Here is a 121,896-nt window from a genome sequence, read left to right on the forward strand (position 1 = left end):
TCCCTAAAACTAGGGGATTTTTCTACCCTAGTGCTCCATGAGAGTTGGTGATAAGCATATTGCATGGCCCTGCCCCTTCCAGACCTGTTTTCCATCTATACAATGGCAGTCTTGGGGACTGTAAGGAGACCAAACCAGTCAATCCTAAAAGAAATCAACCCTGAATATTCGTTGGAAGGACTGATGCTAAAGCTGAAGCTGCTGTTCTTTGACTACGTGATTTGACGAGCCAACCCATTGGAAAAGACCCTAATGCTGGGGAAGATTGAGGGCAGGAGGAAAAGGGGGTGACAGAGGATGAGATGGTTGGATAGCATCACCAACTCAATGGACATGAATTTGAGCAAACTCCAGGAGATAGTGGAGGCCAGAGGAGCCTGGCGTGCTGCAGGTCCGTGAGGTCACAAAGAATCAGACATGACTTACCAACTGAAAAACAACAAACAACAGTGGAAGTTTGAGACCAGGTTCCTGCATTATTTCTTAATCTTACAGCTAACCAACCAAACCAGTACCAATGTAGTGACCATAAGATGACCTTTGATGGCCTGGGGAAGGGATGGTATAAAATGGCATTAATGAATGAGCAAAATCTGGGAGATAGTGGAGGACAGGGAAGCTAAGCATGCTGCAGTCATTGGGGTTACAAAGAGTTGGACATGACTTAGCAACTAAACAACAACAACAATAGAAGTAGGAGGCACTGCCATCAGTTGATGAACAGGATCACTCCTGTGGCTTTGGAGCAAGTGATCATGGGAAAGCTGCATCTGCCTGCATTGGGGACTCTCTCTCCTGCAAATCAGCTCCCTAAGGCTTGGCAGCTTCTTCCCTCCCATCACCTGTCTGCTTCTCCCATCACCTCTCTGCCCACCTGCCTCTATCCCTGAGGCCCTCAGGGAGGAGCTGGCCCAGGGGAGGAGCTAGAGACAGCAGTGGAACAAGTTCTATGGGGCAGAGGGAAAGTGCCTCCCTCCCTATTTATTAACTGAAGTCCTGGCTTCCCTCTGGCCCTGATCTAGGCAGATCAGGCTCTGCCTAGCTTAGCCTGCCTGAACGCTCCTCCCCACCTCCCTGTGCCCATTCAAAGGAGGCAGCTCTTATATATGCTGGAGCTTGACACACCCAGCTCCTTCCCCCAGTCTAGCCTCCTCCTGTAACAGATGTCTGTGCCTGAGGCTGGGAGACCTGAGATGCCTGCTATGTTGAGCCTCCCTGGGAGGTGAGAGCTGGCAATCTGAGCCTTCAGAGCACACTTGGAGCCCCAGTTAGCAGGCAGCCACCTCCCTCCAAAGCCTCCTGCTGGGCTCAGCACTGGCCTTTTTCTCTCTCTCTCTTTTTTAAAAAAAAATGTCAGCATGTGGGATCTTCAGTCTTCATTGCAGCGTGCAAACTCTTAGTTGCAGCTAACAACTGTTAGTTGTGTGGGATCTAGTTACCTGATCAGGGATTGAACCCAGATCCCCTGCACTGGGAACACGGAGTCTTAGCCACTGGACCATCAAGGAATTTCCTGGCCTTTTTCATAATGATCTTAATGATGAGAGCCAAAGGAAAAATACATGGGAGTCAGAGGAGCCGAGGCTGGATATTTTCCTGGCCCTCATTCTCTCTCTCCCATCCTCCCTGGGTTTTCTGTTCTAGATCAGCCCTTGCCCCCTGATGAAGTCACTCTCCTTCTTGGGGCCTCATAGTCCAGCTGCAAGAAGAGGGGCTTGGGCCCAGGAAGCTGCCTGTTACCAGATGCCCACCAGTGGTTCCAAGGCAGGTGCCGGGTGGACAGGGTTAAAGAAGCAGCTGTCTTGTACATTCCAGAAAGGCTTTGTCTTACATTCCTCCTGGATGTACTCCTAGAAGCCAAGGGTCTGAAGTGAGTAAGCAAGAGGCTGGGGCTTCTGGAAACAAGGCAGATGATCCTCTTAGTGGGACTTGACTCTGAAAGCTGCTACCATCAGTGGTTAGGATTCTGAACTTCTACTGCCTGGGGCACCAGTTCAATCCCTGGTCAGGGAACAAGATCCTACAAGTGACACATTGTGGCCAAATAAATTAAAAAAAAATTTTTTTTAAAGAAATACCAATCGTACAACCCAGCCATTGTGGCATTCGACTCTTACCCAAGAATGAAAACATGTCCACACAAAGACTTTACACAAATGTTTGTAGGAGCTTTTCTGGTAATAACCCCAAACTGGAAACAACACAAATATCAACCATTAGAATGGATAAACAAATATGGTATACCCATACAATAGAATCTTACTCAGCGGTTAAAAGGAACAAACGATTGATTCACACAACATAGATGAACTTCAAAATAATGTTGAGTGAAAGAAGACCAAAAAGAATATATTCTGTTTGATTTCATTTATGTAAAGTTCTAGAAAGTGACAGAAAGGGAATCAGTGGTTACCTGGGCAAAAGTAGAGAGAAAGAGGGAGAGATTACAAAAGGGCGCACGGGACTTCCCTGGCAGTCCAGTGGCTAAAACTCCATGCTCCCAATGCAGGGAGCACGAGTTTGATCCCTGGTCGTGGTCCAGAAGCTAAGATCCTGCATACTTCACAACACAGCCAAAAAAAATAGTAATAAGGGCATGAAGAAACTTTTAGATATGATGGGTAGGTTCATTACCTTTATTAAGGTAATGTTTACATGTGTTGAAACTCAAATTGTTTTATACTTTGAATATGCACAGTTTGTTGTGTGTCCATTATATTGTAATTTAAAAAAAAATTTTATTGAAAGATATTTGCTTAGTATTGTGCTGATTTCTGCTATTCATCAACAGGAACCAGCCACAGGTATGCATGTGTCCCCTCGCTCTTGACACTCCCTCACATCTCCCACCCCATCCCACTCCTCTAAGTTGTCACAGAGCACTGGTTGAGCTCCCTGTGTCACACGGCAAATTCCCACTGGCTATCTATTTTACATATGGTAAAGTGTGTTTCCATGGTACTCAATTTTTTAAAAGGCGTTAATGAGTGAACATGGGTGGAATATATCTAGGTCTAATCAAGCATTGAAGGTGCATACAGAAATCAATCTAGATACTTTTAAGCATGAAGAACAGAAAAACCAACTTAGATAGCACAAACAATAATAAAATGCTTGATGTCATCTACCTGGAGGGCTTCCCAGATTGCTCAGTTGGTAAAGAATCCGCCTGCAATGCAGGAGACCCTGGTTCCAATTCCTGGGTCGGGAAGATCCCCTGGAGAAGGGAAAGGCTACCCACTCCAGTGTTCTGACCAGGAGAATTCCATGGACAGTCCATGGGGTCACGAAGAGTCAAAGACAACTGAGCGACTTTCACTTTCACTTTTTCATCTACCTGGAAGGCCAGAGGCTTCAAGTAAAGTTTGACTGATTCCTTCTGAGTACTAGACACCGCCTTTACCAATATGATGGAATCCGCATAATTGTCAGGGGACTTAGCTACAAATAACAGAATATACTCTAACTGATTTAAGCAGCAAAGGAATGTATTTAAAGATATACATGTAAGTAGCTCACATAGTATCTGAGCAGGATAGAGAACTAAGCTTGGAGGCTACAAGCCAGGAACAATATGTCAGTTTTACCCCAGGACTGTTATCAGCAAATCATGTGCTTTTTGCCTCCACTGGGCATTGTCACCCACATAAGGGAGGAAGGATCTCTACTGAGAGTATTCACACTGCCCCAGAAAAACTCCGTGTCTCTGCCACTTCCTGCAGCATCCTCTTCCCCATATAGCTCTCTTCTGAATCAGAGTCAGCTGCGTCAGATTGGGCAATCCTGGACCACGTTCCTGTGCCCTAACTAAACAGGAGGCTAGATAGAAGAGTCTTTTACCTTACATTTTCCTAATAGGAAATCGTCTTGGCATGCATAGGAGAGGTTTTCAAAAAGATACTGGGTGACTACAACATAAAAAAATGGTTCACTATAAGTCCTATTTGGGAGAGATTATAATTATTATTTTTTTAATAATTTTATTTTTTTTCATTTTTGGCTGTGCTGGGTCTTCGTTGCTGTGTGGACTTTTCTCTAGTCATGGCAAATGGGGGCTACTCTCTAGTTGCGGTGTGAGAGTTTCTCCTTATGGTGGCTTCTCTTGTTGCAGAGCATGGGCTCTAGGGCACCTGGGTTTCAGCAATTGTGGCACATGGGCGTAGTAGTTACAGCTCCTAGGCTGTAGCACACAGACTCAATAGTTGCGGTGTACAGATTTAGCTGCTCCGCAGCATGTGAGATCTTCTTGGCCCAGGGATCAAACCCGGGTCTCCTGCATTGCAGGGTAGATTCTTAACCACTGAGCCACCAGGGAAGCCCTGGGAGAGATTCGTATTTATCACAGTTACAGTTGAGGAAACTAAGACTCTTAAGAAGTTAAGCAGCTTATCCATGGTTCATGGGGTTCTCAGTGTCATATCTTTTTGCCTTTTCATACTGTTCATGGGAACAATATGTCATGTATGGATGTGAGAGTTGGACTATAAAGAAAGTTGAGCACCAAAGAATAGATGCTTTTGAACTGTGGTGTTGGAGAAGACTCTTGAGAGTCCCTTGGACTGCAAGGAGATCCAACCAGTCCATCCTAAAGGAAATCAGTCCTGAATACTCATTGGAAGGACTGATGCTGAAGCTGAAACTCCAGTACTTTGGCCACCTGATGCGAAGAACTGACTCACTGGAAAAGACCCTGATGCTGGGAGAGATTGAAGGCAGGAGGAGAAAGGGACGACAGAGGATGAGATGGTTGGATGGCATCACCGACTCGATGGACATGAATTTGAGTAAGCTCCAGGAGTTGGTGATGGACAGGTAAGCCTGGCGTGCGGCGGTCCATGGGGTTGCAAAGAGTCGGACATTATTGAGCAACTGAACTGAACTGAACTGATCCATGGTTACCTAGCTGAGCCTTCCCAGAGGATTCAAACAAGGTCTTCCAGAGTCCATAGCTTGAGGCAGGGTAGGTAAGAGGAATGAAGAAAGCTTCTGCCCCACCCTCACTGGCCTTGTCACAGGAAGACATTGCTCTTCCTTGGACCCCCTAGCCGTATCTCAGCATCCCTGAAGAAAAATCTGCAACTTTCAGGGACAGGCTGGTCCACACTGCAGAAGAACCTGGGGAATCACCCACATAAGCAACAAAAGTAAGTCACGGTTCTGTTTGTCCCATAATACTATAAACATCACAGGTTTTTGTTTTGTTTTTTAAATCAAGATAGAATCTAGAAAACAAAGAAAAACCAGTTAGATGTACCTCTTGATGGAAGTCCCTAATACTACATATGTAGGAGTCTTGGACTGTAAAGAAGACAGAATGCCAAAGAATTGGTGCCTTCGGATAATGGTGCTGGAGGAGGCTCCTGCAAGTCCCTTGCACAGCAAGGAGATCAAACTAGTCAATCTTAAAGGAGATCAACCCTGCATATTCACTGGAAGACTGATGAAGCTGAAGTTCCAGTATTTTGGTCATCTCATGCAAACAGACGACTCATTGGAAAAGTCCCTGATGCTGGGAAAGATTGAGAGCAGAAGGAGAGGGTGTCAGAGGATGAGAGGGCTGGACAGCATCACTGATGCCATGAACATGAACTTGGGCAAACTCCAGGAGGTGGTGAGGAGCAGGGAGGCCTGGCGTACTGCAGTCCATGGGGTCGCAAAGAGTCGGACACGACTGGGTGACTGAACAACAACAACAGGACAACAACAGTAGAACAAAATTGAACCCCCTCCCCTCAAAAGAAAAAAAAGACTTGAGACATAGAACCAATCAAAAATAGGGACTTTTTTTTTAATGAGAACTTGGGAACAGGCTATTTTATTCATTTATTTATGTTTGTGGCCATGCACATGGGATCTTAGTTCCCTCACCAGGGATCAAACCCATGCCCCCTGCATTGGAAGCACAGGACTTAACCACTGGACTGCTAGGGAAGTCCCTGGTATGAACATTTTTTAAATCATAATTCAAAGAAACTGTAAACTTGTAAGTAGTTTAAAGTAATAATAGTAATAATGAAAACTGTAAATAGTTATAATAACATAATGATGAGACAGTTGGGAAAAGTTGAACACTGAATATTTGATGATATTAAGGAATTACTAATTTTTTAGGTACGACAGTGATATCATGCTTATGCTTATTTTAAAAGTCCTGATGTATTAGAGATATTGAAAATTACAAGTGAAATCATATAAATGGCTTTTACTGGTTTTTTTTGGCCGGTAACATGGCTTTTGGGGTGCTTAGTTCCCTAACCAGTGGAGAAGGAAATGCTAACCACTCCAGTATTCTTGCTCAGAAAATGCCATGGACAGAGGACCCTGGCGGCTACAGTCTATAGGGTTGCAAAGAGTTGGACACGACTGAGCGACTAAACACACACAGTTTCCTAACCAGGGGTTGAACCTGGACCCTAGGCAGTGAAAGTGTGAGGAGTCCTAACCACTGGACTGTCAGGGAATTCTCTTCCTATGGGTTTTATTTTTAAATAATTGGGAATATAGTAGGGCTTCCCAGCTGGCTCAATGGTAAAGAATCTGCCTGCTAACCCAAGGAGACTTGAGTTCACTCCTTGGGTCGGGACAATCCCCAGGAGGAGGAAATGGCAACCCACTCAAGTATTCTTGCCTGGAGAATTCCATGGCCTGAGGAGTCTGGTGGGCTATAATCCATGGGGTGGCAGAGTCAGACACAACTCAACATGCATATAGGACATGCTGGCTGTGAGTTGGTAGTTGTCCAATCTGATGGCAAATACACAGGGATTCATTATTCTGTTCTCTCTACGTTTATATATGTTTGAGATTTTCTGTGGTAAGAAGCTATAAACCAAAAAACAATGAACTTCATGGTGTGAAGAATGGCATTGCTGGCCTGCCAAGTTGTACCCACTCCTCACCACCACCACCCCTTAAGTGTCAGACTCTGTCTCAGCCTAAAAAAGTTAAAACTAAGTGAAAGATGCTCTAAAGCATGCACCAAGTTTGCCCTGCAGTTCCCTTTCCTCCCACAAGGTACATGATGAGCGAGTAAAAAAACTCTTTGAGGGAATTCCTTGTGGGTCCAACGGTTAGGATTCTGAGCTTTTCACTGCTCAGGGCCCAGGGTTTGATCTCCGGGCAGGGAACTGAGGTCCCACTGGCCCCACGGTGCAGCCAAAACCAAAACAAACCTCTTCTGAGATTGCCACAAAGCTAAATTATTTTATGAGGTAAGTGAGGGACTGCCTCTGATAACGAGTATGAGTTGGACTTCCAAGGACCTTTGTTGATACTTGTCAACATGCCCCTGCCTTAGTTTGGATTCTCCCGGAAGCAGATCCTGAGACAAAGATTTGAATGCAAGAGGGTTTCTTTGGCAGGTGACCCCAGGAACACCTGTAGAGGAGCAGGCAGTTGGAAAGGGAGGAAGCTGGTAAAAACCACTGTCAGGTAGCTGACCTCTGTGGGTAACAGTGCCTGATTCTGCAGGGGACCCTCGAGGGTCAGCGCAGAACACCCCATTTCCCCCCCTCAAGGAGTGATGAGCTGGAGTAATATCAACTCCAATCAGATCAGTTGCCCGTTGAGAACAACTGGAAAGGCATGTTAGATCTCCCAAACCTTTGGCTGCCATTTGGGTAGAGACTCCAGGCAGGGGAAGATATCCTCCCACAAAGAGATGCAGATGGCAGCACCCACAGTGCCCCACCTTGGTGATCCCAGTGGGGCCTTGTAGCATCAGCTGCAGTTCCTTTGGAAGAATTCCTGTTAGCATTTTGATCATCTAATTATGCCAACATACATACTTCCTAAGTATAGGGAAACAAGGTGACCAGGTGTTGTTATGCTTTTGGGGGGAGGGGAGGCGGTGGTGGTATTTCAATACACTGAGTAAGTTTATGGGCCTTTGTCAAAGATAAATGGTGTGAACTTGCCCTTGTGCAAATCAGCATGCGCTGTCCAGAGCCATGGGGGACACAGCCATTCAAGGTCAGCCCTACTGAAGAACCAAAGCATAATTCTATCTCAGAATGGAAGCAGAATCTTTAAAGCATCAGGATAAATGCCTTTGATTTTCCTTGTGAGTGATAAGGTTTTAAGGGCAAGATTTATGTCTGCATGGAGGGTAGCAATTCAACCCTGAATGAGGCAAGACCACCTTTCAGCTCCAGACTTTCTCATGTGCACACACCAGCCAAATGGACACGTGAAAAACAAGTGGGGTAACTGAGGGAGTGAATAAGTGCATTTTTAACTGTGTCAGGAGTGTAACAGTGTCATTATCCATCAGCCTCCTTTGATCCCCCTGAAATAAACAATTTTTTAAAAATAGACCCCGAAAAAAAAAAAAATAGACCCCGTTGACTAGAAATGTTAACTTCAGCAGTCACAGTCCTCAGACTTTGAGCAACTGAGAAACAACTCACAGGCTCTTCTAGTCATCAAACTGTGTTTCCTTTGTGTGTGAGTGAGTGTGTATGTGTGTGTGTGAGAGAGAGAGAGCCACTTTTATCAACAAGCAAAAGGCCCTGAGATTCCAGAGGAGGGTGGACTCTGTCCAGCTGGGGGTGAGGTATTACAGAAAGTTAATACAGAGGTAACATTAGTGTTAGGCCTTGAAGGACAAAGCTAGAATGGAATTTTTGAGCATCCACGGCATGCCAAGCACCATGCTAAGCCTTTACCTACATTTTCTCATATAATCTTCACAGAGACCTGTGAGGTTGTATTCCTCTTTTATTAGATGAGAAAATTGAAAAATTGGCAGGCAGGGAGTAAGGGTGTCAATATTTCAGAGCCAGCCTTTGGTCCCAGCACTGCTGTTTGGAGAAAGGGAGACAAGGGCAATTTCAGCACAAGCGCTGCTTTTATGGGTCAGGGCTCGGCAATCACTAAAAAATCAGAAACCCAGTAGTCCTAGGAGGGACATCCTATGCCAAGAGGATGAGGAAACCTTGGCTGTCAACACAGAAGCCAGGAAGAGCACCATTGCTTCTTGGGCTTCTGCAGAAGTCTCCAAGAGTCAGGGTTGATTTGTAAAAATATTTATTTGGCTGTGCTGGGTCTTAGTTGTGGCATGTGGGATCTAGTTCCCCCACCAGGGATTGAACCTGGACCCCCTGCATTGGGAGTGTGGAGTCTTAGCCACTGGACCACCAGGGGAGTCCCTGAGGTGATTTTCTTAGTTCAAACAGCTATGACCAGTTACTGCTCACAGCACATCAAGTAACCTGGAGAAGTAGTATTTGATGCCACTGAGCCATGGACCCTGAAATGTCCCAGGCCAGAGGGTGCTATTCCTGCAATATGATTACTTTATTCACGCTCACCTGCTTCAGGGTCAGAACCCAAGCCCCTTATGAGCCACTGGCTTTGGTCATTTCACAGAGGCTGTCTTTTACGGAGAAGTTATGTTGTCCTGCCCATGTCACCCACAGCACCAAGGCCACCTTTAAAAGTCACATGTGATATCCTGGAGTTGGTGCTGATCATGATGAAGCCCTAAAGAGATACAGCAACTACCAGGCAAACGAAGCCTTGGTCAAGAATTTATATTGGGAGATTTATTGAGGGAAGAACATTTTTTCTTATTCAGCCATTCTTTCATTTATTCATGCAACCAATATTTAAATAGTGAGAACCAGGCATTGTTCCAGGCCTCAGGGATATGTGGTCAACAAGAAAGATGATGTCCTTGTGCTCACAGAGTTTTCATTCTTCTTCTTCTTCTTCTTTTTTTTTTTTTTGAAGTATGCAGGAGACCCCGGGTTGATTTCTGGGTTGGGAAGATCCCCTGTAGAAGGGATAGGCTACCCACTCCAGTATTCTGATCTGGACAATTCCATGGACTGTGTAGTCCATGGGGTCACAAAGAGTCAGACACAACTGAGCAACTTTAACTTTCACTTCATAGCTGATTTACAATATTGTGTACATTCTTTTTAAGTTAATTTTTATTGGAGTATAGTTGCTTTACACTGTTGTGTTAGTTTCTGCTGTACAGCAAAGTGAATCAGTAATACATATACATATATCCACTCTTTTTTAGATTTCCTTCCCATTTAGGTCATCACAGAGCACTGAGTAGGGTTCTCTGTGCTAGACAGAAAGTTCTCTGTGTGTGTTTTTCTTGATCGTGGCTGATTTCTCCAGATGATCTTTAGTTACAGACAATAGCACTTCTTCAGATGTTCACTGAAGGTTATTTGGATGCTTGAGTAATGTAGAGGGTGACCAAATAGCCAGGTTTGGAGGCTGTAGGTCTGCACTACATCTACTGTCCAGTACAGTAGCCACTGACTGGTCTGAGTTATGTGCTTTAAGTGTTAAATACAGAGTGAATTTCAAAGACTTAGTATAAAAAAGGATGTAAAGTATATTTTCTTATACTGAACACATGTTAAAATGATAATATTTTGAATATATTGGGTTAAATAAAATATTGGTTGTTCAGTCGCTAAGTCATGTCCGACTCTTTGCAACCCTATGGATTGTAGCATGCTAGGCTCCTCTGTCCTCCTCTGTCTCTTAAAGTTTGCTCACATTCATGTCCATTGAGTTGATGATGCTATCTAACACCTCATCCTCTGCTGCCCCCTTCTCCTTTTGCCTTCAATTTTTCCCAGTCTCAGGGTCTTTTCCAATGAGTCTGGCTCTTTGCATCAGGTGGCCAAATATCGATATATAAAATATATTGATATATTAAAATACATTGATACGATGGTCTCGGGACTTCCCTGTTGGTCCAGTGGTTAAGACTCCATGCTTCCAACACAGGGGGCATGGGTTCGATTCCTAGTCAGGAAACTAAGATCCCGTATGCTGCACAGAATGGCCAAAAATATATATATAATAATTAGATGACCTCACCTTAAAAATTTTTTTAATATGGTTTTTAAACAACTTAAAATTGCCTATGTGGCTTACTCTAAATCTCCATTGGACAGCACTTCTCTCGAGCTAGGAATAATATGCCAGTCATGCAGCTGGGCTGCTCTAGGAAGGAGGCAGGGCCCACGAGCACTGGACACTTGCACATTTACTCACTTAGCAGTTTCTGAGCATCCTCACTAATGCTGGGACCCCTACCCTGAACATCCTGGCAGGCAAAAGGGAGTCTTCAAGGCCAGGGCCACCTTCCTTGTGACACTGAAAGGTTTACACAGGTGCATCTGATCAGTGATCAAGTCACAGTTTCGAGCCCTGGCTGCAAACGAGGTTTGACAGGCAAGTCTTGGCATCTCTACCTTTGGGAGGTGGGAAATTGCCACCATGTAAGAAATAGGTTCAAAAGACACTGGGGGGAGCTACACATATAACAGATTCCATTACAGGCGCCAGTCACTGTTCTGCGACATTTTTGGCAGTGTGTGGATCACCAGGTTATGAAGTTCCTCATCATGGGATGTGCACACACATTTAAAGAACCTTGTCTGAGAGAATTCCCTGGTGGTCCAGTGGTTAGGACTCTGCACTTTTCACTGCAGAGGTTGTGAGTTCAGTCCTTGGTTTGGGAAGTCAGATCCCACAAGCCTTGAACTATGGCCAAAAATCCCCAGAAGAACATTGACTGAGAGCGCCCATCAACCTGCAAGAATGGTGCCAATAAAACAGATTGTTCTGAGTATTGCAGGTTTGTTTATTTTTTCAGTAACAGGAGTCTCTGGTTCATCACTTCAACCCTTTCACCAATGTTTTCAATTCTCTTGCACTTGTCTTTGGCTCATACCAACCCTACATTGTTTCCACCTCCCCATCTTCTCTGGGTCTACATCTGGACAAATGGACAATGCTGAACAAAATCACATATCTGAGCAGGTTGGTGCTACTATAAATGGGCCCTCAAAGTTGCCTGGCCATCTTTCCTGTTTCCCTAGTCAATTCTCCACTATTACCTACAATGGCTATTTCTTAAACCTCCACACTTCTTGTCCCCATGCTCCTCCTGCTTCCCCTGTGGCTTCCTGCCTCCTCCCCCCTCAAACTCACCTTCATCCACGTTAGTTCCTTCTTCCCTCCCTCTAGTTACAAATAGAGAAGAACTTCCTTTCCTGTTTACGTCTCCACTTGTGCTGTGGGGCACACCTCCTCAATTCGTGATTCTCTTGTTCTTTTGAATCTTTATCATCCTTCTTTTTTTTCTTTTGGCTGCACTACATGGCATGTAGGATTTTATTAATAGTTCCCCGACCAGGGATCAAATCTATGCCCTGCCGCCGTGGAAGCTTAGAGTCCTAACCACTGGATGACCAGGGAAGTCCCCTATTATCCTTTTCACTGACTCCTTATTGTCAGCATTCCAGCTTATTCTCAATTTCCTCGTCCTAAAAGACAACTGCAGCCCAAACCCAATGACAAAAACTTCTCCTTTGACTCTGCTGTTTACCAGTGCTTTCTGTCTTTCGATTCCTTCCTTGATGGTCATATTTCTTAGAAAAGTCATTCCGGGTCAGTCCTCCCACTCTGTCCTCTGGCTCATCTTCCCACAACTCTGTCATCAACGTGCTTGTTGAAATCAACAGCAGCTTCCTTGTTGCAGAGGCTGGCAAACACCCAGGACTGGTGAAGGTATCAGGGCTCAGAGGTGGGTGACACCTGGGACAGATGAGGACTTCATGGAGTCCTTAATACCCAGGACAGGTGAGGAGAGGTCAGGTTTTCAGGGGAGCTATATCTTAGCAGACTCTGGGTCTCAGGTTCACTGTTTCTGGCCACTGTGTGCTTTTTGAGAACAACAGGAAATGAGAACTGAGGTCTGGGTTCTGTCTCTGGATTGATCTCTGCCTCTCGTGGGACCTTGGGCAGGTCCCTCCCCCTCTCAGCTCTGATGGGACTCTCAAGGTTGCTGTGAGGCACCCAGCAAGCACTGAGGGTGGGTGAGCTGCCCTGGAGTCTGCAGGAAGCTTGGAGTCCTGGCAATCATTTCTTCTGAGGGACCCAAAGGCCTCACACTCAATACCTTCAGCTGTCACATGGGTCCCATCCCATTTTTCAGGTGGCAGAACTGAGGCACCAAAGGCTGAAGAAGTTAATTATCATTTAAGGGGAGTTGTAGGCACTTACCACCGTGATCCAAAAAGGAACAGGTTTGCTGCTCAAACCTGTGAGAACAGCTGGGAGGGTAAGGTGTGAGGAGGGAACATTAATAAAACTTAAGACTTAGTAATTGTGTTTTTCTGGGCTAGGCATTCATAGGGAACATTCAGTTCAGTTCAGTCGCTCAGTCGTGTTCGACTCTTTGCGACCCTATGAACCACAGCACTCCAGGCCTCCCTGTCCATCACCAACTCCCGGAGTCCACCCAAACCCATGTCCATCAAGTCAGTGATGCCATCCAACCATCTCATCCTCTGTTGTCCCCTTCTCCTCCCGCCCCCAATCCTACCCAGCATTAGGGTCTTTTCCAATGAGTCAACTCTTCGCATGAGGTGGCCAAAGTATTGGAATTTCAGCTTCAACAGCAGTCCTTCCAATGAACATCCAGGATTGATCTCTTTTAGGATGGACTGGTTGGATCTCCTTGCAGTCCAAGGGACTCTTAAGAGTCTTCTCCAACACCACAGTTCAAAAGCCTCAATTCTGCGGCACTCAGCTTTCTTCACCGTCCAACTCTCACATCCATACATGACCACTGGAAAAACCATAGCCTTGACTAGATGGACTTTTTTTTTTTTTTTTTATAAATTTATTTATTTTAGTTGGGGGCTAATTACTTTACAATATTGTAATAGTTTTTGCCATACATTGACATGAATCAGCCATGGGTTTACATGTGTTCCCCTTCCTGGACCCCCCACCCACCTCCCTCCCCATCCCATCCTTCTGGGTCATCCCATTGCCCCGGCCCTGAGCCCTTGTCACTGACTAGATGGACTTTTGTCGGCAAAGTAATGTCTCTGCTTTTCAATATGCTATCTAGGTTGGCCATAACCTTCCTTCCAAGGAGTAAGCGTCTTTTAATTTCATGGCTGCAATCACCATCAGCAGTGATTTTGGAGCCCCAAAAAATAAAGTCTGACACTGTTTCCACTGTTTCCCCACCTATTTCCCATGAAGTGATGGGACCAGATGCCATGATCTTAGTTTTCTGAACGTTGAGCTTTAAGCCAACTTTTTCACTCTCCTCTTTCACTTTCATCAAGAGGCTCTTTAGTTCTTCTTCACTTTCTGCCACAAGGGTGGTGTCATCTGCATATCTGAGGTTATTGATATTTCTCCTGGCAATCTTGATTCCAGCTTGTGTTTCCTCCAGCCCAGCGTTTCTCATGATGTACTCTGCATAGAAGTTAAATAAGCAGGGTGACAATATACAGCCTTGACATACTCCTTTTCCTATTTGGAATCAGTCTGTTGTTCCATGTCCAGTTCTAACTGTTGCTTCCTGACCTGCATACAGGTTTCTCAAGAGGCAGGTCAAATGGTCTGGTATTCCCATCTCTTTCAGAATTTTCCACAGTTTATTGTGATCCACACAGTCAAAGGCTTTGGCATAGTCAATAAAACAGAGATAGATGTTTTTCTGGAACTCTCTTGCTTTTTTGATGATCCAGCAGATATTGGCAATTTGATCTCTGGTTCCTCTGCCTTTTCCAAAACCAGCTTGAACATCTGGAAGTTCACGGTTCACGTATTGCTGAAGCCTGGCTTGGAGAATTTTGAGCATTACTTTACTAGCATGTGAGATGAGTGCAATTGTGCGGTAGTTTGAGCATTCTTTGGCATTGCCTTTCTTTGGGATTGGAACGAAAACTGACCTTTTCCAGTCCTGTGGCCACTGCTGAGTTTTCCAAATTCGAGGATGCTGCGACGGCTCCGCGCAGAAGCAAGGCGGCTGTGGCGGCTCCGCGCAGAAGCGTGGCCGAGAGGGGCTAGGCCGGGTCAGGGGCAGGGGGCCGGGGGCGGCGGCCGAGGGGAGCTAGGGAACATTAATATTAATAAAATTTAAGACCAAGTCATTGTCTTCTTCTGGGATAGGCCTTCATATCCCTCCCCTGAGCTGTTGCCCCACTTTTTCTCTCTTTCATAATTAAACATCTTGAAGGGGGAGAGACTCCTTCAAATTCTACAATGACTTCCCTCTGCAAATAGAATAAAATGCACTCCTTCCCTTGGTCCAGGAAGCCTAGGACCTCTGACGTCACAGCCTGTCAATCTCTTCCCTCATACCATTCGCCCCAGCCCCACAAGCTTTCCTTATGCTCTCACACCAGCCTCAGGGTCTTCTCACTTGCTGTTGCCTCAACCTGGATCACTCTTTCCAAGTCAATAATACATGGCTGCGTCCTTTTCACCATTCAAGTCTCAATTCAAATGTTACCACCTCAAAGAAGCCTTCCCTGACCACCTTAGCTAAAGGAATATTTCCCATCAGCCTTTCCTGATACTCTATTTTCTCAACGGCACTTTTCAGTATCTTCAAATATTATTTTTTTAAATGTTTATTTATTTATATTTTTGCTGCGCCCAACAGTGCATGGGATCTCAGTTCCCCAGCCAGGGATCAAATCTTCTTCCTCTCCATTGGAAGTGTGGGGTCTTAAGCACTGGACCACCAGGGACTTCCTGTTTATTGTTTATATTCTCAATCTTGTGCTCTTGGCTTTTATTATTTTCTTATTTCTTTGAGTATATGTATTATTTTTTATAACAGATTTGTTGCTGTTGTTGTTTAGTCACTAAGTCATGTCTGACTCTTTGCAACCCCATGGACTGTAGGCCGCCAGGCTCCTCTGTCCATGGGATTTCCCAGGCAAGAATACTGGAGTAGGTTGCCATTTCCTTCTCCAGGTGATCTTCCCAAGCCAGGGATTGAACCAGCATCTCCTGCATTGGCAGGCATATTCTATACCACTGAGCCACCTGGGAAGCCCAATAACAGGTTTATTAAGATATAATTTGTATGTCATGCAATTCACCTATATAAAGGGCACACATATTAATGGTTGTTTGTATATTCACAAAGTTGTATAACCGTCACCACAATTAATTTTAGAACATTTTCATCACTCCAAAAAGAATTCTGTACCCATCATATGTTCCTCTCCATCCCCCTCTCTTCAACCCCATCCCTAGACGACAGCTATTTACTTTCTGTTTCTGCCGAGTTTTAACCACTGGACCACCAGGTAAGTCCCCCTATTCTAGGTATTTTATATAAATAGAATCATATAATGCTTCCCTAATAGCTCAGTTGGTAAAGAATACGCCTGCAATGCAGGAGACTCCGGTTTGATTCTTGGGTTGGGGAGATCCCCTGGAGAAGCGATAGGCTACCCACTCCAGTATTTTTGGTCTTCTCCTGTGGCTCAGCTGGAAAGAATCCGCCTGTAATGCAGGAGACCTGGGTTCGATCCCTGGGTTGGAAAGATCCCTTGGAGAAGGGAAAGGCTACCCACTCCAGTATTCCGGCCTGGAGAATTCCATCGACTGTACAGTCAGTCCATGGGCTCGAAAAGAGTCGGACACTTTTCGGACTGAGCAACTTTCACTTTTCACCTTCAGAATCATATAATATGTGGCCTTTAGTGTCTAGCTTCTTTCAGTTGGAATAATGTTTTCAAGGTTCATCCATGTTGTAACGGTATATCATCTCTTTTTATGGCTGAATAATTTTCCATTGTATGGATCTTTCATATTTGATTATCTCTTCATTTGTTGATGGAGATTTATTTCCACTTTTTTGCTTTTATGAATAAAATGCTACAAACATTTGTGTACAAGTTTTTGTGTGAACATGCTTACAATTCTACCGAATTGGAATTGCTATATCATATAGTATTCTATATTTAACTTTTGGAGAAACTGTCTTCTACAGTGACACTGTTTTCCACAGTGGTGCACCATTTTACACTTTCACCAAACACTTATGAAGTTTCCAATTTCCTCATATCCTCCCAAAACACTTTTATTATCTGTCTTTAAAAAAAAATTTTTTTTTAAAGAGGGCAATTCCCCACCCCACCCCCTACCCCGCACCCCCGCCAATCTTCATTGCTGTGTGCTGGCTTACTCTTGTGGCACCTCATGAGCTTCTCATTGCAGTGGCTTCTCGTTGCAGAGGACAGGCTCTAGGTGCGAAGGCTTCCATCAGGTGCAGCATGTGGGCTCAGTAGTTGCGGCTTGCAGGCTCTAGAGCTTGGGCTCAGTAGTTGTAGTGCCTGGGCTTAATTCCTCCAAGGCATGTGAAATCTTCCCAGACCAGGGATTGAACACAGGGCCTCTGCATTAGCAGGTGGATTCTTATCCACTGCACCACCAAGGAAGTCCCTAGTATCTGTCTTTTTGATTCTATCAATTCTAGTGGTTGTGAGGTAATAACTCACTGTGGTTTTGATTGCATTTCCCTTATGCTTAATGATATCGATATCTTTTCATGTGCTTATTGGCCATTAGTATATGTACTTTGGAGAAATGTCCATTCAGATCCTGTGTTCATTTTAAAATTGGGTTGTCTTTTTATTATTGAGTTGTACAAGTTTTGTATATATTACGGATGGATATCCTATATCAGATCCATGATTTATAAAACTTTTCTCCTTTTTGGAGAATTTTCTTTTCATTTTCTCAACAATGTCCTTTAAAGCATAAACATTTTAAATTTTGATGATGTCCAATTTATCTATTTTTTTCTCTTGTTGCATGTGTTTTTGGTGGCTTATCTAAGAAACTATTGCTTAATCCAAGGTCACAAAGATTTATGATTATTTTTTCTTGTAAGCGTTTTATAGCTTTAGTTCTTTTTTTTTTCAAAACCTGTTAATTATCAGCTTTATTTTCTTTGAAAATTCACAAATATTTTGAAACGTAGAAGTTTAAGGTTGTTGGATTTTTAAAACTCCACACAGACACACCAATGAAATTCATACCAAATGAATCACTCCAGACTGCTAAGTTCATGTACTAACTTAACTCCACGATATTCAGGATAAATGAGTTAATACTATAAACACTTAAAACAAAAACAACCAACAGTCATATTATGCTGCTGTAAGTTAAACAATCAGTGTGTGGGTGACTGACACAAAGAATTTCAGTGGCAAACTTAGAAATCCTTTAAAATACAGATGTGAATTAAGAGTGAGTTGATGCAACCATTCTACATCTGGGAAAAATATTCTCCTTGTGAATTCTAACAATGGATAAAATACCGTGTTTTAGAGCAGGACCATCCCTAGCACTTTGACTTCAGCCAGACCTTCAAGGTTCAGGCGAGGCGGACAAGAGGAAGGCTTCAGGCAGGAGAAGGGATGAACTCCAGAATGGGATTAAGTTGTCAAATGCCAGAACATTGACGCCTGCTTACATGGAACACAATTACATGTCAGAACAATGGGAATTAAAAGGAAAATACTTAAAAAGTTAAGACACATACTCCCAACACATGTGCGCCATCAAGTCATAGGGGAGATAAAATTATTCTGGATCAAGGTCCAGTCTGAAAAAAATCAGCAAGAATTTGGAGAGCAAGACACACACACCTCAGGTTGGCTGAGTACATTGCCAGTGTGTGGCTGTATTTTCTTCAGGGGTCACTACTATATTTGATGGACTTGAGAAATGCTGGTAACTTGTATAAAAAGCATAACAGGATACTTTTAAATAAAATATTGGACCAGGTCAAAGCTGAGCATCCTGTGGGCTTTCAGGTCTACACATCAGTATTTAAAACAAGGAGGGAAAAGAGCAGCTCTCTTCATATTTTCAGCAAAGGTCTTTTTCAGAAGTTCAGACTTTTTAGATTAAATACACAGACAATACTGTGGTTAAAGGAAAAACTCAGGGAGGGCCTCCCAATTCTCTACACGGGAAGAAAACTTAAAATGCTGCTGCTGCTAAGTCGCTCAGTGGTGTCCAACTCTTAGCGACCGCATGGACTGCAGCCTACCAGGCTCCTCCGTCCATGGGATTTTCCAGGCAAGAGTACTGGAGTGGGGTGCCATTGCCTTCTCTGAGCTTTAGTTCTTATACTTAGAATTTGATCCATTTTGAGTTTTGGATAAGGTGTGAGGTAGGGATCCAACATCATTCTCTTGTATGTGGATATCCAGTTGGCCCAGTACCGTTCTTTGCATTTATTTTGCTATTTTATTTCTAACTTTTTACAATAAATGCTTAGCTTATTATGTTCTCAGTCTTTCTTCTTTCCTAATATAAGCATTTAAAGTTATATGCTTTCCTTTAAGCATTTTTAACATTTAAATATCAAACAAGTTAGTGAAATTGACAATCCAAAAGAGGCTTGTTCTGAGGCTTCAAGAACACCTTGGCACATCACTGTGTTACCACCCTCTGCCAGGGACACAAACCCAAATTCAAAAAGCATAGGCCTACACTAGCCTTGAAAGATTATCTGATTATTAATTTAATAAGATTGACTCATTTATTCAACAGATATTTGTTGAGTGCCTACTGCAGAGCATCATTATATTAAATTCTGAGAACAGAGAAGTAAAATAGAGTCCTGCTATCCCAAAGCTTACAGACAATTGAAAAGAGAAAAAAATTGAAATACTGTGTTGTAAATGTTAGGGTAGGATATGTAATACATACTAGAACTAGGAAACATAGGAGTAAGATTAATTTTAAGATTGAGAAAGGTTTTCTGGAGGAAATTGCTCCCTTCAAGGACCTGAAAGATGAATTAATAGAAGCTTGCCAAGTACACAGCAAGAAAGTGTGTCCTGGGCTGTTGGAGCAGCAAGTGGAAAGACCCAGAGGTGTAAGAAAAAACTCTTGACCTTTTGGAGGAAGGAAAAGAAATGTACTGTGCTAGGAACAGAGAGTGTCAGGGAGAGGTACAGGATGAGAGTTAGGGTAAACGTGGAGAGGTCTCGAAGACTAGACTGTAGAGTACAGTTAAATCATACTGGGGACCTTGGGCTTCATCCTATAATAGTTGAGAGGTCATTGAGGAGTTTTAGGTAGGATTGGGATAATAGCAGATTTGCATTTTGAAAGTTTTGCTGTGGCTGCAGAAAATAGATGAAGGGAGGGAAGGTCAAGACCAGTGGTCAGGAGACCCTTACAGAGGTTGTAGCAGTTATCCAGATCTGGGTTAAGGAGTGTCCAAGGGAGTGGAAAAGAGGGAATACAGATGATGGGGTACTGTTGGTTATGTCGGAACAGGCTGGGGAGAAGATGAGGTTTTTTTTTAATTGACCATTTAAAAAAATTGATTTACAACGGTATGTTAGGTTCAGGTGTACGAAAAAGTCATTCATTTATACATATAAAATATACTTGTTTTTTTCAGATTCAATGATAAGTTATTACAAGATATTGTATATAGTTCTCTGTGTGGTTCAGTAGGTCCTTGTTGTTTCTCTATTTTATATACATATATTTTATATATTTTTTAATATATATATTTTATATATATTTTGTATATTTTATGTATAGTGTATATGCTAATCCCTTACTTCTCATATATCTCCTCCAACCCCATCCAGACGGTGAGTACTCTCTGTACTCTGTTGGTCTGTTTTTTTCTTTTTTGGCTGTGCCAAGGCTTGTGGAATCTTAGTTTCCTGACCTGGGATTGAACCTGTGCCCTTACAGTGAAAGTTCAGAGGCCTAACCACTGGACCACCAGTGAAGACCCAGCAGTGAGCTCTGGTCGGGGTAGTTTGAGGAGCTCATAGGGTGCTTCTTCACCTCCTGGCCTCATCTGAACCCAGCGCTCTTCTAAAGACTCAGGTTCCTTAGCCTTCTCAAGGGAAGGCTGTCTCCTTCTCTCACATTTCATGGATCTCAGGGCCAGCAGGCTTAGCATAGTTTCCTGGTTCCTCACTGCTGCTTCCTAATCTTTCTTATCCTTTACCTTCCCAAACCCGAGTTCCTTTTTTTTTTTTTCAATTATTTTTACGTGGGAGAATGGATACATGTATATGTATGGCTGAGTCCCTTCATTGTTCACCTGAAACTGTCACAACATTGTTAATCAGCTGTACCCCAATACAAAATAAAAAGCAAAAAAAAGATTTATTTTCATTCATTTATTTATTTGGCTACCTTGGGTCTTAGTTCTGGCATGTGGGATGTTTGATCTTTGCTGTGGCACTAGGGGATCTTTAGTTGTGGCATGTGAACTCTTAGTTGTGACATATGAGGACTTCCCTGGTGGCTCAGATGGTAAAGCGTCTGCCTACAATGCGGGAGACCTGGGTTTGATCCCTGGGTTGGGAAGATCCTCTGGAGAAGGAAATGGCAACCCACTCCAGTACTCTTGCCTGGAAAATCCCATGGACGGAGGAGCGTGGTAGCTTACATACAGTCCATGGGGTCGCAAAGAGTCGGACACGACTGAGTGACTTCACTTCACTTATGGGATCTAGATCCCTGACTAGAGATTGAACGCAGGCCTCCTGCCTTGGGAACTTGGAGTCTTAGCCCCTGGACCCCAAGGGAAGTCCCCAATCCCGAGCTCTTTGAGGTTAATGCCATCTCTGCTGTACCACTTTCTACTCTCTTTATTGCTGTTATCTGTGGACTCATTCATCAATGACTTTGTCTCCTGGTCACAGACTTTCCCTTCATCCTACTCCAACTCCTGTCCTTAGGGACTTAATTACCCATGTGGATGAACTATCCAGTACTTCTGCCTGTCACCTCCTTGACTTCCTCCCTTCCCTTCTCCACTAGCCAGCCTCTCCCAGGTTCACAGGATACTAGCTCACCACCCATAACCATACCTCAACTGAATTCTGAATTTCAAACCACCTACTCTGACCACCATTTCCTATCCTTCCAGGCCCTTTGGTTTAGTGTCTACACCACACAACTCTTCAAACTCAAGACCCCATTATCTGTATCACTTTTTCACTATCTATCAGCTCCCACCTATTTTCACTTCCTTTTCTGCTCAGCTTAGAAAAGAATCCATTACTATAGGCACTCTTTTCATACACCCTCAACAAATTTGCCTGTCTTCATCTCAATCTTCATTTACTTGACTGGCTAGCCCCCAACCCTAACTGTACCCCGACTATCAGTTTTTCATGCCTGCACCTGAGCAACTGAACACTGCCAGAAAAAAAATTACTGAGCTGGACCTACTGGTTCCATTTTCATTTCATGACCACAAACCTCAAATAAGCACTCGACGCTGAGATCTCTATTTTTCCATCTTGCATTCAGCTTTCAACCCACTTTGCTCTGCCTGCTGTCAAAATTGCTCCATCAGAATCCTCCTATCAAGGTCATAAACAGTTTCCCAGTTTCAAAATTCAGTGCATGGTTGGGGGAGTGGTGGTGGAGAATGTGAAAGGAATCAACTTATTATAAAACAAGTCACAGGGATGAAATATACATCATGGTGACTGTAGTTAGTAATACTGTTATTGAATAAAAGTTGCTAAGAGAGTACATCTTCAAAGTTCTCATTGTAAGAAAAAAATTCTTTTGTTAATTATGTATGGTGATGGATGGTAACTAGACTTACTGTGGTGATCCTAGAGTATATAAACATGGAATCATCATGCTGTTATATCTGAAACTAATGTGTCAGTTATACCTCAATAAAAAATTCTAAAAGCATAGATTATATAGAGATTTTTCTGAATAGAGTAGTAGTAATACTGAGACCAACTGCAGGTTAATACTGGCAATTGCTTCATTGAACATTTTTCTAAAAGATTTAGAAGGCAAAACACACAAACATCCAGGTGTGAAGTGTTACTAAACTCTTTCAGGTAGTGAAATGTGCAATTGGTGGTATGGTCATGCCTGAGTGAATTGGTAAGTAACTTAGTACATTGAGACAAACTGCAGCCTCTTACACCTGCCGTTAGGGAAGGCTGTGCGCTCCAGTAGGTAATAACTCAGGCTTTGGCAACAAACTGGGGTCTGAATCCCAGTTCAACCACTCACTGTGGTTTAAGAGGAATTGATACTTGAGTAGTCCACTGAATCTAAGCCTCAGTTTCCTTATCTTTAGAATGGAAACAATAGGGTCAAGGTACAGAATCTGTGAGCAAATGCATCAAAGTAGTTCTTCAGTTACTTTGTACATAGTGAATTTCTAATAAATGCCAGTTGTGTCAATCAAAAAAAAAAAAATCAGTGCATCCTTTTCAGTCCTCATCTTTCTCTGTCTCTCAGTTCAGTTCAGTCACTCAGTCGTGTCCGACTCTTTGCGACCCCATGAATCGCAGCACGCCAGGCCTCCCTGTCCATCACCAACTCCCGGAGACCACCCAAACCCATGTCCATCAAGTTGATGATGCCATCCAGCCATCTCATCCTCTGTCATTCCCTTCTCCTCCTGCCCCCAATCCTTCCCAGCATTAGGGTCTCAGTAACATGTGGCAATTGACCATTCCTTCCTCCCGGGAACATTTGCTCCTGTCTTGGCTTTTGTAACACCACACACTGGTTTTTCTCCTTCGTGTGCAATTTTTCTGACCTTGCATTGCTGGCTCCTCCTCCTCAGTCTGACCTCTAAATGTCTGAGTACTTCTGGATTCATTTGTATGCTTAAAAAAAAATCTGAGGAGTTCCCTCATGGTTAGGCCTAGTGTTTAGGATTCTGGGCCTTCACTTTTGTGACCCAGGTTCTAGCCCTGGTTGGGGAACTAAGATCCTGCAAGCTGCATTGCACAGACAAAAACCCCCACAAAACTCAGTTTATTCCCTCCCTAGGAAGCCTGATCTCTCCAAATTTATAGCCTTGGCCTCTTCTCTGAGCTCCAGTCTTATGCATTCATATGCTAATTTGCCGTCTCTGCTTGGATATCTAATAAAGAGCTAAAATATAACTCATCCAAAATAGATCCCTTGATAACCCCTGCCAAACCTGTAGTTCTCTCCCCCTATTTGAAATCAAGCCAGTTATTCCATAAACCTAGGAGTCATGTTTCCCCTTTACCGACACTGAATCCGCCATCAAGCCCTTTCTATTTTACTTCCAAAATATATCTCAACTCCATTCCCCATCTCCCCTCCCCATACCTGCTTTTCCATCCTTGCCCCCAATCTGGTTCAAGTTACCACCGTCTTTTGCTTCATCTTCTGCAATAGCCTTCTGACTGAACTTCTGGCAAAGTCTTCTCTTCTATAAGCACCAAAGGGAGCTTTAAACAATATAAATCTGATTGCCCCCATTTCAAGGCTTCCACTGTAACTAAACTAAAATCCATACTGTTTCCTGTGGTCAACAAGGCTTCTGGTATGATAACCCCTGTCTGCCTTTCCAAACTGCTCTTAGCACCCTTTTCATCAGGCTCCTGTAGAGCCACTTCACGAGTGCTGACCCTCTTTCTTAGTCTGTACAAGCCAAGCTCTTTCTTTCCATAGGATCTTAGCAGTAGCTTTTCCTCAGCCTGGAATGCTCTTGCCCAGAATCCTCAAATGGAATCTCCTACTTGTAATTCAGAACTCAGCTCAAGTATAATCTCTTGAGAGAGGACTCCCTGACTACCTTATCAAAAATATACCCTTTTCCTTATCCTTTTTATTTCCATCATGTGCATGCCTGAGTGCTAAGTCGCTTCAGTAGTGTCTGACTCTTTGTGACCCTATGCACCATAGCCCACCAGGCTCCTCTGTCCATGGGGTTCTCCAGGCAGGAATGCTGAAGTGGGTTGCCATGTCCTCCTCCAGGGGATCTTGCTGCCCTAAGAATCAAATCTGTGTCTCTTATGTGTCCTGCATTGGCAGGTGGGTTCTTTACCACTAGCACCACCCAGGAAGCACTTATTATAATCCAGTGATGACTTGTTTAATATCTGTTTACCTTTTAAACTGACTGTCTTCTCCCACTGGATGTTCATCCATGTGGGCAGGGACATGGTCTGTCTAGTTTACTCCTGGGCCCTAGGTCTTAGAATCAACTCTAGCTCACAGTAAGTGCTCAATAACACATTTGTTAAATCAATGAACACAGAGTTATACAGTTGGATGTGCTGACATAAACTGGTGAAAGATCTAGGCCGAAGATTAAGAATTATTATAAAAATAAATCTTAATAAGTAAGAACTAGAAGAGAAATTCCTTAACCTGCTAAAAGAGTCCACAAAAAATCTACAACCTGAAAAAAAAATAATGAACTATGCAACTGTGATGGAGATCCTAGCCAGCACAGTGAGGCAAAAAGAGAAATAATGCGTCAAAAGGAAGAAATAGAAATTCCAGTATTTGGACATATATTATTTATGTATAAAAACAAAATCACCTATACATAAATTGTTAATTTAGAGTTTAGTAAAGTTGTAGAATCAACACATAAAAATCAATTGCTATTTTTGGTGGTCCAATGGTTAAGAATCCACCTGCCAATGCAGGGGACACCAGTTTGATCCCTGGTCTGGGAAGATTCCACATGCTGTGGAACCCATGTGCCACAACTTCTGAGCCTGTGTGCCATAGAGCCCACAGTCCACAACAAGAGGAGCCACAACGATGAGAAGCCAACATGCCATAACTAGAGAAAGTCCTGGGCAGCAAGGAAGACCCAGCTCAGCCAAAAACAAATAAATAAAAATTAAAAAATAACCTTGCACATCTGCTTCGTGGAGCAGCCACCCACTTTCTCCTAGGTAGATGGGCTCCATGGCCTAGTGTCCCAGTTCCTGCTGTCCATGATAGCGAGGCCCGTGAGGGGTTACCACCAAGGTTTCCACTAGCCCAAAAGCTAGAGCAAGGTAGCCATCCCCCTCACGACTATTACCAGCACCACCTTGGCTTCACTTCTAGTAACAGCTCCTGCAGAAGCCATACCCCACCACATGGTCTTCCCCCACCACCAGGGTCCCCCCAAGGCACACCCAGGACACTGATGGGCTAGCTTCTTTTTCAGGAAGTCCACTCTCCCGTTTATGGCCACAGTGTTGGAGTCCCCAGAGCACTCAGAGTCTGCCCAGGCCTCCACCAGCATGATCACCTGTGACCTGGCTCTGTAAGCCATGGGGAAGCAGCAGCCTGGTGGCTAGCCTGGTAAAACGAACTGCAGGCCCCCATCTTGAGTGACCACCACCTGCTGCCAAGCTTCCTTCCAAGACGATAGGTTCATCAGAGCCCTCCCCATTCCCTCTTCTCCCCTCCCCTCCTCTCCCCAAGACTAAGCAGGTTGCAGCCAATGGAAGCAGTTCAGTTTTTAAAATCAAAACAGCAAAACACCAAAAAGGAAGTTGAGAGACCTTACTCTTTACTATCCAAGTCACATATGAGCCTTCTTCACATCCCATAACCCTGTGCCTTGCACCAAGTGGACAATAAATTCCAAGCAGCCAACAAAAACAAAACAAAACAAAACATAAATTTTCCTTTAAAAAGTTTGACTGCTTTTAAAAATAATTTTTATATACCAGGAAAATGCAGACTATCTCATTATTCTAAGCTTATTTCTGTATGTAATGAAAACAACCATTCTATTACCACAAAGCTCACTGTGAACACAGTGAATTAAAAAAAGAAAACACCCTATAGATATATGAATGCATGTTAAAATACCAAAAATAACAACTACAACAGAAAAAATTCTAAGACTATCCAGAGAAGAAAAAGAAAAGGTCAGTGACAGTAGAATAAGAATCAACAGCAATACTGGATGCTAAAAGACAATGTACCAATGCTTTCACATTTTTGAAGAAAATGTATTTGATTTTAGGCAAAATTCTATACCCAGCTAAACTGGCACTTAATTATAGCTGTTTAAAATAATAGCATTTTTCAAACATTATTATAATATTTGAAAATTTGCCTCACATGTACTCATCAGAAGTTATGTGATAATATTCTCCAGCGAAAGAAGGGAGTAAACAAAAAAGAATTACACTTGATCCAGGGTGCAGTAAATTCAGCACCCAAGGAGAGCAGCCATGGGGGAGTCCTAAGAAGAATTCTATGTAGCAAGCACAGCCTAAAGCAACCAGCCCAGGTTAGAGGGTAATATAGAGACTTTTAGGAGGGAAATTTCTGAGAAAAAGGGCTTGGTAGGATAATTGGTGCAATAGCACTGGGGTGGGAATGGGAAGGGAAGGATTATAATCAAGATACTGCCAGAAAACAATATAATTTGAAACGCTAGTCCTCAAAAAAACTCTGTGTAAGGAATAAATATAATCTATTATAGTATTTGGCTCTCCTATTCAACATTTGGGCTTCCCAGGTGGCACTAGTGCTAAAGAATCCACCTGCCAATGCAGGAGACATAAGAGAGACAGGTTTGATCCCTGGGTTGGGAAAATACCCTGGAGAAGGAAATGGCAACCCATTCCAGTGTTCTTGCCTGGAGAATCGCATGGATAGAGGAGCCTGTTGGGCTATAGTCCATAGGGTCACAAAGAGTCAGACATGACTGAAGTGACTTAGCATGCATGCATATTCAACATTTAAGAAGTCACAGTAGTGTAAAAGTCATTTATTGATATAAATAAATATGATAATTAAATGATTTAGGAGAGTAAAAGATGGAAAGTAGCATGTCAGTTAAATTCTTATCAGTTACAATAAGAATAAATATATAAGGTCTAAAATGGGTAAATCAAGAAAAAGCATTATATCATTTAGAATAAATGAAGGTAACTACCAGAAGAAACTACTAAAAGAGTTAAAAAGGATTGCCTGTGGTAAGCAGGATTTAGGAATGAGGAAGGAACTATGTGAGAAATACGTTTTTTGTTTAATTCCCCTCCCCTCCATGTTTGCTTTTCACAATAATCCTTAATACACCGATTATGAACTGTATATTTGCTTTTCTGATAAAAGTAAAAATTTACTTAAAAAGAAAGATTTTCTTGGTCCAGAAAGGAGGGTTAGTGTCAGAAATGGATTTTTTTTTTTTTTCCGGGTAAAGCTAAAGAATCTTTATAGTCCCTGACAGGGCTGGAATTTGTTCTAGGTGAGAGAAGAAATCACGCTGCAGCCAAGCAGAATTTCTGATAACCTGCCTGAAGAGATCTCAGAGAAAGGGTACAATTCTCCAAGACTACAGTTATTTGTGGTTTATATTCTCATTCTAAATAGACAGTCATATTCCAACCCTATTTAAAAATGTTTTCCCTTAAAAAGAGTCCTTCAAATGGGGTAAATTTTAGGCTTCACAAAATCTGGGTTAGCTTCTTGGAGTTGTTTTCCACAGGAGTCCAAACTTACTCCTTTTTATTAAATGGTCGATTTATGTTTTTATTCAGATTGTTTATTTGTTCTTTTTAATTCTTGTTATTGCGGGGAGAGTGAGCACAGTTTTTTCAGTAATTTTTGGAATAATAAACTGTGTTAGAACCTGCTCCTTGTCTGGCTACCTTACCTGGAGCTCAGAGACTGTAAGCCTTTTGAGGCGAGGAACAGACCCGTCCAGTTCAGGTATAATGTTAATACGGGTTTAATAAATATTTGCTGAAGGAACAAATACAAATTTGAGTGCCATTAGGTGTCATTTTTTCCTTCTGCTTTGTCTGTTTATTGAGACTCTGTTATGCAAGGGAGAGGGCTGTGGGAAAAAGGGTGAGAGGAGGTAGAGCGATTTTTTTCCAAACTTTAGATCCCACACTTAGACTTTACATAATAGATGCCTTTCTGGACATTTTGTACTGTGTATATCAGATTTTGCTAATCTCAACTCACTTTACACATAGAGATTATTAACCATGTTTAAACATTTTGTACTATGAGATGCAGAGCATTTTACCTGAAGAATCTTTTTGTGTATCTTTCTGTAAAGGGAATTACCAGCATATACGAAGTCTATTTTGGGGGGTGTGCTTAAAATGGGGCACACCAGTACTAAGTTCGGCTTTAACAATGACTAATTCGCACACCCTGTGTGCTGTTGGGCACTCGCCAGCAACTAGGCATCTATCACTTCTCTTGGCCCCTTCGCTCCCTGCTGACCACCTGCTTCGACCCGGAGGCGGTGTTTTGACCCTCCGCGACCTCTCTGTCATGGCATCCGCGGGGCGCCTGCCGCCGGGGCCAGCACTTGGCCGGGCGGCGACCTTCCCAAGATGGCGGCGACAGAGGCCACTGCGCGTAGGGGGCGGGGTTCCGCCTCCGGAGGCGGAGCAGGGAGGCAGAGGGGTCGGGCTAGCGGGCGGGCTGCTTCCGAAGTAGGCAGCCCCAGCGCGCCTGCGCGGAGCGGCCCTGCGCGCTGTGAGGCTGTGGCGGGGGAAGGCACCGGTGGGGCCGACGGGCGGGTTGAAGGAGGGAAGCGGGCGAGCGAAGTCCCAGTGCGCGCCGCGGCGGCACGGGTACCCTCCCCTTCCGGGCGTGAGGCGCTGTGAGGAAAGCTGAAGCGAGCGGACTCGCACCGGCAGCGAGGCGCCGCTACCGCCGCCACAGCCCAGCCTCCCTCGGCTTCGGCGCTCCCGTCGTGGGGGCCCGGGTTCCTCAGCACACCCAGCTCCAGCAGCTCCGGAGCCTGTGCCCAGTCCTTCGGAAGCCCCGGCGCCAGCCCGGGCCCTTGGCGGGGAGGATGACGGAGCTGCAGTCGGCACTGCTACTGCGAAGACAGCTGGCAGGTGAGCGAGCGGGCGGCGGGGCGGCGGGCCGGGCCGCGATCGCGGCGAGCAGCTGCCCGCTTCTCCCCTCCTCCCGGGCGCTCCCGAGCTGGCGGGCTGGACGGTCGAGGCAAGCGGCAGGCTCTGGCGAGATCGGGCGCGGGCCTGCGAAAGTGGGGAGCCCGGGCGCCGCTCCGGGCCGGGCCCATCACTTCTTCCCCGGCTTTCCGAGGGCATTGGGGGCGGGGACGCGCCCCAGCCTCGGCCCCCGGACGGGGCCTGGCACCCCCGGGGAGGGAAGGGAGCTTGTCCCCTCCCCCACTGTTCGGTGGGACGTTGCGGGGGAGGGGCTGTGGGTCCCCTGTCCCGGCGGACCCTCCCTGGAGGGGCGGGTCCGGGCTCAGGTGCGCCCGAGACCGCTGGACCCCCCGAGGCAGGTAGAGCATCTGGGCCCGGCCGGCTGCGCGTCGCGGGCTCGGCTGTCCGAGCCGCGGGCGGGCAGCCGGGGGCAGGGTGGGCGAGAGGAACTGGTCGCGGGGCGGATAGGTGAGGCGCGCCAAACTTCTGCCCGGGCAGCGCCGGATCCGCGTAGTTGTGGCGGACAACAAAAGCGCCGGCCTCTGCGGCCTGGTCGCTGGCGCACGGGGTCTCAGAGCCCGGCGGGGCGCGGGACGCCGCCTCGCCTGCCTCCGCCTGGCACGGGCTCCGGCTGCGCCGCTCGGCTGGGGGAGGGTAGGAGCGGGCCGAGCCGAGAGCCGCTCGCTGGCCAGCTCGGGGCTTTGTGCTCCGAGCGATTCCGGCTCCTGTGCAGGCCTGCGGGGCCCCGGGGCTGCGGCCCGCGGGCTCTGGCTTGGGGCGGCGGCCGGGTCTGCCTCCCCAGAGGTGCCTGCGTCCCCCCTCCCCCATTGTCCCGGCCTCCGGCCGTTTGCGGCTTCCAGGTTGACTTTTTAGGGGGTTGGCTCCGACTCTGCTAGGACTGTGTGAGCAGAGCATGCGCATTGGAGACGTACGTGTGCGGAGTGGAAGAGGGGGAGGCGGGTTGGTGGCTTCACAATGCCTCCCCACGTGCTGCCAGATTTAAAGAGAAATGAACCAGCAGTTACCTTCTGCTGCCCAACGCCCGGCGGCTGTCCTTCTCGATTCTGGCGGATCTTCACCTCTCCGTTCTACCGTCAGAGGCCCTGAGCCCTCGGCAGAACCTGGAGGCTGGAATGGACATCTGGTTTTGCAATAGGTTTACTAAGAGTTTGAGGTGTTAGTTAAATCACCTTTGTGACTTCTTAAGGAAAAGGTTGTCAGGGGCTGATAGAGGTTGTATAATTAGGTTTATTATTAGACCATGAGCAAGCAGGTTTGGACACATACTCAAGTTCTGGATGGTCAGGGGGAGTGATCTAGAGTGAATGGAGAAGTTCTGGTGATCTCTGTATCCATCACAAATAATGTGTTGGACAAGCACTGAATGAATAACAACTTTATTGTATCTTGTAGTTGCAAACACAGCTTACTGTTCTGTGTATTTTTTGTTTGTTTTGGTGAAAGGAATTAAGATATTCTTTTGTCTCCCTAAGAATTCCTTAATCAGAATAAGTTTTAAATTCTGTGGTGAACTATTAAACAGTATTAAAGTATTAAAACATCTTACTCAACTCTTACATAATGGGAAATGTATATATATATATATTTAAAGGAGTAAAAGAAGTTAAGCAGTTGCTGTGAAAGTAAAGTATGACTAATAACAGTGTTAGCAGTAGCTGTATTTCAAAATTCTTTTCAACTTACTTGTGAACAGACTCTAAATTTTGATAGCCACTTGGTTCAGTTTTGCACTCTTAAAGATTAATCCCAAATATTGATAAAGACATTTTCTAAAACGCTTTCTTAACGGATGACTTTTTGTTAAGGCTTACCAAGATATGCTTTAAGGTTGGAGGACAGAATGATTTAGTTTGTAATCTTTCATACCTTATTATAAAATTACTTAGCTGCGGATTACTTTTCTTGCCTTCTCGATCAGAAACAAGGACTGTTGTTAATATTTTCTTAAGCTTTTGAAGGATATTAACTAACATACTCAGAATGTATAAAGTAGGCCAAGGCCAGTGCATTAAGGGAAATGTGAAAATATCAAGTTTATCGGAAAGACTATTTGATAACTACATACTGAAATAAAGGCCCTGTTTAGTCTTCAGTAGTACATTGTTTGAACTTTTTGGTTCTTCAGATATCATTTGAAAACAGGAAAAATGGTAAACTGTAATCTCTTGAAAAATCATTTAGAGTGAACTTTTGGAAGGCTTAATAATAAATGCTTTAAAAATCTTGTATTGAACTGAGTAGACACTCAAACCTAAGCCATTCTATAGGTGGTAGAATTTTGGAAACTTACAACAGTGGCCAACAGTGGTTAGTTTACTGAGCCCCTAGTCTGTCATTCCTTAAGGTTTTTACTTCATTACTTGAGGGGAGAATTTATTTTGTGGATGTGTTTTGTTTTATTGGTAATTGTAATGAAGAACCAGGTTACTTTGAGAGTGAAGTGGAATGGTTCCTTCGGTTGCAATTATTATGGTGCAGGCCTTATACTATGTAATAGAATGTTTAGCAGTGTTCTTGGCCGCTACCCACCAGATGCCAGTAGTATACCTCCTCAGTTGTGACAACCAGGAATGTCTCTGTTGCCAGATGTCCCCCGAGGGACAAAGTCATCCGAGGTCGTAAAACCTTTGGTTTAAGGTGTTTTAAAGACCAGAATGGCCATTGTGAAGCAAGTAAGAAATAGGTTCATGAAATCAGATAGGTTGTATTTCTTTGTGGGTATTATTAGACTATGACTTACTCCTTTGCGAATTCAGCAGTCACAGTTCAGCTTTTGCAGTGCATAATGCTAAATACTAAGAAATCCCAAGCGAAAGAGATGATTTAAATTTTTCAAAAAGGTATTATAAGCACTGGTTAAAAATACAAAGAGTATAGAAAAGGTATCGTCTTTCCACCCTTGACCCAGACTACTTTTTTTTTTTGGAAGCAACCATCATTGATAGTTTCTTGTGGGTTTCAGTTCAGTTCAGTGGCTCAGTCGTGTCCAGCTCTGTGACCCCATGGACTGCAGCACGCCATGGGGTCTTGTGTGTTTATATGGGCTAATGTTTACTGAGGACTAGCATGTACCTGGAATTGTGCTGAGAGCTTTATGTGTATTACCTCATTTAATCCTGCTAATAAGGAAATTGAGGCTAAAAGAGTTTAAATTACTTATCCAAGGTCACATAGGTAGTAAGTGGTGCTGCTGGATTCATATTCAGGACCTTCGTATTAGAGGCTTTATTTTTAATTTGCAGTGTTGTCTTCCAGGGAGCGGCAATTTAATATAACTGTGAAATACGGTTTTATAAATTTAAATATTCAAGGTTAATTTATCCAGTAACTACCAAAATGATTGGGGAAATATTCCCATCTTCATAAAATTTTATGCACAAAATAATGCACCCTACAATCTAAGCGATATTCTTAAGGTAATCGTAAAAGGGTCTTTTAGCCATTGTTAGTTTAGGAGCAGCATTGTGCAGAATGTCATAGGTTGAAAGCAGCACTAAGCTTTTTGGTGTTAGCAGTTAACTTGGAGAAAATGAATTGTACTGATTGATCTTATTCCCTACTCTAACCATGCTAACTTTTACTTTATGACAAGCATTTATAAAAAATAAGAGAATTTTTTTTTTAAGATCACTTGAGGTTTTTTTAACATTAACAACATAGATTTTCAGTAGTTGCTTTCTCATAGGTACCTGTCATTCCAGAACTAGGAAGAAGAATATGCAGTAACAATAAATAAATTGAACTCCTTTTATCGTAAAAAGTTTGATTGTATATTTTAAAGTAATCTGGAACGTTCTCATATCTCCTTGGTTATATGTAAGTAGGTTGTGATGAATTATATGTGTTTCTAAGACTTAATGTGCAACAAAATCACATGGGAGTGTGTTAAAAATACAGATTCCTGGCCTTACCTCCCCGGAATCTTAGTCTACATGTCCAGATGGGGCCCAACAAAGCCCAGTCTTTAAAGCAGTTTTTTTTGTTGTTGTTGACTGTGGAACTGTGTTCTGAACCCAGCACTTCAACACTTTCCCTAAGCTCTTTTGTCATCCCCCTGGAGGGCCTTCTGCAGGCAGTCCCGTTCCTAGTTTTTGTGAGGTGCTGTGTTTCGTTACCCTGGTGTTCATAGGATATTGAAAGAATGCTCTTTAAAAGGAGGAATTAGATTTAATATTTCTTATTGACCTTTCTAGAATGTATTGGCACTGTGACATAAAATTTCATTAGTAATCTTAAACAAAAAAATAGAGTATTGATTATTGAAAGGGACCACCCTAGTGGTAGAAGAATCTAAGGTGATGAGCACAATATTAATATTCTTAATGGTTGTAAACTCACATATTTAGAAATGGAAGAAAAGTCTAAAAGTAAGCCTTATATTGCATCAAACTACTATTTATTTTAATAGAGTTTGGGGAATTTTTAATTCCACAAATCATTACACTGTTCCAGATATAATGCAGCTACTATATGCTGTCAGAAAAAAAGTATAAACCAAACAAACATTGTGGTTGAAGAAGGGGTGTTAGATGACTTATAATCCCTGTAGTGTGGGGGGGGAGCATCAAGGAATTAAGCATCTAATATTATGTTACAGAATCTTATTTCAAAATATTTACATATACATATATTAAATCATTATGTGTATATCTTATATACAGTGTTATGTGTCAATTCTATCTCAGTAAAGCTGGGGGGAAAATCTTTAATTCTTAACATTAAGGAGTAAATATTTTAAGTTATAATTTCTGTTACTCAGTGAGTATTTTTGATATATAATGCAATTTAGGTTTTTATAAGTATTGGTAGTTTAAAATAAATGGTAGTTTAATTTTAAATTTAGAATGAAACATACTCTCTATACTAGTCTAACGGTTGATATCACTTTCTCAAGTACTACTGAATATATTAAAATGTTGAGGTAAACATTTATTTACCTATAATTTGTACATATTAGTTTATTAGTATAATCTGTACTTACTATAAAGTAGTACTAAAGTATATGGTTTATTATATATTTTATATAAGTTAATATACTTTATATTTGGTGATATGTGTGTATATAATGGTGACGTTGTGTTAGTCGCTTAGTTGTGTCTGACTCTTTGCAACCCCATGGACTGTAGCCCACCATGGTCCTCTGTCTGTGGAATTCTCCAGGCAAGAATACTGGAGTGGGTTACAGTGTCCTTCTCTAGGGAATCTTCCTGACCCAGGGTTCGAATTCCGGTCTCCTGCATTGCAGGCAGATTTCTTACCATCTGAGCTTATAGGGAAGTCCCAAACATGGCTTAAGTATTAATAGAGTAATATCGAGTATGGGAAATCTGAAAATCCTTTCACTACCTCAATATTGTTGCTTTTGACTTTTCAGGTGAAGCGTGTTTGCATGTATCAAGATTTTCAATCCTTGGGTTATTTGATCTTGTTTATTTTAGTGCAGATTTTATTGAGCAGGGAATGCTAGTTTATTGTAAATTGTAGCATGGCTATGCTTTTGCTTCAAGCAGATAAAATGCTAAGCATTCTTTTGTTTTAATGGACTTACTTCAATTTAGGATGAAGAATTTTTCATTTCTATATTACTGAGAAGTATTTTTGTTAGAATTTAAAACACTAGTTGACCTCCAAAAATCTGTTTAACAGTAACTTTGACTAGTTTGTAGGAAATAACTTTTCAGAGAAGAAAGCATAGTATTAATATATGCTTATGGAACCATTCTGGCCAAGCAAACATAATATAGTTATATCTGGTTGAAGGCATTTCAGCTACAGAGAAGTACAAATACGAAAAAGCAAATATTTTGCAAATTTTGGTAATGAACATGAATTTTTGGTATGAACATATAAATGAGGGAATAAGAATAAAGTGCATCTTTAGGAAATAAGATGTTATCTCTTTGTGTGTGTGTGTATGTTAAAATATAGCATTAAAAAAATTTTTGCCCTAGTTCAGGATACTATTAGACTAATTCAGCTAAATCAGATTTTGTTTTTTCAGCTGTGCCATGCTTGTAGAATCTTAGTTCCCTGACCAGGGATTGAACCTGTGTCCTTGGCAATGAAAGTGAAGATCCTAACCACTGGACAGCCAGGAAATTTCCCAAGTCAAATTTTTTAGCAGTGCTGTTCCCTTGATAGAGTCTGGCCCTCAGAGAAACTGCTAGGAAAAATTCTGTACTTTATTGCTGTTGCAGTAGAGATGTGTACTTCTCTTTATGATGTTAAGTCCTAGAAAATTTTTGAAAAGTTAATTTTTGTAAGTAGAAATGTTTACCTTTTATCAGTGTGTTTATACTTTTAATTATATTATCAATTTTCTATTCTTGTATAAGATGTATTTTAACTAAGAGTTTGTTTCAAGACAAAGTAATTATAGGTAAGGTAGACATGTTACCAAAAGCATGATCTATACAAGGTAGTATTGGTAAACTGGACATCATCAAAGTAAAAAAACTTCTGTTTGTGAAACACAAAAGAAAAGACAGGCTGCAGAGTGGAAGAACAGAATTACAAACTATCTGACAGAGGATTGTTCTAGAAAATATAGACCTCTTTAAAACTCAACAGTAAAAGAAAATGAACAGTCTGTTTAAAAAATGGGCAAAAGACATGTACAGACATTTCAGCTGGTAAATAAGCAAATAAAAAGACGTTCAACATCATTAAACACTAGGGAAATGTAAATTGAAACCACTGAGGTATCACCACATACCTATTTAGAATAGCTAAATTAAAACAAGTTAACACCACATGCTGGACAGGAGAAGCAGAAAAACTTCATCTCTCACATGTTGCTGATGGGAATGTAAAATGGTATAGCCGCTATGGAAACAGTTTGCAGTTTCTTGTAAGACTAAATATACGCTTACCATACAACCCATCAAGTACACACTTGGGCATTTATTTTAGAGAAATGAAAACTTATATCCTCATAAAAACTTACCTGCAAATGTTCATAGTAGCTTTATTAGTAATAACTGAAAACTGGAAACAACACAGATGTCCGTCAATGGGTGAATAAACCATGGTGCATCCATATTATGGAATATACTAAAATAAAAAGAAGCATACTGTTGATACACGAAACAACTTGGATGATCTCAAGGGAATTACGCTGAATGAAAAAAAAGCTAATCTCAAAAGGTTGCATACTCTGTGATTCCATTTATATAAAATTCTTTTTTTGATGTAAAAAACATAAAATGGACAGTCAGCCATTTTTCAGTGTATGGGTCAATAGTGTTACGTATGTTCACAGTGTTGTAAAAAAAAGAAAAACCAAAAAAAACCCCTTCATAACTCTTTCATTTTGAAAAACTGAAACTCAATAAGCAACTCTCCCTTTCCACCTTGGCCCCATCCACTGCTAACTACCATTTTACAGTTTTTTGGCATTTGATTCATATGAGTAAATTCATACAGTATTTTTTTGTGACTGGCTTGTTAGTGTAAGGTATGTTGTAGTGTATGACAGGATTTCCATCCTTTTAATGCTAAATAATAATACTGCCTTGTATGTATGTATACCACAGTTTGTTAATCCATTCATCGGTAGGTGGATTTGGGTTGCTTTCAACTCTTGTGATTATTGCTGCCATGCACATGGGTGTGAGATATCTCTTCAAAACCCTGCTTTCAAAAAAAAAAAAAAAAAAAACAAACCCTGCTTTCAATTCTTTTGAATATATAGCTGGACATGGGATTGCTAGTTCATGTGGTAGTTCTATTTTTTAAAAATAAACTTTATTTTTAGAATGGTTTTATTTTTTGTTTTATTTTTTAAGTTAATTTCATTTCTTGGCCATGCTGCAAAGCTTGTGAAATCTTAATTCCCCCACTAGGGATTGAACCTGGACTCTGGCAGTGAAAACACTGAGTCCTAACCACTGGACAGCCAGGGAATTCGCTTTAGGGCAGTTTTAGGTTCACAGCAAGCTTTCTATTCTAATTTTCCATTGCCCTATACAACTGTATATCAAAGTGTTTTAAAAAGCCCCTTGTAACCAGAGCATTTTTATCAGTCTTTTTTCATGTAAAGAACTCCTTTTTATTAATAAACTTAGTATCATACTTAGATATACCTGTAGTGTGCCTGCAGTGCCACCTGCGATCTGAGAGACCTGGGGTTTGATCCCAGGATTGGGAAGATCCCCTGGAGAAGGGAAAGGCTATCTGCTCCATTATTCTGGCCTGAAGTCCATGGGGTCACAGAGTCCTGACAGGAGGGAGAGACTTTCACATTATACTTAGAAAGGTGGCAACATAGTTGCCATATTAACACTTTGAAGGAATAGGAAGTTGCAACTGAGAGAAATCTATAGTGTGAGGTAGAAATTCCATCTTAATTTTAAATAATCTTTGTTTAAACTTCTTGTGCTGTTGTTTGGGAAATGGGAGAAAGGATCAATATAAAAACTCATGTATTATCAGTTTCATGGAGAAACCACTGAGGGAATGCAAAAGATAATTGACCTGGTATTCTTGCCTTGAGGTGCTACACTTAATAGGCGTTGATGGACATGTAAACAAAGTTATAATGCTGTCAGTTCAGTTCAGTGGCTCAGTCGTGTCTGATTCTTTGCAACCCCATGGACTGAAGCACACCAGGCCTCCCGGTCTATCACCAACTCCCGGAGTTTACCCAAACTCATGTCCATTGAGTTGGTGATGCCATCCAACCATCTCATCCTCTGTCGTCCCCTTCTCCTCCGGCCCTCAATCTTTCTCAGCATTAGGGTCGTTTCCAGTGAGTGAGTTCTTCTCATCAGGGTGGCCAAAGTATTGGAGTTTCATCCAACATCAGTCCTTCCAGTGAACACCCAGGACTGATATCCTTTAAGATGGACTGGTTGGATCTCCTTGCAATCCGAGGGATTCTCAAGAGTCTTCTCCAACACCACAGCTCAAAAGCATCAATTCTTTGGCGCTCAGCTTTCTTTACAGTCCAACTCTCACATCCAAACATGACTACTGGAAAAACCATAGCCTTGAGTAGACGGACCTTTGTTGGCAAAGTAATGTCTTCTTTTTAATATGCTGTCTAGGTTGGTCATAACTTCCCTTCCAAGGAGTAAGCGTCTTTTAATTTCATGGCTGCAATCACCATCTGCAGTGATTTTGGCACCCAAAAAAATAAAGTCTGACACTGTTTCCACTGTTTCCCCGTCTATTTCCCATGAAGTGATGGGACCAGATGCCATGATCTTAGTTTTCTGAATGTTGAGCTTTAAGCCAACTTTTTCACTCTCCTCTTTCACTTTCATCAAGAGGCTCTTTAGTTCTTCTTCACTTTCTGCCATAAGGGTGGTGTCATCTGCATATCTGAGGTTATTGATATTTCTCCCGGCAATCTTGATTCCAGCTTGTGCTTCCTCCAGCCCAGCATTTCTCATGATGTACTCTGCATAGAAGTTAAAAAAGCAGGGTGACAATGTACAGCCTTGACGTACTCCTTTTCCCATTTGGAACCAGTCTGTTGTTCCATGTCCAGTTCTAACTGTTGCTTCCTGACCTGCATACAGGTTTCTCAAGAGGTAGGTCAGGTGGTCTGGTATTCCCATCTCTTTCAGAATTTTCCACAGTTTATTGTGATCCACACAGTCAAAGGCTTTGGCATAGTCAATAAAGCAGAAATAGATGTTTTTCTGGAACTCTCTTGCTTTTTCGATGATCCAGTGGATATTGGCAATTTGATCTCTGGTTCCTCTGCCTTTTCTAAAACCAGCTTGAACATCTGGAAGTTCATGGTTCACGTACATACCTTTGAAGCCTGGCTTGGAGAATTTTGAGCATTACTTTGCTAGCATGTGAGATGAATGCAATTGTGCAGTAGTTTGAGCATTCTTTGGCATTGCTTTTCTTAGGGATTGGAATAAAAACTGACCTCTTCCAGTCCTGTGGCCACTGCTGAGTTTTCCAAATTTGCTGGCATATTGAGTGCAGCACTTTTACAGCATCATCTTTTAGGTTTTGAAATAACTGAAATTCCATCACCTCCACTAGCTTTGTTCGTAGTGATGCTTCCTAAGGCCCACTTGACTTCACATTCCAGGATGTCTGGCTGTAGGTGAGGGATCACACCATCGTGGTTATGTGGGTCATGAAGATCTTTTTTGTACAGTTCTTCTGTGTATTCTTGCCACCTCTTAGTATCTTCTGCTTCTGTTTGGTCCATACCATTTCTGTCCTTTACTGAGCCTATCTTTGCATGAAATGTTCTCTTGGTATCTCTAATTTTCTTGAAGAGATCTCTAGTCTTTCCCATTCTATTATTTTCCTCTATTTCTTTGCACTGATCACTGAGGAAGGCTTTCTTATCTCTCCTTGCTATTCTTTGGAACTCTGCATTCAAATGGGTATATCTTTCCTTTTCTCCTTTGCTTTTCGCTCCTCTTCTTTTCACAGCTATATGTAAGGTTTCCTCAGGCAGCCATTTTGCTTTTTTGCATTTCTTTTTCTTGAGGATGGTCTTGCTCCCTGTCTCCTGTACAATGTCACGAACCTCCATCCATAGTTCATCAGGCACTCTGTCTATCAAATCTAGTCCCTTAAATCTATTTGTCACTTCCACTGTATAATCATAAGGGATTTGATTTAGGTCATACCTGAATGGTCTAGTGGTTTTCCCTACTTTCTTCAATATAATGCTGCATAAGTACATAAACACAAGTGGAAGGAGCTGAAAGACTGTGGAAGGAGTATTAAGTATGGGAGGGTACAGTGAAGTCTGGGAAATCATAGGGAAAGAGCTATATTTTGGATATAGCAGAATCAAGATGTCAGTTCTTTAAAGCATTAACTTAAATTTTAAAAAATTCTTGGAATTTATCAGTGTAGAAAAAATAGTAATTAGAACTACTTAGCATGACAGAAATCTAATGTTGAGAGACTTAAAACAGATAGGTGTTTGGAAATGCCGGGCTGGATGAAGCACAAACTGGAATCAAGATTGCCGGGAGAAATATCAATAACCTCAGATACGCAAATGACAGGACCCTTATGGCAGAAAGCGAAGAGGAACTAAAGAGCCTCTTGATGAAAGTGAAAGAGGAGAGTGAAAAAGTTGGCTTTAAAACTCAACATTTAGAAAACTAAGATCATGGCATCCAGTCCCATCACTTCATGGCAAATAGATGGGGAAACAGTGGAAACAGTGTCAGACTTTATTTTTCTGGGCTCCAAAATCACTGCAGATGGTGACTGCAGCCATGAAATTAAAAGATGCTTGCTCCTTGGAAGAAAAGCTATGACTAACCTAGACAGCGTATTAAAAAGCAGAGACATTACTTTACCAACAAAGGTCCGTCTAGTCAAGGCTGTGGTTTTTCCAGTGGTCATGTATGGATGTGAGAGTTGGACTATGAAGAAAGCCGAGTGCCGAAGAATTGATGCTTTTGAACTGTGGTGTTGCAGAAGACTCTTGAGAGTCCCTTGGACTGCAAGGAGATCCAACCAGTCCATCCTAAAGGAGATCAGTCCTTAATATTCATTGAAAGGACTGATGCTGAAGTTGCAACTCCAACACTTTGGCCACCTGATGGGAAGAACCGACTTACTGGAAAAGACCCTGATGCTGGGAAGGATTGAAGGTGGGAGGAGAAGGGGATGACAGAGGATGAGATGGTTGGATGGCATCACCGACTCAATGGAATGAGGTTGGGTAAACTCCGGGAGCTGGTGATGGACAGGGAGGCCTGGCGTGCTGCAGCCCATGGGATTGCAAAGAGTCAGACACGACTGAGCGACTGAACTGAATTGATAACCCTATTGACGATTTCCAAGAAAATAGTCTGGACACAGCTTTTGAGGGATGGCAGTAATTTGTAATTTAAGAAATTTTGTAAAGAACCTGTCTGCTTGCTTACTTCACGAGTATATAAAAGAGGGAGGAGGGCAGAAAGGAAACAAGTTACTCTTCATGATCTTAGGACTTTCCATATGTGGTCAAATTCAATTCTTATAGCAAATCTTTGGAGTAAACATTATCACCTTTCTGAGATAAGGAAATCGAGGTTTGGGGCTTCCCTGGTGGCTCAGCGGTAAAGATTCCACTTGCTATGCAGGAGACAGGTTTGATCCCTCCGTTGGGAAGATCCCCTCAAGGAGGGAATGGCAACCCCACTTCAGTATTCTTGCCTGGAGAATTCCATGGACAGAGGAACCTGGCAGGCTTCAGTCCAAAGAGTCACAACTGAACAACTGAGCACAATTGAGGTTTTTATTATATCTGGTATTTCCTGGAGCTAACCCTGATGGAGCTGGCTGGCAGAAATATATCTGCTAATGAAATTGAAACCCTTTCCTTATCAGTGGTTTCTTTAACATTGGGGGCTTCTTAGACTCCTTTGAGAATCTAGTAAGCGTTAGACCTTCCCTTAGAAAAGGCACACACAGTTTTGGGTATAATTTTGGAGGGTTTTCTGATCTCTTGAGTGAGACTTCTGCACATGTAATCCTGTCTCTTACATCATTCATTCAGCGAATTTGGTGACAGTTTTGTGTGTTATATAGGGATGCCAAATGGATAAATTATTCTTGTATTCCAGAAACTCATAGTCCATAGAAAATTTTATCAGAGGGCTGCTTTAGAACACTGTGCCAGAGGAAGTCAGGGAATGTTTGCTTCTACCTGGAGGGCTTCGGAGGAGTTGGTGGCATTTGTGCTTGACTTGAAAAGGATATGTAAAATTTGATCATGTAAACTTAGGAAAGTATTTAAGGCTGAGAGAGAAGTACAAGCCAGACAGAAGACTTGCACTGAAAACAATTCACTGTAGTTGGAGTATGTGATGAACCGAACTAGTGGGAAAACAGTATTTGGAAAGGTTGGCTTCATTTGTGAAAGACCATAAAGAGACTGAAGTATAGAATCTTACTGAGGAGGGGAGAAGTGATGTGATCAAAGTGTGTTGGACCAATGCTTCTCCTTATCTGCGGTGAAAGACCAGGTTTAATAAATTTTCCAATTCATTATATAATGATTCCTTAAAAAACAATAAACAAATTATTAGAAAAATGAAATAAAGATAGATTCTAGTCAGTACTTTATAATATTAGGTTCATCAGATAAAATGACTAGCATATTGCTCTCTGAGTTTATAAATGCTTGCTCTGTCTGACAGTCATGGACCAGTAAGTTTGGTACATTGACACCAGTTAAAGGACCACACTTTAGCACTGCTTTGGGCAGAGTAGAGAATGATACTAGACTACCATCTCTCCATAAGGACAGAGATTTTTATTAACTGACTTATCGCAGATGTCTGGAAGAGTGAAACAGCAAGCAACCAATAAATATTTATTGGATGGATTAAAATTACTGTGCTAGATCCACCTCCACCGCCCCCCCCCATTACTTTAGCACATATGAGCTGAACCTTTTAAGGTAGAAAGTGAGACAATTAAAACTTCCATAAAGTAAACATTTAGTTCCTTCTATATGCCAGGCCCTAAGGATCCAAAGATTCTTGATACAATTCCTGGCTTCCCTGTCTAGTGGAGAGTGTCAACTTTTATAAACAAATATTGGTTGATAATTAGAATAGAGTGTAGACTTTTATAAACAAATACTGGTTGATAATTAGAATATGTATACTTCATCACATTTGTATAGACAGACATTCTTACCCTTCTTACATCCCTGCCTTCACTTGTTTAAAGTATAGCTTTGACCAAATGGGGCTTCCCTGGTGACTGAGGGGTAAAGGATCTGCCTGAAAGGCAGGAGACCTGGGTCCGAACCCTGGGTCAGAAAGATCCCCTGGATGAGGGTATAGCAACCCACTCCGGTATTCTTGCCTGGGAGATCCCATGAACAGAGGAGCCTGGCAGGCTATAGTCCATGTGGTTGCGTCTAAGAGCTGAACAGGACTTAGTGACTGAACAACAACAAATGTTTTAAAATGTAACTTTTCTAATTAATAACATGAACATATTTATTATAGATTTGGAAAAGATAAAATGTGATACAAACATTAACCGTCCCTTTTTGCAGCCTCTTAACATTGGATTCTTTCTTTTCGTTGCATTTTGCCTTTTTTGTAAATTGAAATTCTGAAAGAAGAACCTTTACTGTTAAGGATTTTAGTGAAAATCATGCTCTTCAAAGTAGAGTTTGTTAAAGTTTCTTTTACATACTGATTATCTTTAAGAAATCTTCAAGATCAAGTTCTTTTTTTCCAAATTTATTTAGCAAGTAAATGACAGGAATTTTAAACTCATATTTTAAACTCAGGTCATCTTATTACCAAGACTACTGCTTTTTATACAATAGCATATTTAAACTTTGAAAACTTTGTGACTTTTGGAAGGAGAACTAATATTGCTCGTGTCCTTACCTGGTATTTTGAGATTGTCTTTCTCATCTTCTATGCTGTAGGATTCTAACTCGAAAATATCTACTTCATGGCTTATGTCAGGAGGGGTGTTACTCTGAGACTTTCCTTAATACTCTTTTACCTATTAGGATAATATTTATTTTTCGTGTTTAGCAGTGCGTGGGATGATTTATATTGTCATCACCAGCCGTCTAGGACTTTGAACTATGCTCACTTCTTTATTCAAACTGCTGTGAACATCTGTGGTGTGGTAATTCCCCAGGGAAACACTGTATTTTTCAGTGTCTCTTCTGGTTGTTTTTACATCTCTCCCTTAGGATTATACCTTTGCTGCAGTTTCTGCCCTTAGCACTTGCTTGATGGAAAAAGAACAAAACTGTCGTTATCCAGTTTGGTTTATATTTAACTCTTGTGGGTGCTGCCATGGCACGGGTGAGGGTGCTGTTCTTCCTGCTGCCCTCTTCAGGGTCTAAGGCATATGGTGTGGCTCTTGGGGGAAGCAGTGCCACTGTGATAGGCTTTTTTTTTTCCCCAATAAACATAATTTTAGAAGAGTTTTAGATTTACAGAAAAATTCTAAAGATAGACTTCCTATGTACCCTGCACCCAGATTTCCCTATTATTAACACATTACATTACTGTGGTTTATTTGTCACAATTAATGAACCAGTATTGATAGATTATTATTAACTAAACTCCATACTTCATTCAAATTTCCATAGTTATTTTGGGCCATACCGTATGGCATGTGGGAATCTTAGTTCCCTGACCAGGGATTGAACCCATGTCCCTAGCAGTGGAAGCATGGAGTCTTACGCACTGGACCACCAGAGAAGCCTCAGATTTCCATAGTTTTTACCTGATATACATTTTTCTGTTCCAGTTTCCCACCCAGGATAACCACATTGCGTTTAGTTGTCCTAAGTCTTGTCTGTTCTTGGAGAGTTTCTCAGTTTCCTTGTTTTTTGTGTCTTTTACAATTCTGGGGAATACCAGTCAGTATTTTGTAGGATGTTCTTCAAATTGGAGTTGTCCAAAGTTTTTTTCTTGATTAGACTGGTGTTTTCAAAAAGAAGACCACAGAGGTAAAGTGCCCTTCTCATCACATGCCAGTCAGTAACCACACAACAACACTGGTAATGTGAACCTTGGTCCTTTGTTTAAAGCTGTGTTGGTCAGGTTTCTCCACTGCAGAGTTACTGTTTTTCTCTTTTCCTGTCTTATCTTTGCTACTCACTTATAAAGTTCAGTCCCCACTAACATGGGAAGGAAGGACTAGGCCTCACCTCCTGAAGGGGCCACTATCTTCTTATATTATTTGGAATTCATCTGAAAGGAAGATTTGTTACTTCTCCCATTTATTTGTTAATTCAATCATTTATTCAGCATGGGCTTATATATTTTATAATTGGGGGTTAAAATATGTATTAGGCAGGGTTCTGCAGGGAAGTGGAACCAGTAGGAGGATATACAGATATATCTGTGTCATGTGATTGTAGGAACTGGCTAGTCCAAATTCTGCAGGGCTGCCTGGAAGCCTGGTGATGAGTCTGTGTTGTAGTGCAAGTCCTAAGGCAGAGTGCTCACAGAACTTCTCTGGGGCGAGGTCAGTCTTTTTAAGAATTATGGCCTTTAGCTGAGTGGATGAGGCCTACTCATTATGGAGGGTAATCTGCTTCACTGAAAGTCTGCTGATTTAAATTGTAATCTCATTTAAAGAAATTAAACACCTTCACAGAAACATCTGGAGTAAGTTTGACCACATAATCTGAGTACCAGAATACTAGAGTGGGTAGCCTTTCCCTTCTCCAGGGATCGAACCCAGGTCTCCTGCATTGCAGGTGGATTCTTTACCAGCTGAGCCACAAGGGATGCTCAAGAATACTGGAGAGGGTAGCCTATCCCTTCTCCAGGGGATCTTCCTGACCCAGGAATCGAACTGGGGTCTGCTGCATTGCAGGTGGGTTCTTTACCAACTGAGCTACCAGGAAAATCAGTAACTCTGCAGTGGAGAAACCTGACCAACACAGCCTTAAATTGTAATCTCATAAAAAAAAATAAACACCTTCACAGAAACATCTGGAGTAAGTTGGACCACGTAATCTGAGTACCATGGCCCAGGAATGTTGACATAAGTTAGTCATCGTATATTTATCTTATTCCTTAGATCATTAATTTTGTTCCTAAATTGTTGCAGCTTTGGCCATTGGGAATTCTTTCAGGTTCACTCCTATGTTCCTTTGACATGCACTCAGCCTTTTAGTTTTTAAGCACTTCCTTGTTTTCTGATGACTATAGGATGTGTCAGGCCTATATATTTTCTCTGCCCTAGCCTTCAAGTCAGCTGTTTCTCCATGGATAGTATCCAGAAACCAAGATCTGAACACTGAAAGTGCTCGTAGCTACTGGACTTCATTACCTTACAGGATAGAAATACACACACATACACAGATAGGTGTATTTAACTAACTTAGGTACATACATATCTATACTGTTTCTGCATGTCCATCTGTATATGTATTAAGTGACCCCTAGGTTCATACTGATGTTTCTGATTTTTAGTGATTGAGGAATAAAGCTGCTGTGAACATTAATATATAGATTTTTGTATGAAAGTAAATTTTCAATTACCTTCAATAAATACCTAGGGTACAACTGCTAACTGTATGGTAAGACTGTTTAACTTGATAAAAAAAAAAACGCTAAATTGTCTTCCACAGTGGCCGTATCACACATTTTGTTTTAAACATGATACCATCCTAATGCGTTGTTCTGCCTCTTGATTTTTCACTTAATCTTTATGTATTGGTACATAGAAACTTATTTTGTTCTTTTCAGACACAGTATGCCATTGTATGGCTAAAAAAACAAAATTCAGTTTTTATTAAAATACTGCTTTAAATTATAAAAACATTGCATATTCATGACAAAAATGTAAGTCCTACCAGAGAGAATAAAATGAAAAGGAAGTCTCCCATCCATTCACCTCCCTCCTTTTCCTCCTCCAAAGGGAATTTATAGTTCATGCTTCTAGTTACCACGATAGTTTATATGATACCTCTTAATCCAATCCCAAAGAAAGGCAATGCCAAAGAATGCTCAAACTACCGCACAGTTGCACTCATTTCACACGCTAGTAAAGTAATGCTCAAAACTCTCCAAGCCAGGCTTCAGCAATACGTGAACCGTGAACTTCCAGATGTTCAAGCTGGTTTTAGAAAAGGCAGAGGAACCAGAGATCAAATTGCCAATATCCGCTGGATCATCGAAAAAGCAAGAGAGTTCCAGAAAAACATCTATTTCTGCTTTATTGACTATGCCAAAGCCTTTGACTGTGTGGATCACAATAAACTGTGGAAAATTCTGAAAGAGATGGGAATACCAGACCACCTGACCTACCTCTTGAGAAACCTGTATGCAGGTCAGGAAGCAACAGTTAGAACTGGACATGGAACAACAGACTGGTTCCAAATGGGAAAAGGAGTACGTCAAGGCTGTATATTGTCACCCTGCTTATTTAACTTCTATGCAGAGTACATCATGAGAAATGCTGGGCTGGAGGAAGCACAAGCTGGAATCAAGATTGCCGGGAGAAATATCAATAACCTCAGATATGCAGATGACACCACCCTTATGGCAGAAAGTGAAGAAGAACTAAAGAGCCTCTTGATGAAGGTGAAGGAGGAGAGTGAAAAAGTTGGCTTAAAGCTCAACGTTCAGAAAACTAAGATCATGGCATCTGGTCCCAACACTTCATGGGAAATAGATGGGGAAACAGTGGAAACAGTGTCAGACTTTATTTTTTTGGGCTCCAGAATCACTGCTGATGGTGACTGCAGCCATGAAATTAAAAGACGCTTACTCCTTGGAAGGAAGGTTATGGCCAACCTAGATAGCATATTTAAAAGCAGAGACATTACTTCGCCGACAAAAGTCTGTCTAGTCAAGGCTATGGTTTTTCCAGTGGTCATGTATGGATGTGAGAGTTGGACTATGAAGAAAGCTGAGCGCCGAAGAATTGATGCTTTTGAGCTGTGGTGTTGGAGAAGACTCTTGAGAGTCCCTTGGACTGCAAGGAGATCCAATCAATCCATCCTAAAAGAGATCAATCCTGGGTGTTCATTGGAAGGTCTGATGTTGAAGCTGAAACTCCAATACTTTGGCCACCTCATGCGAAGGGTTGACTCATTGGAAAAGACCCTAATGCTGGGTAGGATTGGGGGCGGGAGGAGAAGGGGACGACAGAGGATGAGATGGTTGGATGGCATCACCGACTCGATGGACATGGGTTTGGGTAGACTCCGGGAGTTGGTGATGGACAGAGAGGCCTGGCGTGCTGCAATTCATGGGGTCGCAAAGAGTCAGACACGACTGAGCGACTGAACTGAACTGAATTCATGACTAACTTCTCACTATGAAAGATGAAGACTTCCCTGGTGGTCCAGCGGTTAAGACTCTGCACTGCCCTGTGGTTCGATTCTTGGTGGAGGAACTAAGATCCCACTGGCCTGGCCTGGCCCCAAAATAAATAAATAATTGAGGGCCCCCTCCCCAAGATCCTTGAATTAATAATCCATTAAAAAGAAAGATGTAGACTTTAAACTCTAATTCCCTTTCCTGATTTTTGTTTTATATATGTAGCTCTTCTAATGGTTGGCTTTATTAATGATTTATCTACCTTACATAAGGGCTTCCCCTGTCGCTCAGCTGGCAAAGAATCCGCCTGCAATGTGGGAGACTTGGGGTCAATCCCTGGGTTGGGAAGATCCCCTGGAGAAGGGAAAGGCTACCCACTCCAGTATTCTGGCCTGGAGAATTCCATGGACTCTATAGTCCATGGGGTGGCAAAGAGCTGGACATGACTGAGCAACTTTCACTTTCACCTTACATAAGAGTTCTTGCTATAAAAGGTAAAGAAATTAATTCACTTACTGTTCAGTGATTTCTGTCCCCCCATGCAGCTTTTAATTGATTTTATATTGTCAAGTTTTATAGCATTTGCATTCTTTTTTTTATAACTGAAATAATGTATTGTCTAGTCTTAAAGAAGAACCAGAAAACGGCATTTATGTAATTTGTCATTGTATTCATTATAATACCAAATACGTTTTTGTACCTATCTAGGTGCTGTAGTCCCAGTCATTGAAACTTTGTTCATGGAGAATCTTCAAGTATCAAAGTCTTACTTCCTTTGCTTTCACTTAGTTATTCTGGCTTATATGCAACTATTGTTTTCTCATAACCCATGTTGTCCTATTTCTAGTGTTTCTTAAATTTATAGAGTGTATGGGAGGTGAATTTTGAGTCCTTGCGTATTGAACAATGCCTTTATTTTGTTCTCACATTTGATAGGTTTTCTGGGAGTTGAATTCTTGAATTGAAAATTTTTTCCCCATGGAACTTTGTTGACGTTGTTTCATTGTAGTATCCAGAATTCCTTATGAGAAGACAGTGAAGAAGAATGGCTCATATCAGTCTAAGTTTTGTTCCTGTGTAGATAAATTTTTGAAGTTCTAAAGGATTCTTCATACTTGGAGTTATAGAATTTTACCCGTATGTGTCTCTTAAGTGTAAGTGTTTTCCATTCATTGTTTTAGGCTCTCAATGGACTCTTTTAGGCTGAAGGCTTAGGTCTGTATTTAGTTCAGAAATTTCCTTATTGCATTATTTTGTCATCGTCTACCTTTCCCTGCATTGTGTTTGGAGCTTCTTTGCTCCAAACACACTAGTCAGGTGTTTGATCACTTTTCTTTGTCTCCTTATTTCCATTGTCCATTTTCTGTTTTTGTTTACTATATCATGGAGAAGATGTCCTGCACTTTTTTCCCACATTAGTGACTTGGTCTTCAACCATGCCTGTTTTGTTTAGACTGGCCATTTTAATTTTCATTTAGCAATTGTAGTTTTAATTTACAAGAGCTTAGTCTCTGCTCCACCTTCCCAGTGAAAGTCTATTTTTTATGGCAGATTTCAGTTCCGTTCAGTTCAGTTGCTCAGTCGTGTCCGACTCTTTGTGACCCCATGAACTGCAGCACACCAGGCCTCCCTGTCCATCACCAACTCCTGGAGTCCACCCAAACCCATGTGCATTGTGTCGGTGATGCCATCCAACCGTCTCATCCTCTGTCATCCCCTTCTCCTCCTGCCCTCAATCTTTCCCAGCATCAGGGTCTTTTCAAATGAGTCAGCTCTTCGCATGAGGTGGCCATAGTATTGGAGTTTCAGCTTCAACATCAGTCCTTCCAGTGAACCCCCAGGACTGATCTCCCTTAGGATGGACTGGTTGGATCTCCTTGCAGTCCAAGGGACTCTCAAGAGTCTTCTCCAACACCACAGCTCAAAAGCAAAAATTCTTCGGTGCTCAGCTTTCTTCACTGTCCAACTCTCACATCCATACATGACCACTGGAAAAACCATAGCCTTGACTAGACAGACCGTTGTTGACAAAGTGATGTCTCTGCTTTTTAATATGCTGTCTAGGTTGGTCATAACTTTCCTTCCAAGGAGTAAGCGTCTTTTAATTTCATGGCTGCAGTCACCATCTGCAGTGATTTTGGAGCCCAGAAAAATAGTCAGCCACTGTTTCCCCGTCTATTTGCCATGAAGTGATGGGACTGGATGCCATGATCTTAGTTTTCTGAATGTTGAGCTTTAAGCCAACTTTTTCACTCTCCTCTTTCACTTTGACAGATTTATTGAGGCTTAATTTGCATACCATAAAATCTACTCATTTTAAGTGTACAGTCAGTATGTTTAGAGTTGTGCAACCATCATCATAGTGTAATTTTAGAGCGTTTCTATCACCTCAGCAAGAAACCTTAGGCAGATTAGGAGACACTCCCCTTTCCCAGCCCCACACCCAGGTGACTGCTAATCTACTTTCAGTCCCCATGAACTTGCCTTTTCTAGACATTTCATGTAAATGAGATAATAAAATGTGGGTTCTTTTGTTACGGCTTTTTTCACTTGGCAAAATATTTTTAAGGCTGATCTGTGTTGTAGCATATATTTCAGCATTGTTTGTTAAAAACACGAAACTTTTCCTATTGAATTACCTTGGAACTTTTGTTGAAAATCTGTTGACCAACCTATTTTAGGTCTTTGGAGACTATGTATCAGTTGTTGTTGTTGTTGTTTAGTCTTTTAAGTTGTGTCTGACTCTTTGTGACCAGATGGAGTATTGCCCTCCAGGCCCCTCTGTCCGTGGGATTTCCCAGGTAAGAATATTAGAGTGGGTTGCCATTTCTTCCCCCAGAGAAAGCAATGGCACCCCACTCCAGCACTCTTGCCTGGAAAATCCCATGGACAGAGGAGCCTGGTAGGCTGCAGTCCATGGGGTCGCTAAGAGTCGGACACGACTGAGCGACTTCACTTTGACTTTTCACTTTCATGCATTGGAGGAGGAAATGGCAACCCACTCCAGTGTTCTTGCCTGGAGAATCCCAGGGATGGGGGAGCCTGGTGGGCTGCCGTCTGTGGGGTCACACAGAGTCGGACACGACTGAAGCGACTTAGCAACAGCAGCAGCAGCATTTCTTCCCCATTGATATATATGTCTGTCCTTATGCCAGTATCACAGTTTGATTCTTGCTGTGTAGTAAGCCCTAAAATTATATATTGTAAGTCTTCTAACTTAGTTTTCCTTTTAAAAATTATTTAGGCTTTTAAAGGTCTTTTCAAGTCAATTTGACACAATTTCTACAAGAAAACTTACTGTGATTTTGAGTGGAATTACAGTGAATATATAGACTAAGTTGAGAAGAATTGACATTTGAACAATATAGAGTCTTCCATGAACATAGCATATTTCTCCATTTATTTAGAGTCTTTTAAAATTTTAGCAAGTTTGTCGTTTTTGCTGTATAGATTTTGCAGCTTTGTTAGGTGTACCCCTAAGTATTTCCTGTAGGAATACAATTGATATTTTTTTTCTTTTTTTTAAATTTTTATTGAAATGTAGTTGATTTAAAATGTTGTAGTTTCAGGTGTACAGCAAAGTGAATCAGTTACACATACAACCACTCTTTTTTAGATTCTTTTCCCATATAGGCCATTATAGAGTATTGAGTCTAGTACCCTGTACTATATACAGTAGGTCCTTATTAGTCATCTATTTTGTATATAGTAGTGTTCATATGTCAATCCCAATCTCCTAGTTTATCCACACACCCCCGTAACAATAAGTTTGTTTTCTACATGTGTGACTATTTGTTTTGTAAATAAGTTTATTTGTACCATTTTTTAAAAAATATTCCACATATAAGTGATATCATATGATATTTGTCTCTGTCTTACTTCACTTAGAGTGACAATCTCTAGGTCCACAATGTTGTGGCAAATGGTGGCATTTCATTCTTTTTTTATGGCTGAGTAATATTCCATCACACATATGTACCACGTCTTTATCCATTCCTCTGTTGATGGACATTTAACAACTGACTTGTTTTTTTGTATTTTGACCTTGAATTGTGCAGCCTTGCTGAATTGAGTTACTAGATCTAGTAGCCGTTTTATATTTTCCTTAGGAGTTTTTATATACACAGCTGTAATCTCCACATAAACACGATTTTACTTGTTCAATCTTTATGCTTTTAAAGTGCTTTTTTTCTTAGGCTGGCCATGATTTGCAGTATAGTGTTGCACAGAAGCAATACAGTGGTTTCTTCTTGATTCATGGTTCTGAATCTGGATCACTGTTGCCGTACCCTGTTCTTGAATTCTTACCTCCAGGGCTGCTGTTAGGTCAGTTCTACATTTCCATGGTTGTCATACTGGAAGTTCTTTCTCTAACTCAGACTCTTTTAGCCATTTCAATAATTTTGTAAGCACTGAAGTTCTCATTAAGTTCCTTCTCCTTAAAGCACCAAATATATTTTCTGTTTTCTGCACCCTCAACCTTGACTGATAATGTTTCTATTTACCATATAGCTTGTTCTTAGGGTCCTTGGAGACTATTTCTTTATGGGCCAGGTAATAATTAACACTGGAGTAAAAAGAAGGAATGGTCTGGTCAGTCTTCTTAATGGTTCCTTCATGATCTAATTCCACTTATGAATGAGCTGTATAGAAACTTTTTCTCTATAGAGATTGGGAAGGCAGTATTATCTTGAAGATGATATGGTTATATTATCTAAAGAGTGTTTTAAATAAATAACGGTGGCCCTGCCATTTAATTATAAGTTGCTTCTTTTGGTCCCTGGGTGCACATTTTTATAAATAATTTAATTTGGGGGAGTACAGCAGAAAGTACTCCTCAAAACCAGGCATTCTGTGAATGCTTTGTTACTTGTTTTGAAATGTTCAGGGTGGTGTCTTGACAGTGTTGTTAGCTAGTTAGCTGAGCCATACTATAAGGGATAGAAATTTTCTCATTTGTGTATAAGAAAGGATATAGAAAAACTTCTAGGCCTAATTTACTTTTTATCAGAGGTAGTCTTGTCCTTCAGGTAAGTATTTGAATGCTGACTTTAAATATTAGTGGGCTTGGGAGACAATGAAAAAATTGCTTCTTAAACGAAGTTCATTTGTTTAGCATGGAAGATAGTTAAATTTGTAATTGCCATAATATACAGGTTCATATAGCAGGAGTTGGCAAGAGTATCGCTCAGGAAGTGTTATCCAAACTAAGACTAAAGGATGATTATAGGAACTAGCTAGATGTTTGAAAAGGCCAGGACAATTGAGTAAACAAAAAGAGATGCAGAATGGCTAGGGGTGGTGCTGCCGTGAGTCAATGAAGTGTGTTAAGCCATTCTAAGTATCCATTGGAATAGCTTCTCTTTAGTAATAAGAGATCATTAAGGCTCCCTAGAAGATGTGTGTTCTACTGTAGGTGTTTTTGCTCTGTTGGTCACATAGAGTATACATATCTGCACTGTTGCTACTTGGTTAGTGAGTATAGTCTGAAATTTGCTGTTACCATATTCGCCGAAGAATCGATGCTTTTGAACTGTAGTGTTGAAGAAGACTCTTGAGAGTCCCTTGGACTTCAAGGAGATCCAATCAGTCAATCCTAAAGGAGATCAGTCCTGGGTGTTCATTGGACGGACTGATGTTGAAGCTGAAACTCCAATACTTTGGCCACCTCATGCGAAGAGTTGACTCATTGCAAAAGACCCTGATGCTGGGAAGGATTGGGGACAGGAGGAGAAGGGGATGACAGAGGATGAGATGGCTGGATGGCGTCACCCACTCGATGGACATGAGTTTGGGTAAACGCCGGGAGTTGGTGATGGACAGGGAGGCCTGGCGTGCTGCGGTTCACGGGGTCGCAAAGAGTTGGACACAACTGAGCGACTGAACTGAACTATTCAGTTACAATAACGAAGATTAAATTACAGTTTTTGAGGGTTGACTAAAGTCTCTGCAGTCAGTCTCTTTCTCTGGGGGTTCTTTTTATTTTTATTTAAATAACCAGAAAAAACCCACTCCCTGTTTGTAGAGGGAGTGTTTAGAGTGTTTTATGAAAATTTTTACTTACTTATTTAATTTTACTTACTCCACCACCACCACCCCCAACATTGGATGGGCGGAGTCTTAACCAGTGGACCACCAGGAAAATGCAAGGGGTTCTTAAATGGATAGCGTAGTCTGGAATCCTCTGAAATTTTATATTCAAAATTGTACATTTAGTGGAGGGAGAGGAAGATTGGTCTCTTAATTTAGATTCTGAGGTTTGAAACCACTTGCCTGCTGATCTCCCTTTGTCCTCTCCTCCTGCAACGAATTAAATATCAGTGTTATGGACACCCTTAGATGTGTCCTCAGATGGCTGCCTCAGACACCTACCCTGCTGCACACCTACTGTCCACAGAGGTGTCTTTCTTTACTGAACTGAGCTGGGGGAGAGATCACTCCTGTCACCACCTGTGGAGATAATGCTGTCAGCAGCAACCCTGTGGAATTCATTGAGTTGTGAAGATGTTCTATAACACTGTCCTTTTTAAGGGAACCTTTAGGAGTAAGTGCATTTTTTTGTTAGCAGTGCAGATAATTCTATTTAATCAGAAAAATAATTTTTTCAACCTTAGTGGTACTTAGTTGTGTGACAATCTGATTATATTTCTTTTTTCATATCAGTTGCTAGAGATCTTGAATTGATTGAAGTAGTCATTCATCAGAAATTAAGCACCTGTTAGCTTGGAGCTGAAATTGTAGGCTATTAACCTTGTGAATGTAGAGGACTCTGATACGTATTTTTAATGCATTTTTTTATATTACTCCTATTTCTGATTTCACTTAATGTTCCTACCTTGTTTCCCTTTTTCTCATCTATTTCTAATTTATATATTTTTGTGTTCTTTGTTTCTTTGTAAAGCACTTTATTCTTAAGGGCAAGGCAGGATATTAAGAACAAACTGTAAACATTCTGATTTAGCAACTTCCCTTTGGAAAAATGTTTTTTCTGTCCTGTTTGTTTCTCCATATAATGTACATTTTATTTGGGGGTGTTCCTATCTTTTCTCCATCTTTGCTTAGTAAAATAAACTCATCCTTTAAGGTAAAGGACCAGTTCAGATGTTTTTGTTTTTTAGAAATCCCTGTCCCTTGCCAGAATAAGTTGCACTGGGTTGTTGGCATTGAGCATATGTCTCAAGTAGGGCCTGATGTATTTTTTGTGAACTTTTACCTTCTCTACTTAGTATTTTCTTTGTCCTTAAAGCATTTATCATTTTGTACTTGACCATGATTATTATGTACGTGCTTGCTCTTGCCTCCATGTGTGATTATTAACTGTCAGTCTACTATTAGTATCCTGTTTCTTAATCCCCATTCCTGCCCTTCTCTCCTCAGTCATGTATAATTCTTTGTAGTGAATCTGTTAAGCTGCTGACAATCATGGTAACCATATGGAAGACTGGATGCTTGTATAGTTGAACTGTTATAACTGTAGTGATGTTTGATTGGTTACAAGAACCATGATGGACAGTCTACTAGTTTGCATCAGGGCTCCTGAACTTAATTGATCCAATTCCAAAAAATAATCACTTGAATGAAGACATCAATATATTTTTATTAAGTTCGTAGGAATCAAAGGAATTGAATAACCATTAGGTTCATTGATAAAATCAGGATTTAGCAAGTTTTCCATAGTTGGGCGGAAAATTTGCTAAAATAATAGATAATTGTATTTGTCTTAAAAAAAGCTTTGTCAGGGTGAAGTTAGGGAGACCTAGCTTAGCAATAAGTAGCTTGAAAGAAAAAGACTTCTATTGATCACTCTTTGTGTTAGTCAGTAGATTAGGTTATGCTGTGGTTAAAGAAACAAACACAAAGTCAAAAATCTCAGTGGCTTCAAACACAAACGTTTATTCCTTATTGGCTCGGGTTGACAGAGGACTCTGCTTGTTGAGATTACTCAGTGGTAGTGCAGAGGTAGTGTTTTTCTGGAGGTTTTGTTCCATTAGCAGTTAAATTCTCTGGCCAGAAGTGAATGGAGGCGCTTCGGTTAGAAGTCATTGACCAACCAAGTCTGGACACATGGGGCCTCTCAACCGCAAGGGGGCCAAGAAATGTATGTTAATTGTGTGCCTGCATGGGATGAGAACCAGAAGTATTTGACAATAGCGTTAATGACTACTGCATTATATTACTAGCACATAACAGTACTTTGCTTGACATATAGTAGGCATTCAGTAAATGTACCTTGAATGGATGGCATTGTTCAAGTAGCTGCTAAGTTTAAATCTTTGGTAGGGATGTTAGGGAATTGCTAGAAGGTTAAATTCAATTTTAGAAGAGCTAAGTAGTCCTTTTCTCGAGTTCTACTGTTGTATGTCTTCCTCTTTAGTATCTTTTTCTCAGGCATCTTTCTTCATTTTCTCTGTTCCTCCTTTCTAAATTCTTATTTAAAGTATGAGTTAAGATGAGAGCACAGTATCTTACCTACTTTAAAGGACCATGAAAACTGAGTTTGTTGCCTGTCTAATCCGTATATTTAGGATTATTTCAGTTGAGGTCTGGGTATAATGTTCATACTGTTGACTTGCATTAATATTTGATGTTCATTGGATTAGTGTAAAGAATGATTTACACCTAAAGACTTTTCAGTAGGTAGAAAATACACCTAAGATGAGAATTAAAATTGGTCTTTACAGTTATGGCAGTAAATGATATTTGTATTTTATATTCATTTTTATAAAGAGAATAAAGTGGTAAGTTATAAAGAAGTTCTGAATACTGTATTATTGAAACCTCAGTAGCAGATATGAGCATCATATTAGTAATCATAATGTGAAAATAGTTTGAAAAGTGCAGTCTTGAATTATTCAATACTTCTATTTCAAATTATGGGAAATATCTATTTTATGATTTTAAATAGAGCCATACGTTGTTTACTTAAATAAGGATGGCTGTGTTCTTCCTCCCTCTTCTCAATTTGAGGGTGTGGAATTTGTTCTATTTTTACTTGTGGCTCTGCATACTGAAGCTGTCTCTGATTTCATGCTCTGAAGATCAACAAGAGATCTTCTCTCGTAAGATGAGAATTGTGTAATAGGTGACTATTAGACGAGTAAACGAGTCTTAGTAAGTCAGTAAACATAGAGGTTTTTTTTCGGTAAAAGCAATTCTGTACTGGATGTCTCTTGGTACTCTGAATAAAGATAATTCAATAATAAATTCAGTGGCTGGCTTTATGCCTGACAATTTCTAGAAGTAATTTTTTATAGTATTATTGAAGCTTTATTTTCTTTTTTAAAATTTTCTTTATCTTTATAGTTTTTAAACTCTTTTTTAAAGTGATCAATGGAAGTAATACATATGAAATATTTAGATTGTTGGAAATAAGCCAGTGCTATTGAATTTGAAAGAAGTCTTACAAATCAAATTTAATCTTCATTTTCATTATAAACTGAAAGTGAAGTGGTACTGTTAAAATTCAAATTGGGCAACATTTATATGTTTTCAAGACATTAGAATCTACTTGGGGCTTGGTTTGAAAAGATCTGGGGGGAGCATGCTGCACAGCTTGTGGGATCCTTAGTTTCCCCACCAGGGATTGAACTCGTGCCCTGGCAGTGAAAGCTGTTTGGTTATTGATTGGGCTTCTTGTTTGGAGATTATTTGAAGTACAGACTGTGTTGTTATGTGTTCAGTGTTAATAGCAATAACTAGGTACTCTTTGACTACTTGTTTTTTGTTATACTATTTATTCCTCATTAACATGCTTTACTATCGAGGATAACCTTGGCTCTGCCTTCAATAAATGAAGGACATAGTACTGTTTTAGAAACCAGCAGGAGCACCGGCATATTTGTTTGCCTCAGTTTTTTCTTTTGGCTAATAGTTGTTGCTATTTTTTTCCAGAGACATCCTTAGAGCTTTAGTCTCTAGAGTTTATATCTGTTGCAATGAAAGAGAAATTTACCAGTAATATGTGCTTTTTCCCCTTCTTGAAAAAAAGGTTGAAGAAGAACATAGTGTAATCTCTTACTCTCTTATATAGGAAAAGAGGACTTGGCCTTGTTTTAAAGTTTTATCACTTTTAAGTGGTTGAATCATGTGAAAGCTATCTCACATAGCACGTTCAACTCAAAGTGCTGACATATCAAATTTAATGTCTAAATTTAATTCTATAGTCAATTAGCAAATATTTGAGTGCCTGCTTTTCTAAGCATTACAGTACTTTCAAGAACAGAACATAAAAATCTTGCTGGCACAGAGTTTAACATTTAGTATGGGAAGACAGATAATCAACTGGATAATTAATTTAAAATGTGGTGTGTTAGTAATAAGTACCCTGAAGAGGAAATAAAGTGGGGAAAGAAGATGGAAAGTTGAGGGTGGAGCATTGGTGTCTGGAGGCGAGGCTTCCCGGGCAGTGAGGCTCTGAGGTGGGAGGAGGGGCCTGGTTTGTCAGCAGACAGCAAGATGGGGTTGGCAGTACCGTCTTTATAGGTAAGGACTTTGGCTTTTATGCTGAGACAGACCATTACAAGGTTTTCAGCATAAGAGTTTACATGATTGGATGTATATTTTAACAGGATCACACTTGACTTGTGATGCTTACTATGTAGACCTCAGGGAGACAAGGACAGAAAAAGTCTATGAGACTTGAGCAATAAATCAGAAGAGATGTGACATTCCCTTGGACCAGGATGGTGGCAATGGAGATGATAAATTGTTGAGTTTGGGGATGTATTTGCTAAATAGAGTGGTCAGGATTTATGATGAGCCAGATTTTAGGTAGAGTAGGGTGTGTGTGTGTGTGTGAGAGAGAGAGAGAGAGAGGAGACAGAGAGAATGTATCCAGGATGACTTCAGTTTTTAGCCTAGCAGCTGAAAGAATGGAGTTGTTATTAACTGCAGTGTAAAAGACTGCAGGACAAGATGGAGGGATTATCAGGGGCTCAGTTCTGAATGTACCGATTTTGACTGGGGTTCCTTTATCTTTCCTTCAGGGAACCTCTGCCCATCATAAAATCTGTACTAGGTTGTACCCCAATTTTAAGCCAGATTCAGCTTTCATAGAAGATATGAGCAGCACTTGCTTTTGTTTCCCTGAATGGTTCGTGAGGGTTAAGCTGCTGGTCTGCGTGAAATGCGAAAGTAAAACTTAGGTTTAGGGGAGTAAGATTACCTATATTGACTGAAAGTTGCTTTATTTTTGACCCAGAAAATTTAAAAAAATTATTTGCTTATTTTTTAAATCCTATTTTGCATTTAACTTTTCTAATCCATCTAAAACTAATGTGACAAGCATATGTGATGATATTTTTGTTACAATTAGTTTTCCTAGTAAGTGTTGAATAACTCACTTTTTGCCATATATTTTGATATTTTCATTATTATATCTTATTAAGGTGGTTTATTTCCCTGCTGATTTTCAAAAATAGGTATTTGTTTATCTAATAACATGTTTACTTAACCTATTTCTCCTTTCCTATTTTAAAATTATGAATTATTTTGAGTATACCGGAAAACTGCCATGGCAAGCAGTAATGTACCCACATTCTAAAATAGCAAATAATAACATTTTGTTGTATTTGCTTCTGATATTTTTAAGTAAAATTTGTAGTAATTTACAAAAATCACTCCTCAGTTCCATTCTCCACTTTCTCTTCTCCTCTTGAGCTAATCATTTTTTGAAGTTAATATGTATCTGTGTTTTTATAACTTTATATGCATAAATGTATATGTATAAATAAAATTTTACTTAATATTTTGTGAGTTTTAAGGTACTACAAATATATATAGTTTACACTATATATTTCAAATTATCAGTATCTTTTACAAATCGCTTTTTTATTTAATATAACTTTTAGTCTATCTTAATACTTATAGACCTAATTTAACTACTGTAGAGTATTTCTGCATATGAATGACAATTGACATATCTTTATATTGATGAATATTTAAATTGTTTCCATAGTTACGTACAATCTTTCATGCCATTTTAGGCATATAACTAGAATGTAGAATGTCTACTTTTAAAAATTTAATGAGTTTGTATCTTAGAATTAAGTTTAAACCATTTAAATATGTAGTAATAACTTAATATATTTGAATTTATTTTCCCAACTTCTTTTCCTTTCTGCCCATATGATCTTCCTTGCTCCTCCCTCTTTACTCTGTGTCTCTCTTCCTCTCTTTTTTGTCCATTCTTGACTCTGCTGGATTGTTTTCTTCATTGCTTTTTATTTGTTTGTTTGTTTTCTTAGCTGATTTGGAAGGTATAAATTTCATTTGACAAGATGGGCTTCCCAGGTGGCTCAGTAGTAAAAGAATCTGTCTGTCAATGCAGGAGCCAGAGGAGACTCAGGTTCCACCCCTGGGTCGGGAAGATCCTCTGGAGGAGGGCCTGGCAACCCACTCCAGTTATTCTTGCCTGGAGAATCCCATGGACAGAGGAGCCTGGCAGAATACAGTCTGTGGGGTCACAAAGAGTCAGACATAACTGAGTAACTAAGCACAAGCGCAATTAGACATTAAGGAAAGAAGTCATTTAGACAGTTTATCATATATGATCAGGAATTCAGTGAAGAGTGTGGCTTAGCTAGTAAAGAATCCTCCTGCAATGCGGGAGACCTGGGTTCAATCCCAGGGTTGGGAAGATCCCCTGGAAAAGGGAAAGGTTACCTGCTCTAGTATTCTGGCCTGGAGAATTCCATGGACTGTATAGTCCATGGGGTCGCAAAGAGTCAGACATGACTGAGCGACTTTAACTTTCAGTGAAGAGTATGGCTTAGAGAAATAAACTGGGGAACTGTTAGTGTATAGATTGTGTATAAACCATAAGACTGGGTGGGATCAGTAAGAGAAGGGGATTAAGGACCAAATCTTGGGGCACACCAGCACTAAAAAGTCGGAGAAATTATCAGAAACTAGGGAAGGAGAGTGAGGGAGAGTGGTCAGGGAGGTAAGTAGAAAACCAAAATATGGTGGCCTATAAGCCAAGTTAAGAAATTTTAGGAAGGAGGAAGATCAGCTGTGTCAAGTAGGAGATCAGGTGAGACAAGGCTTAATAAATGACTAGTAGAAGTGAGTGGAGACTTTGAAAAGGACAGTTTCAGTGCCAGTAGTGGGGCAAAAGCCAAATTGGTGTGAACTTGAGTGAATAGAAGGGGAGGAACTGAAGACCAGGAATGCAGATAATGCCTAAAAGTTGTGTTCCTAAACTGGGGGAGCAGAGAAATGGGACAGTAACTGGAGTAAGTGTGGGCTTTTTTTGTGTGTTTGTAAAGCTTGGAAAATGATAGCATGTATGTTGATGGGATTGAATTCAGTAGAGAGGGAAGAACTGATGACACAGGAGAGGTTAGGAATTTCTGCAGCAATGTCCGAGTCGGGGAAATTAGATGGAATCTAATTACTGCCCAATTTGGAAGCCTTAGCTAGGAGCATGGGCAGCTAGCTCATCAGAGTAACATGAGAGGAGGTGGAGTAATGAGTCCATGGGAAGATATTCTGGGAGGAGGGTGGATTTGTATACAGTGTGGGAAATTTTAGTACTTATCTCATAGGATTTTTATGAGTATTCAGTAGGTTAATACTTGTAGAGGGATGATTATAGAACATAGCAAAGCACTCAATAATTGTTGACTATTATCACCACTTGTACAGGTAACTGTAAACTGGTGTATGAAATTGTTAAGGTTGTAATATTTGTTTATAAAGTCATAGTGTTATTTACTTGACCAGTTAACTTAAATCTCTTGTGTTTAAGAGGGTCCATGTCTACAGGGTCCATCTCTAAATATTTATTTTATATCTTAGAATATTGTTGTCCAGTGTTGAACATTCAGTCATCAAATGATGGATGCTCAAAGCATAATTTTATGTTTTTATACTTCATAATTTTATAAATACAAAAATAATTTAGGTGCAAAGGTGTTGGGGTTAGGTGCAAACCCTAACTCTGGAAGTTGGGTTGGGGTTAGTACTTATCCTATGAGATAAGTACTAAAATTTTCCACACTGTATACAAATCCACCCTCTTCCTGAATATCTTCCCATGGACTCATTACTCCACCTTCTCTCGTGTTACTCTGATGAGCTAGCTGCCCATGCTTCTAGCTAAGGCTTCCAAACTGGGCAGCACCTTTAGGGTGCTTAGGCTTCCAAACCCTAACTTAGGGAAGTTCCAAACCCCTAACTGTTGGGGTTAGGTGCAAACCCTAATTCTGGAAATTCTGGCTTTTCATTTGAGTTAGATGGATCAGTTCAGTAATTTCTGGTTATGCTGTCATTTCTTTGCAAAGATGCTGGCCACTAGAGGTGCTACTCACACAGAATATTAACTTAAAGCACATCCCAGAAAGAGAATTTTCATAGTTCTAATCAGAAACATTGTAATTTTACGTTTTAGTTTTGAAAGTGGTACGCTTTCTTTAATATGTGGGTAAAAGTCCCTCTATCAAAATTGTCGAATAGAAAAAAAAATCCTTTTTATATTTTGGTTAGAAGTTACAGAGAAATAATACATATTTATATAAATTGTAATCACAATTTTAGGACTGATCGTAAAGCTGGGGCAGTTAATATAGGAATATTAGAGGGAGAACTAGATCCTGGAGATGCTTGGGAAATCTACTCAGACTCTCACCTGGCTTTAGTTATGTTAATATTTATTAACATAATAAATATGAGACGGAGTATGCTTAAAACAGACAAGTACATTGGTGTCATTTTAGGGTGATATGGGGGGTGAAAGGTTAAAAAAGGAGATAAGGAAGTCTGATCAGTGAACCCAGAGCTTCTGTTAGAGGCAGGGTTTCTCTGATGGAGAAACAGATCTTGGCATACGGAACCCCAGATTCTGACCAGGTTGTTGTGTAACAAGTAATAGAACTATGATACATAGATTTGTAAAGACAAGACCTAGAATGTAAAAACTTTTAGAAGGCTTTTAACTGATCTGGCAAAGTTGGAAATTAGAGAGAGGAAGTTAGAGGAAGTTAAAGAGGAAGTTAAAGATTCAAGTCAAGGGCCAGTAATTGGTAAGAATTAAAAACTTACTGTTTGAAACACCTTTGCACCTAAATTATTTTTGTATTTATAAAATTATAAAGTATAAAAACATAAAATTATGCTTTGAGCATCCATCATTTGCTAACTGAATGTTCAACATTGGACAATATTCTAAGATACAAAATAAATATTTAGACATGGACCCTGTAGTCAACAAAACCATATCAAGGAAGTAATATACCATAAGAAAAAGTTATTGTGCTGTAGGTTTTTATAAGAGGAGGAGGGTACCTTCAGTTAAAATGAGTTAAAAAGATGCATAGAACAGTCTTATGGACTCTGTGGGAGAGGGTGAGGGTGGGATGATCTGAGAGAATAGCATTGAAACATGTATATTATCATATGTGAAACAGAACGCCATTCCAGGTTAGATGCATGAGACAAATGCTCAGGGCTGGGGCAATGGGATGACCCAGAGGGATGGGATGGGGAGGGAGGTGGGAGGGGGGGGTTCAGGATGGGGAACACATGTAAACGCATGGCTGATTCATGTCAGTGTATGGCAAAAACCAGTACAATATTGTAAAGTAATTAGCCCCCAACTAAAATAAATAAATTAATAAAAAAAAAGAAAAAAGAAAAAAAGAGTTCACGGGGGAAATAGTATTGGGTGATGGCTCTTGAAAATGGAAGATAGAAATGTTGGTGAGAATATTTTAGATAACAGCACTTATAATAATGATAGGAAAGAGTTGGTAGTGTGTTGGGTAGGAAAGAGTAGTGCTATAAATAGTTCAGGTTAAAATTAAATCCAAATAAATATCTCATAGCAGTTGTTTCCCCCCCCCCCCTTCTTTCTTTTAATCCACCATTGAATCCTTTGGAAGTTTGTGGGTGAGGTGGGTAGGAAGTGGAAAAGCGTTGAGAGGGTGAAGCAGAAAGCTATGGTAACCATTTAAAGAAGTTAACTTTTTTTAATTATGAAAGAGTATGCTTGAAAAGCATAGGAATATAGAAGTGAAGAAAAAAGCTGTAAGCAGTGAGAAAAATACTGTGGCCAATTTATGTTCTTAGTTTTTAAAATTAAAATTAAAATTAGTTTTGTTAAAAATTGCAACAAGACAGATAAAGTCCAATTTTCCTGGAATAGCATTTCTTAGATTTCCTAAAAACAAATGAGCCTCCTTCTTTGTATTTTCTATGTTATCTCTTTCTGAAACTTATGTTAACAGGATGATAGACTTGTTGATGTTGGAAGATTAAGGTGAGCAGTGAGAAGAGAAGGTGGAGATGGGGTCAGGCAGCTAAAGGGGAGAATGTGGGCCATTATAAGGACATGGGCCTCTCTGCTCTAAGTGAGGTGGAGAGCTGAGAAGGGTTTTCAGCAGAGGAGAGAAATGATCTGACTCTTACTGTAGTAGGCTCACTCTTTGACACAAAACTGCAGCTCTCAGCTTTTCTGAATAAGAGATGGGATTATTTGAAATTGCAGTTAGAATAGTTTTAGCAGCTAGAAAAATTTTTCTACAATTCAGATGATTCTATAGCTGTATTTTTTTTAGCTCAAGCTTAAAATATTTTTCTTTTTGTGTGTATTTTAAGTAAAATTTTAATGTAGTGTTTTAGTTTTCAATAGCTTATCTTATTTTTTATCAGTTAATAGTGGATTGTATATTTAACATATATTTTAATGAAAGTACACTTTCTTGGTATTTCACAGTTAGTACTTTTGCATTGAGATGATTATTTTTGCAAATTCTACAAACTTGTTAAAAGTTCTGAGCACTTTAAAATGCAAATATTAATGCTGGTATTTTGATATTAAGTGAAAAAATACTGGCATCTTTTTTCTCTAGAATTGCATGCTCTAGAATCATTTTGTCAGGTTTTACTCACCACTATCCCTCACCCTGCGCTTCAGTACTTTGCAGTGTTGATTGAGTGCATTGCATTGAACTTACAGATTGATTAAGTATGGTTGGACAAGAACAAAATCTGGCTTCCCGTGTAATCCCAGCTTTCAATGGGCATTTTATTTATTTTTAAGACTAGCTCGACATTTTTCTGTAGACTTGAGTTGCTTATGGGTACAGGATTATTTTTCCACTTTTTAAAATTAGTTTATATTTATACATGTATAAGAAAGCTGTTATTTGTTGAATTTTGTAATTGCCCTCTTTGTTTAGTTTTTCATTTGGTTTTGTTAGTTTTCCTAGCTACACAATAATCATATTCAAATCTCCTCTTTAAATATGTCTTTAAACATGAATACATTGCTTAATTTTTCCAAAACATTGTTAAATGTTTTAATATTATTTATTGTTAATATTTTTTTAAAACTATAAATGTTATATGCTTTCATTTTTATTTTTCTTTCCTCAAAGAAAATTAGTTTTATGATTGCTCATCTTCAATTCCTTTCATAATGGCTGTCATGGCAAGCATCCTTGTTTTGTTACTAGACTTCAGTGAGAATACTTCTAATTTTTGCCTTACGGGATTAATATACTATGTGTGTATGTAAAATCTTTATCATAATATACAGCTTCATGTGTATTATATGGTATGTCTTTCTTCAAAATATTGGTACTATATCCACCTCTATTTTATTGGGATTCTCTTCCCTTTTAATCGGGAGTGTATATTGTACCTTTTTTTTAATAGCTGCATTTCTTTCTTTTTTTTTTTAATTGTTTTATTTTATTTATTGGACACACAGCATGTGGGATCTTAGTTCCCCAACCAGGGATCAAACCCATGCTCCCTCCATTGGGAGCTCAGAGTCTTAACCAATGGACCACCAGGGAATCCCCCCATTTCTTTTATTTTTAAAAAATTTTTGGCCTTGCCTTGAGGCATGCAGGATCTTAGTTCCTTGACCAGGGGTTGAACTTGTACCCTTTGCAGTGGAAGCACCAAGTCTTACCCCTGGACTACCAGGGAAGTCTCTGTATTGTCATTTTATGAAAAAACATCAACAGTAAAAATGAATACCCTTTCTCACTTGATCTCAATGTGATGTTAGCGCAAAAGATTGAGCCTCTCTTATATTTGTGGAGGAGTGACACCTTTTAAGTTTATTGTTGGATTGTATTTGTTGTGTTTTTGTTTTGTCACCCAGTTGTATCTGACTGTGACCCCATGGACTGCAGCACGTCCTGTCCCTCATCATCTCCCAGAGTTTGCCGAAGTTCATGTTCATTGCATCGGTGATGCTGTCCAGCCATCTCATCCTCTGACGCTCTCTTCTCCTTTTGCCCTCAATCTTTCCCAGCATTGGGGACTTTTCCAATGAGTCGTCTGTTCGCATCAGATGACCAAAATACTGGAACTTCAGCTTCATCATCAGTCTTCCAGTGAATATTCAGGGTTGATCTCCTTTAAGATTGACTGGCTTGATCTCCTTGCTGTCCAAGGGACTTTCAGGAGCCTTCTCCGGCACCACAGTTCGAAGGCATCAGTTCTTTGGTGCTCTGCCTTCTTTATGGTCCGGGTCTCAATACCACTGGGAGACGTGACCACTGGGAAGACCATAGCCTTGACTATACGGACCTTCGTCGGCAGAGTAATGTCTCTGCTTTTCAACACACTGTCTAGGTTTGTCATCGCTTTTCTGCCAAGAGGCAGTTGTCTTCTGATTTTGTGGCTGCAGTCACCATCTGCAGTGATCTTGGAGCCCAAGAAGAGGAAATTTGTCACTACTTCCACTTTTTTTTCCCTGTCTACTTGCCATGCAGTAATGAGGGGTGGATGTCATGATCTTAGTTTTTTAATATTTAGTCTTAAGCCAGTTCTTTCTCTTTACTCATTCACCCTCATCAAGAGGCCCTCTAGTTCCTCTTTGCTTTCTGCCATTTGAGTGGTATCATCTACATATCTGAGGTTGTAGATGTTTCTCCCACCTATCTTGATTTCAGCTTGTAACTTACCCAGCCTGGTATTTCTCATGATGTGCTCAGCATATAGGTTAAACAGAGTGACAGCCGACAGCCCTGTTATAATCTTTTCTCAATCTTGAACCAATCAGTTGTTCCATACAGGGTTCTAACTGTTGCTTCTTATTTACTAGTATTTTATTTTAGAAAGGCTGCATAGAGGTTAAGTGCCTTAGCCTCTCTTTTACCTAACCTCTCTGGGTCTGTTTCCTCAGCTGTAAAGTGGAGATGACAAATAATTCTCAGCTCATAGGCAGGTCATGATAATCACTCAGTAGGCACTAGTACTAATGTGATGGATGCACAGGTGTTTAAACTACTTCCTCCCTTCCGTGGCTGTTACCCTTCCTGCCTGTGATCTAGCCAACTAACAGCGTACTGTGTGGCAAAAAAGAGGGGCTCTAGGAGGATTCCTACATAGCTGAGGTCTAGCATGCTTCTGGTGGGTTAGTGACTGTTCTGGACCTTTTGTTAAATGTTTGGTTCTCCAGCTCATCAGATTGCTTTGAGAGTAAATGAGTTGATTTATTTAATTGCCCATCAGAGACCAGTGTCTAGGATATAGTAAATACTGTGTTAGTGTTTGCTGTTGAGAACTTTTGTCAGAGTATCCTTTGTGCTGTCTATGCACAATTGGCTCCATGAAATGTAGAGAACTTTCGTTTCTGGATCAGTTCAGTTCAGTCGCTCAGTCGTGTCTGACTCTTTGTGACCCCGTGGACTGCAGCACGCCAGGCCTCCCTGTCCATCACCAACTCCCAGAGTTTCTGGATATACTTTAATAAAGGAATTACCTTTCAAATTTACAGTGAACCTGTCCAGTACTGGTAGAATGATTGGAGAGATAACTTACTCAGTTCTTTGGAGGTTATTGAGGTATTTACTTTCTAATTCTACTTGATTCCAATTGACAATTTGTATTTTCTAAGAAAACCATTTATTTTATCTACATTTTAACATTTAGAAACTTAAAAATTTACTGGAAGCTTATTTTGGTTTCCTCTATCGTTTTATTCCTTCTTTTTCAGTTTTAATTTTATATATATATATTTTTTTAGTCTAGCTAATGGTTTGTCTGTTTGGAATTTTTCTTCCCTTCAAAATGCGGCTCCTAGGTTTTAGAGTTAAACTTACTAGCTTCTGTTTTTTAATTGAGTAACTTATAAATTTCTTTATTTTATTCTGCTTTTTAAAATTGAAGTATAGTTGATATACAGTACTTTCTGCTGTACAGCAAAGTGACTCAGTTACACACAAACACAGACATTTTTGTTTATGTTCTTTTCCATTATGATTTATCCCATAATGGCAGTTGTGTCTGACTCTTTGCGACCCCATGGACTGTAGCCTACCAGGCTCCTCAGTCCATGGAATTTTCCAGGCAAGAGTACTGGAGTGGGTTGCCATTTCCTTCTCCAGGGGATCTTCCCGACCCAGGGATTGAACCCGGGTCTCCCACGTTGCAGGCAGACGCTTTACTGTCTAAGCCACCAGGGAAGCCAATTGATCCCATAACATTGAGTATATAGTTGCCTGTGCTATACAGTGTTATTAGCTCAGTCATGTCCCACTCTTTGTGACCCCATGGACTGTAACCCACCAGGCTCCACGGGATTTCCCAGGCAAGAAGACTGAAGTGGGTTACCATTCCCTTCCCCAGGGGGTCTTCGCCACCTAGAGATGGAACCCAGGTCTCCTGCATTGCAAGCAGATTCTTTACCACTGAGCCACTAGGGTTCTATACAATAGGATCCTGTTATTCATCCATTCTATACGAAATTTGGGTTTGGGTAGACTCAGGGAGTTGGTGATGGACAGGGAGGCCTGGCGAGCTGCGGTTCATGGGGTTGCAAAGAGTCGGACACAACTGAGCGACTGAACTGAACTGAACTGAACTAACTCCCAAACTCCCAGTTACCCTCCTCCTTTCCTTCTCTCTGTTCTTTTTTTCTCTAGTTCTATTTATTTTCTAACCTTGAGTTGAATGCTTATTATTTAATTTTAATTCTTCATCAGTTGATAGGATTTATTTAGTCTGTGGATCTTCCTCTTGAGTATAGCTTTATTTGTGTATCAAAGATTTTTTTTATATAGGTGGTTTTTATAACTGTTGTTTATTAGATAATCTGTATTAATTTTAATATCCATCTTTGAATGGAGTAGTTTAGGGAGAGATAGTACATAAATGGTCAAGTCTCAGAGACTTGACCATTTGTTTCATTTTCAGATTTCATGGTCTCTATTGTTTCTACCTTTGTAAATTTTTACATGTTATGACCTAATTAGATGATCAGTTTTTATTAACTGTTACATAGGAATTTGATCACATAATATGTTCACTCATTTTATCTGTTTGATTTTTAAGAACTGAAATGGTGATTGCCTTCTACTATATATCCATATATATGTGTATATGATGTTGGGGGCGAGAGAGAGAAGGTTTGGTGTATATAGTTCTATATCTTCTTTTTAGATTGTAATCTTGAGCATTCTGAAAAGTGACCATTTTTGCTACCTTAATGTTCTACGTTGAATCCATTTGATGAGTGTTTATACTTGTCTGGTATACTTCTGTCTAACCTTTTACTGTTAACCTCTCCAAGTTCTTATTTTAGATTTGTCTCATGTAGACTTAATGTAGTTGGATAAAGAAAGGTTAGTTTTTTAAGACCCAACCTGAGATGGTTTTAATCATTTACATTAATGTTGTATGTTTAGTTTTGCTTTTTTAATACTGTTCATTGCCTATCTTTTTGTTGAGTTTTCTTTTTCTTCCTTAAACTGCATGGCTTCTTTTCTTTCCTTTCTCTCATTTTGGCAGTTATATATTGTATTTTATTATGTCTGAGGTGCCGTTGATTGTAGGATGCCTTATTTAGACAACCATTAACGTGGTTAAACTCTGTCAAAGAAACTGTGACGTGACATTGATTGTAATATGCATGCTGATTTCAGATATACTAAATTGTGAAAAAATAAAGTACATCTTAAGATAGATGAAATATGGTAGTTTATAGTTCTGTGGCTATTATATAGCTGTAGCTTTAATATACTTAAATCTATTATGTTTATCAAATAGATTTTTCTGTTTGAGGAATGGTTGTTTAAATGGTCTAGTCTCAGGATTCTTGTATGTTTAAAAATGTTGGTGGCTTTCACAAATGAAGTTATATTTTGGCAGGTTATAGAATTTTTGAGCTATGTTACCTTCCCTTTAATACCCAGTAGACATTACTCCATTATCTTCTGGCATCTCGGGTTACTCTAGAGAAGTCTGGGGCCAGCCTGACTTTTTTTTTCCCCTTTGTAGGTGACCTACTTCTGCCTGGGTATTGGTAGAATTCTTTCTTTATCCTTGAAATTCAGTAACTTCTTCAGGATATAGCTCGGTCTTGGTGTGATTCTCTTATTACATTGTCCTGTTACATGGTAAGCCATTTCAAATCTGTGACTCAGGAATATTTTCTTATATATTTTGTAATATGCTTTCATGTTTATTTTTCTTTCCTCAAAGGATATCAGTTTTGTGATTGTTCACCTTCATTTCCTGTCTTTCGTATTATTTTTCTAAATGCTTCCTTCGTTCTCTTCTGCTGTGTTCTAGGAAATTTTCTTGAGATTATCTTTCATTTCATAAATTTGTTTTTATCAATATCAGGTCTGCTACTTCCTTTATAGGATAGAGTTTTCATTGTGCCAGTGGCTTGTGTACTTTATCCAGTTTTATTTATTTATGTCTGTGAGCTACCCTTTCAACTTGTCTTGTTTATTTCCCTCTTTAAAAAAGGCTTTACTTCTTGTGGTAAAAGCAAGTAAAACCACTTTGTTTTTTGAGAGGATGGATGGGTAAAACCAGTTGCAAAGCAGCTAATATCAAAATTTATTCTCAAAGAATACAAAAAACAAGTGATTAGTGAAGTTGTTTTATCAAGACATGCTGTTAAATGTGCTTTATTAATGGCATGAAATATGGAAAAACTGTTATTCATTTGCAGGCTCAAAGACGTTTCTTTTTGCAGTTGGATAAGCTTCTTTTGTATTCAGTAGAAATCTGTTTTACCATGTGTGCTTTTGTGTGTGTGAGGGAAAAGTGTTTGAGGATTTTTCTTATTAATCATTGAAAATCTGTTGAAGATTTTTTTTTCTTCAGTCAGTGAATTGTAACGTAGACTAGAAAAAAATTCAGTGAAAAAGAAAATCATGACTGACAGGCTCTGTCATCCGTACGTGCCACAGTGAAGACCTGCTACGTGAATGTTGAGGGAATGCTAACTTGCTCTTTGTTTTATTCTGAAGAAATGAAGGTGATCAACAGTGTGCCCCTTGATCTCCATTTGGGGTTGAAGGAAACAGTGAAAATTGGGAATATGTGCAAATTGTGGTTACTCAAGCATGAGACTTTCACTGTGACTTATTAAGAAAAGGTACAAGACTTGTTCGATTTCAAGTGTCTTTGTTGTTTAGGGAGTAGGTTCTCCCCCACCCCGCCCCCTTTTTTTTTTAAATCGTGGCTGAGATAACCAGCATTTTTATTGTTACTGTTGATGTTAACAAAGGTTATTTTAATTATTTCAGCGGACTTGCACAGTCAGTATGACTCAGTATGCCAGCAACATACTCTGTATTGTGAATGACCTGAATTTACTACTTCAGAGTCTAAATCATAGTTTATCCTTATAATTGAAAGTATCAGAACATCTTAACGGTTCCAGACTGTTGTGCTTGATTGCCAATAGTGTGGTATCTTCATAAGATGATACATTTGTTTTAACTAATCTATTCATTCAAATTTACAGAGGACCTGCTACATGTCAGGAACTGTAACAGGTGCTGGACTACACCAGTAAACAGATAAGAATCCATGTTCTTTTAGAGCATGCAGTCTTGTGGAAGTGGGGGAGATAAATTTAAGAGAAAGTTGTTTGCTGTGGGAGAAGTAAAATGGAATAAAGTAGGAAGTATGAAGAATAAAAGGGGATAGTAATATAACAAGGAATGAGGGGATAAAATAGGGAATATAGCATAAGAGTGTGGGGGTTATAATTTAAACTAGGATGACGTTTGAATAATTGAATTAGCTGAGGACGGGAATTGTCCAGAGGCTACAGCAAACACAAACGCCCTGAAGTGGAGACAGACTGGAATGTCGAGGAAGACGAAGGAGAGCGGTTAGCCAAATGAAGGTAGAAGGTTGGATAATTCTAAAGGACCTTTTAGGCCGTTATGCAGGCTGTTCATTAGCCTGAGCCAGAACTGAAAGCTGTTGGAGTTGTGACATGATCAGAATTCACAGTTCAACAGGACCCTTCTGGATGCTGTGTTGAGAATAGACAACAAGAAGGAGACACCTCACAGTACCCTGGTAAACGCTCTTAAGTAAACATTTATAACTGAACTGAAAGCGTCGTCAATAATATCCCTATTTTGTTTTCCCTTTTTATTAGGAAAAAGAAATGTTATTTTATGTCCCACTAGATCTGTTTCATGACTGTATAACTTATAGTTGAAAAATAGTGCTAAATGAGATGCAGCCTCTGCCTTGGTGGGAAGGAAGTAGAAGTAGGGTGTTGCATATTAAAGGAAAATGAACAAAGTATAAAGTGGAAAAGGATGAAAACTTAAAATCAATACTATATCCACACTTAGCTTAAAAAATCAAGTAATCAAATATCAGTGATACAAAAGGCCTAATAATGAAAAGCCCCACTCCCCCAGAGGCAACTACTTTGAAAGAAACTTTTTTGGTTCAGATTTCCTGGGGCTTAACTCCATGTTCTAAATAATATGCTTATAGTGTTTATTTTTTGGTTTATCAACTTTAGACATTCTCTGTTGACTTCTTGCTATGACAGATGTTTTCAGTCCCACTTCTCACTACTGACCTTCCTCGTACGACGGTCACAGAACTGGCGCCTCTCTGGGGTTCTGCCCAGAAGATTAGCCTTCCTCGGCCGCCGCTCCCCCTGTGAGTATTCCCGCTCGTCTCCCTCCACTGTGCCTAATCAGTTCACATTCCTGCATCCGTTCTCCATCTTTTCAGAACCATGGGCAATCCACCTAGGTATTTTTAAAATATCTTTCAAAAGTATATTTTTTACTATAAAACTAAACAAAAAGTTATTTTAAAATTTCTTTAGAGAAGCTTATTCAGCCAAGTGAAGGACAAAGGATAAACATGTGCTCACACTGGCACTTTGAGCTGGAAACTAGATTAGAGGTAGAGGTTTAGGTCAAATTTTTGGCTTCATTTTTTAAAATACATGTAGTGTATTTGTTTTTAAGAGATATACTTAACAATATTTTATCTTTCAAAAACAAATTATAAATATTTTCCTATGTCGGGAAATACTTTTTCAAAGTTATTTAAAATTGATATTTAGCATTGTTTCATATGTAAATACTGTAGGATTCCCCGAATTTTTGACTTTAGGTTGTTTTTGTATTACAAATTATTTAAATTATAGCTAATGCTGCTGTGGATTTTCCTTATGAAAAAATGTTTACACATAATCTTTTTATTATTTCTCTTAGGATAAATATCTAGATGTGGTCATTGCTGAATCAAAGAAGATAAACATTTTTGGGGTTCTTTTTTTCTGTTTTGTTGAGATAGGATAGATAGATATACAGTGCTGTGTATAAAGTTTAAAGGTATATAGCATAATGACTTATATTGTGAAATGATTACTACAGTAAAAATAGTTAACATTCATCATGTTATACAGTTACTCCAATTTTTTTTCCCTTGTGATGAGAACTTTTAGGATTTACTCTCTTAGCAACTTTCAGCAATATACCATACAGCAGTGTTAGCTGTAGTCATTGTGTTGTACATTACACCCCCAGTACTTAAATTTATCTTGTAACTGGAAGCTTGTATCTTTCTGAGGTTCTTAACAAATATCACCTAGAAGGTAATAGTCCCACTATCACTGTATTAAAATTCCATTTTTTATTATGTTCTTTCTATTAGAGACTTCTATAAAAAGGCTTGATTCTGCTAGGTAAAAAGAATATTGTTATTTTAAAAACTTCCAGTAAAATCAAATGCTTCTTGACAGTTTTGAATTGTATGTGTACAGAGAAGGAGAGGCTTGTTTTAAAGGTTTGTAAGAGTAGTTGTTTTTCTTTTTTTGACCACACTGAGTGGCTTGCAGGATCTTAGTTCCCCAACCAGGGATTGAACCCAGGCCCTGGCAGTGAAAAGTGTGGAGTCCTGACCATTGGACCACTGGGGAATTCCCAATGCCTTTGTAAATTTTTATGGTGCTTTTTTTCATTTGTCCAATTAATTAGGCTTTCTTTGTGTTTTCTTTGACACTTAGAATATTTCCTGTTCCGAAAATCAGATAAGACTGGAAAATTTGAAGATAGCTCTGAAATGGGTGGGGTTGGGGGGGAGAAACTTTTGAAAACAATCGATTAAAAACACTTGGCCTTCAGCTTGTATTGAGAAAAATCTATCATGATTTAGATTTCAAATTGTTGCTGCTTCTAAATATGATCAATTGCCTGTGCTATAAAATGTTAAATTATTAAACCTGTCCATCAAAGGACAGCATATATATGAGATGTTATTAGTACTAGTAATTCTGTGCTTGGGTAATCTGGCTAAACTAGTCTTTCCACAAAGGGCATAATGCTTAAGCTTTCTTTTAGTGAGTCATGGACTGTTACCAGGGAATTTGTCACTATTTGGCATAATTCCATTAGGAACTTCTGCTGGCAATAGTTTAGTCCTTTTTGGGGAAAAATTAATTTCATTTTAGACAAAAAGAACTGTACTGACTTTTTAAGCTATTTATAAGCAGCATTGTAACATTTTATAAAAAAAAATTTTTTTTAAAAAAAAGCCCTTAAAAAAGCCTAAATGGCAGTGGACCAGGCTTCATAGTAAAAGTTATATTAGGAAAAGAAAGATTGGTTTATGAATTGACTACAGAAGATAGATCAGTATTATTTTTGAAGGAATCCCTATTTTCTGGGGTTATTGAAATCCTTAATCATTATAAAAATGCCTTGAATTTTCATGACTCTTTAAGCTATAGAAATTCCTATTCATAAGCAGTGGATTAATTTCAGAGAGAGAGAGAGAAAAAAATGTCAGTCTCTTTTCACCTGAAAGCAATTACTTATGGTTTTGTTGTATTTTTTCTTCCAACCTTTTAAATATATTTCATAATCATGTATTACTGTACTTAGTAATATAAATATTTTTCATTTTACTACCCTGGTGTCTTCACTTTCATTTTTGATGTGGCACTAGAGCCCTGTGGGAGACCTGGGTTTGATCCCTGGGTTGGAAAGATCCCCTGGAGAAGGGAACTGCTACCCACTCCAGTATTCCGGCCTGGAGAATTCCATGGACTGTATAGTCCATGAGGTCATAAAGAGTCGGACATGACTGAGCGACCTTCACTTTCACTTTCGCACCCCACCAAGTGGCAGTCACATAATTTTTTGTTTAGACTATTTTTTGAAGAAGTTTAGTTAAATTCCAGTTTTTCATGTAGGTGCTTAGATTTCCTTTATAAATTTGAGTAAATATATTAGTGGTTTCAGAGTTGTCTCACAGATTCTTTACCTTCAGCAGATAACTGTAGCAGGAGGTGGTGGTTGGAGTGGGGGAGCCAGTGACGTAGAGGAATGAAACTGGAAGCAAAGAAGCATCCTTTTATTTTGTTTCACCCTTTTCTCCTCTCTCCAGTAGTCTGGGTGCAAGGCAGTGAATTCAGATCACAATCTTTAGCTTTACTGTACTCTTGTTAGCTAGATGTTTGTTAATTCTCTTGGCATTTATTATGCCCATCAGAGCCTTTTGGTATGTGTAAGGTACTAAAGTGCTTTGCCCAAAACACAAAAAATCAGTATATTGATATTTTGAAGAACATAAAATAGTTACAACTTGTATATTTATTTAAATAATTTGTGAAAAGTATTTCTAATTTTTTTTTTTTTTTTAAATGAAGACTAGTTTATCTTCCTGTTCTAGTTCTCAGTTGGGAGAACCAGACTAGCCATTACTTTTCTAGTCTAGGCCTTGAGTTCCCACTCCATAAAAATGATGACTTGCAATTTGATTTCCCTCACAAACCTACAAAGTCTGTTTGGTGATCCATTTGGAGTTGTTTTTCATATGTATGTTGTTAACAGTGAGAATGAGGGTTTTGGCTTACTTGAACCTCATGCAGACTGAAATGGCCCTTTCATTTAGGAGAAACTCCACAGAACACAAGGGAGAAAAGGGGTTCACACAAAGGAAAAGAAGGGCAAATTTGTTTCCAAAGGTCACATATTAAGACAAGGATAGCAAGTGTCTTTCATCTTGTGGTTTTTTTGGCTGGAATGGGTCCTGAATACTGTATTAAGAAAATTTGGGTTCCATGATTGGTCATTAATGGTGCCTTCCTTGAGTGTGGATCACATCCAAGGTGTGAGAGTGATTAAGAACAATGATATCCTCAATCTGTCACACGAAGTGGTTAAGAGGATGACTGGTTTCTATTTGAGGTGTTCACGTTGATCTCATTTGTATATTTGGACTTTTTTGTGTTGTGATAAAATACACATAACATAAAATTGATCATTAAAACCATTTTTAAGTGTATAGTTCAGTGGCATTAAGTTTATGCACAGTGTTTAGTTACCATCACCACTGTTTCCAAAACCTTTTCATCATCTCCAGTTGAAAAAACTCTGTACCCACTAAATGGTTTAACCCATTCTTGGCCTTCCACTAGCCCCTAGTAACCACCATTCAACTTTCTGTCTCTATGAGTTTGACTACTCCAGAAACCTTGTAAGAATCACAAATAATTTGTCTTTTTGTGTCTGGCTTGTCTCACCTTAATCTTTTCCAGGTTTATCTGTACTGTAGCATATTTTCAGAATTTCTTTTTTTTTTAAGGCTGATACTCCAGTGTATGTATATACTACATGTTGGTGTTCCCTTTCCTTTTGGTTTTAATATCCAAGTAATTTTGTTGCCAAATCTAGTGTCATGAAGATGTCCCTCTGTGTTTTCTCCTAAGAATTTTAGAGTTTTAGCTTTAGGTCTTTGATTCATTTTGAATTAATTTTTGCATCTGATGTGTGGAAAGAGTCCAGTTTCATTTTCCTGCATGTGGATATCCAATTTTTCCCAACACCATTGGTTGGAAAGACTGTCCTTTCCGCATTGAATGGTCTTGACACCCTTGGCGAAGATCATTTGACTATGTATGCAAGGGTTTTTTTTTTTCTGAGCTCTTATTTTATTCTGTTGATCTCTTTGTGTTTTTATGCCAGCACTGCACTGTTTTGATTATGACAGCTTTGTAGTAAGTTTTAATAGAAAATAGGAGTCCTGCAGCTTTGTTCTTCTTTAAGATTGTTTGAGGAAAAGATTCAGTTGTTCAAAGGCTTCTCTTTGAAATTTGAAAGTTCTCAATCTGTTTCTAATGTTTGTCTTTTTTATTCTTAAACTGTATAGTCACATCTATAAAACAGTGTATTTTGTGTGTGATGTATACAATATAAAACACGTTGGTTTAAAGGGTTGTTATAAAGCAAGGTGTAGCTACTACCTCGGTGAAGAAATAGTTGTGTAAAGTTTTAAAACAATTAAACTAGAGCATGGCCAATCAAGTGATTCTGTCAGCTGAAGTCAGAAAACATGACAGAACCATGTTTCTCAAGGTTACTAGGAAGAATACTGCATTGGGGGTGTGTACATAGGGAATTGGAGCCCTGGGGACACGGGAGGACAGGATTTCCTAGAGCCTGGTAGTGTTGGTAGAGTAGGGAATCTTTGAGTGTCTAAATTGAAAAAGACTAAATTTGTAATTTGTTTTGTCCAGGATTAAGAGGGAATGGGATTAAGAGTAATGTAGCTAGAAAGCATTGCCTATTAAAGCTGAGTCATAATGTAATAAGAATTGAAGCTATTTTGAAACAGAGTAAGTTGATCTGGTTGGAACACTAATCACTACTGTCAAAACACCAAGCTCTCTACATAATCAAAGTCAAGTGTGGTTGTGTATCCAGTTGGATAGCCTAGATTTAAATGTCAAACTACACCGTTTATACTCAGGGTTCATATGCTTTAGCTTTTTTTGTAGAAGTTTTTGTTTCTTCCCTCCCCCAAATACAGTTGAGCTATAAGGACAAACAGAATTCATATCTAAAATGTAGCAAATTTACTAATAGAAAAATACTAGGGAGCACAGATGAGAAGGTTAATTTAATTTGCATTCCTGATTTGGTAAGGTTTATAGGAGGATATGAGGCTTCCTAGGTGGCTCAGTGGTAAAGAATCCACTTGCTAGTGCAGGAGGTGCAAGAGACACGGGTTTGGTCCCAGGGTTGGGAAGATCCCTTGAAGTAGGAAATGGCAACCTGCTCCAGTATTCTTGCCTGGAAAATCCCATGGACAGAGGAGCCTGGCTGGCTATATAGTCCATGGGGTTGCAAAAAGGACAACTTAGGTAAAAGTTTGAGGAGGTGTTTAAGGTAGGATGGTGAGATATACCAGAAAGTGAATTAATAGCAATGTATCACTTCTGCTTCCACATAATCACACCTGTTATTCTCCTTTCTGGAAGAAAGCCTGGAGTGGAACTGGAATAGCGTGCTGCTTAGATTTTTTTTTTTCCCTATGGCAAGGGTATGGGGCGGGGGATTGGGCCTACTTAGAGGAAATAGAAGAATCAGAAATCACACTGTTTTAATATGCATTTGTGAGTTAGAACGTCTTACATTTATGTTACCAATTCCAGTTTTTACTTTGTGCATTGCTGTTTTTGTGTCCATAATATAAATCTACTTATACGTGCACTAAAGGCAAATTAAAGCTTGGTCATATGTTAGTAATTTCTCCCTGTCATTCAAGTAGCTACATTTCTATGTAGACAGAGCTGTCATTCTTATTTTTATGACTTCTTTTTGGTGGGGGCACACCATGCCACATGTGGTATCTTAGTTCACTGACCAGGGATCAAACCCACACTCTCTGCAGTGGAATTGTGGAGTCTTTAACCATTGGACTGCCAGGGAAGTCCCCTTCTATGACTTCTGTGATTCATGTCTTGCTTAGTCCAATCAAAAAAATTAAAAAAAAAATAATTGTTAAACTAAGTTATTGTGGTAATATTTACATTATATATAAATATGATATAAGTCTTAGATTTATTCCCCTCTCCCCTTATGGACAATTCTATAAATTCCCAAAGAGCTTCCTTTTCTCTAGCATGATCTAGCAATCTGTTTATTCTGGTACATATCCCTCTTTATTTTAGTTACGCTATTGTAAAAATTGTAAAGCTTTCTGTTTCATTTTGAGCCTGTGTCCAATATCAAAATCTGACAGCACACAGAAATATTCTGGACCAATCCCAGTTATAGATGCCAATGTCTTCAGTGAAATCTTAGCAGTTGAAATCAACAAAATAGTAAAGACTACTGGGATTCTATTTAGGATAGTTAAGATAATGTGTTCCTATTACTATTATGTTAACACATTAAGGAAGAAGCAGTCCCATGATTGTGGATCACTAATAATATATGTTGAAAAGGCATTTGAAAAAATTTGGCTTCCATCCTTTACCCTTAAAAACAAACCAGGTTAGGACTGGTCCAGTGGTTAGAACTTCATACTTCCTGTGCTTACCTGTTCTTCATTTATGAGGAAGACTATGAAAGGACTTTCTGCTTAGAGTACAAGTAAGCACAAAATGGATATGAATTTTCATAATTAAAAACTAAATTTGACTAAGCTATCAATCGTTCAGATTGATAATACACTAATATGTAGATTCTTTTATTTTTAATGTGACGGAATTAAGGACACAGCAAGAGAATTTTTGACTTTTGCATGCTAGCACCTAATAAGATTTGTATAATGAATCATTAGCTTCTTACTTAAGTAAATGATGAGAATTTCAATGTTGTTAAGTATCAGGTGCATTTGGCTCTAAATATCACACAGTCTTGTAACTTTGTGTTTAGAGTTTATCCTGGGAATGAGATGGCAAGGGACACCACATGGTTCAGTGTATTATTTTAACCTTCATCAGATGGCATATGTCACTACATCTCCTTTCTCTAAAAATTGTTTTCTGTCATTCTTTTCAAGCCATTGGAATGCAGTTAAGTCAAATCATTAGTTAGCATAGGAAACATTTTCTATTCTGAGAGGCCAGCTCTTTCCTTATATTGCTTTAGTAACTACTTAAACTTTCCATCTAGATGGTCACTTCTTCTAGTCTTAGTGCTTCTTTTTCATTTTCTGGGTTTAAGTCAGTTTTTTTTTTTTTTTTTTCTGGCTAAGTCCACTTTTTCCATGTGTTGTTTTAGGGATGTGTTCTTCATGCAGTTAGAAATAGTCTGTTTTACTGTCTCTCAGTCATTTTATCTGAGTTTTATTTAATTTTTGTTTTTTAAGTTTCTATCATAAGCTTACTCAGTTGTGTCTGACTCTTTGTGACCCCATGGACTGTAGCCTCCAGGCTCTTCTGTCCATGGAGTTTCTCAGGCAAGAATACCAGATTGGATTGCCATTTGCTTCTCTAGGGGATCTTCCTGACCCAGGGATCAAACCTGAATCTCTTGTGTCTTCTGCCTTGCAGCCAGATTCTTTACCCCCTGCCATTCGCAAACTACTGGAGACTTTGAAATACTTGTGTGAGTGTATAGGCAAAGTTAACTTTTATTAAAGAAAAGGCTCACTGCCAATAAACTCTTACTTTCTCTTTACCTAAAATAAGCTTTCCCAATCATAAAAATCAGTATTATAGAAAATTTGGAGAAATGTAGGGAATTTAATTTTTAATATTGGGATGCTTTCTTTCTAGGTGCTCTGTAGCCAATTTAGAAATTTATCTATGTGTATAACAAATAAAAGAATGGAACTATCAATTTGGGTTATTTTCTTTTCTTGGTAGATTTTAAGGTGAGTCAGACACTTTATAAGAAATGCTGTTATATGCAAATATGAAACCAAAGTCAGAATTCAGTGCCATAGTGGAAAGAAGCAGTGAATTTAGATTTCAGTGACCTTAAAGTCCAGGATCTACCAATGGCTAGCTTTGAACTCTTGGAGGAAAAGTGGATTATTTAATAAAATGCCTTGAAACAACTGGTTTATCATATTGGGGATAGGTGGAGGGAAAAATGATTTATGTGTTTATGTTTACATGAATTATAAAAGGATGGGGATAGTTACTGAGTACTGACTTACAGCGTGCCAAGTGCTTGGTTAGACACGGTGTGCGTTAATATGTTCCTCAAACACACCTTACGAAGTGTAGACAGTGTTAGCCTCACTTACACATGAGGATCCTGACCGTGGTCAAACAACTGGCCGAGATAAAATCATAAAGTAAAAGCTATCGAGAATATTATTTTAGTCTGGGCCTGAGGGAGGGAGGCTTTTTTCTAAGCAAGACAAACCAAAGAGCTATGAAAAAGATTGACTTTTTAAAAAACTTGCACTCCTTGAACTTCTTCTTAAATGAGAATTTAAAGAGGTAACACAAATCAAGAACATTTTAAAACAAAAATGGCAGTTATAAAGAGCCATAATGCTTATAAAGCTCACCCAAATCAATAAGAAAAAGCTAAATCACTTAATGTAAAAAAAAAAAAGGCAAAAAATACAAATAGGTAATGCATGTAGGGAGTTGTTAACAGGAAAAGGATAATATCCAAGGCTGTAGAGAAATATATACCTATAGTGTTTCTGGAAATATAAATTGAACTTTTGATGGATGATATGCATCTGGTCCCATCACTTCATGGGAGATAGATGGGAAAACAGTGGAAACAGTGTCAGACTTTATTTTTTTGGGCTCCAAAATCACTGTAGATGGTGATTGCAGCCATGAAATTAAAAGACACTTACTCCTTGGAAGAAAAGTTATGACCAACCTAGACAGCATATTAAAAAGCAGAGACATTACTTTGCCAACAAAGGTCCATCTAGTCAAGGCTATGGTTTTTCCAGTAGTCATGTATGGATGTGAGAGTTGGACTATGAAGAAAGCTGAGCGCCGAAGAATTGATGCTTTTGAACTGTGGTGTTGGAGAAGACTCTTGAGAGTCCCTTGGACTGCAAGGAGATCCAACCAGTCCATCCTAAAGGAGATCAGTCCTGGGTGTTCATTGGAAGGACTGATGTTGAAGCTGAAACTCCAATACTTTGGCCACCTCATGCGAAGAGTTGACTCATTGGAAAAGACCCTAATGCTGGGTAGGATTGGGGGCGGGAGGAGAAAGGGACGACAGAGGATGAGATGGTTGGATGGCATCACCGACTCAATGGACATGAGTTTGGGTAGACTCCGGGAGTTGGTGATGGACAGAGAGGCCTGGCATGCTGCAATTCATGGGGTCCCAAAGAGTCGGACACGACTGACTAACTGAACTGAACTGAACTGAATGTATGTTCCTTTGACTCACAATTCGACTTACAGGAGCTTAAATTCTAGGTAGTAATTCCACAGATGTGTAGGACAGTACAGAAATGTTTTATAGCAGTATTACAAATGAATGAAGGGGGTAGAAACTGTCTAATATTCATACCATGCTTGAGTGACTAAGGTATAAAATGATACCTCATTTTCTGTACTATGTGGCATAAATTTTTAATTAAGTTGGTTGCATTTGACTTAAAAAAAAACTAAGATACTATTATAAACATGATTGATCTGTGTTACTACAAACATGTTTTTTACTGCAAGAAAGAATTCCTGAAAGGGTTCTAAAGCCAAGAGAAGAAAATTCCAAAAACCTCTAAATAGTCTTGAGTCCCTTTTAGTATAACCCATTGACTTATTGATAAGCCAGGATGAGGAAAGAAACAATACATATATGCACATTCCATGTATTGATATATGAAGCAGAGTGGTTTACCTTGTTTTACACAAAACACATAGATAAGGTGATAGGAACTGTTAGAAACGTTAATTTAATTTGAGTAGTACTTAAGGAAATCAGCATGGAGTGAAGTAGTTAATGATTCTCACCCTCAGCTGGTGGCAGAGTGAACAGATTACCCCATTCATCTACCTCTGGGGGTGATCATACCTACCACCCCTGCTGAGAATGTTTGTAACCTCTGTGTAATGTGGTTTGAGAGTAAAGGAAAGCTAGGAACTACTGCTATACAGAAAGTATTAGAGGCGAAACTGCCTAGAGACCAACTGGGATGTAAGCTTAAAAATATGACTGTCTGAATGGAGAAAAGGGTATGAACTAGGGTAAGTTTAGACAATGTTTAGACATAAAGTAAGTTTAGCCATAAAGAAAGCTAAGTGCCAAAGAATTGATGCTTTTGAGCTGTGGTGTTGGAGAAGACTTGAGAATCCCTTGGACTGCAAGGAGATCCAGCCATTCAATCCTAAAGGAGATCAGTCTTGAATATTCAGTGGAAGGACTGATGCTGAAGCTGAAGCTCCAATACTTTGGCCACCTGATGTGAAGAACGGACTTACTGGAAAAGACCCTGCTGCTGGGAAAAATTGAAGGCAGGAGGAGAATGGGACGACAGAGGATAGGATGGTTGGAATGCATCACCCAACTCGATGGACATGAGTTTGAGCAAGCTCTGGCAGTTGGTGATGTACAGGGAAGCCTGGCTTGCTGCAGTCCATGGGGTCGCAAAGAGTCAGTCAGACACGACTGAGTGACTGAATTGAAGACAAAAAAGGAAATTTGATGCTTAATTTATGGAAGAGGGCAGGAGTGGTACCAGGTTTAAGGAACTAGAATTCTGTTAGGACCTTTCTCCTTGTTGCTTGCCTTTGTTCATTTTCACGTATCTGCTTTCTCCTTGAGATCTGAGCTGTGGCCCTACCCCATGGATTGGAGTTCTTTTTTTTTAATGCCAGTTTGAAAAATTCTCAGCAAGATCTCATTCTCTTGGCTTGTTAGGTATTCCTTCACTCATTTGTATGTCCCAGTGGTATGGTGTACAGAATAAACTGGTACAGAACAAGCAACAGCAAAACAAGTAGTTGTGTGTGATATTCAGGGGTAGGTAGTATTTCCCAAAAGAAGTACTTAAGGTATGGCTTGTTCTTGAGATTCTGAGGAACACTATATTCATTTTATAGCCTGTAGTCTGATGAGCAATTTTAAAGGAGAAAAACAGACACTTGACATTTATTGTGCTCTAAGATGGACGGTCTTGCAGTATTGCTTCTCTGTCCTGAAGCACTGCCATGGGATTTACCATACTTCACCAACGAGCAAAAGGACACTCAAAAAAGTCATGACTTGTTTAAGACGCTAAGGATAGTGAGAGAGTTGGCATTCAAACCCAGGTCTTACTGACATAATACCATGCTCTGTGCCCAAACTGTGGCCCGTGTTTTCTCTTGTGAGATGAACTTCACATGCCTCTCCTCCCACCTCTGCATCGTGTCTTTATCAACCTATTTCTAAAAAATAAATGAGAAGTTTATATAAAATAATAGACTGTTGTGTCAGGGCCTAACAATTTATGCCCTGTGGGAATCCCTGCCACAGTAAATCTTGGCAGGGACATATGCGACGGCTGCTGTATTTAAGCACAAGCAACACCATATTTAGGGCCTGCTGTTGAAGAGCTCTTAGATAATAAGTGTTTGGAGAGGATATAAGCAAGGTGAAACATTGCAGGTAGCAGAACTTCCCGAAGAGCTATTTTAGGAGTGTGGTCCGGAATTCTGCCCAGCAAATCCTTTCAGAAGCATATTGCCAAATATTTGCAAGATAGGATCTCTGGGCTCTTCTGCTCATCTGCTCCATATTCCTTATGTGCTTGAGGCACAGTAAAAGAAATTCATCTAGGCTGAAAATTTTTCTATTAGGAAATCGTCTTGCCTTATCTAGCCCTAGCCTAGGACATAGTGTAAAGAAAAAAATTCTGATTTTAAACAAACTTTTAAAGTTTACCAGAAATCTGTTAAGGTGATTTAATTGATGCATTTATAAAATCTTTAGAGGAAATATGAGCAAACCTTTGGTTGTTTGCTGATAACATTAATTTTTTCAGTATTGATTACTTAATGGAAGTTTGCAAGACCAGGGATATTTTCCCAGTTAATTCTGGTAACTAGCTTTCTGGCTGTGTGGGTGTTTTAAAGTAATGTGGCAATTTATTCATCTGATAATGAGATCAAAATTATTTTGACAAACCATTTCAGTACTTGGGAGTAATTAGATAGTGTCTGGATAAAAGGTTCTATCTGAGACTTCAACAGTTTGAAAGGAAGCCAGTGTAAAAATAGTCACTTTACAGAAATGCACCTTACAACCAGCTGTGTGTTACATAAATAACCTTGACAGGAATGCACATTCCCAGGAGCAGAAGACCACAACCATCAAGACACAAAGGAAAGTCATTGCTATGCTATAAATAACAGTTTGTGTTTGGCTTTGTAGCTTAACTTAGTCAACTATTGGTCTTGGCAAAGTGTATTTACAATTAAAGTAGGTTATTTTTCTTAATAGCCAAGTATAAAATGACATATACTTGGGCCTTTGAATATTGTTATCCTGAGATACCTTGTATTTTTGGTAAAGCCCAATAAAGGTTTATTTTCACATGGTCGACAAAATATTGTAAACCATTATTTTAGACTACATTAAAACTGTCTTTTTAGCATTTGGAAAAAACTTTTATGGAGAAGAAAATTTAATAATATAGTAACACCAAAGTAGACTGACTGTACAATGAACCTGCATGTGCTCACCTAGCCTCAACAGTTACTCAGTCACAACCAGTCTTGTTTTATCTGTCTCTGCCCGCTCCCTTGTGATTTTGAAGCACAACCCAAACATCATCATCATTTGTCTGTAAATGTTTCAGTTGCTTTAAAGATTTATGTACCTCCTAAAAAAGTGGGAGTAAAAACCATGTGGCATGACCACACTTGAAAAAATTAAAAATAGTTTAATATTGTTAGATCTAAGTTAGCCTCTAAATTTGTGCATGTGTCATACATTTTTTAAAAGTCTGAATTCAGTCCTCTCTGTTGTTGCTCCTTGCAGTATATTGAGGATGCTAGACCTTGCCTTTTAGAATTTCCCAAAGTATCGATTTTGCTAATTATGTCTTGGGAATATTCTTAAACATATTTCTCTGTGTTTTCTATAAATTGGTAATTGTGTCTAGGGGTTCTGGTTTGTGAGTCAGGTGAGATCACTTCGTAAGTGGTGGCTTATTTATCAGGAGACATGTTAATGTCTGGTTGTCCTTTCTAAAATGCAAAATGAAAAAACAAATGAAAATGACAAAATGGCAAGGTTTCAGTAAGTTTTCATTTTTTAACTGGACTGTTTCTGTAGGGAGAGATACCTTATTTGATCAAATAGTAGTTACTGTTTGATTTCCTGACAATGCTATTTGTATAGAAAAGGAAGAATAAATCTTGTTTTGTTCTTTGTTTTTTTTTTTTAAGGAAAAAAAGTGGTTTTCAAAATAACAAAATGGTTTACTAGCGTCCTATAATGGGATCAGTCAATTTGTTGTTTCTTATATCAGTTTATAAACTCATGGGTTGAAACATATGTTTCAATCCTTAGTGGTTATTAACTGTTGATACTCAAATTGTCCCATATTGGGCCAGTGGAATTCTCTTCAAGTTGTCTGAGTCATTTTAACAAGACCATAGTATTACTTGAGTTTCCTTTTTATCTGATATGAGAGTTGAGCCTGGAACACTTCCTGCCCCAGACCTGGGATCAGCCATTTTTCTGAAGAGCCCTGCTCCATTTAAGTGCAGCTCATGTTTGGAGACTGTATTCTGGGCACTAGGGACACTCATTGCTGCAAAGTTGGTCATTTTTCTTGACTTTTTTAGTGGACAGAGCTCTGCATTTTTAAAGCTTTATCGTGAATTCATATGGATACTTCTGATTCAAATTCAGGATTGAAGAGTTTTTACTGTTCATGTGTTTTCCTTTTTCTCTTTTAGTCTTATTCTTGAATAATGATTATATCGTAGCAAGCCTGCTCATGCTTTATTTTCCACTACTTAAAGCTATCAAAATCATTATTCCCAAGGACATTACCTTGTCCTTGATTTCATTTTTAATTTACGGTTTGTAGACCATTTTGACCCTCAGTGATTTCCAGATTCACAGCATGCATACATAACTCTGATTTAGCAATCAGCAATACTTTCGGATTTACTGAGTTTTAGAAATTGAAGTATAATATACACAAAGAAAAATGCATAAATATTATGTACAGCATGCCATTACTAGCATCCCAGAATCTCTTTCTTCTTTCCATATACTACTCATTCCCCATTGAAAGAAAAAGAAGAAGAGGTGACTGTTGTCCTGATTTCTAAAGTTACTGAGTAGTTGTGCCTGCTTTAGAACTTTAAAATTTTGTCTGAGCATTCGTGATATAAGAAAAAGAGAGCTTTTTCTAGCTGTTTCCAACGTTACTCATGTCCAGGTAGCATCCAGAAAAAAAGTATCATTATCTTTTTCACATTCAAAACTTCTCTGTAATATCTTAGGAATCTTAAGTAGAAACCTAGGCATATACAGTTCTTGGTTTAAATATTTGTCTTAATAAATATCTTAGGCTAGATTTTTGTGTATGTTAGCAATTTCCATTTCCCTTCATTGTGTTTTTACCCTTTGCATGTTTCCCCTTTCTTTTGATTAACGGGAAATCTATTTGTATTAGGATATTAGACTTATCTATTGTGCTGTAAATATTCTCTCCCAGTCTCTCATTTGTATTTAAACTTAATTGCTCTAGTGAATTTAAAATACCGTGTGTAGTATGTTCTGACTGTTGAGTTTTGTGTTCTGCTTAGGAATGCCACCTCCAACTAAAAGTATGTTAAAAAATAAATCTGCATCTTTTTTTTCAGCTGACTTTTATTATTTATTTGTATTTGAATACTGTATGAGGTATCTGTTAGCATTTAAATGTAGTAGGCTGTTTAAGCATCTTTCCTTGGCCTTTCCCATTAAAAAGGGGATTTAAAAATGGAATTTCGCTGGAATTTCATCTACATATGGCTACTACACTTTTCATCTCAAACTTCTAGAGAAAATTTCCACCTGTATTTTTTACTTCACCTTCTTTTTGTCAATTGAGTGTTGTCTGCATGGCTTTACAATTACACCAAAACTACCTATGCCCAGGGCAGCCTTGCCATTCTTTGAACGGAACCCAGTAGACTGAATTTAGGCCTCCTCTTTCCTAAACAGTGTGCGTTTATTGTTGGCAACTTTCTCCTTGGAACACATTTTCTTTGGCTTCTTTGATCTAGCTTTTTCCTGGTTTTCTTCCTACTTCTGTCATATTTGTAGCCGTTTCTTTTTTAATCCCCCTGATATTGGTATTCTCTAGAATTCCTTCAGTTAGATTCTCCACAGTTCACACTTAGGCTCATCCTTGGGTGATAAACCACACCTATCATTTCTTTTCCTCCCTCTAAAATCAGCACATCTTTATTATAATTCCCATTTCAGAAAAAGAATAGACTCCTACCCAGTTTCTCTGCATAGAAATCTATTTGTCATTTTAAAAAATTGAGTTGAAACTGAGATAACATAAAACTAGCCATTTTAAAGTGTACAATTCAATGGTATTCACAGTGTTGTGCAACCACTGTTACTCTCTTCAGTTTCAAAACATTTTCATCACCCCACAAAAACTCCCAGACTCATTAAGTAATTGCACTCACCGCCCCCCCCGCCCCCCCATTTTGCTTTCTTTCTCTGGATTTGTAGATATGAAAGGAATCGTACGGTGTGCGGCCTCATGTGTCTGGTTTCTTTCAGTTAGCTTGATGTTCTTGAAGTTCATCAAGAACTAACATGCCACAGTCGAAGTTGTAGCTTGTTGTAGCATGTATCAGCACCTAATTCCTTTTCTTATGGCTCAGTTATATTCCATTGTATGTATATGTTATATTTTGTTTATTTGTTCATTGATGGACATTTGGATTGTTCTTTTTGACTATGCTGCAGTATAAACATTTGAGTATAAATTCCTATGTGGATAAACGTTTTCATTTCTCTTGGGGATAACCTAGAAGTGTAATTACTAGGTTATATGGTAACTATGCTTATAAACTTTTTGAGGAATTATGTATTGTTACTGACTTTTTAAACTCCCTATATCACCAATCTTGGTTGATTGATTCTGTCTCCTATGTATCCATGTTTCCCATCATTATTCCCACTACTATATACTGAAGATACACTTTCCCAGAGTACTTTAATAGCTTCCTTTCCTTTTTTGACTTTGTCATCATATGGCCTTACTCTATCACATACTTTTCACATTCTGAGAGATTGGTTTTTGAAAATATAAGTTTCATGAGATGACCTCTTTGTTTAAAAACAAAGCAAAATAAAACACAAACAAAAATTGCTCTCTGGGTAAAATCTAAACTAATATGGCTAATAAAGGCCCTTTGCTGTCCTCCTTCTGACATTCTGTCTAGCTTCAATGACATGGTGTTTTGCACCCCTCTGCCGCCATGCTGATCTCCATATTTCAGGTTTTTGTAGTATATGTTCTTCTGTCTAAGCCTTGCACTTACTCCACCCAAATCCTCCGTCTTGTTTCAGCTATCTCTTCTCTTTTCAGAAGGCTTTTTGTCTCTTTTTGATTATATTGTGCCCTTCTTTGTGCCCCTCCAAATTCCTGTACTAGTGTTGGACCATTTAATACACAATTGTAATCGCCTTTTTACTTCTGTGAGAATCAGGAGCTAATAGTCAAGTGCCAGGGGATGCAGTACAGACTAAAAGTATTATTAATAGGAATTGAGCAGAAGACAAGATTATTTGGTAAATTATTTAGGGACGGCCTCATGGAGGAGGAATATGGTACTTGAATTGGACCTTGAAGGAAGCATTCATGAAAAGTATGATAATGGTTGGCCTCTATAGGTAGATGAAATCTGTTAAATGCCCATGGATCTAGGCTATGAGGAGCCATGCTAGAGGCAAAAACCATGACAAAACTGAGATGGATGGACATCTTTCAGCATTACTTTTGGATTACTTAATGAAACAAGCAGTGGACACAGTCACTCCTGTAGAAGAGAAGAATGCAAAGAACATGTAAAAGATTTTTATAGAACTTGTGTATTGATGAAATATACAGTGAGAAGCAATAATATACTTTATGGAAAGTGTAAGAAAGTTTTCAAGGGTAGTTTTGACCATATCTGCTAATTTAAGAATTTACCCACCTATGTTTATAAAATTCCACTAGACTTCTGATGCAAGATTCAATAGCTAGGTGATTTCTGGATAAATTATAAAACCTTCTGTAAGACTCTTACAGATATTTTTGAAGAAAATGGTCTGAGTAATATACTAGTGTTTGTCCAGAGAAAGGTTAGAAATTAGATAACTCAGTGTAGAAAGCTGCCTGTCCAGATTGTGATTGTCTGTGCTCTGCTGCTGCTGCTGTACTCACCCCTCAATTGACAGTAAAAGTGGGACTTGCAGATCTTTTCCAGAATGTCTGCAGCATATTGACACTCAGCGAATGTTTGCATTCATAAACAAAATAACCAGATTGAAATACAACTTCTTTGCATTTTCAGTATTTAAAGAATGTCTTAGAATGGCTGTTTAAAAGTAAAACTGCATTTCTTATATTTTGCAACACAGTACTGATTTAAAATAAAGTCTGCTTTGCCAGTTAGGCAAAAATATTAGACTTAGAAATTTAAAAAAAGAACTTCCCTCAAATTTTGAGAAAAGTAGCCATTCATGTTTAAATATAAATAAACTTTCACTTTTGGCTCTCTCTGGGTTTCACTGGCATGTTGGGGTGTTAAATCTTAGTTGTTGAAATAAACACCTCTGATTCCTCAAAAAGTTAAATATTTTCTTCTCAGTTAATAACACACTTTGTTCAGTCTTTTATAGCACTCTGAGTTGTGCTGCACTTACTTATCATGAGACCAAACTCCTTGAGGACGATGGCAGAAATTATGTGAGAATTACAAACCTGTTCAGCCACCGAGCAACTTCTCACTCAATTGCTCTCCTGTGTGCTTTGTCCCTTCTTCTCAGTTTGAGCCAACCAGTGCCTCTTGTTGGTGATTCATATATTTATACACAACACACACACACTCAATCATGGCAGTGGTGATGACTTCACAGCTGTGTACATATATCAATGTGTAAGAAATTATATAATTTAAATACCTACAATTTACTGAATGTCAATTATATCTCGTTAAAGCTTTTTTAAAAATCTTAACATGATGCCCACCATTGATAGGTCATTACTTTATTAAGCCCTGTGTCTCCAGGAACTGTTCAGACTTTGCTCTCTTTCTCACCTGCTCCTCTCAGGGGCCCTCATGGCCTGCGTCCCCCTACCTCACTAGTTCTTTGCCTTTGTTCTTATCCCCAGCCCTCATCATTCTCTATCCATGCTAGAGCACTCTCTCTCAAAGAGGAAAATCTCATGTTGCTAGTGTTGTTCCTATAGGCTCCAGCTGTTATTCTTAAGCCATTCCTGGATGCTGGAAACTGTGGCTAGCAAAAGGTTCAACGTGCATAGGCAGGACAGATGGAGTCTGTCCTCTCTGTGGACTCAAAGAGTCTGTTGGGCCACACATGGACACCAGCTGTAGACGTGTATCCGCAAGAATGCAGAGGACTTAGTCATGCAGATACATAGTATTTATTATTTAGTATTTAGTATTTATTATTATTTTTTGTATTTATTTATACTATTAAATTAAGATTGGTTATGTAGCAAATTCCAGTGAAAAGGTACCAGGCACTCTATTGGTATTTCGGAAAGACCAAAGACCCTAAAGACCATACCATAAGAATTATCAGAAATAGTGGTTTGATTTTCCACTGAACCAGAATCTCTGGGGGATGAGTCTGACAACTGCATTTTAATAAGCTCTCTGTCCCACTATACCTGTATACCACCAGAGAGCTGCTTAGAATGGTAGGAAGCTTGCTGGAAACCAGGGTAGATGTAAAAGGGCGATAGAAGTTGATCTTCTGGATAGCTTGCTTTACCTATTGCTTCCTTGTGTTATAGAAATGGAAAGGTTTTTGACATCAGGTAGCATTTGCTAATGGGTCCAGGTGTATTCATTTAACAAGTTAGAATTTTTAATGTTCTGTAATGAATGTTGGGTGAAGATTATGTACTTAAAATTTTTTATAAAACTATTCTTTTTCCACAGAGCTCAACAAAAATCCAGTGGAAGGCTTTTCAGCAGGTTTAATAGATGACAATGATCTCTACCGATGGGAAGTCCTTATTATTGGTCCTCCAGATACACTTTAGTAAGTATAATGGAACTGACATCCAAGTGGAACTCTTTTAATAATTGAAATATAAACTATTTTGACAAACTGAAGTTTCCCAGTTTACAAGAATGATTGTTAATCACTTTTAATTAGTCACTATTAACTGATATAAAGATAGACAACAGAGTGTGGTGTTATCAAAGAGCAAAGAAAATATGGACTTTCTTATATATGTAGTACATTTTTAGATTCAGAGACCACACATAGTCTGATTTTCTGTTCCATGTGTTTGCAGGTAAACTTAAACTTACTAATATTTAATGTTCTGTAAGATGGATCATGACTGTCTGATGTCAATGACCAGTACAAGCTGCATGCTTTTTACAGTAGTTGAGGTGTTGGGAAAAAATGCAGCAACCTTCTCAAAGCCATACAACTGAGGGATAGCAGGGTCTTTCGTGGGAACTATACTTGGTCACTCAGCCTTGGTCCTTGATGGTACTAAGCAGCAACGATTTGGATACATAAGAATTTTTTTTTTTTGACAGTGAAATAGTTTTATTTTGGATGTTCTGAATGGTACTGCTTTGCCTCCCTGTGCCCCTCCCCAACCTGATGGAAGAGAAAATTCAGAGCTAGTTCTATACCAGAGCAAAATGGTATATGACATACACAGTTGAGCTGTAGTATTGATTGGGAGGTTTTCTAAGGTCTGAAAAAAAATGATTTATGTTTTGTCACAACTATTGCTGATCAAAATTTTTGCTGATTTATTTCCCAGTGGTACATTTGCATTGGTGATTGTTGCAAGCTAAGATAACTCAATCTAGTCATTTTACAGTGATAGTTTGGTAGATAACAGTAGTCAATGAAACCCATCCTAGAGGTCTTCCCCCACAACCTTAATATTATTTGAAAGTAAATTTCCTACCAAATTTTGCACGCAAAATCATACGAATGCCTGGCTTCTGAGCCTGATGAGGTTCTATTCTGGGTTTCTAAATCAAAACACATTGCATGAAGGTTTGCTTAAGGAAGACACAGAAACATTCTAGTGACAGAATCTTGTTAATCTTAAAGTTGGTGTGTGATAACAAGAGAAGTTCTTCTAAACTAATGTCTGAGTAGGAAATGAGTGAGGCATCCAGGTTTGACCTCCCATGTCTAAGGACCTCACACAGTTTTTATATTTTTTTCATGAGATGGTGGCAAGCATCTCTAAATGTTATTAGCTGGTCCGTATACATGCTGTGTCCCTTCAGCTTCATGAAAGAAAGACACTTTAATACTCATTGTACTCATAAACAGGCCATCCTTCCTACCAATGAAAACCTATTTCTGGCCTTTCATATACATTTAAAAAGTGCTGACTGTCTATCTGAGGTGTGGATAACAGAAGCATTTGTGGCAGCTCCTCTGGAGTTGCTGACTAGCTGCCACTTCCTCACTGTCCCCTACTGATGAGAGCACTGACTGCACCCAGGCTACAGTTTAACCTCAGTGCCAAATATACTTGGAACATCCTGTGAACAATGAAGTCTTAATGCCGTTGACAGACCTTATAATTATCATCCAAATTTACCTGAGTATGATTGCTTTTTATGAATGACCTTTCCTAAAACTCACATGCTGGAAGTTATGAAATTCTTTATAAAGCCTTCAGGAAGGGGGTTTAAGATTTATTGAGTGTTGGCTATCCCTTTTAGCAACTTCCCATTTAGAATTGTTTCAAAAATAAAACATTTAGGCATTTACACTACTCAATCATTTAGTTTCCTAATGTTTTTGAGCACTCTTATGCTAGATGCTATGAACATGGCCTTAAATCAGTTAATAGGTGCTACTCCAAAGCAGTTACAGTTTAGTTGGCAAAGCTGCTCATTGCGTAGTTATTTAATACACTTTGGGGACAGCCATGATGGAGGGAGGCATTGGGATATGGTGAGAACTCACTGGGCGTGTGGCAGGTTTTCAGTGTGTTGGGGAATTTTTCCCAGAAGAGGAGATGTCTAAAGTGAGAACTGAAGAGTTAGTCACCGCATTAGCTAGTAGGCTTCTGGCTATAAACACAAGAAATCTGATTTTAGCTGGGTTAGAATATAAGGAAATTTGTTTTCTTGACAGAGATAGTAAAACGCTTACAACAGTTTTGAGCATTTCAGAGTATGTTGAAAAGGAAGAAGCGAAGGTAATTTCTGCATGTGTTTTATGTATTTCTTATGTAGAAATAAGAATAGAATAAAAAGTAATTTCTTATGTATTTCAATGTAGAAAAGCCTTTTTTCTGGAAGCTCTCCAGCAGACTTTTGTCTCATTTGTTGGAATCAAGTTGCTTCATCATTCCTTACCCAGTAACTGGCAAGATGAATGAGATTGCCACATTTGGATTAATTATTCTGGGATTGAAGAGATTTGGATTGTCAATAGCTAGGGTAAGGATTAACTAGATAGATACTCTGGCAGTAGCAGTGGGGTTAGGATATGGGGATAAGTAGGAGATGGGGATAAGTGGAAGGGAAGCTGGGGATTGAGCATTTCATAGGGAGAAAGAAATGTTTGTATACATAGGACTGGAAAATAAGGGACAGAACAAGGGAATGGCAACTGAGCAAAATGACTATCAGGAATTTCAAAAAATGAGGTTGGCTAGAGAGTTGAGGGCTAGAAAATGTTTGTAAACACTATTAAGGGGTTAGGAGTTTTCTTTTGTCCTGAGGCCAAAGCATAGACATTGGGGAGTTTTACATCAAGAGTTATCAGGTTTATATTTTAGAATGTGCATCAGATTCTAAGTATCATAACTTTGGAATTATAAATTTTATTTTCCTTCAGGTTACTTGTATTTTATTTCTGCAGTAAAATGTTTTAAACTATTATAAAAGGAATTGGCGGGGGGCAGTCTATAGTATAAGAAGGGGCTTCCCTGATAGCTCAGCTGGTAAAGAATCACCTGCAATGCAGGAGACCCTGGTTTGATTCCTGGGTCCAGAAGATCCCCTGGAGAAGGGATAGGCTACCCACTCCATTATTCTTGGGCTTCCCTAGTGGCTCAGACAGTAAAGAATCTGCCTGCAGTGTGGGAGACCTGGTTTTGATCCCTGGGTTGGGAAGATATCCTGGAGGAGGGCATGGCAACCCACTCCAGTATTCTTGCCTGGAGAATCCTCATGGACAGAGAAGCCTGGTGGGCTGCAGTCCATGGAGTCGCAAAGAGTCAGACACGACTGAGCGACTAAGCATGCATGCATGCATAGTGTAAGAAATGGACTGAAGGAGGGAGATCAACAGCCTTACTCAGGGGATGGCACATATGTGCCTAGGACAGGGGCCTGAGAAAAGCAGAGGAAGTTAGCCAGACATCTAACAAAAGGATTTATAGAAGGAAGCTTTCTAAAATGCCACCAAGAATCAAGTATTTAATGTCATTTGTTGATTTAACAGTAAGGAAATTACTGATGTTCAGTGGAGTGAAGAGGGCAGAGGCCTTCTCCCCGTTGTTGGAGGAGTGTTATTTGGAATGAGAGACACAGATCTTAAGTGTAAGTAACTGACTATGAGGAGAAACAGAGGGGCTGGTAATGGGGGGAGGGGTTATAATATTGAAAGTAGTTAATGTGAGCTTAGATGGTATCCAAACCTACGTGATTGATCCATCGGTTAGTAATTAATTAGGTCATTTCTGTAAGAATGTTTGCTGTACTAAAATTCTTTAAAAGCTAGTGTAGTTCATGGTGGTGTCATTAACCCTCATTTAGCCACTAGAGGGCACCCCACACTCCTTATAATCCACGTGTCAATAACTGGTATATTCAGGCATTACTTTATTGATAGTTGCTTTGAGTATTAATTTGGCTGTTACATTTATTTTCACACAGTAAACTTTTTATTGCTGCTCTTGCCATTAGCTCAGACGGTAAAGAGTCTGCCCACAATGTGAGAGACCTGGGTTCGATCCCTGGGTTGGGATGATCCCCTGGTGAAGGAAATGGCAACCCACTCCAGTATTCTTGTCTGGAAAATCCCATGGATGGAGGAGCCTGGTGGGCTACAGTCCATGGGGTCACAAAGAGTCGGACACAAACTGAGCAACTAACACTTGCCATTAATTAATGTTTCTGGAGATATTAAAAATAGATTCTTGAGGCTTTCTCTCTATGAAAAATAATCTGAAACTGGTGTGACAGCCTGCTATTTTCAGACTAATGGTTATCAAGTAGTGTGACTAGCTGCCCATATCCATGGAAAGAAAAATATCAGGTAGGAGTGGCAGTAGGTTTTGAAAGAAACTTTAGGTAACATGGGTTTCACTGTGAATTATAAATTTTATAAATTTGTATTAGTGAATGGTGTGTAACTTTTGCTGTATCTGTTTTTCATCACTCATGGCTGGTGTGCTCAAGAAGTATGTTTTATCTTGTTTCCTACCTCTGGCAATGATGTGAAAATTTTGTAGAATCTTGGAAGATTATATGTATCTTATTATTGCCTTACCTTGAGTGGATATAGAAAATGAAGAGTTGACTAACCAAATTCTCTGATTAATATTCTTTTACAGTGACAAAATTCTTATATAGTCTGTTTAAAACTTAGCTGCACAAGCTATATATTTTGTAATGAACTTTCAGGAGGAATGACCCTAGTGCCCGCATGACTTAGAAACTGATTGATCGATGGCAGTGCCATATCGTTTATCATTTAGTGCTTAAGAACGTGAGTTTTGGAGAATATCTTTGTTTAGCTCCCTGAGTCTACTACTGTTATTATCTGTGTGACTTTTAACAGTTATTTAAACTTCATCTTGTTTCATTTCTAGGGTAAAACCTTGTGCCTAGAAAGTGTTCAGAATGTTCAGTGTTTTATTGTTTGTAGTAGTAAAAACATTGGAAGCCATCAAATATTTTATGAAGGTAATAGATAAAATTGTGACAGGTAAAAATGAATAAACAGAAGACAGATGTGAAAAGGAATATATAAAAGAACAATGTTGATGACAACATATGCTATATCATTTAAATAAAGTAAATATGGCTGAATGATAGGATCTGACAAAGTAGAATGATAGGCTCTTATCCTGGTAAGATTTTTATACATTTAATACAAAGACAGGCAAATCTAAGGAGAAACTTGAACTAGCCTAGAACATCATGCTAGTAATCATATATGTAATATGATAGATCTGTAATTATATGTAGCAGTTATACTCCTACACTGTTAATATCTGTGATGAGAAAGCAGGAAAGCATCATTTAAACCATTGATGCTTTTCATAAAACTTTGATTTTGCTCGTCATAGTAGCATCTTTATGTATTTGAAAAATAGTGAATATGTGACATGTTAATATTTATTATACCATGTTTTGTACACTATGCTTTGAGTTTTAGGCTTTAAAAAAAGAAAAGTAGGATTTTCACAGGTGTTAGAGAAGTTAAGGATTCCACCTGTAGAAAAAAAACTAAAGAATTGCATGATTGATTCAGAATGGATGAGGACATTGCAGACAAAAAAAATTGTGTACTTTAAACTTTTAAGGATAATCCAATTAATTAAATTTGATCAAAATTTTTAATAGACTAAGGTAATCTTTCGTGGTAGTAATTTCAATCAGCTGTTGTAAAGCTTTTAAGTGGATCTGATATCAGTCAAAATTTAGGGACTCAGGAAAGCTAACTTAGTATCAGGGAATAGCCTTACCAATGGTTTAAAGTACATGGGCTTTGTGGTAGCTGTTCTGATGTTCTTTTACATAGATTCTTGCCTAGTGTTTGTATTTGTGGCTTTCGAAGTGTTTTTTTTTTAAACCACAACCCATAAACAGAAATATTTCACATTATGACCCTCTGTATATTTAATACACTTCATAGAAAGAAGCATGTATGTAAGCATAAAGAGAAACGTGTTCCTTTTTACACTTGGAGCCCAGCGGCCTTTCCTAAGTATTCAGAAGTATTTGGTGTTAATGGTCTGCCTTTAACACCATCCTGCCATCTTGCTTTTAGGATCAGAAAAAAGCAATGAGAATGCATACTTGCTTTGGTTAAAACTTCAAATGATATCAAAATGTACAAAGCAGAAAGTAAAAAATCTCATAATCCTGTGCTTCACAGTTAAGCATTTTTGTGTACTGGTGTCATGTTTCCAGACATTTTTCTATTTCTGTACAAACATACCCTCACTTTTTCTTCTTAAAGATAAATGGGCTCATTCTGTAAGTACATTTAAAAACTTAACAATAGATTGCTCACTTCATTCCAGTATTTATTACTGATACTTTTCTTGATATTTTCTTCTGACCCTAGAATGGTAAGTGCTGTAAATCAGTGATCTCTAATGTCTTGTTCTCTGTCATATCCTTTTACATACAGCAGTGCCTTCTCTAGGTAGATAATCAATGTCTGTTTGTTTAATTAATGAAAACCATTTAATGAGCTAAGAATTCTATTATTTAGTGATCTGAAACAAACACAGTCAGATGACCCTGCATCTGACCCTGCTCTATGGGGTATATTAAAAGAATCAGAGGTGTGAATTCCTTTTGCAGTAAAGAAATGGAAAAGAAGTCCATGTGATAGAGGGACACAGGGGCTAGTTAGGATTGGGTAGCCAAGTAAAATCTTTCTCGAGAGGTAACATTTTGGCTGAGTTCTGAATCTAACAAAGGGAGAAGCGCGTTTGAAACAGAGGAAACAGCGGCACCAAGGTCACTAGTCGGGAACTTTGTCATTTTTGCCCCATAAGGCTGACTTTTTTCATTGGTTTTCTGTAACATTGACTTGTGTTGTTTTGACCGTTGTTTAGGAACAGTTCCTAAGCACAGCAGTCACTAGTCACTTGTGGCTATTAGAATTAAACAAGATTAAAAACTCAGTTCATCTGTTGTATTGGGTTGGCCAAAAAGTTCTCAAACGAACTTTTTGGCCAACCCAATACTAGCCATGTTACAAGTGGTTGGTGGCTACCATGTTGGAGGACGTAACTATAGACCGTCTCCAGTGTGCAGAAAGTTCTGTTGCGCAGCACTACTTTGAAACACACCAGAATATAAACTCCTTAAGAGACTATGCTTTGGTCACTGCTGCACTCCCAGTGTCTGGCACATAAAGACTGAATAAATACTTGTTAAATGATAAGACGAATAAATGGATGGATGGATGGTTGGAGGTCAGCACAACTGTTCCCAGAAAGGCAAGAAGAAAATGCATAAGCTCTCAGATGAGAAAAAGCTTGTTGTGTTTAAAGAACAGAAAGAAGAATGACTGGGATGAGAGAGAAGAGTGATAGCTGAGATCAATATAGAGAAATTGACAACTTGACCCTGATAGGCAATGTTAAACAACATTTGAGTTTTAAGTGCAGTGGGAAGCAATAAAAAGATGTGTGTAGCACAACAGTAGTGTGATCTGATCTGGATGCCTTTTTAAAGCTATTTCTTTCATTTTACTTTTTCTTGAGAGTTTAATAAGGTGGTAGGTATGACAGTTTAGTAAACTTGGTATTTGAGTAAGTAAACTGCTTGAAATCCAGATTATTTATTTCCTTTATAATGTTAGCACTAGCATCCTTGTTTTATGTTTGTTTTAATAATTACCTTACTTATAAGCAGAAACTTATAGGCAAGAACTTGTTTTTGTTTTTCCAGTGAAGGTGGTGTTTTTAAAGCTCATCTCACGTTCCCAAAAGATTATCCCCTTCGGCCTCCTAAAATGAAATTCATTACAGAAATCTGGCATCCAAATGGTAAGTTTACCTAGTTTTACATTTGCAAGTATGACGGCCTGTCGCTGAAGTTTTCAAGGTCAATAAGTAAGATGTAGTTCTCAGTGAAATTGTGTTGAAATTTTTATGCTAGGTTCGTTGTGTGTTATGTACATCGTCTTGGATTAGATTCCTTCTAAAAGAAAGAGTAACAGATCAAATGGAAAAGTTTGTTTATTTACTTAGTTCTCAGCTATGATGTTCATAGCTGAGATGTTCATGAGTTCATGGGTGATACTCAGCATTAATAGCGCTCTTAAAATTGAGGAGATAATTTCCAAGGTATTATGTGATTCATTGGCTATTACAGAGAACACAGAAGTAGTTAAACTTGGGTTTTTAATTTTTATTTTCTCATCTTAGCTCCTAGACTATGGACACTGTTAACTATTTATGTATATTCTTCATAAGAAAAAGGAATGTCTTACCTATGTCATAAGGTGATTGATAGGGTCAAATGAGATAAAAGTCTGCGTGTTTAGATCTTTGGAAAGTATCTAACAGTGCTGTGCATAAAATGGTGACATTGACTTTTTTACCCAAAGTTATACAACCATTTAAAATTCACTTTGTGAGCCAAAGGTTAGTCTAGATAAACTATGTTTCTACACAGTCTCCCTGAACTTTTGGCCTTGTTTTGTATGATTGAGCTTGCAAGAATTTCTTTCCTAAGTATTTTGACTGTAAGTATTTTGTAATCAGTGTTGTCTTTTTAGACTATTACACCAGTCTGATTCTACTTTTCATAACCCAAGCACTGTGTTGCAAGGAAGAGAAACCCTTCTATATTAGTTTAAGCAAAAATCAGTGAGAGTAATGGATGCATGAATAAACCAAGGTTTTGTTACAAGGAAATGTAATAGAACTCAGTGACCTGGAAAACAGTTGAGTCTTAGAAGAGACTAGAACTGATGGGAAAACTATTGAGAATCAGGAGGCCACCATATTTCATCACATCTTAGGTAGCAGTGATCACAGAAGACATAGTTATTTTTTGCACCAGTATGAAGGGAGAAAAAGAATTTCTTTCTGGTAGAACAGGTTAGTGATAGTCCTGCACAATGTATGGATGCATGAATCGACTACATCTGCCCCTTGTTGCTTGGGCATATGGTTCATTTCTTCCTAGGCTCTTGGCAGTTTCCCCTGTCTTCTCTTGAATTATTCAATGTGTAATAGTCAATTTTTTTGCACCTGTTTGAAAGGAAAATGTAACAAAGTTTCTGAATACTGTCTCTTGCATGAATTAGCCTGTGTTACTGTTGGTAAAGCCCAGAGCATATATGAAAGCAATACATGGACTCTAATTATTAAGAGGAATGATAGTACTGGCCTTTTCACTCAATTATCAGCTCAATTATTTCACTCAGTTATCTTGCCTTTTTTAAAAAAAATATTACACTTCTAATAGGTAATAGGTATTAAGCATAAAAGCCTCATTCTAAGAGGTTTAAAATGTTTTCTGTATGTTTAAAATGAAATGACATGAGGTTAAAATTTTAAAGATGCTAAATTATAACAATTTCTGTAAAAGGAAAATGAATCTTAAACTGATTCTCTGATAGAATTTTGTACAAACATTTGATATTAAGTGTTCTCAAAAACATAACTTCTTTTCTCAAGGAAAAATTTATATTATGCAGTAAGTGAGGAAAATATCTTAACACTGTATTATCATTTTCTGTTCAACTTTATAATGCTGTTACAAGTTTTACTGTTGTTATTCTTGCCTCTTGATCTAGTTATTTCATTTTAGTTAATAGATTGTATTAGAAGGTGTAGGTGAGTTGTGATAAGGAGCATTAATTGTAGAACAGCTCATGTACAATACACTGAAGGCATGGGTCTTAAATGTTGCATTCACTGCTAAACTCCCTGTGTCAAGTGGGTGCCTGGCATACAGCATGCATTCAGAAACCATTAGTCGTAGAGCCACAATGCATACAAGCTTTGATGCTGGTTCCCCAGAGGTGAAAAATACGCTTTAACATTATACCTATCATAAATTTGTTGGACTTTAGCTAGGAAGTCAGAAATGAACATAAGTATTGTCATTGGTTATTTATAGGATTTGCAGATTTGGTTGTGTAATGTAAAGAAGTTAGTGGAATAGGACCCTGTTCCTCCTTTTGTTCAACAGTTAATTTATGGCTTGGATTTTAAAATAGGTTTATAGATTAGAGACCTAATGAATGTATGCTGATGAGTTTTCACTGGCAATATAACATGGTCTTTTTGGAGAAGGAAATGGCAACCCACTCCAGTACTCTTGTCTGGAAAATCCCATGGTTAGAGAAGCCTGGCAGGCTACAGTCCATGGGGTTGCAAAGAGTTGGACACCTCACTCTGTGGATTTGTGTGTGTTTTTTCCTTGAAAATATAATTTTGCTTTTATGTGATTTAAAAAGTATTTTATGATGTTATTTTTTATTTTTTTCTTAAGAAAGTCTCTAGACCTTTGACTATGAACAATTTCAATCAGTAAGTTGCTAGGGAAACTAGGAAATCATACAGAAACTCAGTTCTGGTGTTTGGGCCATATACTTTGTATAAATGAACAGATTCAATAGATACTATTTATTTCATTATATTTATTACATGTAAATGGTAGGAAAACTCATCAGTGGCCACAGGACTGGAAAAGGTCAGTTTTCATTCCAATCCCAAAGAAAGGCAATGCCAAAGAATGCTCAAACTACTGTACAATTGCACTCATCTCACACACTAGTAAAGTGATGCTCAAAATTCTCCAAGCCAGGCTTTAGCAATATGTGAACTGTGAACTTCCAGATGTTCAAGCTGGTTTTAGAAAAGGCAGAGGAACCAGAGATCAAATTGCCAACATCTGCTGGATCATCAAAAAGCAAGAGTTTCAGAAAAACAATCTATTTCTGCTTTATTGACTATGCCAAAGCCTTTGACTGTGTGGATCACAATAAACTGTGGAAAATGCTGAAGGAGATGGGAATACCAGACCACCTGACCTACCTCTTGAGAAACCTGTATGCAGGTCAGGAAGCAACAGTTAGAACTGGACATGGAACAACACGCTGGTTCCAAATCGGGAAAGGAGTACGTCAAGGCTGTATATTGTCACCTTGCTTATTTAACTTCTGTGCAGAGTACATCATGAGAAATGCTGGGCTGGAGGAAGCACAAGCTGGAATCAAGATTGCTAGGAGGAATATCAATAACCTCAGATATGCAGATGACACCACCCTTATGGCAAAAAGTGAAGAAGAACTAAAGAGCCTCTTGACGAAAGTGAAAGAGGAGAGTGAAAAAGTTGGCTTAAAGTTCAACATTCAGAAAACTAAGATCATGGCATCCAGCCCCATCACTTCATGGCAAGTAGATGGGCAAACAGTGGAAACAGTGGCTGACTTTATTTTTTGGGGGGCCAAAATCACTGCAGATGGTGACTGCAGCCATGAAATTAAAAGATGCTTGCACCTTGGAAGAAAAGTTATGACCAACCTAGACAGCATATTAAAAAGCAGAGACATTACTTTGCCAACAAAGGTCCATCTAGTCAAGCCTATGGTTTTTCCAGGGGTCGTGTATGGATGTGAGAGTTGGAGTATAAAGAAAGCTGAGTGCCGAAGAATTGATGCTTTTGAACTGTGGTGTTGGAGAAGACTCTTGACAGTCCCTTGGACGGCAAGGAGATCCAACCAGTCCATCCTAAAGGAGATCAGTCCTGGATGTTCATTGGAAGGACTGATGTTGAAGCTGAAACTCCAATACTTTGGCCACCTGATGTGAAGAGCTGACTCATTTGAAAAGACCTTGATGCTGGGAAATATTGAGGGCAGGAGGAGAAGGGGATGACAGAGGATGAGATGGTTGGATGGCATCACCAACTCAATGGACATGAGTTTGGGTAGACTCCGGCAGTTGGTAACGGATGGGGAGGCCTGGCGTGCTGTGGTTCATGGAGTCGCAAAGAGTCGGACATGACTGAGTGACTGAACTGAATGCTAGGTACCATCTACATATTAACTTGAAATTTTGCAGAATAGCTTACATTTCTTTTGGGTTTGTCAGGTGGATCCTATTTGGTAAAATCTCTGGTCTTCCTAAAAGGTTAACTGGTTCCATTTTGGAAATTAACTTCTCTATATATTCAGTGGATTAGTCGTACTGAATCTTATACTGATACCATGGGAATCAGGATCATATCAAATAATATGTATTTTATGTGTAGCCAATTTTTTTAAGTATTTAAAACTGGAATCCTACTCTTTAATTTTGCAGTTGATAAAAATGGTGATGTATGCATTTCTATTCTTCACGAACCTGGGGAAGATAAATATGGTTATGAAAAGCCAGAGGAACGCTGGCTGCCTATTCACACTGTGGAAACCATCATGATTAGTGTCATTTCTATGCTGGCAGACCCCAATGGAGACTCACCTGCTAATGTTGATGCTGCGGTAAGATGGTCACATGGACAAACTCCTCTCCCCTTTAATTAAGCTTGATTAAAACGATATACTTTTATATATTTGTGTTTCTGGATGTGTATTGATATATCTGTTTATTTTCATTTATTTTTCTCATAAATCTTACCTTACCGCCAAATAGTTGTACCTTTTAAGAATAAGGATGCTATCCTACATAATTGTAAAACTATTATTATACTTAATATCTAGTTGCTATTACGTCCATATTATTTGCAAGCATTTATTTTTAAAATTTTCAGACCTACAAAACCTTGGATTACCCTATACCCTACACATAGATTCACAATTGTGGAGATTTTGCAACATTGCTGTTATTATTAACATTATTGTCATTATTATTATTATTTGCTAAACTGAGAAGGCTTTACAGATCTTTATATTTAAATACTTCAGCATATATCTCCTAAGAACAAAGAGAGGGGGAGAGGGAGAATCCAGAATTTAGGAACTTATTTTATTTTGTATTCATGTTTTATTTATTTATTTATTTTTACTTAGTTTTTTATTTTTTAAAGGACGGTGTTTCCTATCATTTTATTATAGGTTTCTCGTTTTTACATTGTTTTTATTTTATTTTTCAATCTTCTTTCTTTTTCTTTTAAAAAAATTATTTGTTTTTTGTTTCTGTTTTTTTTGCCTGCACCATGTGGCATATGGAATCTTAGTTCCCTGATCAGGGATTGAACTTGTGGCCCTGCAGTGGAAGCGTGGAGTCTTAACCACTGGACCACTAGGGAAGTCCTGTATTCATGTTTTATTAGTCTTTTTTTAATCTAGAATAGTCCTAGTTCTTCAGTCATCTATCCCTCTTTAAAAATCCTTTTGTTCTAATTCTTGGAACCTTTGTTAGTATATGTGAAAGCCAGCAGGTTAAATTCACCTTTTTTTTTTTCTCTTGTTAATTCAAATCTACATAAAAGCTTGGGGGTAAAATCTTACCTGTAGAAAAACACTACATATATAACCACCTTTCATTTGATCTTAGCCAAAAGGCCGAGAAGCGATATAACCACCTTTCAAATCTCTGGCCTTGAATTTTTGAATTTATTAATTGAATTGAAGTAAACACTGACAGAAAATCATTCTGACTTTATACTTAGTCAAGTATCAGTCCAAACAACATAAGGAATGTATGTGTGCAGAATTGATTCTCCTCAGGAGTGTGTGAGTGATAAGCCAGATATTAAACTAAGAGTGAAAAAAAAAAAGAATGAGTTGGAGGAAGAGAGGTGTCAAATGCCAAAACGAAGAAGTAATTACTTTCCATACTAAATACCCATACCTGATGCTCTAATTCTAGTAGTCTTCAGATATTTTTATAAAATCTATATATCATCATTATTACTTTAGGAAGGTATTAAAATTTGGGATGTACATAGAAGGAAAGGCCAAACTTGCTGTCATTCAGTTTTCAACCCCAGTTTTTACTGACTTCAAGCTGCCATTTCCAAGCTTTAACTTTGGGGTTCTCTTCAGTAGGTCCTTTCCCTCTTTGCTGGGGTCCCACTGAGACTTCCCTAGGCTACTACTTTCTCTGCTCTGCTGCATGTTTCATTGTTCTTTCATCTACTTTTGGTCTTGCAGGAAAAATTTCTCCCCATTATTAGATGACTTCACTGCCATTTTCTTTGGTAGTGAGGATTTATATCTTAAAAAAGTAATTCCAGGGACTTCCCTGATGGCCCCAGTGGTTAAGATTTCATGCTCCCAATGCAGGGAACACAGGTTCTAGAACTAGGATCCCACATGCTGCATGGTGCAATCAAATAATAATAATTCCAATATGATCTTTTTAATACCTTTCTACCTGATCCCTCTGCTCTCAGTCTTAATTTTCTCTGCTAAGTGCTCTTTTTAGGTGATTTTTTTTCTCCTTGGGATTGACCTGCCCTCTTTACTGGAATTGCTGTTTCTTCCTTAAAATGTCTTAGAAATGATAATGAGGTAATTACAGACAATAACATTTTATTCAGAAATACTTCATCAAATATCTACAAATCTCTCTGCATTTCTACATTATGGTTTACCTCATAATTTACTATAATGATTGGCTTACGGGGGGCCTTGCTTTGAGGGAAAAAATTGTTCAGATCTCTTCCTCTGTAAGAGCAAGTGATGAAGGCTACAGTTTTTGCTGTCCCTACATGGATGATATAGAAAAAAAAAAATAGGCTGGGCATTTTAGTGTGACTTTCCTGCTATTTACATGCTAAGTAAAAATCAGCTCTATTCTCATGCTGGTGCTGTTTTGTGTTCCATTTTCATGTGCCTGGCAGTAATAGTGTTATTGTTACTGTCATGTCCTGTCCCCTCCCCCACTAGAAATACTACTCAGTATCATCTCAGTATGATGCATTACACCCATCTACTTGATATAGGAGGCACAGTTCTGTCTACTCTATTTTCTGGTTGCTTCCAGTAGAGAAAGTTGGTAATCATTCAGATAGCCTGGATATCTTATTTGTAAGTTGTAGCTTTCTTTTCAGTGTAATACAAAATTGCTAAAGCTTTTTAGGGCCCTTTCCTTTTTCAAAGAGACTTTGCCTATAGAAGTAATTTCTATGTATCCTGTCAGAGTGCCTTGCAAAAGTGTTTTCTGTCTTATCAACTGTTTAACATTTTAAACGTGTTCACATTGCCAAAGCATTGCATTCAAAATTAAAGTAGTTATTTGAGATTGTAAGAGGAGTTTGCATAAAATAACTTGCTATTACTTTTGTACTTACAGAAAGAATGGAGGGAAGACAGAAATGGAGAATTCAAAAGGAAAGTTGCCCGCTGTGTAAGAAAAAGCCAAGAGACTGCTTTTGAGTGACATTTATTCAACAGCTGTAACTTCACTTATTTCAGGGTAAGTTCATTAAAAAAAATCACCCTACTCTTTTGCCTTTTTTATACATGACAGAAGTGTTTTTAGAAAATGTGTGATTTTGGGTATTTGAATTGCTTGTTTTCATTGGCTTCATTTTTCAGTGGTAGTATCCAGTAGTCTGCTGTTTCTCAGCAGATTAGTGTCATCTGCTTGCTTTTTCTTTCAGTAAATCCAGCTGTTTTTAATTAGATATTCCGTGTTAAACTGATTTAGTATGTTAGTAGTTCACTGTTGGTAAAATTTCTCATTATAAAGGGTTTTTTTGGTTTTTGTTTTTGCTACGTTTTCTTTGTTTTACCTTTTGGTCTGCCATCTTTGACTAAACCAGGCATTGACATTTCTTATATTTTCTCATACTGTGCTATATATGGTAAAGATTGACTTAAGTTTTTCCCAGTGTTTTTTAAAAAAGAAAGACCATAGTTTGTAATATATTGATAAGGCCATTAAACATATACCTTTCTTGTTTTAATTGGTCTTTATCTCCTTGCTCATTACTTACAGGGCCAGTAGGAAAATTTTTCCTTTTCTTGTATACCATCTGTCCACAAGTCTGCTTCAAGTCTAGCAAGGAGCCAAAGATAGTAGGCACCCATCTGGCTTAGAAGAAGACAGGGTGTAGATGAACTGACCAAATGTGTGATATTTAAGTTCTTTGGTTTTTCTTTCTTTAAATATTGAGGTGATAAAACCTAATTATGAAACGTAGCATCTAAAAAAGTCGGAGTACTTGCTATATCTTTGTACCGGCCACCTATTTTAAAAAAAAGAGCTTTGTTATTAACTGTTACATCTCCTACATTCCCCTCCTCTACCCATACTTTTTTCATATTCCCAATTCTGTGTTTACCATTGCTTTTCTTGACAATTTCATCAATTTGTATTCCTGAACAACATATTGCATGTTTTTGAACTCAATATATGTGGAATTATAATGTCTTTTTTTAATTATATTCTTTTGTGACTTTGTTGCTCAACATTATATTGTTGAAATTGTTCTTTGTTATATACAGGTATATTCCATGTTCACTGTTATGTAGTATCTCATTAGATAAATTTATTCTTGATTCTCATTTCATTAGTTCTCTGGAGTGGGTTTTTTGTTTGTTTTTTTGTTATTGTTGTTCTTATTCTTGTTTCTATTTTTGTTTTGTGTTTATTTGTGGGAGGCTGTTTCTTGTTTTTGGCCTGACTGCTAGGATCTTAGTTCCCCAATCAGAGTTTGAACCTGGGCCTAGGGCAGTGAAAACACTGAGTCTTAACCACTGGACCACCAGGGAATTTCCCTATTTTGCTTTGTTTTTGCTATTACAGAGAATGTAGCTGTTTCTTGTAGATGTACCACAAGAGTTTCTTTTGGGTGTATACCTAGAGGTGGAATTAAGTTAAAGGTATATACATATCACTTTGACTACATAATGCCAAATTGTTTTAAAAAATACTGAATCTATTTATACTCCTGTTGGCAAGGACAAGGGTTCTATTTGCTCCATATCCTCTTTAACATTTGATACTATCAAACTTCTGCAGTCTTGTTTGTTTTCCCGAAGTTTTTTCTTTTGGGTCTTCACCACGGTAGATGGGCTTTCTCTAGTTGTAGTGTGCAGGCTTATGTGAGATCTTCCTGTAACCAGGGATCAAACCTGCGTTCCTTGAATTGGAAGGCAGATTCTTAACCACTGGACCACCAGGGAAGGCCTTTCCCAAAGTTTTTGATCTAGTGTCAAATGAGATGTCATTATGGACTTGATGTGTGTTGCCCTAGTGACCAGTGCAGTTGCATACTGTAATGTGTTTGACCATTGATACTTCCTCTGTGAAGTGCTTTTTTTGGTCTTTCCTATTTTTCAGTTAGGTTATTGATTTCTATCCTTGTCAGTTTACTTTCTTTATAGTATTTTTGGGTGAACAGGGGTGCTTAATTTTAATGCAGTTGAATTTTAATTTTTTCCTCTATGGATTTTACTATTTGTGTCTTAGATTCTTCCCTGCCACCAGAAAGTTATTATTGTAGGATGAAGTAAGAGGACAAAGGGAAAAACAAAATCTTCCCACTCCCATAGATCAGCTACATGGCCACATTCTATACCACCAGGCAAAAGGATTCTGTCTTTTGGTTCTGTATCAAGGGTAGAGGGATTGTATTAATTCCCTTGCTGTTTTACAAATTACCTAACATTCAGTGACCTAAAACAACATCTGTTACCTCATGCTTTCCACAGGCCAGGGATCCATGTTGAATCTTCTGGCTCTGGGTTCGTCATAATGCTGCAGTCAAGGTGTTGGCTGGTACTGCAGCCATCTGTTTCAGGGTTCAGCTGTGGGTGGATCTGCTTCCAAGTTCAGTCAGGCGGTTGTCGGCAGGTTTCTGTTCCTCACAGGCTGTTGACTGGGTTCTTCCTAAGTTTTGTCACATGGGCCTCTTCATAGGTCAGCTCACAACATACTGGTTTGGCTTCACCAGAGAATAAATAAGATGGTAAGAGAAGATAAGCTGTGGGTGTGGTGGATGTTACTGCCTCCTGTCCAGAGGGAAATAATCATACTCCAGCCTGTTGGGAATGTTGCCTGCTGATAACTCATAGCTGAGTTGCTTTCTAGGAGTTAAGAGGTCACTTGCCCAAGTTAGTCCCTTTCCCCAGAAACCACTTGCATCCATGGACTGTTTGGTTTGGAGAAAGAATAGGTTGGTACAAAGACTTGGGCTTTTTTCTCAATTTGGGAATTATCTGAAAGGCTGTTCCAGTGTAGGACTGACTGAAGCCTGTATTTCAGCTGTGCTACCCCCACCATCGTCTGCTTAGTTCTGTTTACCTCACTGTTGCTCTTCAGAGCACTTCCCAGTAAACCTTACACAAATTCATGTCTCAGAATCTATTTCCTAGGCAACTTGACCAGGATACAAGGCATTGTGTAACCCAGTACAGTAATGCTGAAGAAGCTGAAGTTGAATGGTTCTATGAAGACCTACAAGACCTTCTAGAACTAACACCCCAAAAAGATGTTCTTTTCGTTATAGGGGACTGGAATGCAAAAGTAGGAAGTCAAGAAATACCTGGAGTAACAAGCAAATTTGACCTTGGAGTACAGAATGAAGCAGGACAAAGGCTAATAGAATTTTGCCAAGAGAATGCACTGGTCATGGCAAACACCCTCTTCCAACAGCACAAGAGAAGACTCTACACATAGACATCACCAGACAGATGGTCAGTACCGAAATCAGATTGATTATATTCTTTGCATCCAAAGATGGAGAACTCTATACAGTCAGCAAAAACAAGACTGGGAGCAGACTGTGGCTCAGATCATGAACTTCTTATTGCCAAATTCAGCCTGAAATTGAAGAAGATAGGGAAAACCACTAGACCATTCAGATATGACCTAAATCAAATCCCTTACAATTACACAGTGAAAGTGACAAATAGATTCAAGGGATTAGATCTGATAGACAGAGTGCCTGAAGAACTATGGATGGAGGTTTGTGACATTGTACAGGAGGCAGTGATCAAGACCATCCCCAAGAAAAAGAAATACAAAAAGGCAAAATGGTTGTCTGAGGAGGCCTTACAAATCGCTGTGAAAAAAAGAGAAGCGAAAAGCAGAGGAGAAAAGTAAAGATATACCCATTTGAATGGAGAGTTCTAGAGAATAGCAAGAAGAGATAAGAAAGCCTTCCTCAGTGATCAATGCAAATAATAAGAGGAAAACAATAGAATGGGAAAGACTAGAGATCTCTTCAAGAAAATTAGAGATACCAGGGGAATATCTCATGCAAAGATGGGCTCAATAAAGGACAGAAATGGTATGGACCTAACAGAAGCAGAAAATGTTAAGAAGGGTGGCAAGAATACACAGAAAAACTATACAAAAAAGATCTTCATGACCCAGATAACCATGATGATGTGATCACTCACCTATAGCCAGACATCCTGGAATGCAAAGTCTAAGTGGGCCTGAGGAAGCATCACTATGAACAAAGCTAGTGGAGGTGATGGAATTCTAGTTGAGCTATTTCAAATCCTAAAAGATGATGCTGTGAAAGTGCTGCACTCAATATGCCAGCAAATCTGGAAAACTCAGCAGTGGCCACAGGACTGGAAAAGGTCACTTTTCATTCCAGTCCCAGAGAATGTTCAAACTACTGCACAGTTGCACTCATTTACACGCTAGTAAAGTGATGCTCAAAATTCTCCAAGCAAGGCTTCAACAGTATGTGAACTGTGAATTTCCAGATGTTCAAGCTGGTTTTAGAAAAGGCAGAGGAACCAGAGATCAAATTGCCAACATCCGCTGGACCATCGAAAAAGCAGGAGAATTACAGAAAAACATTTACTTCTGCTTCATTGACTATGCCAAAGCCTTTGACTGTGTGGATCACAACAAACTGTGGAAAATTCTGACAGAGATGGGAATACCAGACCATCTGATCTGTCTCTTGAGAAACCTGTATGCAGGTCAGGAAGCAACAGTTAGAACTGGACATGGAACAACAGACTGGTTCCAAATCGGGAAAGAAGTACGTCAAGGCTGTATATTGTCACCCTGCTTATTTAACTTATATTCAGAGTACATCATGAGAAATGATGGACTGGATGAAGCACAAGCTGGAATCAAGATTTCTGGGAGGAGTATCGGTGACCTCAGATATGCAGATGACACCACACTTACGGCAGAAAGCGAAGAATTAAAGAGCCTCTTGATGAAAGAGGAGAGTGAAAAAGTTGGCTTAAAGCTCAACATTCAGAAAACTAAGATCATGGCATCCAGCCCCATCACTTCATGGCAAAGAGATGGAGAAACAATGGAAAGAGTGACAGACTTTATTTTTTGGGGGGCCAAAATCACTGCAGATGGTGACTGCAGCCATGAAATTAAAAGATGCTTGCACCTTGGAAGAAAAGTTATGACCAACCTAGACAGCATATTAAAAAGCAGAGACATTACTTTGCCAAAAAAGGTCCATCTAGTCAAGCCTATGGTTTTTCCAGTGGTCGTGTATGGATGTGAGAGTTGTAGTATAAACAAAGCTGAGTGCCGAAGAATTGATGCTTTTTGAACTGTGGTGTTGGAGAAGACTCTTGAGAGTCCCTTGGACTGCAAGGAGATTCAACCAGTCCATCCTAAAGGAGATCAGTCCTGGATGTTCATTGGAAGGACTGATGTTGAAGCTGGAGCTCCAATACTTTGGCCACCGGACGCGAAGAGCTGACTCATTTGAAAAGACCCTGATGCTGGGAAAGATTGAAGGCGGGAGGAGAAGAGGGCAACAGAGGATGAGATGGTTGGATGGCATCACCGACTCAGTGGACATGAGTTTGAGTAAACTCCAGGAGTTGGTGATGGACAGGGAAGCCTGGCGTGCTGCAGTCCGTGGGGTTGCAAAGAGTCAGACACGACTGAGCAGTTGCACTAACTGAACTGTACCCAAGACAGTAGGACAGAAGACTCACTGCCTTACCTAGTTGCATGTGTGTACATGTGAATCTAGAGTCATTTCTCACAAGTAGAAGTACATATGGGTCTATATATGGCTTCCGTTTGTCCTAAGCAACCGTCTTTTCTCCCCTGCTTATTTCAGACCACATGCACAGTATGTGGTTATCTCAATAGGAGCACACCCTTGATGGGTTTCATATTCGGGTCATTTAAGGATTGGCCTCCACATCTCACCCATATCTCCTTAAAAATTAAGCCTCCTGAAATGCTGAGCCTTTCTTATCTCCTTTGCTACAAAAAGATTATGAAGAAAAGTGAAAGCTCTCCTCAGTGGGCTTCAGGACACACCCATCTCATTGCCACTGATAGAGCTGATCCATAGTTGTCTTGCTGACTGAGAAAGGGAGGAGGATAAGCTATCTCCAATAAGTTTTAAAACATAAGACAGATAGGAAAAACAAAACTACTAAAACAAAATACAGGAGAATATCAAGGTATAGAAGGATTTATTAGGCACAAATAACACCCATAAAAGGGAAAAATGATAAATTTGGCTACATCAAAACCCAAAACTTAAATATTACGACAAGACAAAAGAAATAAAAATAAGTGGCAAACTGGGAAAAGATTTCTCTAAATATTTAGGATTTCTATTTAGTGTCTACAACAAAATTTTGAAAATCAATGAGAAGACCAGCACAAAGGAAAATGATATGAATAGATAATAGAAGTAAAAAGAAAGGTGATGGTTGTTATGCATTGCCACAAGTAATTCAGCTGCATTTATAAGCAGAAATACAAAGCTGCAGGGGATGACATCAAATTCTTCAGGTTGTCAAAATCAAAATGTCCAAGAAACCCAGGTGTTGGTGAGGATTTCAGGAAATATGATATATACTTGAACTCCTGGCATAAGTGAGGTTGTTCTGTCAACACTGGAGAGTGATTTGGTAATATGTAGTCAATTTGAAAACACATATCCTGCAATTTAGGTGTATAGGTTAAGAGAAACTCTAGCACTTGTATACATACGAAAGACATGATACAAGGATATTGTTTATAGTACCGTGTTTAATTTTTAAAAGGCCCATCAGAATTAGTTAGTTATTATTAATATCAGTTACAATATTGTTAATCAGCGAAAATACATAATGTAGACTTAGTTATATATAATCAGATAGTTAACAGAGTCTTGAATAGGAGAAGCAATGTGATAAAAAGAAAAAAGAATGATACTGTTTATATAAATTACAAAGTAAAACCCACCCTTCTGTTGTAGCTATCTGACAGAATAAAAGTTTTTTAAAAAAGATTAGAAGAAATACATAAAATTCTTAAATTTTGCAGTAGTACTTTAGGGAGGAAGAGAGGGACCTGGGAAACAAAAGGACTTTGCCTTGTTTTTTTCTCAACTGTCAGTCTTCCAGCATGTTTGGCTCACCTTCTTCCTTCTCCATAGAATACTAAAGTAGTAAGGAGACCAGGGGCTGCCTGTTTGCCACATTCAAAGGCTTAATATCAGTTTTGATGCGGGTTTTTTTGTTGTTCTTTGATTTTTGTCTGTGGCATGAGGGGTTTAGTTTCCCAACCAGGAATTGAACATGTGTCCCCTGCAGAGGAAGCATGGAGTCTTAACCATTGGACCTCTAGCAAAGTCCCTTAGTTTTGGTTTTTAATTTCTGTAGCATTTGAACTGAAATGATTATTGATCTCCCTTCTAGAAACATCTTCTTACTCATAAATATCATGGCTCTCTCTTGGTTTTCTCTGAATCTGACTGCTACCTTTAGAGCTGCAGCTATATGTAAGGAAAAGTAAACCTCTTTCCCATCTCAGCCCACCAGTTCTCAGAAGTAACCATTGTTTAATCTTTCAGAAATCTAACCCCCCCCAACACCCATGTACATACAAGTGTGATTTTATTTGTTTGTGTCTGTAACGTAAGTGTATACATGGTGTCTACTCTGTGCTTTCTGTTTAATGTTGTCTTTTGATATTTTATTAATATCTGCTTCCCTTTTAACAATTGCATGTTATTAAGGTTTAAGATTTATATCTTGGAAGGAGCGGTAACACCAAGAACAGCACACCCTGAGCTCATTTCATTTCTTGTTAATGAATATTTCCCAAGGTACTGTTCTCTTGGGAAAGAAGGGGCTCTCTAGAGTACCATAGATATTATCCAGGCCAATAAAGTACTGTTCACTTGGCCAGTTAGACCAGGCACAGAAATGTTAAAACACATGCAGAGCTTTAGTGGGAGTAGTAGCAGAGCATGGTTTTAAGAAAGTCAGCACATGCCTAATACTGAATGGTTAGGATAGGTTAAACGTACGGCTGTGAGTGAGATTAGAAGTCTCCAGAGTAGAGATGTCCATTCATTTGGTATAGAGAGTAGTACTTACTAGGGCCAAGGACAGCATCCTTGAGGTGCTGGGGACAGAAGTATGTGGGCTGGTTGGTCACCAGGAGAAGAGCCAGGAGAGTGAGCTATTACAGACTTCAGAAAGGAAATGTGTGTGAATGGTCCAAAGTGGATGACATAAGGAAAAAAATAAAAATAGTTCAGTTTGGGGGAGAAGGATGGATTGGTGATGGGGGAGAGTTGTTTAGTAGTACACTTAGTGGCAGTGTAGAATGAATTGGAACTTTTGGAATCATCTGCGTGAAAGGTAATGCCCTGATATAAAGCTATTTAACTGATGGACTGCTTTCACTTAAGAATGGTTGAGATTATTGGGACACTTACCCTTGAGTGAGAAATTACCTTCATTGTTGTCTTTTAACATCCAAAAGTGGTTTTTTTGTGTTTTTTTTTTTTTTAAGCATGCTTGTCTGCTTTTTATTTTTTAGGCCTTTTAAAAGATTAAAATGTGTAGCCACATGGAAAATTAATGATATGATTCTAGTTTTAGAAATAAATGGAATAAGACACTTTGAAGCTAAACCATCTCCAGATTTGTAGGTTAGGAATCAAGAATAGTTAAGACTTGGGTTTAAGATACTTAAGTTATTTCATAAAGACATAGAGTTGATATAAAAATGGTGTGATTTTTAACAATACCACACAGATTTATTTTAAACCAGAAATGGGATATGCTTATAAAATGTAAAATGACTATTTTAGATCAACACCATTTATATGAGTATTAGGTAAATTCAGCTTCTAGAATTTTTCTTTCTAGAGAAAAGAACAGCAAACTTGCTTTTGCTGTACCAAGGCTTTTTTTCTGTTTAGAATATATTTTATTCAAAGGAGGGGAAATAGATTTTTTTTTTTTCTCTTCCTGTTGAAGAAGCTAAAGCTATTTAAAGCTGGGTTCTCACTATTAAAAGGCTTGAATGTCTGATTTTAGGTAATTAATGACTTTCTGTAGTCAGTCTTCTCTGGAGTATTTTTCTTTAAAACCTCACCTGGAAACAGTTTTTAAATGATTGTTTTGTGGCCCTGAAATTTCTTGTTCATATCATAAGAGCGTGATTATTGAATGCCTAGATTCTATACCCAGTTCTTTTTCAGCCCTGAGAAGTTAACTGGCCAGGGATTAATTTGAGTGTGGTATATAGTCTTTGGAAAAACATTTTAAGTAACATAACTTGGAAATTACAATCCTATTCATTACAATTTTTCTTGAGGGTCAGTCTGTGCCTTTAGATTTTCTAATAAAATATGTGCATATGTGTGTATCTGTGTGCAGAGGATAGAGGCTGGTGCTGGTGACAGGTTCGGTACATTCAGAGCTCTGCTGGGGATCATTTACATGGGCTGGTGGGAGCCCTTTGGGAAGAAACTTAGCAGTCATTCTCCTTCTCAGGAGCTGTCTTAGGAGGTAGTCTAGATTCTAGAAACAGGCACATGTTTGCCCATAGGTAAGCCCACAGCTTTCTTCCTGCCCACTACAGAGCTTTGGTATGGTTGAATTTGGGTGACTGCAATATTGATAACTTCATTTGGGGATTTAGAAGACACAATGAACTTTTCACATGTCTGTTGTAAGTTAAATGTTTGCCATGCTGGCTCTAATAAGTACATTTGGCTTCTTTGTTAGGAGTTTAAAATTATATCCCTTGGATCCCCAGTCATTATGTATGAGTCTTCTTTGTGACCAACAGTGGCTTGGCAGGTGATGCAGACTCCCGAGTTTCTGAAGCGCTTGATCTGATGTAACAGCTTGTGCTCCCCTTACATATTTCAAAGGACACATTCATATAATAAAAGCTCTAAAAGTCTAATCATTTCACTGGATTTTTTTTTTTAACTGAAACAAGTGTTTTGTTAACCTTTTGAACAGGAAGCTCTGCCATTTATTAGCTCTGTGACCTTGTCTTTCTTTTCTCTGTAAAATGGGGGAAACCCCTTTATATGGTGATTATGAGCATTACATGAGGTGAGTTTTTAAGGCACTTTGTGTACTGCTTGGCACATAATAAGCACTCCATAAGGTGACGGGTGTTTTTATTTAGCTGTGGTTCTTCTAGTGTAACTGAAGACATGAGATCAGCAGATACTAAACGATAGAAAACTCTAACTGGGAGAGAAGATCATTTGTTGGAGGCTGGATGGATAAAATACGTTTGGGCTGAACTTAGAGAAGTCTCTAAGTTAAGCCTGTGTGACAGAACTTTCTTCACTGATGGATATAATCTATATTTGCAGTATCCAGTATGGTAGTCACTAGACATACTGAGCACTTGATATGTGGGTAGTGTGACTGAGGAACTAAATTTAAAACTTTATGAACTATTATTTGAATTTAAAATGAAATGGTTGGATGTGGCTCCATATTGGACATGGGCAAACGTGAGCTTAAAGTGAAATGAAGAATTTGTTTCCCAAGAAGTGGAATACAAATAAAAATTGCTAATCAATTAGTCCTTTTGTAATTTTAAAATTCATTATATAATGCTGTTTGCTTTCTTGTAGGTCTCCAATTGAGAAACATGGCACTGTTTTTCCTGCACTCTACCCACCTATTGCTGGACTTCTGTTGTAACAAGTTGGCAAACACTGGCTGGAACTGGGCTGCAATAAAACATGCCAGTATCAATGCTGACAAGAGCCTAACAAGTGCCAACTTACAGATGATTACGCATTTTGAATTCTAATGAACTGTTTTAACCTTCAGGAAGAATTGTAAAGACCTGTACATAGCACAACATGATCCGGATAATATATATACTGTTCATGTACATCCACAAATACACCTTGTACCAAATAATGCTTTCTTGTAGTAGAATAAGAATCGTGTAAATTCTAAAAAATTTTAGCAGGTTTTCTTTCCCTATTCATTGTTTCTTATCAGTTTTAAAAGACTCCTTAAAGCATGTCAGATAAAAAGCAATTAGGATTAAAAGTTTCCATTTAATTTCCTTTAAACCATTGAGGCTTCATTAAACTCTTTCCACTTACTAAACTTTTGTATCTTCTTTGTTTTGACACACTCCCCTTTACTTTTATCTCTTCTGTCTGCCAGGAAGTTTTCAAATCATTTAGTTCAAATACCGAAGTACTCAATAAGCAACTACTTGATTTTTAATGATGACTTCAGAGGAGCAGTCATCACTAGGTGCTTTGTCCCTTTTGTATTGTACCTGCACCCATCTCTCAGATTGGATACAGCAATAACATTTTTTTTGTCGTTGAGAGCTCTTGAATTCAGTCATTATCCCTAGGAACTAAAAAGAGTTAGTTCTGAATTCAATTCAGATTTAAAATGATTGAAATTTACTCCCAACAACACAAAACTCTGATTTGGTTTTATTTTTGCCCTCAGATACCTAATGTGAAGGTTAGATGAATAAAGCATGCACAGCTACAGGCTTTCTTCTTAACTTCTGGGTTTGCTATTAAAAATGCTGTTTGCCCTCGTACCCTTCCCCTTAGCCCTTCATATTTCTTTGCCTCTATTCTTCTAATACTGCAGAATTTTCTCACCTATTGTACAAAGAAATTGCGATGTATATTTTCATGTAATTTGATTTTGGAATTCTGTCACCTTATGTAGTGAGTTCTTCCAAAATATAATTTTTTTCCAATAATTTGTCAAGTTGTTGGCTTTTATTGTATTGAATGAAGTTTATAATAATGAGTGCCAGAGAAGTGCAGTTTAGAAAAATCTCAGGTTGATTCCTTATGCAAACAAACTTAATACTTGAAAATCACACAGCCATGGCAGTATATGTATTGGGCTCTCTATGGATTCTTAAATGAATCTCAAAGCATTACAGGACTATAAATGCTTTGCTATTTGACATATAGATTCTGTCACTGACATAGTCCACTTGGGTTTTTCTTACTGTTTGAGCATAAGTATATTTCATACTATAAGTTTTCTAAAACAGTTTCAGGAAGTGGTAAAATAAGCATGTGCAGTGTTAGAGGTGGGCCCAGATTTCTCTGTGTTTGGCCTGAATTTGGGACTGGGAAGTCTTTGGCATAGAAGGGGCGGAACTTGAGACAATATCTGATGAGACATGGTGTTTAACTGTGAGAATCAATGAGAACTGGTGCATCTCTGCTTTGTGGGGTTTGGAGAAATGTTTTGACAGAATGAAAGGATTCCTGCAAGTAGCCAAACTTTGTGTGTCTTTTTTAAAGTGAAATAATTGAGAATGTAGTCAGAGTAGAGATTGAGTTTTCTAAATCTTAGCCCCTTCTTCACTCTGAAGCATTAAAAAACAAAAAAAAGCCTGTAAATGTGTGATGGCTGAATATGAAACTGTTTTGAGTCACTGCAGCCAGTTTTCTCCAAGAACTTCACTTGTGACTTTACTTTTTCAAAGACTCTGTCAACACTGTTTCCCCAGAGTACCAGTACTGCATACCTACCTGGGACTTTGAATGCCATCCCTTTTAAACTGTCCACATGATGGTGGTTCGTGGCAAGATGGAGTCTGAATTTTGCTCTCCTGTGGCTGTAATTCTCCTAGCAATCTCTTGAGTTAAAACCTGGGATTTGACTCTTCAGGGAGGAGCAAAGGACCAAGTAACTCAGGGACAACTATTCTTGAACTCTTAAGTGCCACTTTAATGCAGTTACTTTGGTGTAATCGTGTGTTTTTTAGGGCTAGATCTTGGGGAGTTGGAGAGCCAGAAATGAGCAAACCTCTTGATGCCCTTTACCACCTGGTGCCCTGACCGTGCTACATATGGAAATACAAACCTCGAGAGATGTTTCGGCTTCCTCTGTCAGAGGTGTCATCTGTGCCTTTCCCAGTGTTCATCTGACAGTGTGAATCTAAATGGCTCTACATTTGATATTAAACCACACAGGTGACACTGATTCCAGTGGCTTTTGTCCCAGCAATGCCTCCTCATTTGTGTGAGGTGAGTCCTCTGCTTTAGGGAAAGGATTTTTCTCCCTGACCACGTGCCAACTATCAACACCCCCTGTATAGTCTTATGGATTGTAGAACTGTTGGCTGTTTCCTAAATTTACTCCAATTTCTTGTAAAGGCTTATCGATTTCAGTCTGGGCTCATAATGAGATAGACGATTTCCGTGGCTTTCGGGCCTCTTTTGGTGAGCTAAAAATCCAAACGAGGTTGGTTTCCTTGTCATTACAAGGTAATATCTTTGTGAGGTTTTTCGACTAGTTCTGTGATCACTTGGGTGTCATAGTATCTTTAAAGGCCTTCATTCTTGGTTGTGAAATTTTATTTTATATGCTCATTCACCCTGTACAAATCTGCCCATTTGGGATTGTCATGCCTGTGTATCTTTGCCCATCTGGTCTCCAGTTGGTGGAATTACCTTTTGTGGACTGCCACTTCTCAGCATCTTTGAAATTTGACCTAACGTTGCTTCATTCCAGTTTTTTTTTTTTTTTCTGTAATTTGTTGATTGTATTTATATGAGAGTTCTGTTGTGATGTTTACTGTATTGTAAAGCACCTGGATCATGTGATGGGTGCTTGATCTATGAATTGATCTATGAATCAATAAATGATGACTTAGAGGCTGTATCATGAGCTGTTTTGGTTTTAGGATGCAGGTCTCCAAAGTAAGTTATGGTATTCTTTCTATATAAACAGCACATGATACCAAAGGGTCCACTGGGGAATCTTGATATATAATTTTTAAAACCATTTAAAGAAGGAACCAAAGGGCAGGAAGTTCACTTGACTTCCAATTTCATATAATGATCTTAAAATTTCCAGTACGGGGCCAGCCACCATTCTTCATCAGAATTTCATGCGTGCTGATTTAGAACCTTATGTAAAATAAAATGAGCACCTGTTAGAGCATTATTGGGGATTTTGTTTGTAGCCAAAACTGGCTCTACCATGAAGATAAGCTAAAAGGTAGAGAACCCAGACTCAGATGTGAGTGAACTGGAAGAGACCCAGAGGCACCATCTCAGTCACCGCCTTCCCTTCTCTAAACAGATGGGCAAACTTGACCCAGATACTTGCCCGGGATCAATAAGTTAGTGGCAAATGAGGCAAGACCTGTGTACTTTTTTCCCCTTAATTTTTCCAAATTAAAATTTTTTTCTGAAGGATTGCAAACTCCAACAGGATTCAGGATGTGAATATTCAGCTTTTTACCCTGCATCCTTAAATATAGTTTGTATGGGTTAGGAGGTGTTAAAAGTTTGTCTATCTTGATAGAAGTTGCCAGTGGTTTTAAGGCCTCTTCTTTACAAACTCAGAAAAGAACACGGAGCCAGATCTCTTAATCACAAGAAGAAAATCCCCCTTGAGGGCAGTTTGGGGAAAATGGTGGCTCATTTTTCAGAGTTTTAATTTTTCTGAAAAATATATTTGAAATAAAACTGTTATAGAAAGGTCTAGATGATGTCCCTAAACTTTAAATGTCAGTTTTATGCATAATGATCTATTCAAGGTATATAGCAAAAAAGTTTTATTTGGGTGCCATTTCCAATGCAAATGAACCAGTTCTTGACTGTGCCTACTGTGTGCAAGGCC

The 121,896-nt window shown here is 39.1% G+C and overlaps 1 protein-coding gene and 1 long non-coding RNA gene across 2 annotated transcripts; both read left to right on the forward strand.

The window, feature by feature from the left end:
* Positions 1-29,186: 29,186 nt before the first annotated feature.
* Positions 29,187-120,930, forward strand: UBE2G1 (ubiquitin conjugating enzyme E2 G1). The gene is made up of 6 exons (XM_081579909.1): positions 29,187-29,435; positions 92,373-92,475; positions 100,077-100,174; positions 104,450-104,628; positions 107,387-107,509; positions 117,891-120,930. Exons 1-5 carry the CDS (start codon positions 29,390-29,392, stop codon positions 107,471-107,473), a joined length of 513 nt encoding a protein of 170 aa, XP_081436035.1. The 5' UTR covers positions 29,187-29,389; the 3' UTR covers positions 107,474-107,509; positions 117,891-120,930.
* Positions 40,983-46,829, forward strand: LOC145542003 (uncharacterized). The gene is made up of 2 exons (XR_014079505.1): positions 40,983-44,937; positions 45,883-46,829. It is a non-coding gene; the product is annotated as an uncharacterized LOC145542003 (long non-coding RNA).
* Positions 120,931-121,896: the final 966 nt, after the last annotated feature.

The sequence above is a fragment of the Giraffa tippelskirchi genome, chromosome 3 (genome assembly GCF_054371585.1).
Source record: "Giraffa tippelskirchi isolate mGirTip1 chromosome 3, T2T-mGirTip1v1.2.pri, whole genome shotgun sequence".
NCBI lineage: Eukaryota > Metazoa > Chordata > Mammalia > Artiodactyla > Giraffidae > Giraffa > Giraffa tippelskirchi.

Bases quoted from the DNA above. Each gene is read 5' to 3' on its own strand.
- UBE2G1 (XM_081579909.1), top strand. From the start codon at position 29,390: ATGACGGAGCTGCAGTCGGCACTGCTACTGCGAAGACAGCTGGCAG. The intron at 92,476-100,076 runs GTAAGTATAATG...TTGTTTTTCCAG, and splicing joins GGTCCTCCAGATACACTTTA to TGAAGGTGGTGTTTTTAAAG. The intron at 100,175-104,449 runs GTAAGTTTACCT...TTAATTTTGCAG, and splicing joins AGAAATCTGGCATCCAAATG to TTGATAAAAATGGTGATGTA.